The sequence below is a fragment of the Phaseolus vulgaris genome, chromosome 5 (assembly GCF_000499845.2).
Source record: "Phaseolus vulgaris cultivar G19833 chromosome 5, P. vulgaris v2.0, whole genome shotgun sequence".
NCBI lineage: Eukaryota > Viridiplantae > Streptophyta > Magnoliopsida > Fabales > Fabaceae > Phaseolus > Phaseolus vulgaris.
The window spans coordinates 38648216-38764655 of NC_023755.2; the positions used below are offsets into that span (position 1 = coordinate 38648216).

The following is a 116440-nucleotide window of genomic DNA, read 5'->3' on the forward strand; positions in this document are numbered from 1 at the left end:
GCTAGTTAAAACAAGATTCCTAATTAATTGCTGCACATGCAACATTTAATACTTCTGCTCTCTTTGCTTTATTTGTTGAGCCATCAAAGGACTCTAGTTGTCAGAGTCTTTTGTTTTTTTTCCGCATTCACAGAGATATCAAAACAAGTACATGAAAGAATGCCATGTAATTTTTTGTCCTCTATTGATTTCAGATTGGTTTTGGTATGAGTCATTTTCAGTCAAATGCTAGTTTCCTCCTCTTTTTCTTGCTTTTCCCCCTCTCGAGAGGGTGGGGAATTTTCCTCCTACAAGGAAAGAAATCAAGATCCATTGTCCCTTCAGATACAACGAGAATCTAAATCAAGAAAAGTTGCATAGGCCTCACCTAAAGTTATCTTCAAATCTCTTTTGCTACCATGGTAAATATAACTTCTACAGTTCATCAGAAAAAACTAAAATTCCTGCATAATCTCTAATGTATGTGTATTTCTACAAATGATCAAGGGCTAAACTCATATTATCAAGGACTAGTGATAGAATAAAAATGGAACATGCTTGAATTTGAATTTTGAGGAGTGAATCAATAATTGAAACAGGTGAAGGGCCACATTAGTATTGATGAGTATGGCCAGTGCAAATAATGGGAAAAAAAGAAAGAAAAAGAGAACAGAGGTTATATTCTTCATAAAGCAAGGAAACAAGACTAGAAATGCCCTACAGAAAAAGGGATATCCAAGAAAATAGGCCTCCTATAAGGCCCCACTGCCCCCACTTCGTCTTCCTTCTATTCATGGCAATCCCCCATGAAAGGAAGCTTGCACACTTACTCCAAATTGAAGAAAGCGTCACACACTTTTTCTTTCCCTCACTTGAGAGAATCCCATCAAATGACATTAAAAAAAATTTACAACTTTTGGCGGCATCCTCATTTCTTGCCTTTGTTAGCGCATATTCTCACGTGGAAAGCCTATATAGCACCCTCGTCTTCTGCACCTACACCATGCAATATACTCTCCAAACCCTTTTCACTATACACCATTCTTTGGTCTCTCTTGCACTCAAAATGTTTCATTTGTATTTTTTGTGTCTACCAATCTTTTCTTAGCAGTTAAATGATGCACAGATTCTTCAATTGTGACATAATAATCTGTGGTCCTTGCATGATTGGCTGCAACTGGACCATACTGCATGTTGCATCATTACATATTATGAATTGGACCACGTGATTTCACTAACTATTATACTATTCTTGTTGCTTAAGTGGAGATAAGCTTTGTCAAATAAAGCTTACACATCTCTAATCTTGAATTGATGTTTTTTGCATCCTTCACATCGTATTGACAGTTACTGCCCTGCAGTTTTGAGCTACTGGTGCAGAAAAAACAAACATGATTTTTATTTTGGTCCACAAGTAATAAAAGAGCTGTTTCTGATAGATTCAGTTCAAGATATTAAATAGCAAAGTGAAATGATTAAGGGGTTTATTGAAAATTTATTAGATAGTTTAAGACTAAACCTTCAACATGGTCCCAACTCTCGATGAATCTTTATGTGACATTTACATTTTCCAACTTATAAAAAAATAGTACTACTTTATTAGATTTCATGTGAAGATTAGTAAAGACTGTGGTAGCTTTAACTTTTGATTAATCTTTATGTGACATTTATTTATTTTTTTATTTGTAAAAACTTTAATAATACTTAATTAGACATCACAAGTTAAATAAATGTTAATTTGTAGTACTGCAGAATGGGACACCCTCACCAGCTGCATAGTATTATTTAACTAGAGCAAGGTAGCTAATTTATTAAGGAAGTCTAGGTTAATTAGTTAATAGAATTTTTTTGTTCAAAAATAAGGTTCCCAATTGAAGCCCAGCAACTAAAACATGTAGGGTGTTAATTGAAGCCCAGCAACCAAGCCTGCAACTGACAATGTTACAGGCTGCAACATATTATTGTCCTTTTTATTTGGAACAAAAAATTCAAATTCATGAAGGGGGAAGGAGTTAAAATAGTACTTTAATTTTATCATCATTATTTTCTCTTACTGAACAGAACCTTAAATATCAAGTCAAACTTACAAGGTTGGTATAATTGTAAATGTCACGGCAAAATAATTCAGTAGTCAGACAAGAATCAAGAACAGGTTTTAGACTGATTAGACCAGAATCAGTAGTTAAATGATGCACACACAAGCTTCTGTAATTCTTCCACAGAAGAGCGTACTATGATGCAAGCACATGTACAGATGCATCAGTTCAATCGAATTTTCGTGGTCCTTGTGTATACTTCACACAACAATTATGACTTAAGCGCATAAGAAGTCTAGTTTATTGAGTTAATGGAATTCACAAAATTGTGGGAAACAAAAATAATGCATAAATAGTTTCCAAAAGGTGAATAATACAATCTTCATATTAAGCTCAATTTCTATTAGAGTTAGAATTCACACGGAGAGCCACTTATGCATATATCAGTGTGTAAAAAACACCATACAGATTAAAATAGTGTACTAGTTTGCTATTTCATTCTTCACACAGAACAAAGCCATATCTACACTCTCAACTAGCCCTTTATCCTAACTTGGACGCATTTTCATCTCAAATAGTCAAGGTGGCAATGGACAACAAGCTGTTGCCACTGTTACAGAAACTCATACCCCAATTTGTCGTTTTTGGTAACTTGCCCTCAGAGGGGTTGCACAAGAATCCTTCCATAAGTTAACTGAAGGGTCAGAATTAGAACTGCTTCTAGAATCTCCATTTATCAAACCTGAGGTTGTGCTGTGAGACACACACTCCTCCATTACAAGACTCTTTGAATTATGTGAAGAACTCCTGCAAGTTTTCAGTTTAGCCCTGGTTGATTCTGTCAAATTCATGTAGCTTGGTTGATGAACATCTCTTTCCTCTGTTGCTTCCATTAAAACAGTATTGGTGGATGGAAAAGATGGAGATCCAGCTGTATAAGAAGTTGACACATCATCACACATGCATTCAGAGCTTATGGCCGAAGATGATGGAGTGGATTGGCTGGTTATTGGAGGTTTAAGTGCTGAAATCCTGGATGTCACACCATTCTTTCTTGATTGAAAAACAGGAACAAGGTCTTCACTCTTCTTGTAGATTGGACTCTCCCAAGGCTTGGTCTCCATCCAGCGTTCTAACAAGCTACATCCTAAGCTCTTATTGTTTAGATTGTGATGCTTGAGAGGAGTCAACGCCTTTGTGGTGGCTTTAGGATTTGGACTGGCGACCAGTCTTGACTGCTATATGCAAGCAAAACATATATTTCAACCACATTTTTTAAGTTGTTAGCTACTAAATCTTACCAAAGAAACAACCTTATAGATAAGCAAATCTTCCCAATAACTTCATTACCTGTGTGGAGAGAGAGTATGCCATTGCTCTATCCCTCTTCACAGCTCCTTCTTGCCTCATTCGTAGCTTTGCTTTAACTTCATCCATGGTTCCAGGAATATCACACCATCCTTGCTGATAACAATTACAACAAAAATGCTACATGTTAGCATCTCCGAATCATTGATTAGAGAATGTTACATAATCTTGACGCAAATTATTAACCTCAATTTCCTTGGAAGGATCAGCTAGGTTGCGATATTCATCAAGTAATTTCTGCACTGCTTTCCCTTCTGGAGAATTCCTCACATTCCTTGCCCTCACATGCGCCTGAACTCTAAGAAGAGCCTGCATACACCTCAGAGTGACAGCTGCTTGCTTTCTGACTAGCCTGCCTCGAAAAATAGCTTGCAGCCTTACCACTGCCCTCAGGGCCCTCAAAGCTCGTCTAGCCTGCAAAACGTATCAACAGACTTAAGTTAAATATGAAAAATAAAATAAAGAAGGTAAGAACACAAACATGCAACAAAATATAGACACATTCATAAATTACTAATCCCAAGAGACACTTGAAAATCGGACTAGGAATATGAAAATTCATTTTCACTTGGGATGAGATAAGCTCTGAGCTTATTTGAAATCATAAAAAACACAGGCACTCCATTGTTTTCTAATTTTTATCTATTGGTGGATCTTGTACAAAATCAAACTTCATAGGTGATGAGATCATGCTAAGCTCAGGAGGTCCCAACTTCCAACTTCTAAATCTTAATTCTTCTTTATCCTAAGTTGGAAATTTTCAAATTTCCAAAGTCCCATCTATCATAAATATGGATCTAATTTGAGATTCAAGTAAATCATTCAAGATATATTAGAAAGCATACACTCAGAACATAACTAACAATCTTAAATTGTAGGTTAATGCATCCATGAGCGTGAAAGTTACCAAGAAGGCTCGAAACACAGCCTGAATGCGGATGGCAGCCCATTCCTGCTTGATGAGCTTGAAATCTTTGGGAACCATCACAGCCACCGCATAAGTAAAGGAAGAATCAGGTACAGCAGCATCACCAACTTTCTTCACGTTGGACCCTTCTGAAGAAGCTCTCCATAGCTTCCATTTCTTCTTGCTCTTGTTTTCACCACCCTTCTCCTGATTACACATTACAGATAAGCTCTGTAAATAGTGAATGACAGAAAAAGACCAAATAGAAACGCATACAAAAATAGTTGGTTACTTCACTCACTTGATCAGTTGTTGAAGTTGAGGTCTTCCGAAAAGGAATGAGTGACTTGAACCACTTTCCCGAAGCACCCATTGGAGAAAAGCAACCGTTTTTGCAGAGGAAACGGAACGGGTAGGAGAAGTATAGGTTCTTGTGGTGTGGAGCAGTGTGAAAGAGAGAGAATTTTGCAGTGTGTAAGAGAGAGTATGAAGCGTTGTGTTGTGGTGTTGGGTTAATTAAGGGAAGGTTGAGAGAGAGAAGGAAGTTTTGAAATTTGAATGTGTATTGGTGGAAGAAAAAGCTCATCAAAACACATTATAACGGTAACTAGACACTGATACTCAAAAATCAAAAACTCGCTTTTTCCTCATTTCCCACGCGCGCTGATTTGACCCTCATCACTACCAATCCGCGGATTCTTGACATGGCCTCACCCCTACACAGCCCATTAGAATAAGGCCCAATATAACAGTCATTAGAATAAGGCCCAATATAACAGTCATTAGAATAAGGCCCAATATAACAAAGCCCAAACTCATTTTTACATGTTCCTTCAATAATGGTTGTTTCTCCGTACAACTCCATGGCTTCTCACCTCCATAATCAAAAAGATTATTTGTCATTAAAACAATACATTCTACATTGTATAAATTGAAAATGTATTTTTTTTATTTACACTTCTCGAATGGTAGAATTTAAAAGGTATTTTGGATCTAAAAATATCAAAAATACCTTATGAATTCTACAATTTGAAATATATATATTTTTAAAAAAAAATACATTATGATTTAATAAATATCTTCTGGATTGTACAATCCAAAAATACATATTATAGTAAGAGGTGTTACGGATTTTACAATCCGGTATACACACAAAGAATGAAAAAAAAACAAAAAACGAAGAGTAAAAAATACCACAAAATTTATCTCAACCACCAACCACCACCGGCCGTCACAAACAACAACCACAAGTAACCAAAACCACTTGAAAATGAAGAAGAAGTCGTCACACTTTCCACCAAAACAAAATCTCAGGTAGAGTTGGAATTAAAAAAATATAGAGATGTACGAAAAAGATATAGAGGTATAGGAAGAATTTGACTCAATAATTAGTTCTAAGAATCTTTCCATTAGTTCGATCTTTCAATAATATAGTATATAATCAATTATTATCATTATTCACGTAAAATAATTTTTAATTACTTATAATACGGCACTAAAAACAATTATGTGAAAAGAAGATAAAATCTTCAAAGTAGAAAAGTAACATTTTTAAGATTTTTATATTTATGATAATCAATAATTTACAAGGTAAATTTCTTGTAAAAAAAAATATGAACTCAAGACCTATGTCTATAAAAAAGTTTTAAAAATCTTGAAGTACGAAATTTTTCATTCAACATTTATTATTCTTATATCTTATTTGTCTAATGGGTATCAAATGTTTATTATAAGAATATTTTATTTTATCAAGATAGAACGCAATTTGTGTCAACGTTTAAGTGTAACAAAAAATAAGTTTACACATTAGTAAGTACATTTTGGTACTCACTATAGTATTCAATAAACACCACCTATTATTAAAAAAAAAATTATAACAAGAATAAGCTAGACATTGAATTAGGTATATAATGTGTCATTATAAAATGTATTTATAGGGTTTTTAAGCTTATGGATGCCCAAATAATTTGATAAACCTCAACTCTCAAATAGCTTTAGATTTAATATTATATCAAATAACAATCTTCTTCCTACATTCACAAAGGTCAAGTCAAACATTTAATGATATGAGAAAAAAAAAATCTTCCCAACTCATTAACACATCGGATTGTCAAATAGTGTTGGTCCCATAAATCGATCTAAAAACTAGAAAAAAATGTTAATTTACATATAAAAAAAATATGACTTAAGTTTAATATAGATTGAATTCACTAAAAAAAACATAAAATAGAAATAAATTTTTAGAGACTAAAATAATTAGTTGTAATAGTAACTAAATTAGAGACTATTTTAGAAACTAAACAAAAAAATTGGTTTCTAAATTAGTTTTTATTATTGTTAAATAGTTTATAAATTGGTATCTAATTAGCAAAAGTTTTTAACTACCAATTATTTAGTTTCTAAATTTGGTTTCTAAAACCTTGGTGGCTAATTAGATACCAATTTAGAAACTATTTAACAATAATATAAAATAATATAGAAACCATTTTTTTTTAGTTTCTAAAATGGTATCTAATTTATTTACTATTACAACTAATTATTTTGGTATAATTATTTAGATTTTATTTCATGATTTTCTTGTAGTGATTGTTTCATAAAATAATAATTATATTTTTAAAAGTAAGAGAAACATTATCTTATTAAAATATACACACATCTATTATAATTTAAATATCAAATTATTATATATGAAACTAAATTTAGTTTTATTAATATGATTTAATTTTTAAAAATACTTATTTTATTTTTTATTTTAGATTTAGAAATTATTTTTTATTTTATAAATGGAACCAGAAAGGTTTGTTGGCCTAAAAATATAGTTGAATCTAAAAATCACATTTTATTTCAAACATCGATCAAGTCAAACCAATACTATATTTTTAAATGATATTTATAAGTAAGATCAGATCAAACCAAATCCTTTATTTTGACATTTAAGAACTAAACTTTAAATTTAACTGAAAGTGAAAAAGTCAAATATAACTTTGTAAACTTAAAATCAAACTCCATCATATTATATCATTGTGATATTATATATATATAATTTGTTGGTTCAAAAAAGGAATATAAGTATTTGTCATGGGTAAAAAAAAAAAGCCTTGATTCACATAAATATCATTTTGGTTAGTTTTAAATATTCTTGAACACTTTCTAAAATCTAAATTAATTAAAATAACTAACAAACAAACAAAATATAAAAGCTATAATGGAGGTTACAAAGTAGCTTTTTATCTTTTTCATGAGAATATAACTTACACACCCTCAACATAGAAATAAAAATTAAAAAGGGGTAACTTTCCTGAAAAGAAACCATACTGAACAATATTTTTTATAAATAAAAGGTTTAACAGCACCAGTGAACATCCTCAGTGTCTTACTTTATAAACAAGGAGCAGGACCTGCTGAACACCAAGTGCTTGATGAAATCCACATCAAGAAGCAGGGAAGAGAAGTTAATAAAAAATAGCTGTATTTGCAAATGTGATTTGACTACACAAGAATGGACTATTAAGGCATAATGAATAATAATTTAACAGAAACTAACTCACCCTATGAATTGGCCAATGAAAACCCAAAGAAAAAAAAGAAGCTTTTGGGTTAGTTCCTTTGTGACCTTTATAATACTGTAATATGTACCAATGGTCCAAATTAAAATGCTTAAACTGAAGCAGTGTACTGCACTTCAATGTCTATGTAGCATTGGACTAGGATGTCCCATGTTCACAAGCTTAGGTGACAGATGTTTAGTTCTTGGTCTTGGAGAAGGAATAGGTGCTTTGCCTGCAAAAGTTCCCTGGTTGACTCTAGGTGAAAGATTGAGCTGTTCAAGTGCTTGAACTTGGAATTTTGTTGGATATTCTCTCACACAACCAATCCTAGGACCTACTCCAGTAGTCCATTTGCTTGACATTGGCTTGTTCTCAAGTACTGAACCTTCCACATTGCTTTTACCATTATTATTGGCATTGGCAGAGTCACTACCATCCACATTGCCTTCAAAGGGCAGCTCCTCATCATTGGCAGGTTGAGAAGGTGGGACATCTTCATCCGTTGAATCTTTCTGCAGCAGACAAAATGGTTCAAGAAATTTTCAGCAAATTGATGCTTAGTGATTTTATATTGAAGGCCAATTTGAGATGCTTTTAAAGTGTGTTTTACCTTTACATTTGTCATATCCACTTTGTGTTCCTCCAAGAAGCTAATGAATTCCATAAAATTCTTCTCTGTTGGACGGTAATGACCACTGTAGGGCCATATAGCCTGAGTAAGATGTAAAATGCAGATCAATTTAGTTACAACATTAATGCAAAAAATGAAAATAAGATACACTATTAGAACAACAATATCAATTTTTAGTTATCACATTCTTTTCTTCAATTTCTTTCTTTGGAATCTTGCATTTTTCAAAAGGGTGTATGCGTATAAAACAGATTGTAGCATACGTGAAGAACTCCATGTTGAGCAACCAATCTTCCAGATGCAATGGTTGCACCACCAGCAAGAAAACTGGAGTGCTGAAATTGGCCTTTCTTCTTCTGCCCAACGTACAAAATTCTTGATGAGCTAAGGACAAAAATCCACTTGGATTCCTCGGTAGTGTGTACAAGGTCCTTGCTCTCTCTATAAACAAGCCTCCCTCCCTCTACAATCACTTCATATGCTTCCCTTTCTTTCTGCAAAATTCATGGAACAACATTGAAACTTTTAATATAAAGTCATCATAACTTCATAAGTGAAGTCTACAGTGCATTGAATGCACTATGTTACCACTGTCACTTAATAAGATGCAATTGTTGCATTATAGAATTACTATAGTATATGCATTATACAAATATTCCTTTTCATATCTTTTGTCTTTCTTTTTCTCTTTTATTCATCTCTGTTCAATTTTATAATATAGTATCAGAGTCATTTCGAACCTATTCTTAATGATTATTTATTGGACTTATCAGACCACCTGCTATCGGGCCGTTATCGACCACTCATAACATATATTTATCGGCGTGAGGGTGGTGCAAACCTCACCTTATAAGTCGGTTTTATGAGATTGAGTTAAACTTAAATTCCACTTCTTCATAATATGCCATATTTAGGGAAAGAACTTACTGGTCCAAGGTATTTTATGCACTGGTGCTGCAAATGCCATCTAGGACATGCTTCTAGATTCTCTTCTTTGCCATCTCCAACATCCAACCTTCATTCACCAAGATACAATTAAGAAATAGAAAATAAGGATTAAAGTTTTTTCCATACTAGCCCCAGCACTATTAACAATTTACCAGTAGAAGAAAGGCTGACAGCTCTGGCTACGAAACCAGACTTCATAGTAGATATGAAGATTGTGACCATAACGATGACGGGGATCAATCTGAAAAATACAAGGAAACCATAACCTCTATTAATTGGCTTCTTTGGGTTGACTCACAGAGAATATATGACCAAACAAAAGAAAAATTATTATCTTTAAAAAAATGAATTTAGTTACAAGTCAAGATGTAGAAGCTTACAGCTTCAAGCCAGTGTCTTAGTGCAAGTTTCTGTGCCTTGTCATCTTTGGACAAACCTTTTCCCACCTAACAGAGAAAAAAAAGTAAGTGGTTGTCATTCAATAAGATCCTAAAGGAAATTTTTTTAGAAAGAAGATGGTAAACTTTGAATACGTCTCTATGGTCCTAGTCAAATTATGTTAAGTGCATCATCTTTCGGGCAATGAAAATGGTTCAAAGAAGACTAATATGGGCCCAAATATTGAAGCAAAGTGCATAAAAAGATATTCCTTAGTCAAAGTAGACTAAAGTTTATGGCTTCTAAATTAATATTAAAAAAATACCTCAGCAGCCATCATTCTAGCTCTTGCCCATTTTGAAATAGTTGTTTCTGATTTATCAGAGTCAAAATGGGATATAGAGCACCTGTTAGCAGTAATCACTGAGTCCTTCCACCTGGACCAGAGAAAAAATCGTTTTTAAAGTTCACAGAGCACTAATCATTGATTTTGTATGCTAATATAAACTTTATAAACATGCTTAATGCACTATTTTTTTCTCAATAGTTATATACTTTTTAAAAATTTATTCATTTTATTCTTTATTTTTAACCAAAAGCGTTCTTTAATGCTTAGAAGAGGCTAAAATAACACAGTTTTTTCAAATTTTTACATGATTGGCAAGAAGTAGTATTTTGTAGTACTAAATGCAAATATAAGCTAAAAAGAAGAAGACAGTAATAGAGTTGGATATTGGGCAAACCACAGCTCCTCGCAAACTACTGCACAATCAGCCAGATTTCTTCTGATCCTGTAACTCTTGTAGACTTTCTGAAGCTTAATTGCTGCTAATTCAAGCTGGGCAGAAGATGTTGGAGAAAACATTTGTGCTGGTTTTTGTTTGTTGAATGAATCCTCTTGTGAACGACAGTTCTGTGAAAGCATATAGTCGAACGAGAATGCTGTTTGGAGCTTCAGATTTCCAACCTTCCTTCTCTTCAAACTTGTAGATTGTTCAGCCCTGGCATCAGCTATCTGATCAGGCTTATAGAAATCATTTAAATTTATGTCGTTCTTGAAGCTCACTGTGACTTCTCCTTCCTTGTTTACCGCAAATATTCCCATTCCTATGCAAAAATCTGCAACACTGTGCTTTACATTTTCCAGTATTCTTATTATATAAAACTTTCATGTTCCGCGTATAATTAACAGTAACGCAACAACTTGTTTGAAATATGTATACGTGAAAGTTGCAATCAGGAAGAACAACAGTTAAATGATGAACATACACTTCTCAGAACAGAATCCAACACACATATATCTTTCATTTCCTTAAGACATGTAACCGTAGAGATCGAAGACTAAACCAGTCTCCAAAAAAACGTTAATGCTATTCAAACCAATGTTCAAAATTGAAAACAATTCACAATTTGACAATGATCTACTTGATTTATTACTGGAGGAAACATGTGGTTTTACACTATAAAAGAAGAATCATAATAAGCATTTCAAAACTGAATATTATGTAGAGTGCATGGAATAGCTATAAAATACACATAGAAAAAGCATATGCACAAAGCAACAAATATTGAGAGAGTTTAAATAGAAGGACGAGACAATAACTAACCTGGTATTAAAAAGTGAGGTTGTTTTATAGTTTCATGTATACAGCAAGAGTTTAGTCTCTGAAATGGCACTTCCGAGAGTCTTTATATACTGCACAAGTTTGGAAGAGGCAAAGCATATGTCTTAGAAAAATGTGGACATTTGGAAATTTGGTTGCCAATGAACTGGTTCTGTTTGAATAGAAAATTATGTGACTTTCTGGTTCCATAAAATTTGAGTTATTTTGAATAGTGAATAAAAAACAAAAAAAGGATTTTGCGACTTCATGAACCCACGAGGTGTTTGAATGGGTTCATTCAAATATTCACACAGTATACTGAATATATATATATATATATATATATATATATATATATATATATATGAAAGTGAAGAATAGTAGGTGTGTTACATGTGTATATTTATACCATATATGTAACAAAAAAGGTATACCATACAGTAGATGGTTTTGTAGGTTCTGGAAGCAGAAGAAGTGAAAAAGCAAAGGTTTGGGTACACGCGGAGAGTGGAAAGAAAGAGAATCAGTCCAAAGCTACAAAGAACTGGTCCAAATTAAGATGTTGATTTATAATAAACCTGTCATTTGTGCATGTTTTTTCAATCCATTATTACTAGTTCCAAGGATTTTCTTTTGTTAATAACAGTTAATACCAGTTTATACAAAATTATTTTCTTCTTCTTCCCGCACATTACAAACTAAATCTAAACCCTTACACTGAACACGACATGGATACAGATATTTTAATCCGTGTAATCTTTAAAATAAAATACATAGAATACAAATCTATATACTTCATCATTATGAATTATATAAATTGACAATAAGATTTATGTAACTGATTTTATTTTTGTATGACCGAATTTTTGTTTAGTTTAATTTAAAATTATTTGTTCTTTATTTGTCTAATAGACATATTTTTAAAAAATGAATGTATTTACTATTTTTAAAAGTCACACACTCAACAAATATTTATTGAACACTTCATTCATTTATGTGTTAGTGTCGGATATTACATACCATTTAAGAGAAGCTTAATGGAGCAGAGGGAAAACCTTCATATGGTGAAACCAGTGTGCCCAATGAGTGTGACTGGGAGAGAGGCAATGAGAAAATCTGGAAGTTTTGATCTGAATGTTTAATAGCTAATTCTTGGGTAAAAAGAAGTTTGCTACATAGCTACCTAAAACCTAGTAAAAGAAGGTAAAAGGTACCTCGGTTATGTTTATGGTGATGAGTAGGGTGACAGCACAGAGGATACACTGGTAACTGTTTCTATGAATGTCACCAAATGGAACACTCTGGCTGTGGCTCATGGTGTTCCCAGGTAGTTACATTTATAATAACAAAAATAGATTAGTTTATGATGCATGTTTCATTGGTTCCAAACCTTAATTTGAATTAATTAAGGTTATTAAATTGTTTGATTTGGTTGATTGAGTTTGAAGAGAAGGAGCACAAGTTGACCAAAATGGCTTTTGCATTTTGCAACTGGTCATTAATTGCAGTGACGCAATAGAGATGGAATATTTGTGCTTGAGATTTTGAGATGAAACAAAAATGGCTCTTGCTTCTTAAAAGTGGTCACAGTGACATGAATGACCCTTGCATAATGGAATATCTGTGATCAATAACAACACAATTGATGTCACAACATTAGAAAAATGGATTAGCGTGCGTTGCATTCAGATCTGCTCAAAAATGGGGTAATATACAATTTTTTTATAATAAATAATACATATGAAATGATGAAGATGAAGAGATGAGAAAAGTATTAAAAATTATTATAAGAGAAATTTGATGAATAAAATAATTTTAAAGACATTAGTTTCAGTATTTTCGTGCCAAGTGACCAATGGTTGAATCTACGAGACTGATGGAAAAGGAGATGCATAGTTTATGTAACTTAAGATTTGCAAATAAATAAAATGATCCTGAGAAGACACATTCTTCGAAAATAATTTTGTTTTTTTAAAAAAAATTGGTGCAATTTAAAGTTAAATTTAATCTTTTATAATTTTAGAATTGAGTAAATGGTACGAATACAATTTATTTATAAAAAAAAATCAATTACCTGAACGAGTTTGCAAAATTATAATCATATAGTCAAAATATGATTATAAATTAAAACTCTTACATGGGATGTGTAAGTTTTTTTTTTTAAATTGTTTTAGTATAATATAATAAGATTTTTTTATCCATTAAAAACTGTTTTTTTTATAATATAATAAGATTTCTCTCTTATCAATAAGGAGTGGCTGAAATTTCTTAAAATCTTCATATGTAATATAAAAATATTTTAAATATAAGTTTCACTTGATACATTTAAATTATTAATAAAATTAATTATATAATACTTTTATAATATAAAATAAAATAAATTAAGAAATATAATTAAATTAAATCTAATCCAATTAATTAAATTGATAAAACTTTAAATCTAAGAAAAAAATCAAAAAGTTTAATAGAAAAAGTAAAACTGATAATGTTTAACTGATAATTGTAACAAATATAACATCCATTTTTATGTGAATATGTTTTCCTTCTTACTGATTAAATCACTTAACATAACATTAGATCATATTATACACCGTATTATTTTAAAATTAAATTGTTTAAAATAATTACAAAGTCAAATATCATATTTTGTTTCAAAAGATATTACATAATTTTTATTTAATTTTAATTGAGAATATAAGTATACAGTTAATGTTTACTTTCGCATGTGGTGAGTAAGCTAGAGTTTATTTATTAGAGTAAAACAATGCATTTATTTAACTTAATTGTCCATGGTGTTTAATTAGGTTTGAAATTAAGTACAATTACCAAAATTATGAAAAAAATACAAAATATGTAAAATTTTGGTAATATAATTTCACTATTAATTAAAATATGAAAATGAAGAGTAATTAATTTTTTAAATTTTAAAAAAAAATATTAGTGATAATCTTATAAAATGTTATTTAAGCTATAAATTGGGAACATCTCATTATAGTTAATATTGATTTAAAAAAGGAATGATGATAAACAAATTTAAAGAGGTTATATTTTATTAAATAACTAATAAAAAGGAAATAAAAACAATATTATTTACAAAGTTTTTATCTCATTATTGATTGAAAACACACAATAATTTGATTTAATATAAAGATTCATAAATGATGTTTCAGAAAATGAGAAAAAATATATGAAAATTATTTCATTTTCAAAAATAAAATCTCAAACTTGCACTGTATATCTGTTATGGTTTTGTTATTCTTTCTGAGATAGATAAGTTTAAATATAAGACGTGACTTTTGGATTAAGTAAGAATTACATTTTTGAATGGTTTAAAATTTGTCTAATGCCACACAAAAATTTAAAATATAATTATTGAATAGTCAATGATCAATGACACTATATTAAAAACATTTATTTATATAAATTCTAGATATAGAAAACAAACATTTATAATGTTCATTAAACAAGCTAAAATATTAATATTTTAAACCCAAATTCATAAAATCTATAATGTAAAATGATTTTTTTTTTAAATAATATATAACTTAACTTGATTTTATTCTTAATACTCCTAAATTGAATAAAATAAATCAAGAGTTTTGAGGTAAAAGTTTCATTTTTTCAGATTCAACACCAAAGACATTCAAACTAAAACCTGTTGTGTGGAAAAAATAGGAAGCAGAAAATGAGGAACACCCAAATTTAATGTGGTCTAAACAAATTGTCAAAATTGTGGATATTGGTGAAGAGATTTGTCTGTTTCCCAACAACTAACTCCTGCAAAGTTGACTCTAAAACCAGAGTAGTACAACATTAATATATCCATTTAACTAACTCAATAAATACTGCAGCTACACAGTTATTATATTTGCTGCTGCAGAGGCCAATGCTTATTTTTGTATATTTTTTTTCTTCTGCTCCAGCTTTATATGAATAATAACTGCCACCCTGCCATTGATTTCTTTCTTCTGTATATGGCAATGAAATTAAAGCATCACTAAAAGACAATGGCTCTGCAGTCTAGATGTAAAAATTGATATTTTAATATGAAATGTCAGAAAAATTATGAGGGTGTTGCAGGTGTTTTCAGACCCAAAATGGGTGCTGTCATTCTGCAGCAGTGGATCACCATATATTGTGCATTACTTTTAGATTGATTTGAGAGAGATGGGAGAAAGACAAGGTTTGGCTTGGCTTAAGGGTGGAAAACAGACTAGTCTTAGAGCACCTAGTGAGGTGTCAAAAGAAGGTGAAACTTGTGCTAGTGAAGCAAAATCACTTGCTTCTCAAGCAAAATCTCTCACTGTTCAAGAATGACCTGATAAAAAGTTTGAAGTTTATTCTGATCTTTTTGGGAATTGCAAAAAATTCTTAGCTGCCCTTTCTCCCCCTACTTATATTCCACAATTCACCAAATCAATCATCATCATGCCTTGCCTCTTGTTGTGAAGGGAGAACCAAGATTCACAACATCACCATCATCATCACATTCATCATTTGCTGTTTTGAAAATAGAAAAATGAAAGTAGCATGTTGTTTTCTGCTAGCTCTACAAATAATGAGTTGGGAATTTGCAGTTGTGGCAAGAAGATCTTTTCTTCCTACTGATACCATGTCCCATCCAGGTTAGTTAAACTACACACACCCTTTTGATGTTTGACTTCTTAACATTTAAGTGCTAATTATAATTAGCAATTATATCTTCATAAAATTCATACCTGCTTCAAATTTTCTGTCAGTGTCCATTTTCTTTCCATATATTTTCAGACAGATATAAAATAGCTTGATCATATATATGTCTTCCCCTTTCAGCCTTTTCAAATGTGAACAATGCTCTTTGATAACTAACTATTTCATTCTTTTTGTACCATGTTGTTGTCTCTGCTCCATCAGGCCCTGAAGAGGCACCAGGACCAATGTCTTCACCGTGGAATACTGTAGAGTCAGAAAAGGTATGTCATCCTTCTCCCATGTTGGAGTTGCATTTCTGATGCTAGTTTCTGGTGTCCTAGAGTTAACATGTCATATGAGAAATGATTAAGTGGTAGTAGATCATCACCACGTGTAGCAATTGCTGCAAAATAATACTGTATTGCAGATCAAGCTTAGTTGAGATGAGATCATTATGGTTTCTGACCTCCTAATACTGAGTGTGATGATTTTGCTTTGTTAAAGGGTTTAATGGAGAAGGAAGTTATGTCAGATGCTATGGAAAAAACATACAACAGAGGAGTGAGGAAAATAGGGTCAATTCCACCAAGTTGTGAGCACAAGTGTTATGGTTGCACGCCATGTGAAGCTATTCAAGTGCCCAGCACCAGCAGCAGAAGTAGTCATTTGGGTGTGCAGTATGCAAATTATGAGCCAGAGAGTTGGAAATGCAAGTGTGGTCCTTCCATCTACGGCCCCTAATCAATTTATGTTGTTCTTCTTCTTGTTCATAATCATTCAATATGAATATACTACTTCATATGTATTCAATCATCCTTTAGAAAAATGTGATTATTTCAATCCCAAATCAGAAAGATAGCATGTTAGATATGGATGGACCGAGAAAGAAATGAAAATATAAATTGTCATTAATGAGATTCAAAATTAAGTAAAATAATAAGTTTGAAGTGAGTTAACTTTTAACCAATATGGTAATTAATTATTATTATTGTCTTTTAAGTTTATTTAATTTCATTTTTATTTAATAAACTTAATTATTAGTCTAAAAATAAATCAATTTGTGTGTAACATTTTTTAAGTTTTCAGTACATTAATTTAACTTATATATATATATATATATATATATATATATATAAACACTATATCAATTTTATTAACTTTTCATAGATTATAATATTACCAACATTTTTATTTAACAAGTTTTTATCTCAAATCAAATCTCAATTATATATATATATAGTCCCGCATTCTTTAACTGATTCTGTTTCTCCGAAATGGCTTCCCAGGCAAGTTTCTCTCTTTTTCATTTCACACAAATCTTAATCACAATGCAATACCAGAAAATTACTGATACATCAATCTGCTACTTAATAGTATTATCAACTATTTCACATTATTTATTTGTATTGATTCGTCAAGGTTGAATCAAAATTCGATATCTCTTTGGTTTTTTTTTTCCCCTTTTTTCATTAGTTATATGAATCCAAAAGAGATCCACAATTTTGGAGATTCGAGATTTTATGCCTGTTTCAGTTTCAGATTCATATTATTCAGTACTATTTTCTAATAAACTTTATCGATATAGCATCAATTGATAAATCTATATCTGCAATAGTGGAAACAGTACTGACAGAATAGATTAAACAAGAAAGAGATTCGTTTTTCTCTTGTTCAGTCACAATTGAATACTGAAAGGCTTAATTTGATTCTCCGAGATAATGAGAACTCTGTATATAAGTTATGGCTACCTGCATTCTTCCATTCCAATTGGCATGTTTTTTATTATACGGATTTTGTACCCGATTCCACAGCCATGCGCTGGTAGCACAAGTTGTTGAGAACTGGTATCGGAAATAGTGTGTTGAGAAAAGTGTGAATGAATGAGAACGATTATCGAAAAAAAAATGTGCGTATCTTCCTTGATGAACGGAATGACGTGATAAAAAAATGATGAAATCTGATTTGTGTGAATTGTTGGTACATTTTATGTGTAGGCCTCATGTCCGTTGATAAAGAATATTCTTCTTCTCGACTCAGAGGGAAAGCGTGTGGCAGTCAGGTATTTTTCAGACGACTGGCCTACTAACAGCTCAAGGATTGGTTTTGAGAAGTTTGTGTTCAGTAAGACAGTTAAGACAAATGCTCGAACAGAAGGTAGGCATCAGAGTTTGACAAACACTCATCACAAAACCAAATCATGATTTTATATGGGATGCTGATACGCTGGTATTTCGTAGGTATTGCTGGTTATAATGTTACGCAGATATAGGTCTTTAAAAGTCTTTAGTTGTTTATGTAATTTTTGGAGCATAGATAGTCTTTCTTACTTTCTTGTAATCTTGGAGCTCACAATAATCAACTAAGAGCTTTTGGCTTCTTTTCTATATCTTTTACCTGAGACCCAACATTTTTTACAGAACATTTTATGAAACATTCTAAATAGCCAGCATGTCTTGTTTTGTGCTTTAGCTCTTAATTCCTCTGATGATGCCCACCATTTCTTTACCCGTGTATCAAGTCTCCAAATTAGTTCCAACACTAGGCTTGATTTTTCCTCTTTCTCTTTTTGGGCATATCAACATGCATCCAAAATCATTATTTTCTATAGACCAGACTATAAGTACTGGTATTTGTTGTTATCATTGAATTAAAGAAAGAACTTTGTCAGAATGTTGGACTGATCAATTTGTCAGTGAAATTTGAGATATATAAAATATTGGTTACTCTTCCCTGTGTGGCTTTAAAAAGATTTCTACCAAGTTCTTTAGTGGGAGCATTATTTTATATTGCCATTTACCACCAAGTGGAAGTCTTTACTCGTGTTTATTTTGTTTTTTTTTGTTAACTGTGTATATTGTTTCACATTATCTTTAGCTGAGATCACATTACTCGACAACAATATCATTATTTACAAATTTGTACAAGATCTCCATTTCTTTGTCACTGGCGGCGATGATGAAAATGAGATCATTTTAGCTTCAGTTCTTCAGGGTTTCTTTGATTCAATCACGCTTCTCTTAAGGTATTCAAGATTATTTTTTTTATCTAGATTTTAAATACAGATGCATTTTACTCATCGTGCTTCTGTCTTCTCTTGTATATTACTTCTTGTGCCATTTACAGGAACAATGTTGACAAAAGAGAGGCGCTTGAAAACTTGGATCTTATTCTTTTATGCCTTGATGAGATTGTTGATGGAGGGTATGCATGTGTTATTAGTCACATCTCTTTCTTTGTATTGCAACTATTTTATTTATTTTCTAATTTTTGTCCTTCCTTGAAGGATGATACTAGAAACAAATGGACCTCTTATTGCTGAAAAAGTGACCTCTCACAGCATGGATGCCGAGTCTCCCCTGTCTGAGCAGGTAATGCAACACTCTTTCTGTTTTGTTTCTTGCACTAATGTATGCTTACTGTTTTTACATTAGAGTTACATGACTTGCCATTTAGACCTGAGGTTGCTTCATTTATTCCTCATACTAAACTTACTTTTGAAGGCTATCATGTAACACTTTATTCTTAAAGTTAATTTTGTTTTGAAGATCAGCATATTGCTTTGACCTTGGATCTGATGATTGTAAATTTCTGATATTGCAGACACTAAGTCAAGCCTGGACTACAGCTAGAGAACATTTGACAAGAACCCTTCTAAAATGATTTTGGCATTCACAGGATTTTATATTCATTCTAGAGTTTTTTATTATCTAGACAGTTGTCTTATCTTCTCATGTGGTGAGCTACGGTGATGAGTTTTATATCATGCAGTTGTTATTTTGAAAACACTGAAAAGGTTTTATTTATCCTAAATAACCATTAAACCATAAAAATATGGGATTGTTTAATGTCACTTCTATGGCTGTTTAATTTTACTTCTTCCCAGTCAAATCTTTTCGCAGTTTTCTTGTGTTCCCACACTATCAAACTAATAAATTATTCACAATCAAATTATCTATTTCGTATTAAAAGTTAAAAATTTACTATACTATTTTTTTAATTATGTGGTAAAACAATTTATCTATTTTGTATTAAAAGTTATAAATCTTTTTACTATACTATTTTTTTAATTATGTGATGTTATTAAATTTTGTAACAATTTATATAAAATGATATTTGGAATTTTTTACCAGTTAATTGTCAATATAAAAATCTTTACTCTAACCATGCAAACTAAATTTTAACCAATCATCCAATTTTCTAAATCATTACAATTAAGTTTCCTTCATCAATTGCAAAAAATCCCTAAATCTTTAACCTTAAGCAATGTTGAAAAGGTTGAAAACAAAAGGTACAGGAAACTAAAAGTAATACAAAGTAGCTAAAGCATTGGTAAGATTTAAAAGGTACTTGAAACAAATTGTGAATCTCAATGCATACACATTTAGTCATTGACAATTCATTCGTGACTTCACGAGTGAGATACACAAATTACAACCCACATTTTTATACAAACATATTTTTTTTTTCATATCATTTAAAACCAAATTTATCTTTTATTGTATATATTTATTTCTAAAGGCATCACAACATCATGAGTTTTATACAAGTTGTCAAAATATCGTTTTCCAATTGGAACTAACTTACACGGCCTTGTTAATAAAATATGCAGACATATGTTACAACAGATAAGTAAAGAACAGGCTGTGGATGAAAAAAAGTGTAAATATTTCAGACAGAATATAGAAAAAGTTCAAAAATAATATTTCAACATGTACAAAAATATAAGTTTACTCCTAAATTATGTCAGATCAAACAAATTCCCTTTAAACCTAGTTAGAACCAACGATGTTCAGCTAGTCTTAGCTCAGTATACCCATGTCCACCGAGAGGATTTTGAATAAACCTGATACTTAACATTGTTGTAGCGAGAAATCTAAGTGTCTGTGTGTGTGTGATTTTGGACTTCTAGTGGTTAATTTTCACCAGCTTCTAAGGATCTTTCATACATGACGCTTCTAGAAATTAGCCTAGTCCTTATCAAAGAAACTCCAAGAAAGTTCTGCAAAATCCATTAGATACAATAACATATACACCTTTTGTTTCCTAACTTCTCATCTGAATGAATGATATCTGTATCAAACCTGGGGTGCTACTGCTGTCGCAGCCATACCTTTTGGGGGCACTGTCCAGTCTGCAGACTCTGGATATCCATTCATTTCCAGTAAGGATGGTACCTTCCAGTCGTAGGACCATCGTCCTTCTCAGCTCCTTTCCCACTGTCATAGCCACTGGTGCGGTTGAAACTACCATTTCTTCCATATGCATTACCATCTACATGGGGAATAGCGCCACCACCATAAACCCCAGGATTACCAAAAGAATTGAGTCCATATCCGCCATAGCAATACATTGGCCCACCATATCCAAAGCCATAACCATATCCACAATAACCACCATAAACAGTGGCAGCACTTCCACCAAAGCTTCCCTCAAAATAGCCATATGCTCCGTTCATTCCAGAATCTGTATAATGTCCACCTCTTTTTCCATGATTACGATTTCTAGAACTATTCCCACCATATCCATCCATTTCATTGCCAAAACCACCATATGACTTTCGTGAGGTACTGCTGTGATCAACTCCAGATCTTTTGGGCTCAGCTCTCTTAATTTCAACCTATATTTATTGTCAGAAAAGGGTATCCCAAAAAATAAATAACATCAGGTTATGTGCAGTAGAATAATAATAATATCCTATTCTGATTTCAACAGTTTCACTAACCTGCTTGCCTCCAATTTCATGTATTTTTCCCACTGAAAAAACCTTTTCGACTGAATCTTCGTTGTCAAAAGTGACAAATCCAAAGCCTCTAGATCGCCCAGTATTGTGATCTACCATGATTTGGCACTCAATAACATTGCCATAAGGTAAAAAGTATCCCCTCAACTCATCTACAATGTACTCACACAATCCAGTAGTCAAAGACAGAATAAACAAATTCCAATATAACCTAGAAGATTAAAGGCATCTGGTTCACTATACCGTCACTGAAAAGTTGGGGTATTCCCCCTACAAATATCTTCTTTGTTGTTAGTACTCCAATACCTTCCATGTCCTCCCTAGGGACTGTCCTCTTCACTTCTACCTGATCAAACAAAATTGAATGTCATCAGGGGCAAGAATGTGCACTACTACAATGTTTGAGCTGACATGTTCCCAACAAGAAGTTACCACTCTGCCATCAATGGTATGTTCCTGGGCCAAAACTTCATCTGCTACAGCTGAATCGGCAAATGTAACAAAGCCAAATCCACGTGGCCTTCCCGAAAGTTTATTTGTCATTATCACTGAATCTGTTACTTCTCCATATTTGCTGAAGTAATTAAAAAATGATTCTGACAAACAAAAAGAAAACACATGCTAGAATGAGAAAATATATACATAAAGCAACATAGGTTTCATCTTCCACTACCTTTGAATGGTACCTTTCACTTCAGTAAGGACATATAAATAACAAGTACACAGAAAAATCAATGAATGAATAAACATAATAACACAGTATTTTGCATCAAAGATACTGTGCTTAAGTTGAGTTGCATACATGGCATAAATCAAGGATGAGGGGGAAAACACTACACAAACATTCTGATCCACATTTTAATTGTAATGCTTAATAACATTTCTCACCAAACAACAACCTACAAAATATATTAACAAGATAAATGAGACCAGGGCCATGTTCAGGTTCAACTAAGTACTCTTAATCGGTACTTCAGACTCTCTTCAAAAGTCCTAAAAAAATCACCATAGAACAATCAGCACAAGAAATCAATGTTCAAGAAAAACTGAGACAGACTGAAAACTACCAAACAGACTACAGACAATAATGGACAAGTGACTTTCTCTAATCATTGAACTAGTACTGATAGCCTTCTGTAGGTAAGACTATAGCAGTGAACGGGTGTGCAAAGCAGCGCATTTTTCAATAGCAGCCACTGAAGCCGTAATTGCGGCCACTATAGTGCCAACTTCTGGCACTGTAGCAGCACAACAGGAAGCCCTGTCGAAAACTCATTTCCCTAGAAGCTGTGCCATTCACCTCATCCTGGTAATATTTTTCAACTGATAACCAGACTGTGACTCATGTATGTGCATGTTTTAATAGTCAACCTAATTTTTTAATCAAGAATCATAATGTGTATCAAATAGTAAGATTCAGAGGCACTGAAAATAACTTCAGAATATACCTTATACATGATAGATAGTGTTCAGTGCAATCATTTTAAACTAGGAATAACAACTTAACCATAAGTCTCATTAAAACAAATTATGAGTTATGTTTGAGTTTGTGAAGCCTTTTTCTTGGTCCTGCCATGGGTCCCCAGCTCACTGGACCAGAGGCTGGCCCAAATAGTTTTTACACAAGATGGAAATGGAACCCACAAAGTGTGAGCACCGTAGTTTTTTAAGCCTGTACTCTCAAAGAACAAAAACTAGGCAACAAAACATGGAAGTATGGAGCAGGAATTGAATGAATGAGTGACAAATATAGTAGTAGATCAGAAGTGCTCCTCCTTCTCCTTTTCATTTGATAATTTAAGAACAGCCATGCATTGACGAGAGAAAAAACAAATAAATCCCTTAAAATAAATTCTCTACTCCAACAATGGAGAACAAGTGAGGATACCTTGAGAAGTCTCCCACGAAATGCCCCCAACGAACAGTTTCCTAAGCAAGAGAAAAACCAAAACCAAATCGTCAAATAACCCACACAAGACTGTAATTGGGAGGAATTGTGGCGCGAAGAACATGCAAGGAAAAACTGAAGATTCAAAACCCCTTTCTCCTCAAAACCCAAGTACCACCACCCACTGCAGAAGTAACTAACCCTGAAGACGGATCACGAGGATTGGAAGAGGGTTTTACGAGCTCATCATTGAAATCACCATGGTAGACGCCAGGTTCAGATTCGAATTGCAAGTGATGTTGAGAAGGATAATAATCCATTGAAGCTTTTTCAGTGTTAAATTGCTCTCTAACCCTACTACAACAACGCCCAAAAAATTGCAATTTCAGAAGATAAAAAATTGCACATGCTATGGAGTTAAAAACCCTAGAAGAAGAACTGTTCAGAAACCTCTCTTTTTCCCTTACCCACTACAGAGCCTTTATCAACACAAAGTTCCACACTGAAAGCCCTGTGGAATTGAATGATAGGTTCTGTAATGTAACTAACAAATATAAAAAGAGTGCAAAAATATATAAACAAACAAACACCTTTTAATTCTATTTATTTGCCACTTAAAATTTGTGTCAATTTATTATTTACATTTCCAAACTAATACACTTTACATTTTTTTTAGGAAATCTTGCCTGTTCCAATTACTGCATACGAAACAAGTGTTTATTTATGTAACAAAAAATTATAATAAATAAATACTTTTTAATTTCTGAATTATGTTAAAATTATGATAAATAACTTATGCAGGATTTTGGTGTATACTTAAAATTGAAACAAGTATTACATACTAATTTTAAATAATAATAATAATAAATTTGTGATCGTGGTTTTAAATTTTAGATTCTTGCAAAGTACATATTTTTTTTTCTTTTTGAATCTTTATTATTGTTAACCAATTTTTTACGTCACATAATTTTAATAAAAAAAACTACTTATAATAGCGTAGTTTTATTTAAAATCATAATAACTAATAAAAATCAAAATATTTTTAATAACTTTTATATATGTTTTATTATAATTTTACTTCTTATTTTGATAGGAAATATAAGTGTTTTTATCATATAACCATAACACTAAAAAAATTAATAAAAAAATTTACTTTTATACGACCATTTTTTAAATTTTAATAACATTCTTTTAAGTATTATAATAATTAATTTTTGATTATATTTCTATTTAAAAAATTGGAATAAAATGATTTTTTTACACTACTAATGATAAAGACAAATAATAAGATACATGTACCTGTGGTACCCGCAATTTATAATTTAGATGTATTTAATAGTATATTAAATAACTTGTTTAATTTATTTTCAATATAATTATATATTTTGAAGTTACTTAATTTCAATATAAATATGTGTTTATATTTTTATTCTTTTACTTTCATTTGACTTTACTTGACTTACTGAAAATATCATCACCAGTATAAAAAGAACAAAAAATAAGTGAATGGATAACCCATAGATGACTTCTGATTCTCTTAAATAAGAAAATAGGTACAATCCTACACTACACTAAACTCAAAGGGTGCACTTTTCTTTAACTTACTATTAAAGATTCACCTAACTTTAAACAGGTTAAGTAATTGTGTTTTGACTCACATTACTACAATTTCAATATGATAAAACAGAAAAACAAAAACCCCACTGCTGAAGAGAAAATGTTTGTTCCAAACTGAACCTTCTTCTTCTGGATATGTACTTTTGGAGGTAGATCAAACATGAATTTAGTTCAGTCACCTTCTTCTTTCTTTTGATACCCACTTCCACCTTGTTCTATCAAGATATCCAGCTTGGCAGGACCTATCATGGCAAGAAATAGTAGTGAAGGTGAATCATACACTCTCTTCAGGGCAGCTTTGGTGTTGAATTTGGCCACTGATGGCTTCAGAAGGCTCCAATTGCAGTCCTTCAGGGAAAATTTTACTTTCATAGCTCTGTGGACTTTCATAGCTCTGTGAGGGTGCATGGTGCTATTTGATGGAAGAGATCGAGATCTAGCATGACACACGATGGTATCATGACACAGCTTCATGTTTTGGTGTGAATTTGTTTCATTGATACCTATATAAACACACAAATAAAAGATAAGAACTTAATCTTAAACAATAACAGAGACCCTTAAACATAAATTATGATTCTTCAAGACCAAATTCATAAATTAATTTTTTTTCTTACTCAGATGCCCTGTTTAACAAGTTCCAACCTAACTTGTTTGTCTTTTGGCAGACCATAGGTTTAAATTAGAAGGGTGATGTGCTATGCACCATTGGGCAGAAAATATATATTTAATGCTTAAAATGAAGAAATGAAAAATATTTATATTCATAGAAGAAGTTTAGATTATAAAATAAAATTTTGAAAATGAATATGGTGGAGTTGCTATATATAAAATGCTAACCTTGGCTTTAATCATCCAATTCATCATCATCTTCTTCAAACTCTTCCTCTTCTTCTTCATCATCTTCCAACTCCTTATGATCATCTTCATCAGCAACAATGAATCCTTTTAGTGTCTCATCATCATCATCATCATCATCTTCTTCTTCTTCTTCATCAGTAGCTCTTTCCTTTCCTTTAGAATTTTCACTAGTTTTGGTATCTTTGTTGCCTCCTTTACTATCTTTTGACCTTGTGGAATACCTGGGCAGCTTACTTTTACGCATACCAACAACAGCCTCCTTATCATCTTCACTTTCACCAGTCCACTCGTCATCTTCATAGATCTTACCCATTTTTCGTTTTCCCTTCATTCTCCTCCTCTCCTTCTCACTATCTTCTTCATCTTGGCTATCCTTTCTAGGTTCCTCGAGGAACCACTCCCAATTCTTCGCATTCCGGATCATCCCCTTGGGATAGTTGTCAAACTCGTGCCCCATCACAAGAAAACCAAACTCTGCATTTTCAAAATCACCAACTTCATAAGTATAATTTAGATCATAGTTACTGAAAAAGTCTACGAAATTACCATAGATATCAATTTGCATACATTGTAAAAACTCTTTATACCGTTCGTATGTACAGTATTTACTCAGGATAATACCTTCAAAAATACCAGCCACCGTGAAATGAAAAAACCAACTTGTTCATGAAAACCACTCTCTCCAATACCCTTTTTTCTAACATGGCTAAAATTTAGTGAAAATTAGAGACCCATTTAAAAAGATGTTTTCTTTAACAAATTTCGACCAGCAAGACTCGTATATTTATTCAGAATAATGCTCAAGAGTGACGCAGGACACAACCTTCCACCGAAAAAAAAGTATAAACATTCACAGCACAAGCCTCCAACCAAATTCACATTGGAAATGAAGCCCGAAAGCAACAGAGTTAAGAACAAGGAAAGGCAGTGATACCTTTAACGGGATCGATTTCCGAAATTTGAATTTCATCAAGGTTAAGCTGAGGGAGAGGTTGGTTGTTGCTGAGGGTGAAAGAGTACCAGAGGGGTGCGTTGGGAGAGAAGCAGAAACGATCTCCGAGTTGCAACTGACCCTTCTCGAACTTTCTGAAGAGCCGAAGCGCTTCTCCGTCGTACACCCAAAAGGGGTTCTTCCCCATCACTTCGAACGAAACCCTAGCATTAGCATCATCAGCAACATCTGAGTCTGAATGGTGGAGTTTGAAAGATACGTGGCGACGAGAAACCGTGCGGTCGTGGGTGCTGAATCCACAACCTCGTCCAAACACAGTTTTCTCATCATTCACCAGTGCCAATTTGGAACCATCTTCACCCTCCACTTCCACCTCCATGCTTTGATCTTCTTCAGCTCACAAAAAGCTTCTCTTTTCTTTATGCTTTCAGTTAACAGTACAAAATTAAACACCAAAAAGCTACCATTCGAAATTCCATGTATACCCCTCCTCCCTTTCCTTTGTATTATTCACTCAATTAATCAAAATGGACATGTATTTATTAAAATTAAATTGTAATGTGTAAGGATGAAATTTTTTTATTTTTTTTATTATTTACAATGACAAATTACAACATGGTATACACTTTCTCATTCCACAATGAAAGTTGATATTCTTTTATTTTTCAACAATGTATTTTTTTTTTAATTTTCCTCTAAATAGTAATTATTTTTTGATAATTTCTTCTTGCACCATATTATTTAAGACATGCACCCAACACAAATTTAAAATTCAACATTGTCTTTGATTTCATTTTTCCGATGGATGCAAAAATCTAGAAATCATTGTTATATACTCTTGATTTTGATATATGGAATATTATTTTCGTACTTTATTTAAGCTTCTGAATGACTATATCCGGAAGTTAGTTATGAGTTCCAAATTTACATATCCAGAATGATATGCTGTAAATTCATTTATGTTTACTTATGGATCTTGTTATGGATCTTAACATCTGGAAGGTCATTTATATTGTTCAAGTAAGCTTTTGGATAGCAAAATCCATAAGTATATTAGTTCTAGACTTATATCCATGAAAAAAAAAATTAAATTATTAAAGACAAGATCAAAATTTGAATTGATATGATGTTGGAGAATCAGCCTTAATTTTTCCGACCAAAATCATGCATTTATTAAAGGATGGAATTATTTGAAAAAAGTTATCTGGAAAAATAATGTAAAAGAATGAGGAGAGAGAGGGTAAAAGGGAGAAAAGAACAATCACTGGCTCTCCCTCTTATCTATAGTGGCAGTGTTGAGAGAGAGTTAGCATAAGGTGTTGGGTGTGGTGTGGGATAAAGTGCAGTCTCTGCGTGTGTTCATGTGTTCCACGTTTTGCTCTCAGATTCCCCATCACTTGAACCTTGCACCCATGATGATCATGAAGCGATTCTCTGCACCCATTTCACCATATGTTTCACCACGAGCTCAAGCTAGTAAGTGCTGTAGTATCATCGTTATTCCTTTCAATTTCTAGTGTCCCTAATCATACTCTTTCAGTAACGGAGCCACCGTCGCGGGTTGGCTTTCTGGGCATCGGAATCATGGGGTCCCCAATGGCCCATAATCTCCTTAAAGCTGGGTATGTTACTCTCTCAATGCAATTCTCATCCTTGTATGTTTTGTCGCACTTCTAGTTAATTAGCATTTCTTCTTGTTGTAGGATTGATCTCACTGTCTGGAATAGGACCAAGAGCAAGTGCGACCCTTTAATCAGCCTTGGAGCAAAGTGAGTTCTTTCATATTCAGATACAGGATTTTGTGTTTCTGTGGTCTGTGGATGACACTTGCATTTTTTAAGAGACTCGTAAAGAGAAGAACTAAATTTTCAAATTCAATGGGTTTTGAAAGCCTTTGTATTTGTTTTCTGCAGATATAAACCCACTCCTGAGGAAGTAGCAGCATCTTGCGATGTCACCTTTGCCATGCTTGCTGATCCTCAAAGTGCAGTGCGTATAATTTGCTGTAGTTTTTTAAAGATTACATTTTAGTGTCTAAGCTGGTTAACTCTGTTTCCTATCAGTTGGATGTTGCTTGTGGGAAGCATGGAGCTGCGAATGGAATGGGTCCAGGGAAAGGGTGCTATATTTAAACTCAATTTTAATTTGCTTCTTGTATATTGCTTCAATCTGACAAATATTAATGGCATTTGAAATCAATGTTGACTCTTTTCTGCGCTACACACAGAATGTTCCCCCCTCTTTGACCCCCTCATTCCTTAATCTTATCATTGAAATGTTTTATCTCTAGTTTCATTAGAGTAACCATATTCCATAGTTATCAAGACATTGCATACTTTGGTTCAACATGTGCTTGTTTAGTTGTTTACTTATCTAAAAATGACAGAATGAGAGATAGATCCTCCTCAAAAGGCAAGCTTAATACCTTACCTATTTTCATTCAGATACGTGGATGTTTCAACTGTTGATGGGGACACTTCTAAATTGATAAGTGGGCACATAAAATCCTCTGGAGCATTATTTTTGGAGGTGAAGTTTTTTATAGTTTTTAATCCTTACCTATTCTTTATGGCACATTCAGGGTGCTATGTAATCGGGATATGCTTAAATGCATTGCTTGCTTTAGTTGGATAGTTAGATATAAAATTTTGTAAGTTGTGTTGTAAGTTGTAACACCTATGATGCCATTTCTTTGTACCCACAGGCTCCAGTTTCAGGTTCAAAAAAGCCAGCAGAAGATGGGCAATTGATATTTCTTACAGCAGGTCATACTCAAGATTTTTTCCCCATTATAACTCTCATTTGCATAATTAACACTGCTTACCGTTGTGAATGCATTTAGGCTCTATTCTAACGAGAATACTGAGAACTTAGGGAATCTGAGGCTGTGTATATAATATATTTCAGGGGACAAAGATCTTTATGAAACAGTTGCTTCTCTCTTGGACATCATGGGGAAAGTAAATACATCTAATTTTCAGTTAAAATAAAAATCTCTAACCTTTCTGGCAAAACAAATAATCTATTCATGTATGTTTTATACTTCTATACAGTCTAAATTTTATCTTGGCAATGTTGGAAATGGAGCTGCGATGAAACTCGTTGTCAATATGATCATGGGCAGGTCTCTTACAAATTTTTCCTACTTATGCTGTTACTTATCCTTTTTCACCAGTGGTTAAGTGACACTATTTTCTTTCTATATTTTCCAATTATCCATAGTATGATGGCATCCTTTTCTGAAGGCTTACTCCTCAGCGAGAAAGTTGGCCTTGATCCAGATGTATTAGTGCAGGTATTTGGCCATTTCTATGTTCATGAAACATAACCCACCTGATATGGTCAACAATAACCTTCTATTGCAGGAGAATGTTCTATTTGTTTCTAATTTAGATCCAAATGTTCATCCTACAGTTGGATTGGAACAATAATTTGGGGATGCAGTAAATTTGATAGTTGAGGAACATGATGATAAGTGAGAATAATAGTATAGAATTTGAGAAATCATGATGTGAATAAAACTTGTGTGATAGTGTGGAGTCATGATAATCATCCACCTCAAAATGGTGTTAATTGAAGGGGTAATAGGAGAGACAGGAAGAGAAGAGAAAAGGTAGAAAATGTGACGAATAATCTGATGAGAAAAGAAAGAGAGAAATATGAAGAAAATACCATGAAAATGAGTTGAAAGAGAAAATAAATAGATGATTACATAGACAAGGTGAGACTTGTTGATTTTTTTTTCTTTTCGCAATATTTCTACCAGGTTATCTATGTTTATATTCCTAGGGGAACTACTTGCCTAGAATCTGTCTTCCTTTGATGTTAAGATTCTTCTTCATTGTTGTTTATTAGGAAGTAGTAGTGTTGAACCTTTATGAAATGGCAATTTTGCAGGTAGTTTCACAGGGTGCAATTAGTGCTCCAATGTACTCAACCAAAGGTCCATCCATGATAGAGTCTCTTTACCCAACTGCATTCCCCCTAAAGCATCAGCAGAAGGTGTGTAAATGTTGACATTCCTGTTCTATAACTTTCAGACTTGATGATCAATATTTTTCCTTTCTCATACAAAACTAATGATGACAGGATCTAAGACTAGCCCTGGGGTTAGCAGAGTCTGTTTCCCAACCCACTCCTATTGCAGCAGCTGCTAATGAGTTATATAAAGTTGCAAAATCACATGGCCTTAGTGATCACGACTTTTCAGCTGTCATTGAAGCATTAAAATCCAAATTCAAGTGACTTTCTTATGAACATGTTGAAGTTCAAAAGTGTAGTTGGTTAGGCAAATTGAATCAGTATAGACTTCCATTGTGAGGCTTCTCCATTTAAATTGATTCCCCAAATGTATAATATATATTTGAATATTTCAATCTCCTAAATTTTTTGGTTAAAATTGTCCCGATTATATATTTAGTAATTTTTGTTATCTGTGTATAAAAGTAGGTTTCGTTTATTTCAAAATGGTGCAAGAAGACATAAAGTTGAAAGAATACAAGAATCCTGTATAACCTGCAACTCAAACCTGTATAAGGTTCCTTACTCCCTTCATACTGTAATATAAATAAATAAAAATTTGATTTGTAATGTTATTTAACTGTGTTTATGTATTGTTCAGGTTATATTGGTAAAATGATCGATATGATATTCATTGAATATAAACTCGATGTGAAGTAATCTCGAAAATAATTGTTACGTTTTAGCATATATTAGATAGTCTTTATCTTTAAGTTACATGGAGGTAAGGAGAAACTAATAAAAATATTAATTAATAAAGATTTTTTATTCAGATAATTTTTATTCTTTATAAACTCAAATTTATACTTGAAGATAAAAGATATAATTGTTATTACTTAAATCTATTGTGATATTATTTTTAAGATAAAAGATATAATTGTTATTATTTAAATTTCTTGTGATATTATTGTGATGAAAAACTTTATAAATAATTGATTATTTCAAAAAGCAAAAATAAGTATTATTTTGTACAATACATGTTACACTGATATTTTTATACTCTAACAGACTTGATCAATCGTCATAATATAATATTGTCAACGAATGGAGTTCCTAATGTGACCTCCAAACACTCAAACCTTGTAATTATAAGAGAATCATCTTGGAGACCACCTTTCAAATTTCTGACCTCAAATTTGGATGATAATAGTTTATTTTCTTAATAGTATTCTAAGTCCTAGATTGTGCTTGCAAATAGGGAAAACGAGAGAAAAAAAAAAAGACATTAACATCACCCTCTTATGTTAATAATGTTAATGGATGGAATACTCAATATCATTAGAACTTTTAAATAGAATATTAATATTATTTTCTTTTCTTTAGTGTGAAGACCGTATGATTGATATTATGAAAATCAAAGAATAATTGATGATAAGATACAAATGAAATAAAATACAGTATTTTTAAATGATTATCAAGAAAAGTTCATATAATAATTTTAAAATGATTATTCTAATAATTTTGCATGAAAAAAGTCACATTCTTGATAGAGTAGGTCTAGCTCGTTTTTTCAAAATAAAAAATAAAAACAAAAAAATATATTTATTATAATATTTTAAAAAATAAAAATATATAATAGTATTATAATTTAAATTATTAATCTTCATAAATTCAGTTTTAATTATTAATTATAATAAATTGATTTAAAATATAAAGATAATAATTAATTTAATTTATATAATTAAAAATATTAATTGATTAATTAAAAAAATTAAAAACATTTATATATAATAAAAAGTAAAAATTAAAATTAAAAAGAGAACAAAACTGTTTGATTGATATGATTAACAAAGTTTTGAGTCTGTCTTACCATGGTGGCTGGGTCCAGTTCAAATGAGCTGGACTAAAAAAATATAGTTTTAAAATTTTTACTATACATTTTGAAAAAATAATTTCCAAAATGCTAGATTTCATAAAACTATTATATTGCAAAAAATATTTTTATATAAAAATAAAAACATAAAAGGGTTTTAAAGAAATAAATAAGTGCAAATAGAAAGAGGCCCAAGAACGGGGCCCAAAACAACACTGAACCTTAAAACAACCCTAATCGCGAAACTAAGTCACTGAAAAGCCATTCCGCCGCCGTCGCGCCTCCGCCGCTCGCGCCGTCAGCCTCTCCGCCGCTTCGCGCGCACTGTTTGCCTCAGCAGTCGCGCCTCCCGCCGCCGTGGCGCCGTCGTGGCGCCGTCGTCACAACTTGTCCCATTATAGCCTAACAGTAAACGGAAGGTGACAATAGAGAGAAGAGAAGAAGAAAATGTTACACTCTTTCTATTCCTACTTCTCATCACCCCATTGTCTCCTCTCGTTTCCTGCATAGGAGCTATGTGATCTTCATTCTCACCATATTAGTACTATATATATTAACATCCTAACACACTTCATACTATAATAAATTAATATTTTTATTTTTTTTAATTTAAATGTATTATTATATTATTATAAATCAAAATGTATGTTTTCTGATTTCAAAAAAACTTTGATCTTTCAAGAATTGTGATACAGCAACACAAATTTAATATGTATATGTAAATTGAAGTAACTACAGATCTTTTAGTCAATTTATTTCAAGAATGTGATTTATTTTCATGCAAATTCATTAGAATAATCATTTAAAAATAAATATATGAACTCTTCTAATCATTTAAAAATATTCTATTTTATTTCATTTGTATCTTATTATCAGTTATCCTCTGATTCTCATATTATAATCACATGGTCTTCACAATAAAAAAAATTAATATTAATATTCTATTTAAAACAAGTTCCAATAATATTGAGTATTCCATCAATTAACACAGGAGGGTGGTCTTAATGTCTTCTTCTCATTTAGAAAAAAAAGTTATTCCTTTTATCTCATAATAAATTATTATTATTATTATTTTCTTTTAGAGTGTTTTTACACAAATAAGAAAAAATAACCAATAAAAAAATTATTAAAAATAATTTTATCATCATTAATTTAATTAATTTGGTATTCCATAAATTAACTATTGTCGTTTGTCCTTTAGGGGATAGAGGCAAACAAACTTGAAGAGGTTCTTACAGTTTATTAAATATTATGACTATTTGTATTACTGTAGTAATGAATAGTAAGAATTAAATTTCAAAATTTGTTATAAGAACTAGGAATAATCACTATGAATAAGAACTAGGATGGTGTAGTAATTAATATTATAGAAGTGAGTAAATCAATAAAATAACCAAATTCTAAAAAAATATCATTATTCATAATCCAAATATTATATATATTGAAAAATCAAACTACTTTTAGATTTACAAATCCGCAAAAATAAAAATATAAATAAATAATAATAATAATAACATTAATAATAAAAAAAATATAAATATAAATACACAATAATAATAATTATAAAAATAAAATATTGGATACATAGTAATAAAAATAAAATACAGATTAAAAACATAAATAAAAAATTGCCTGTGTTCCATTAGTAATATTTTTGTATATTGCAAAAATTTGTTTTGGAAAAAGATATTTTTAAATAAAAATAAAAGCATAAGAGGGTTTTAAAGAAATAAAATGAGTGCAATAGAATGAGATGTACCAAAAAGAAAACAGTTATCTGAATCCTAATAAAAGAACCCTAATCGCAAAACTCAGTCACTGAAAAGCTATTCCGCCGCCGTCGCGCCTTAGCCGTTCGCAGTTCCGCCGCACGCACCGTCAGTCTCTCAGCCCAACAGTAACATCTCTTACTCTTTTCTCCCAAGTGCAGTTGCTTCTCTTCTCTCCCAAGTTTTTTCATTGAACTTTGTTCTTCGCATTTTTTCCTTAATCCCGTAAGCCAATTTGTTGAGAAGTTTGTTTATCTCCACATTAATTTCGTCCTCACAATTTTGATTTTCTTTTTGTTTCTTTCTTTCTTCAATCAAACTTGTTAATCATTGTTTGTTTTTGCAGAGATGAAGGTGAAAAAACAGAGGAGACATAGAAAAGCTTTGATCTTTTACACTGCTTGCTGTGGTTTTCATAAGCCTTTCAAGATTTTATGTGACGGGACATTTGTATATCATCTTCTTGACAACAAAATGACCCCAGCTGACACCGCACTTGGCAACATTCTCAGGGCTGATGTCAAACTCTACACTACCAGGTCTCCTTCTCCCCTTCTCTTTTATATATTTATTTTTATTTGATGAATTATTTTTGATGTCTTGTTTTTGATGCAGTTGTGTTGTGGCTGAGGTTAAGAGACTTGGTCGCTCACATATTGAAACTTTGGAGGCGGCAAGTCGACTTATAGTTGCTAGGTAAACTATGTGAAATGTATTGTTTTGTAAGCGACTGTGTGAAAATTATCATTACTCTCACCACAATTTGCTCAACTTTGCACAGGTGTGAGCATGATAAATGCGTGAATGCAGTTGATTGTATCAAGGAGGTTGTTGGGGAAAACAATTCTGAACATTTCTTTGTTGCTAGTCAGGACACTGAGCTCCGTAGAGAGTTGCAAAAGGTTTGATATTAGGTATTAGATATATAGAGTTGCAAGATAACTGTGTGGAAAACAAAGCATATATTCTTATCCAGTTATAGAGAGTTGATATTAGGTTTTATTCTTTTTGACGATGATTCAATTATAGAGATTTGTTTCTCCTATATTCTGATCCAGTTATATCATTCCTATTTCTAATCCCATTCAATCAATCCATTGTGGTTGCATGTGAAGCATCTTACTGTTACTGATTGAGTCATTTGGAAGCATTTTCCTATTTGGTGTTACTGAATGAGTCATTTGCAGTAGCCATTTCTAATTAGAACGATTGAATAAAATTTTCTTTAACATCTTTGCCTTAGCATCTATACTGTTTTTTTTTTTGTAATTGTGTTCCTATATGTCTTATAATTGATATATGATAATGTATTCTTTCTATGCACTCCTCCTGTGTGATCTTCTCAGCAAAATAAAATTTGAATGCTATGCTTTTATAATTCTGCAATAGGTGTAGAAATATACACTCTGACATACTATTCTTTTTAATATACTTGTATCAGGTACCTGGTGTGCCTCTCATATATGCTCTCAGAAATGCTCTTTTTCTTGAATCCCCATCTGCATTTCAACGGCAATATGTCAAAACTTCTGAAAAAGAACGGTCTCATGTGACTGAGAAAGAGTACAAGATATTGAATGATATGGTGATGAATAAACGGACTAACGAGGAAGCTAACAATTCCATTACTGAAATAGTGGAAAAAGTGGATTCAGGGGATGAAACCATAAATGTTCCGGCAGTACAAAAGAAGAACAAGAGAAAAAGAGCTAAGGTTGACTATGACAAATTAGTTATTTATTAATAACTAGGAAAGATTCTTATATATTAATTAGCAGTTTACGATTTCCATTGTGTTATAGTTTTTTCTATAATAGTGCTTTTCAACTCTGCAGGGTCCAAATCCACTCTCATGCAAGAAGAAGAAAATTAAAACCCAAAATATTGGTCTTCCGAAGGTATAAGTTTAACAATTTCTATTTATTTTTTAATTTCAAGACATGAACATTTTGCTTCTAACTCTCGGAAAATTTTTCCATAGATGATTTTGAGTTTAAATTTGTGTTAGTGTATCACATCCATTCAGATTAAAATTATATAATTTATGCTGTTGTTTTTGTACATTGAAAATATAGAACAATTTAGTAACTATTGTTTCTATTTAAGTGTGTTTTGGTTCTGCAAGCAATTTTTAGCAATTTCTGAAGATGAACATCTTTTCCCCCATAGATTTCTTACATGTTCATTAAATTTTGCTTCTATGCAGGAATCGAAAGGAGACAGTGCAGTGAAGAAGAAGAGGCCTAGGAATAGGAAGATGAAGAGCTCACATAAAAAGGAAATGCCTGCACAAGGAGGCAGTTAGGTCCATTTATTTTATTCTTAGTAAAGGAGAGCTCCTTCATGGAAGGTTTAGGGTTTATGCAAAAGAAAAATGATTTTTTGACACCCCATTTTTTCTTTGCTCCTGATTACACCTTCTTTAAGTGTTGAATTACTTATGTGTAAGGATATTTTTGTAAAATAATAAAGCATAAGATGAATGTCATTTGGAGCATTGGATATCAAATTATCAGAGCTAATTACTACTTTGGGTTATTTTCATAGTTGTATTTGGTAATACAGCATGGCATAAATGAAAAGAGCGTTGTTTTTTCTGAGGTGAAAAGAGTAAGGTTATGTTAGAAATACATTATAAAATAAAATATACATAAAAAAATTATTTTTTGAGTGATTATTGTGAAATAGAAAGTATTTTATTTAATTATAATCTTATAATATCAAAGAGTTATTAAAAAAATTATACTCTTTAATAGTTTGTTCTCGTGGGAGAACAAATGGAATAGATAGATGGGGAGAAACAAATTAATATAAAAATATTGTAAAATATTTTTGATAGAATGTATATTTCTCGGTACCAGTATGAAATTTGAAATATTGATTATATAATTTTTTTTAATTTTAAGTTAAAACCTCAAATGAATATGAAGAAATTTAATTTTTAATTTTTAACTTTGTTACTTTTTAATTTATTAATTTTTCTTTCTAGATTGTTTAATTAAATCTTTCTATTTTTAAGATTACAATAACAATTTTGATCATATTTATTTATCTAATTCATTTAAAAAAAATTATTTAGCTAATTTTTATTTTTATTTTTTTAAAAAAAATCTTATACGGGATGGACTGATTCACATACATAGGTATGACAATACGGATTAACTAATTTTGTATAGGCCTGTCCTGTTTGTAAAATTCGTAAAATGTGGATTCGGTTGATCCGCTCTGGACAAGGAATACAAAATTTTAAAATTATCCTTGTTTCCAAACAAAGGGAAACATTTGACATATAACACACTTTAAAACGACCCATTTCAGTAATTCATCTTTGAAACATTTTCATCCTTAAAATTACCACGTTTCACAAATAAAATTTTTAAAAATAAATTATTATTAATATATATTACGAAATTAAGAACTAAAAACACTTTGCTTGGGATATGGATTAACACACATTAATAACTATGGATTAGCACACATTAATAACTGCATTATAGAATAGAACTCAAGTGTTCAAACGGCAAAGTCAGAGTGTTTGTATGAAATCTATCTATAAGAGTGGAAACACACCAACATGGAAAATGAATAAAAATTATATTTAAATGGAAAATTTATTTCCTTCCACTATGAAAGCAACCAAAATCATGTTAAATGATTCAAATGGCGTTAAAAACCTATAATAAAAATATTACAAAACTGAGATGAAGAAATCACAATAACAAATGCAACCAAAATAAAAGTTCAAATAATAAGATATAAAAATGGCGTTAAAAACCTGCAATACAGAGTGAACATAAATGAGATGAACAAACCACAATAACATATGCAACCAAAATAAAATTTCAAACAATAAGATACAAACATGGTGTTAAAAAGCTGTAATAAAGAGTGAACATAAATGAGATGAATAAATCACAATAACATATGCAACAAAAATAAAAGTTCAAACAATAAGATACAAATATGTCGTTAAAAAACCTCTAATAAAGAGTGAACATAAATGAGATGAACAAATCACAATAACATATGCAACAAAATTAAAAGTTCAAACAATAAGATACAAATATGTCGTTAAAAACCTCTAATACATAGTGAACATAAATAAGATGAACAAATCACAATAACAAATGCAACCAAAATCATGTTCAATGATTAAAATACATTAATGGTAATACAAATTGAAAAATCAATAATACATATTGAATAAAAATGACATGGACAAATAAAAATATGCAACCAAAATCACATTTCAAAAACTAAGATACAAAAATGGCTTTAAAAAGTTGTACACAATTTGCTGCCAAGTAAAAATGAAAAAATGGTTTAAAACACCATTGAGTCATGCAAAGGGGTTTAAAAAAGGAAAAAAGTGAGAATAAAATACTGAAACATAATAATACCATACAAAATTTCTATCACACGCATGGTGTTCAAAGATTACATGTTCATTCTTTTGTAATCAACTCCATGAAGAACAAAAATGAAATAAATGAATGATTGAATACAACAGCCTATATATAGTGTAAATATCATCACCATTATCATTCAAAATTCAAAACTACGCGCCAATCAAACAAATTCTTAATGTAGTTATTAGAAAAAAGATCTTTAGTATTCGGTATATGCATAGTTGCCAAACTTGTGAATTTTTTTTTCTAAGTAAAGTTTATGACTTTAAAATACTTTTAGAAAAACAATTAAGGTCCTGCGGTAAAGACAAAAGAATGACATTGGAGAAAAAAGAAGATAAAGAAAGTATCACTATTATGAAGTGGACTTTGAGCCTAACTCAACCTCATAAAACCGACTCATGAGATGAGGTTTGCACCCACTTATATACAATGAAATGTCCTAATCTCTAGTCGATGTGAGATCTCCAACAAACCGCCCTCACGCCGAGAGTGACAAGTGGCCTGATAAGCCCAACAAACACTCGCTAGGATAAACTTGAACCTGACTCTGATACCATATTACCAAGTGAATTTTAAGCCTAACTCAACCCCATAAAACCGGCTCATGAGGTGAGGTTTGCACCCACTTATATACAATGAAATATTCTCATCTCTAGTCGATGTAGGATCTCCAACAATCATTGTTTGGATAAAACTTGTTGCAGAAGATCACCTCGTCCTTTGAAAGACTTACAAAAATAAGGCAAAGATCGTACTTTGCGATGACTTTGTAGAGGCATAACTTTATAGAGAACTTCAAAGAGAAATGGAATAAAAAAAGCATAGACTTGAATGAGAGAAAATAACAAAAAGTTAAAAAATAGTGAGAGTTTTTATTTTGCAAAATTCCTCTTTTAGTAAATTTAATTTCGATTTTTTTTTAAAATTCTGGTGTTGAGGTGGAGAAAGTTATCCAATGGATTTCATTTGTAATAATATAGATAGAAGTGAAGATCCAACTCATATAGGTGCATGAATAACCTACATTATGAAATTATTTTTAACTAATAATAAACTTTTAAGAAAGTTCTATTAAATTTTAATTTTTAAAAAATAAAATATTTAATATAGAAACATGTTATTTTATTCATTTCATATTTATAAACTGTTTTAATGAATAGATTATTGAAGGGTATAACAAAAAAATTAGTTGTCACTAGGAACTTTCAACTACTTATAACTAACTAATCATTATTTAACTAATTTTTCTAACTAAACAGAAATCTGATTCAACTTCCACAGCTATATATACAGAGATTTTAGAAAATATTCATTGTTTTGGTTCCTTCTATCTTCTTTCTTTCTTCGCAGGTTTCTCAAACATCGATCATTCACCATGTCCGATCATAGTTCCCATCTTTCTCCTCACTTCGACGGTATCTTCAAACTTTTTTCACACTCATTTTTCTCTTGCTTATACTTGTTTTATTATTCTACTCTATTTTTTTGTTCGGAAGTAATTTTGTGAACTGTTGAATTTATGTGCAGCTCTTACTCCTGATAGTGTTGGGGACAGTGTTGATATGATTGACGTAAGTTTATTGTGTAAGCATAAATATAATATTGTGAGATTAGAAAATTTCCCTACATTAAGTTTTTAACTATGTTTCTTGAAACATTTTATCTTCTCTCTGTCCTTTTTCTTGATATCTGTGATAATCTATAAACCTTTATCAACTTTTTTCTGTGTTGTTCTTTATTGTTTAATTGATCAAGAATTGTGAAGGTAAATAACAAGAAAGAAAGAAGTTGTCTTTTATGTCTACAATTGCCTTTGTTGATTATCGAAATGAAAGACTATTACTTAATTACAACAGTTACCTTTTCTCACATCTGGGATGCTGAACCTGTTTTCAAACGTAAGAAAAAACTATGATTTCAAAGTCATAATTACAGATGTTTTCCTTTTATGTGTTAATCTTGTGTTAATGTGACTATTTTTCAGTAAGAATCTTTAACTTTATACACGCAAATTTTGTTCATAGCTATGGAAACTTTGCCTAAATTTTGTCCATAAATCTTCATGGAAACAGTTTAAGTTTGTGCAAATTTGTTTAAGTGAAAAAATTGTAAAAAATAAATCAAGGATTTAGCTAATCCATTTGACACTCTAAATAATTTTCAGCTTTCAGGTGAGCAGTATCTAGAAATCCTGGACACATTCTCACCAAGAGTCAGGAGCCGTGTGGAATTTCTCATAGAACTGCAGGTTTGATGTTGTTGCCATTTATTCAATTGTTGTGTGATCACTTAGATGACAGTGGACTTATTATTGTAATTATTATTTACAGTGATAGAATACTCTCATTTTCTTCAAAATTTTTGTTTTGTGTCAAGAGTTGAAATGGTGGAAGTATCTACTGGAACTCCAAAGAAACGGGAGACACTTAAGAGAAAATGCCAGAGATGTAGGAAGTATTTGGTTAAATAGTATCTTGAACTCTCAAAGAATGTCATAGAATTGCACCAGTCATTTTAGATAATACACCTCTTTGCTTCTATTCAATTTCAAAACTCTGTAGGTTAATTTTTAGATGTAACAGAGAGTTTACTTCCATTCCTCTCACTTCATATTAGAAATTTCATTTTTTACACAGACAAGGGGCTGAAGTGAGGTTCTGATTTTGTTTCAATATGCAGAAACAACATGATAAGGTGCAGGCTAAGTATTTTGAGGAGCGATCAAAGTTGGAGGCTAGATACTTGAAACTCTACGAGCCAATCTACAAAAAAGTATGTACATTGTTTATTATGGAACTTGTTTATTGGTAAGATATCTTATTGATTTATGAGATTTTGTGCTCAAAGATGGAATAATGATCTTATTGACAGAATCACTCACCACCTTATCATGGTAACAAATTATCTTTTTTTTGAATTGTTTTTGTTCATTACAGAGGCATGATGTTGTCAATGGCCTCTTAGAGGTAGAAGCTACAGATGAAGCAGACAGAGAGGGTAAGTTATTTACTTTTGTTTACCAATGTAGTCTTGTGCATTTTCTTCTGATAGCATCTGGACTCTCCTTTAATTCAGAGAAAGGAATACCTAACTTCTGGCTAACTGCGATGAAGACTAATGACACACTGGCTGAATTGGTAAGGGAATTTATGTACATATGTTTTCTACAGTTTCCATTGTTAAAAGGATTGTATAATAGTTATGTACTTTCATTTTCCCTCTTATTAGATCACTGAAGCTGATGAGGGGCCTCTCGAATATCTTAGAGATATCAAGTGGTGTAGAGTTGAAGCTTCCAAGAGCTTCAAACTGAAGTTTTTCTTTCATCCTAATCCTTATTTCAGAAATACTGTGCTAGCAAAAACATATCATATGATTGATGAGGATGAACCAATGGAAGCAACAGGGTAAGAAATATTTGTTAACTTGCAATTGTTTATATCCATGTTTTCATTTTCTGCAAATATATCTTCAATATTTAAACATTAAACATCACAGGATGGAGATTTCGTGGCATAAAGGAAAGTGCCTGACACGAAAGGTTCTTGAGAAGATGCCAAAGAAAAAATCAAACAGTGATATGCCACTCACAAACACAGAAAAATGCAAAAGTTTCTTCAACTTTTTCAATCCTCCCCGTGTTCCTGAGAGGGATGAGGATCATGATGATGGTGGTACTTCCAGTAATAGTGTACCTGTAGGTCTCTGATTTTAACTATCTATGATCTAATTGAAAGTTATCAAACATTTTCACTGACCATTGCTTTTGATGCTTTCTTGGATAGGTGGAAGAGATCCAGAAGGATTTTGACTATGCGTAAGTTAATTAAGTGACATTTCTTATTCTACTTTTGATCCTAGTGATCAACACTCTAGGTGTATCCGTTGGTCTTGATGGTATTAGATGAATTCACTTCAATAAAACTATAATTTCTAACAGATATTAACCTCTGGAAGAAAATGTTAGACATTTATGGAATCTAGTAATGATAGATGTGGCAAGATGAATGTTTATGGTGCTGTTTGCTACCATTTTTGGTTTATTGAGATGCATTTTTGTTGATGTCTGGAAGTACAGCTGTGTAATTCGGGATCAAATCATTCCTCGTGCTGTTTCATGGTTCACGGGGGAGGCTACACTGTGATTTTTGGGATATAGATGAAGATGAAGATTATGAGGGATGAGCATGATCAAGATGAAAAGCAAAAAAGAACATGGTATGAAAAGAGTCCATAATTTTGGCACATTCTGCTTCATTCTTAAACCAGATTGATTTATTCTTAAACCAGATTGATTTATTCTTAAACCAGACTAGATTCATTGATCTATTTTCTTTATAATTGTTATTGGTAACAGTGTTTTGTTGGTCTAAATTGCAGATTGGTGATAAGGAATGCCCTATTGAATGGAAGTAGCAGTGTTTTGCCTTGTATAAATACTGTAGATATGTAGGGCTATTTTTGGTCATTTTACTGTTTGAGTTTCCTATTGAGAACATCTAATAAAACTCAAAAATCATAATCAATCTCATTCGGCTTCTCATTTCTAATATTTTCACAAGTATTAATTATTTTTTTAAATTATTTATTCTAAATATTAATAAAATAATGATACTATTCTTTAAAAAATAATAGTAAAAAATAAAAACAGTACATTCTATAAGTCTTTTTTACATTCAAAATACAAAAAAGCAAATATTTAATAATAAATTTTGAAAATAGCGAATTTCTTTAAAACAAATGACGTAAGCTTTACTTTCTCCATTTTTAAGAAAAAATAAAATGACATTTTTTTATATTATTTACTTTCTAGGAAAATGTTGTTTTTCGTTAAACACGGGAAGTGATTTTTAATTGATTTATATAATTCTTTCAAAGTATCCAACTCAATTCCAGTTTTTACAACACAAAAAAATGAAAAATTCAATTCAATTAAAATAAATGACATAAACTTTACTTTCTCCATTTTTAAGAAAAATTAAAAGGACATTTCGATATTATTTACTTTCTAAGAAAATGTTGTTTAATTGATTTATATAATTCTTTAAAAGTATCCAACTCAATTCCAGTTTGAGAAATGAAAAATTAAATTTAATTAAAACTATCTTTACATTGTACTGATAATAGTTTTTTTTTTTTAAATTGCAGGATATTATTTATTTATGAACTATTATTAATATATTAATAAATAAATAAATTAGTGTAATTTGTTCTATTTTTTTATCATTTAAAGAATTTTGGCCCTTTTTTCCAATAAACACGTAGGAAGAGTTTTATAGCGCCACGTGTAAAAGTTTTTGTTTTTAGTAAAATATTTTTTTTTCTTAAAAAAATTGTGGAAGTGAGACGTGTCAAAACCTTCAGTTTCTGTTTCCTTAAAATGTACCAAGCATAAATTCGTTTTAGGACTAGTTGAAGAATTTGGGTCCCTTTTATAAAAACACTCGAAAAGAGAGGAATGCAAGATATTAATTATTTACGAAGTATTATTAATCTATTAATAAATAAATAAATTATAAAATAAATAATAATATATAAAAATAAAAATTAGTATACATATAAAAAAATAAAAATAAACATACTAAAATTAATATAAACAATAAATAAATAAAATGAAAATTTCAATTAAATTAATTTTTTCTCACGTCTTCTCCCTAATTGAGATAACTGTATTTTTTTTTTTTTTTTTTGACTAAAAAAAATTAAGGAGATTCTTCGTTATAACAGTTTCTTTTACACAATTTTTTCTGATTTTATTATTTAATATATCTTATTTTATTAGTACAATAGAATATTTGTTCATTATAATTACTTGAAAAATAAAATTAATTTTTTAATTTTTAAATTAATATTAGTGTACAGTTTTCCACACTAAATCTCACATATTTGATAAAATAACTTCTATTATCACTCTTCACTCCATTTCAAACAACTATAATTTTTGGTAAAACTATTATTCTTTTGTATTTACCATCAAGTCAATCATAACTTTAACGTCAAAAGCATCACACCCTCCGATCCCAAAACTACCAATGAAAAAAGAAAAAAAAAACTTGAAAAAGAGCTCGAACGGGAGAAGAAGAAAAAGTTGTTTAATTAATTCATCATTTTTCTTGTACATGTTATTTTTTGTTTTTTAATTTTGACTTATCCAAAAAAAAAATTGTATGTATGTATATTAAATTTCTATCATCATGAAAGTTGAGTAAAATGCAGATACACATGCACAACAACGCCTGTGTTTCCACTAATTTGAATAACTAAACGGATTTTTTTTATTTAAAAAAAAGTATTTTTTATCATTTAAAAAACTATTCTATTAGTATTGAAAACATTTTTTTAGTTGTCATGAGAAAACATTTGGTTTAACTTAGTCATCTAAATTTGGTTTCATATCTTCAGAAATAGTTTTTAAATTTTTTTATATCATGACAAATAATTGTGTTACAACAAGGTTTGTGGATAATTTTCTCTCCCATATCTTCTATTTTCGAATTATCTTGAGATGAAGGTGTTTCATGTTGAAAAATATTTGCATATCCATAAGTATCCTATTGAATTTAATGATAATGTTTATAGAGTTTGAGTCGGGCACACTATCTCTTATCAATCTAGCAGCACTGAATATTAATAATCTTATATAATGTTTCTTCTCCCTTTCTTCCTTCGTAGACAGTGCAGCTTTAGTATATAATTTATCAGATTATCTTAATTACTATATTAAGGCATAGTTAAGAACTCTTAAAGTTGTTTTATTTAGGTTGAAAAGATTTACTGTTTATGAAAATAGAAAAAGTTTTACCAACTTCACATGGTTTCAATTATGTCTGCTTATATAACGTGTCTTTCACTTTTCTTTAGAAATTAGAATTTGACCAAAACACTAGTTTATCACCGAATATATTTAACTATACTTATCATGAAAAAACCATTGTTCCAATCATGTATTTGTTAAATCATGTAAAAAGACTTTTTTATCCACAAATACTAGTTGTAAAGATTAGTTTTTTTTTTTCCTTTTATTTTCCCTACTAAACCAACTTTAATTACAGTCATGAGTTAAAAGTTTATATAAATAAATGATAAAAAAAAAAAAACACTTGATAGACATAGACATGTAGAATGTGTTTACATTACATATTTTTTCTATATTTCTTGTTAAATATGGTAAGAGACTAATAACACAATACTTGCTACAGCACTGTAATGAAAATCTTGAACACTAATAAAATGACAGATATTAATGATTATTATTATTATGAAGTTTTAAAACACTTCTTATGTCTTGAAGTCAAAAGTTACTCTTACAATGAATTGACTTTTCAATGGAATAGAACTAATTTAAACACACTTTTAGTCTTTATTTATATTTCAGTTGATTTTTGCCTTCTTCATGCTCCAAGCACTCAATTTTGTGATCTTGACAGAGGCAGTTCCATTGTTGAAAGCATATAACTGTGCCTTGTCATTGATTGCTATTGTGGGATACACTCTTGCTGTGATGCAGGCCCTTCCTTCTCCTTCAAAACTTTCTACTATGGAGTGATCAATCTGTGTGAATGTGAAAAACAAATGTCAGTTAGTTTATTGTTTCAAATATGAATAACCAATACATGATTCATTTTCTCTTATGATCTCTTATGCAAAATTCATTGAAGAAAATCTAACAACTATAATCCATGATGGGTCACTACAATCCACAAACTTACTTTTCATGATAAACATTTCTTGTAAGCTTTCATGAATTACATCATCAACTTACCAAAGTTCTTAGAGAGAGCTTCTCAAGAAGAGGGTCCACGTCCACAAAAGTTCCATAGGTTGTCTTGTCGTTATCCTTATTCAAAGAAGACCTGTCAAAGTATTACATCAGAGAGAGAGAAAGGTTTGACAAATAACAAAGTTTGATGAAAGGAAAGAAAAAACATGTGCAGGGAAAGGGACAGAGGACAAGGACAAACCTGCTTTGGTCGCTACACATGAGAACCAAATTTTTACTTTGGTATCTAAATATTCTAAAGAACACTGCTGTATACTCTTGCAAGCCACCAGAAGCAAAAACTAACAAACCAAAGGGTCCCAAACCACCTTTTACAGCTGCACCCTTTCGACCACACAGAATTTGAGGATCTTCCCAATGGTCCAATACTTCGGCCTTTCCAATCTTATTCACTTCAAATGAAACTTCAACATCAGCCTGCAATATAAATGCAAGATTTAACATATATTGCAGGTATAGTAATAGTATATTTCTCTGAAAAGATTGTTCTAAGATGTAGTAAAAAGTACCTGTGTAGCAGTAACACCAGTGACTTGAAGAATTTCACCACCATTGACCACTTTGGAGGGCCAGTGGACAGGGTTCACACGCAAGCTTTCAATTTCAACCACCGGCCATTGCACCAGCTGTTTCCCCGATTTATGAAGCCAAATGGTCCTTGGAATAGTCTGCAAATATTATACTTTTCCCTTTATTCAAATATTTTGATCAACACAGTTTTTTGTTTTGTGTGTCTATCACTTCATGGATTGTTGTATGCAATATTAAACTGCTTATCATTAACCAATCTAATTAGCCATAGATCAAGAAAAACAACAAATGAAGAGATTAAGTCCAACTTACATGGATTCCAGACCATCCTTTCTTGATATCATCAGCAACACTTGAGGATTCGTTAACCCAACCGAATAAGACCCTTCTGTTCTTTCCATCTTCAAAAATGGTTTTTGAGGCATAATATTTTCCATAGTCGTGTCTTAAAACGTGTTGAGTATCCTCAAATCCTGTATCCGGAGTGAAGATATCCTTGGTGTAGTCATAAGTCCCAATCAGATAATGATCATGTTTGGTATCATCCAAGCTAACCTTGAGCACATGCCTAACATTATCACCATTCACTGATGTGTCAAGGCCAGTAGTTAATGGGCTCTTGTTCAGAACTGGATAGAAATCAGGGCACTCCCACATTCCAGTGCCTTCTGCTGAATGAAGGGGGTGTTCTGCTTGGACCCAATTAACAAAGTTCTTGCTCTTGTACAAAATTGCCACACCCCTTCTGTGTACTTTGCTTCCAATCACCACCCTCCAGTACCCATCTTTGCCTTGCCAAGCAGTGGTGGGGTCCCTAAATGAGCTAGAATTGATCTGGTTAGCTTCAGTTGGGGCCATTAGTGGATTTTTGGGTGACTTAACCCATTCCAAGAGTAATGGGTCAGAGAAGTTTTTGGGTATGGCTAAGTTTTGAACTTGGTGATTGTTAGGGTCAATTCCTGTGTATAAAATGGCTGGTTTGCCCCCAGGAAGGATAGTGGCTGAGCCTGACCAACAACCGTTGATATCAGACTGCTGAGAAGGGTATATGGCATGATCCAGTGGAGTCCAATTCACTAGATCCTTTGATACTGAGTGGGCCCACACAATATTGCCCCAAACAGCACCTTTTGGATTGTATTGGTAGAACAGATGGTAAAGTCCTTTGTACCTCATTGGTGCTGCACAAAAAGCCACAAACAACCTTATCTTCAGCTAACAATAAACATAATATATTGTCTGTAATTATGCTTTTTTATATATACATATGTATACATACATACACACAAAAGTATAGAACATAAATGAAGGTGTGACAGATAATAGAACTAACCATTAGGATCTGCAAGATATCCCCAGCATAGCATCAGATGACAAAAAGAAGAAGCAAAATGAAAAGTGGTTAGAGATATAAAATATTTCCCATAGAAAATTGCCTTAAGGAAAGAGATTTTAGACTATTTGGTGTTGTAGGAATATTGTACCATTTATCCAATTCTGGGGAGGTTGAAAATGATAAGCAGTTCTATAAGGCTGATGATCAGAGGAGTGAGAAGAAAGAGTCTGAAGATTTCTGTAAACATGGTGAGTAGCTTCAATGGGAAGAACACCATTGCCATGAATGAGAAAGATTACAGCAAAGAAGAAGATTGGAGAGAGGGCCATGGTGGCTTTCAATGGAAGGAAGTGAGATGCTGGGAAGTTGTGTCTCGTGTCTACTTATAGATTGGGATCTTCTGCAACAATTTGGTAAACAGTGTTACAGTTTTGACTATTAGAAGTTTATTGTCTTCAAACAAATAGTACATTATCCATTATGAACACAAATAAAATAAAGTGAACACAAGTCATCAAGATTTTTTAGCACAGTTCCTCTTTTCATGGAAAAAAACTGCTGGCTATTGTTGAATTTGCAGATGGGGTATGACAGAAATCAAAGTAATTGTTAGTTTTCTTTGCAAATATTTAGAAAAATCAAAGATTGAGTCAGAGAAGCATATCTATGAAAATAAGTATATTGATTTTTAGTTTTCTTACTATTAAATTAATGTTGGAAGTCAACTAAAAGCAGGTGTAGTTTTTTATTATTTCCATTTTCGTTGGAAAATATGATTTCTACGTCATTGGATTCATATGGGTCAACAAAACACAATTATACTATTATTATTTTTTTCTCCTAACTTCCCAGAGATGATTTGCAACTAGCTCACGTATATTTTAATATTTTAAAAATAATAATCTTTTCACAGACAAAGAAATGAAGCTAATGAAAATAATATGAAAAACAAATAGTTAAGAAAAATCATATGAAATATTTTTTGTTCAAATAAACAAAAGGAGAAAAAAAATAGAAATAAAAGATCGGTTTCTCTGTACAAACACTTTAACGACTTTTGGAACTTGTTTTCCAACACCGTTTTCACATGTGAGAGAATAATCACAACTTATATAGTGATAAAAAATTCTTAAAATAAAATTTATTTATGCCTCTTAAAGTGAATAATAATACAAAATATTGAAATAATAATAATAATAAATCACTTATGAAATATTATTCGAAATTTAGAAGGAGGAAGAGAATTAAAAAAAAGTTAAATAAATGATTTATTTATTTTATAACTACTAAAAATATATTTACATAATTAAATTTAGAGTATTTTTAGGGTGAGATCTTATATTTTGCATACTTTTTATAGGTATCTTATGTAACGTTAAGTATGATATACAATTTCTTAAGATTTCTTTCAGTTTTTACTATAATAGTATATTTTGCTTTAAGATCTTAAATAACTTTATGTCTTATAGTATTTTTATTTTTTTTAGCTGGAAAGAATTAAAGGTATGAACTTTTTCATTATTTTGGAGATTTAGAAAGTTATCTAATTCATTTTTCATATTAATGTTAATTTTCCTTTTAAGACGAAATACAAATAATAGATCTTATATTTAAGATTTTTATTGCAGATGTACAACTAAAGATGTTTTAATAGTTTTATATATATATATATATATATATATATTATGATATTTTTTAATTTCATTATCTTTAATGTTTTTAATTTGATTTCATTAAAAAAATGAGATAATATAATTTTTGCATATTACATGCAGATGCACTATATGAAATCATTATTATAAAGTTGTCACCATCAACTTATGTTGATTTGTAAAAAAAAGTAAAATCAATTTAAAATATTTGAAATAGTAAAATAAAATTTAAAAAATTATCAGGATAATAAAAAATAGTAAAACAAATATAAGTAAAAAAATCAGAGGGACAAACTAAAAAATTAGAGGAAAAATTATATGATTACAATAAAATTATTAAATAAAAACTAATTTTAGAGACCTTATTAGTCACTTTATTGACTAAATTAGATATTATTTTATAAACTAAAAAATTATTGATATATAAAATAGTTTCTATTATTAATAAAAAAAATAAAAATTTAAATTGGATACTAAAGTTTTAACTACTAATTACTTATGTTTTAAATTAGTCTCTATTAGCTTTTTAGAATCTAAAATATCAATAACTAAACATAGATAACTAATTTAAAAATAATTTTATAATATTTTATTAATAATAGAAACCACTTTAGATATCAATCATTTTTTAGTCTCTAAATTACTATCTAATTTAATCAATATAGTGACTAATTATTTTTTAATAATTTTTTTAGTGTATTTCCACACTCAATAAAAATTTTATACTCATCTTATATTTATTATTTTTTCCTTTATTTTTTTTCAATTTACAATAAAAATATATATTTTTAATAACAATATTACCCTGAAAAGTAGATTATTAAATGGTTGGTGATGACATACCTCAAACAGAAAGATTTCATGAGCCTAAACCCTAAATTTTGTGAGGTGTGTAGATTTTAGGCTTTATTTGGTGATATTTAATGATAATGTTGGCAAGTTGAAAGAAAAAGAGGAAATTGAAGTTATCCATGGTAGGATTAAAGGGTATGAACACATGAACTGCAACACTAGCAGAAGATAATTTCAATCTTCTTCTTCCTCTTCTTTTCATCAACTGCTCGTGCTTAATCACTTTTGACATTATCTAAAACTGTGGAGAATTCAGCATGTCCAACTCAGAATAATCCTGTGCTTATCCACACTTTCTGTTTCCACCATAAGTTTTAAGTTTTAAGTTTTTCTTCAACCATGACTTCAATCCATCTATATCCATTTCAACATTCATATTTCATTTCTCGTGATTGCATTCAAATTCATTCAAAAGTTATAAACTACTGAAGTGGGTTAGTTTTTTATTTTATTTAAAGAATTATAATTTTATTTATGGTTGGAGTTTAACAAAAAAGTCTCCATTAAAATAACCTTTTTTTTTATATAAAAATCAACAAATTGACTTGTGATTGGATAATAGTGTAAAACAATAAAATCAATGCATAATTTTTATTTTTCGCTTTTACAGTTAACAATACAAGAAAATCATTAAATAAAAATTAATTTTAGAGACTAAAATAATTAGTTACTATTTGATTAAATTAGATATCTTCTTATAAAATGATTTTTAAATTGGTATCTAACCATTAGCTACCAAGGTTTTAGCAACTTGCTACTTTATATTTTAAATTAGTCTCTAATAGTTACTATTTGATTAAATTAGAGATCATCTGTATCTAACCATTAATTACCAAGATTTTAACAACTTGTTACTTTATATTATAAACTCTAATAGTCTTTTACACATTAATTTAGAATATAACATATTACTCGTTAAACCTTAGATAGTTAATTTAGATGTAAAATTAGAAACTATTTTATAGATTTTTATTAATAATATAAAGCACTTTAGATATGAACAATTTTTTAGTCTCTAAATTAGTATCTAATTTAGTTAATATAGTGATTAATTATTTTTTTTTCTAAATTTGGTTACTATTTAATGATGTAATTTTAATATTTTATTGTTTTCTGGTAAAATTATTGTTTTTTTTTATTTCACAATTTTTTCTAACATGAAGTAGTATCTATCCTATACTAAATTAAAAATAGCAATAAATTTAATGTCAATTGTGTCAAAGTTTTAATATTTCATTATTCTTTTATTTTATTTTTGAAAAAAAATTAAGACATGGGAAAATTTTAAAAACTTCTTTACATTTTTCCTAACTTTCAAAATTTCGAAAATTTTGGGCATGAAGCTTATCTTTTTTAAATTTTCACCTTTCACTTTCATAATTTATTGAAATCCATACTACCTGCAATTTAAGTCTTTAAAAATGGTAAAACATCTTAAGTGTAATTTGAATTGATTTATCTTTTCCATTTTTACAACCACCAAATCACCTAATCATTTTACTAATTCAATTTATTTATAGAAATATATTTTCTATTACTTTTATATTTTTAATTATAGTTTTGATATTTTTTAAATATATTTTTATGTTTATTGTATGAAAAATAGTAAAAGTTAAGATAATATTTTTTTGATGTTGATGATGATATGTAGAATTTGAAATATATATGAATTAGGTTTGAATGTATATAAGTAATATATATTAAGTATGTTGTGATATACATCAGTGAAATACATCAAATTGATTTAACTAATATGACATTATATGCTAGTCATAATTTGAATTGTGTATTAAATATTATGATTTATATATCATATACATATGATTATATGATTTTACTAATATTAAGATATTAAGTGATGTGAAAAATTGAAAGTAAGTTTATTGAATATCGTGAATTCTGGGTTTTAGATGTCTTAAACTTATTGTGTTTCTATAAAAACTAAAGTATGCAATGTTTATAAAAAAAAAAAGTGTATCTAATTGAACTTGTTTGATACTTATTTTTCGAAATACATCATTGAATAATTTTTAATAAATATCGTTGTTATATGAATTCATGTATAATCTATATATGGTTAGTATATTTCATGCCAAAATACGTGAAGATTAAAAATAAAAAGACAGAAGCTACAATTAATTATTTTTTTAAAACAATATGTAAGTATAAACTTTGGGAGCAACTCTACAGTTAACTGATGAGGTACTATTTTATTAATTTTAAACCCTAATTTAAGTAGTTAATATATTTCTATAAACTAATAAAAAAATAGGAATTAATGTAGGGACAGATTTGGAGACAAAATGTTTTCATTTTTCCAGCCACTTGGTCATACTTAAATTCAAAGCATACAATTACAATAATGTTTTCAATTGTTTATCTAAATACTAATTAAAGGGAGTGTTCTTCATTTTTTTGTTGTTGTTTATTTCTCTACTAAACGTTGCAAACCATCTTTTTATCACTAATTTTTTTAAATAAAAGTTGTAAATTCTCTCTGACTATTATTGCTTTAACTTTTGTTGACCAAGTTTCAAAGTTTTTATCAGTGCACCTTTACATGAGTCGTAAACCATGAATCTACCAGTAAAATAAATATTAATAATTCTTGTAAAAATTATTTTAAAACTAAAAATCTGGATCAGATCCAAAACATGGAAAATTACGTGTAAATTTTCAAATAATTTCTCACACTTTGTTGTTCCCACTAAAAACAAATTATTAAATAACAATTAAAATTAAAATAAAAAATAATTAATTATTTTATTAACTAAATTAAATACTATTTTAGAAATTAAAAATTTATTTATAGTCAAAAGTAGTTTTTATTATTAATAAACTTTATAAATAATTTTTAAGTTAATATTTAAATTAGTTACTAGATTTTTAACTATTATTTTAGAAACTAATTTAGAATCTAATAAATATCGATAAGTAATAATTAGATACTAATTTTAAAAAAGATTACAATTTTATATTAATAATAAACTACGTTAAATATTAATAATTTTTTTAATATTTAAAATCATTTCTAATTTAGTATAATAATAACTAAATATTTTGATTTTTAAAATTAGTTGGAGTGGAAAAAAATAACCATAAATCCTATAATAATTTAAATTTTCCCCACATGGTTCATGCAAACTACTCTATGAAAAAAGGAAAAAGAAAAGGTCGTGGTAATGAGATATATAAAGTGTTATTTTTTTCACCACGTTTTTAGTATTAACTTTTTTATGGCTTTATAAGGTGCACTTAATTTTTTTTAACAACCATTCATCTCATGTGCCATTTAATTTAATGGACCTACTTGTATATAATAAAAAATTAAATTGATCACATTAAATTTGTATTACTTTTATATAAAAAAATTATTATATAAGATATTCATAATGATAGTTAATAGTTAGTTTTTTTATTCTTAAATTAAATTATTTATTTTAACCATTATACTATTTACAATATTTATTTTGATATTTTGACATTAAACTTGAAGATATTTGTTGATAGAATACAAGATAGTTTTTTTTTATATTAAACTCTATTAATTATCATAATAAAAGTAAGATGTCTACTTAAAACTTAAAAGCATAATATCTTACTTTATTTTAAATTTAATTGAAAAGTATTAATATAATATAACTATTTAAAATGAAAACGATTTATTTAACAATAACTTTTTTTCACATGTTTAATATTAATTTATCTATTTCAATCATTTTATATTTATTAGTTACTTTTAACAAAAAAAAGTTATCAAAAAGTTTTTAGAAAATAAAATTTAAATTAGTAACTATGAATTATTTCAGTTTTTATTATCGATCATTTTATTATACCTTGACTTTGGAATGCATCAATACAACTAATTCGTAATTAATTTATAGCACATCAATCTAATCTGGACCAAGTTAGTTATCAATGTTAAATCTCATTATTTCATTCCAAATTAATTTAGGTAATTGTCATTTTCATTATTTCATCTACCTACCCTATGGAAAAAAAAATCGTAATTACTTTCATAATTTTCCTTTACCTAAAAGAGAGAAAAAAAAGAAAAAAATTATTTTCTTCTTCTTGACTTTTAATCATATTGAATACTGCAAAAAGTAAAATATTTTTTTTCTTCAATTTTATTTTTATTTTAGTGCCCACCTTGTGCATACGGAATTTTGAAAAGGGATTTTTAATTAGTTACGCCGTTTACTATTTTGACTTGTTAATGTGTAAGCTTTTAAAACGGAATGCTTTTAGACTCACAAATTTATGGCATTTTTAATTTCATTTTCCTAATTATTTACTACCCAATTAAATAAAAAATTCTACCTCTTTAATAATTAAAAAAAGTTTGTAAAAATTAAGTACAATACAGTTTTCTTTTTATAAATCTCAGAATTAAGAAATTGGTTAATTTAGTTCATCGTATTAAATATGTCTTGACTTTATACTTTTTAAAACTATATCTAAAATTAATAGAACACTTATAAACACTTAAAATTAAAATATTCCACAAAACATTTATTGAATTAATAGAAAATATTCATTCTAGTAATAATGTTTTAGTATTAATTCTATACTTAATAAATGTTTATAGAATAAGGATATAAATATTCATTGGAGATGCAGGATTTACAATAATTTATAAGGAATTGAGTTGAGGAGAAAAGAGAGAAAAACAATAAAAAATATAATCAATAATTGAAAAAATAAAAATAAAAATTAAGACAGGTGATTCTAGATTATAATTTAGAAAAATAACTAATTATCAAATTAGTGATTAAAGTGTTCTTTTCAGTATTTGAATAATAGAGAGTTTAAGTCAAAATGTATTATGAAATACATTTCTGTATTTAAGTTTTGGAATTTTTTTTTATTAGGCTTTTCAGAACAATATTTTTAAAATACTTTTTTGAAATATATTTTTAATTTTTTTTTCTGAAATTCTTTTTTTGAATCGTATTATTCGAATTTTAGATTTGTCTTAATGAGATTTTTCTGAAATTTTATTTTCGGAATACAAGTTTATTCTAATTTTCTTTTTTAAAATGTATTTTTATAAATTTCCAATTCTGAAACGAAAGACAATTCTAGAACCCAACTATTTATGAGATCCACGTTAATTTGGCATTTCAATCACAAAAGAGACTGTACTTATTTTCTCTCTCACATTATTTTTAAATATGATTTTAATACTAGTACAAATACATTTTAAAAATTAAGGAGTATGTGTTTATTCTATTATTAAAATAAGGGTGTAAATGTTTATTTCAAAGTTAGAAAAAAATACATGAATGTAGTTTACAAATATATTAGGAGAAGTGGATTTAAATTTTTTTTATAGAGAACTGTAATTTTAATATTTAAAACAATTATATTCTTAATTTTCATAATCTTTAATTAATTTTTTTCCAGTATATTGTTTTTAAATAGTAGAGGATATGAATGACATTTTATTGAAAAGATCAAATAAATGCATGTAGTTTGGCGGAAAAAAACTATCCAATTCATAATTATTCAAATCTATATTATTTTAGGGTAGTTTCTTCCTGCACCCCTACAGTTTTTTTCCTGCACCCTATAATTTTTTAAATTTCGAAACTGACCTCTACAATTTTGGGATCTGGGAGTGAGCTGCAGATTCATCAATCCGGAAGTGAATCATGTTGCATTCTGGATGAGGGGTGCTCCGGAAGCAAAGTTTGCATAAATTATTGATTTTTGGATTGCTGAATCCGGATGCCTAATTTCTATTACGGATTGGTGGATCCAGAATGATTTTTTTTAATTATGGATTTCTGAATCCGGAATGCATATTTTGAATTACGGATTGGCGGATCCGGAATAGTTTTTTCAATTATGAATGTTTTGAATTTTTTTATTTTGGATTAACACTATCATTCATGTACTACCGGAAGCATCAATCCGGGAGATTACCGGATGCACCAATCCAAAAATTTACCATAAACGCCAATCCGTAAATTTACCGGATTTCATAATCCGGAATACAAAAAAAAATGTATATTTTATATAGGAACAGTTTTGTCTTTGCGCAACTTTGTGGGCGTGCAGGAAGAAAAATGTAGGGGTGCAGGAAGAAACTGCCTACTTTTAGTCAATTTAAATGGATTTATATCAAATCCAATCCATATATATGGATTTCAAGTCCAATCCATTTAATTGGATATAGATTAAATATAGATTATATACATTTTTGGCTTCTTCTTCCTGCACCCCACGTTTTTCTTCTTGTACCCCACAATTTTAAATATTCCAAAATTAACTTTGACCTATAATTTGAAAAAGGGCACCATGTTGGACTTCCTTTATTACTGTTCATCTTCATCATTGAATATCAACAACTGGTGGAGGGTTTTTGTAGTTGTTCGAGGCAAGGTGGAGGAGTACACTGTGTTGCCGAAGTGTTGTTTGCGTTGTAGAGGTAAAAGTTAAGTTTTTTTTTAGGAGCATGGTGGTTATGGAGATTTCGGGATTACTGGATATCGAGATCTGGTAATGTATTACGGATTCATGAATCTGAAATTGATTAAATTGTGTTTTCTGGATGAGGGGGTGTTCCAGAAGCAATTTTTGCATAAATTGTTGATTTCTGGATTGCTGAATGTGGAAGCCTAATTCTGTTACGGATTGGTGAATCCGGAATGCTTTTTTTTAATTATGGATTTTTGAATCCAGAATGCATATTTCTGTTACGAATTGATGAATCTGAAATGTTTTTTTTGAATGATAGATTTTTGAATGTGGAATGTATATTTTGAATTATGGATTGGTGGATCCGAAAATTTACCGGAAGTGTAAATCTGAAAATTTTCCGAATTCCATAATTTGGAATGTAAAAAAAAAAGTACAAAAAGAAGTACAGTTTAAGTGCATTTTGGGGGTTTTAAAAAATAATAGAGGCAACATGGTCTTTGCATGATATTGTGGGAGGTGCAGGAAGAAAAATGTGGGAGTGCAGGAAGAAACTGCCTACATGTTTTTGATACCAAATAGATTTTAAGTTGACCCACACCCAGGTTGAATTGAATCGGTCTGGCTCAAGTCAAGCTAAGTCAGGGCAGAGTGGAGTCAACCAAGGTCAAAGTCGACCTGAGTTCATGTTGAGTCAGTCTTCCCAAACCTATGTCGACTTGAGTCAGTCGAGACCCATGTAGAAACAAGTCGATCCGAACCTATGTTGAACCAAGTTGACCCTATCAATGTTGAGTCAAGTAGGTTCACGTCGAACCCAAATAATCTCGACCCATATCACTTTAAACAATAATTTTGTCTACGTAAAATTTATTTATTTTTCTTTTAAAAAAATACTCTTTATTTTCTTTCTTTAATTTTAGAAAACACTACTTTTAATATTTTAGAGTAGACATTAATATAACATGAAGGCATTAATATAACATGAATTCAAGACATTAATATAATATGAATCCAAGGCATTAATATAATATGAGTTGAAGGTATTAATATTTAGCTTATTATTAATTATTAATTACTATTTTTTTATATATATTTAGTGTGGTATTTGTGTGGAAATGGAGTCTCTTACAATTCAAATAAAAAAAATCATCATGATATTAGGACACCTCCTACAAATAATAAATTAATATTCATCAAATATATTTTCTTGTTGTAATCCAATATGTAATAAGCTAATATCAAACCTTTTGCAACTCTCTACGGAGCCTAGTGTCTGACTAGCAATTCAATTTTCTCCAATAATGCTTTATACGAATTTAACATATAAAAAAAGAAGCTAAGTATTCTTCTATTCAAAATGCATAAATCTAATGTTTGACTTATATAATGTTTCACATAGTTTACCTAAGTCTCTCCAAAGTTTCAATATGTGAGTAACAAAATCTCTTAATATAAGCCCTGAAAAAGTTGCCAAGTCCCATCACATAAAATCTTAAAAGGCTTCCGAAAACCAGCAGTAGTGTAAAAATGCTATTTATTCACTTACTTTTCCCTTACACTAGTAATAATATTTTAGTATTAATTCTACTTAATAAATGTTTAGTACTAATTCTACTTAATAAATGTTTATAGGATAAGAATATAAATACTCATGGAGATGCAGAATTTACAGTAATTTCTATTGAGTTGAGAAAAAAAAAAGACAAAAATAATGAAAAATATAATCAATAATTGAAAGAAAAAAAAAATAAATAATGAAAAATATAATCAATAATTGAAAGAAAAAAAAATGGGAATTAAGATGCTAGATTATAATTTAGAAAAACGAAGCATTGACCACTAAAGCACACAAGTTATTTGTTCATATTATCATTTTTATTATACTTATACATATTAATATAATTTATAATAATAATAATAAAATAAATTATATTTATATTATTCATATTATTAATATTTGTTAATGTTATAATTAATATTATTATTAACATTATATTCATATTATTAATATTTATTAATATTATTATTAATATTATTTATATTATTAATATTTATTAATTTTATAATTAATATTATTATTAGCATTATATTCATATTATTAATATTATTATTAACATTATTATTAATATTATTATTAACATTATTATTAATATTATTATTAACATTATTATTAATATTATTATTAATATTATTATTAATATTATTAGTATTAATATTCAAATTATTATTAATATTATTAGTATTAATATTCATATTATTAATATTATATTCATATTATCAATATTATATTCATATTATTAATATTAATTTTGATATAAATATACATTTAGATATTTATTGTGTGTGTATAGTAGTTTTATTTGACTTGAGTAATATTACTTTTATCCGGATATAGATAGATAGAGAGAAAAATGAAGAAATTATATAATATTAATATAACTTTAACACTATAAATACATATATATTGATTAATATATTTCTTTATTTAATCATTAATTTTTTAAAACTCATGGTTAAATTTAAATTTACTTTCATATTATATATATATATATATATATTAATATAAAATTATTTGATATCTTATTTTCAAATATAGGTTATTATAAGTAGTTGTGAAGTTTTTGTTAGATGGCTATATAGGTGCTTGTATCTTACACTTCTTTTCTGATTTGAGATTCTTGTATAAGGATTGAAATATCCTTAAAATGTTTTGTTTAATTTTTTTTATTCTTTGTCGATAAAAAAAATCTTATTTTCAAATATTTACTTACATAGATTAAAATTGATATAATGTATAATTTTTAAAATATTTTAAATTATAAATTATTTAATCACTTTGTCATTATGATTTATATTATATATTAGTAGAAAGGGTTATTTAGTAACAACCTTTTACATAGATTTATGGAATAATTAATATAGTTTAAACTATAATGATATGCTAACTAGTAATCTGTATTAGAGATTTAATTAATAGTTAATGTAAAAGTCATCATTTTATGTTAAAAGATAATATTGTTTGTTGACAATATTCTTTACTATAACACACAAGTAAAACCAACTACCTATAATGAACTTAATTAAGTCAATATGATCGTAAAATAATAATTAATATGATAGTTGATTTTAATGTAATAGGTAATATGATGACTATGAGTATGACATATATTAAATTTGATTCATACTAATAGATAATATAATAAATTATGTTTAGATTCAAGTAGATTATAGATAAATTAAATGTGATTCATATGTTAATATTGTTAGTATCATTAATATTGTTAGTATTATTATTATTAGTAGTATTATTAATATTGTTAGTATTATTAATATTATTAGTATTGTTAGTATTGTTAGTATTGTTAGTATTGTTAGTATTGTTAGTATTGTTAGTATTGTTAGTATTATTAGTATTATTAGTATTATTAATATTATTAGTATTATTAGTATTATTAATATTATTAGTATTATTAATATTATTAATATTATTAATATTGTTAGTATTGTTAGTATTGTTAATAATAATAAGTATAATAAAAATCATAATAAAATTAAAGAATTTGCTTGGTGTAATGGTTAAATTTTACTTGGTTGCTGAAGGAACCTGGCTTTGAATCCCATTCACTGCTAATTTTATTTTATGGTGCTAATATTTACATACGGAAATAATCTGTATGTAATTCGCGTTTTTCTTGTAGTGTTAATTTTAGAAAACACTACTTTTAATATTTTAGATTAGGCATTAATATAACATAACATGAGATATAACATAAGTTCAAGATATTAATACTTAGCTTATTATTAATTACATAATTTGATAACTTAATTGTAAATTGGTTAGGATGATGGTATTTTAATAAAATATTATTTTTAGAAGGCTTCCTAGTAATTAATAATAAGCTAAGTATTCATCTAAATATGCTTATTGTAATCCAATGTTATGCCCGCTCATATGCAACAACAGTAACAACACAATCTAATCTCCATTAATTTTGTTTTGATTGAATGAAAGAAAATAAATAAATTATTTAACATAATTTAATGGAAGATTAGTATAAAAGTTATATATTTTATTATACAAGCAAATGAAAAAATTTATGATATATTTTATAATAAGTTATATGCATAATATATTTAATTAATTTTGTCCAATTAGTTTGTTAATAAAATTTTCTTGTTTCTCAATAATTATAAAAGAATATTGTGATGCTATTCTAACCAAATGATCAGTGAAAACATGTTAATTAATTTATTTGAGATTACTTCATATTAACTCGTGTTGACGAGTTTGAATACTAAATATACAATTGTATTATAAAATACAGAAGAAAAATTTAATGTTCACAATAATGTTATATTGAAATATGAATTTAACATATTCAGAGATAATAAATACTCAATTAAATACGTATATCTATATGTCTACAAGTCAACTTATTTACAGGATCTTATTTCACTTTGGGATCAATGAGTGTGAATTAGCACAAATATTATCTAAACTTCTGATTAATATTTATAATATTTTAAACAAATAATTCTTTTTCTCATTAGTAAATATAGGTTTCTATCATATGTTTAAATTTTCGTCAAAGTATGAATATTTACTATAAAAAAAGTTTATTTATTGCAATTGGTCCTCCAATTATATAAACATAGCTCCATCTCTGAATCCAATAAAAAATTAACAATTTTGTACTGTTCAAATCCTCATCCCAAATAGTGGATAACACCTTTTATTCTAAAAAAAAAACCCTTATTAAATAAAAAATAAATTCTAAAAATGGAAAAACTATAATGTTTTTGTCTTTCTTGAAAACCTAACTTTCAAAGCTAAACATATTTATAAACCAAACTACCACAAAAATGGTGAATCCTAGCAAACCACCAGCACCTTCACCTTTTCACCCAACTTTCCTTTATTTCCATAACCTCTGTTCTGGAAAGGCAAAATTAAGGAATGAAAATAAAGACATTTTCACAGCTTCACACTTCCATATATTAATATTTTTTTAATATATTTTATTGATAGTTTTTGGTATTTTCTTTCTATATAAATAAAACTATCAGATTTTCTAATTTTTATTCGATGTGAAATTTCTAAAACGCCAACAATATATTATATATTATAGATAGTCCGATGTTATCCGATAACGAGTGACTTGATAAGTCCACCATCTTTAAGATAAATTTGAAATGACTCTGAAATTTTATAATTTATAGAAATCTTAAAAAACCGCAACTACATTTAACTTAATTAATAAGTAAAATGTATTATGAAATGTCCTAATCTTTAATCGATGTGAGATTTTTAATACGCTTTCTCACATCAAAACTATTAACTTATGCGTAAAACTATATATTATGAATAGTTAAATGACGATTCGATAAGGAATGATAAATATTTTAATTTTTAAGAATCTTAAAAAAAAAAAATCGTCCAACTACATTTAACTTAATTAATAAGTAAAATGTTTTTATCATAATAATTTAGGTAGGAGTTGAATGGTGTTACATTCACTTTTTTTTTAATATATTAGGAAATAGTATTTTAATGAGAGAAATGAGCTGGGAGAGCACATTGTGTCATGGTGGTGCAAGATCCCATTTAATCATGGAACAATAAAACAAGATAATGACAAAAAAAAATATTTTTGTATTGCGAATTTTCTAAAGTTAATACGTGGTGCAGACAACACAACCTCATTGAAAGCTGAACTAACATAAAAACAATGCAGTTCTGCTGTACCCACATACACCTTAAGATTTGTAAATAAAAATAAATAAATATTCGTACGTACGAATCAAATTGTAATATATTTAGAAACATTCATGTATGTTACATAATCAGGCATAAGAACCAAACCACTACCAGACATATGTCAACGGGATTCTCAAGGCTGAATATATGCATTATCTTTAACATTTTCAATTATATATTTTTAGTGTTTGACAAATGGCAGAATTAATACAAATTCCAATTTTACAATCTTTCAAAATTTTAAAATTTCTCTATTAATTTTTTTAATGAAAAATATTACAACATTTTATAGTAGATATTTGGGTGCAATCAGTTTTATAAGATTGAGTTATACTTAATATTCATGCACAAGTTGAATTTTAAGAGGAAAAATATGTGTTGAAGATTCCACGTCAATTAAAGATTCAAACCTCACCTTATAATGACTTAAGTTGATTTCATAAAATTGAGTTAAGTTTAAATTTTAAGTTTCTTTGCATAAATTGACCTTTAACTAAAATATCATTTATTTTTCTACTTTTAACAAACATAATATAAACTCCATGAAATGTCCCATTCCAAGCTAAATGCACTCTATCTTTTACATCTAAACCAAGGGACTTCAAACTGAAAAGTCTAATATTCAATCATTGAAAAATTCTTCTTCCAATGCAGAGAATAAAAAACTAATACAAACAAAAATTATTCCAGTGATTGAGTCAATACACAACAAACTGTGAACACATGGAAGCAAAGAATTTCATTAAGAGTGATGATTCGTTTTCTATTATTGATTTTGGAGTCAACTTGGGCATGATGAGTATCAGCAAACAGTTCTTTTTTTCTGAACTCTCAGATGAGAAGCTAATGTTAATGATAAAGGGTGAAGGTTAGTAGTCTGAAAATCGATGGAGAAAAAAATGGTACTGTTACAAGAGTTGGCTAAGGAAAGTATAGGGTAGAGGAAAGTAATGGTACTATTTTTTGCAACATTAATTGTTTATCTTAATACTGATAATGACCATCACGAAATGAAAATGACAAGGCCGACAAAAGATTGCACAGGAGCACAAATGAAGAAGATGCAGAGATTGAGATAAGGGGGGACGCAATGGATTTCGGTGCGTTAGGCATCTTTGTCTATGCAGATGGATAGATCCATAGCCTAAGAGATATGTGTGTGTAACCATGCAAAAATTCTAGGAAATTGCAGCATTTTTGTGATGGGAATGAATAGTTACAGTGATGATGGAATGAATGAACAAGTATAAAAAAGATGGAGAAGAATAAAAAAAGAATTAAGGGCAGAAGAGAGAAGCTTTTGGCCATGCTGGTTGGAATTTAATGAATGAATCAATCATGTGTGTGACTGTAAAATTTAGAAAGCAAGGAGGGTCCACAACCAATGATGTTAAGTAGCACAAGGGAACATCACTCTCTTTCTCTGTTCTTCTTCTCTCTCTAAATGCTGTGTGGTATACAATATTTTACATCTATCTATTTATCTATCTGCATATACAAATGATACTCTCTTTTTACATGCTTTGCTTTCCCACCCCTTTTTTCTGCTTACTTTACAATATAAGGGAAAGGGGAGGGAGAGGGGACTGTATATAAACAAAGCTTTATAGCAAAAATAATTGAGCTTGATTAAAGGCAACATATATTATAAACAATAAAGAAGGAAAACATTTTTCTGGTGCTGAGAAAGAGAACAGAGGAAAAGACAGAAAAGCACAACGTCAGAGTTAGCTGTAGGGTTCTCCTTGGTATGTGGTTTCTGGTATTGTTTTTCACTGCCTCAGATATAGAGGGAAGAGACTGCTTCTTTTCATCTTCCTCTCTCTCTCTCTCTCTCTGATTTTGAGCTTTCAGTAGCTGCTTCTGTTTTTTTTTTGTTCATATTATTATAGTGTGGACATCACTGGATTTTCTTGGTATATATATATAAAAAAACAAAAAATTGTCTCTTGGGTTGGTGCCAAACAAGTTTGAGAAAATCATGAACTAAGCTTATAGTATCTGCTTCACTTGAAAGATGTAGAGAAAGTGTGTCAATTTTCATTTTTCTCTCACTCATACTATTTTTTCTTTGTCGGGTTTGTGAATTTTGCCTCTTTGTTCTGTTCGTTTCTCACTGATCCAGTTCCAGGCTTTTCCTTTCCTGTTTTAGGTGAAGCTAGCAAGAGTAGTAAGATACGAAAAACTCAGATCTAGCTATGGCTCATGAGAATTCAAAAGGGTCCAAATATGAGAAAAGACCATGAAGGGTTTGATGCTCCAAAAACCATGTCTAATTTGACTTCTGCATCAGGTGAAGCTAGTGCTTCTTCAGGCAACAGAACTGAAATTGGTTCTGATTACTCACAACAGTACTTTGCTACTCCACCAACTCAAACCGAAACTCCACAAAAGAAAAAGAGAAACCTTCCAGGCAACCCAGGTTTTTATATATATATCTCTGAATTTTTAGTTTTTTTTTGGTTTGTTTGTTGTATGTCCTTGTCTTGTTTATCTGAATTGGGTTCCTTTTTTGTTTGGTGTTTTCTTAATTGTTTATTCAGACCCGGAGGCTGAGGTTGTCGCGTTGTCTCCAAAGACTCTTTTGGCGACAAATAGGTTCATTTGTGAGATCTGCAGCAAAGGCTTTCAGAGAGATCAGAATCTCCAACTTCACAGAAGAGGGCACAATCTGCCATGGAAATTGAAGCAGAGAACGAGCAAAGAGATAAGGAAGAAGGTTTATGTGTGCCCAGAAGCAACTTGCGTCCACCACGACCCTTCAAGGGCCCTGGGGGACCTAACTGGCATCAAGAAGCACTTCTGCAGAAAGCACGGCGAGAAGAAGTGGAAATGCGACAAGTGCTCCAAGAAGTATGCTGTTCAATCAGACTGGAAAGCTCACTCCAAGACCTGTGGCACAAGAGAGTACAGATGTGACTGTGGAACTCTCTTCTCAAGGTAACTAACCTAATCCCATCACCTATATATATATATATATATCAATCATATATATATATATATATATATATATATATATATACACATCATTCATTTATGAACCATGCTACATGACTCCAAATTCCACCCCAACATCTCTTTTTCTTTTGTTCAAATTTTTACATTAAACCCACCTTCCCTTCTTACATTGAACAAGATGTCACACTAAACAAAAGCTATATACTATGGATACTAATACTATATATATATATATATATATATAGAGAGAGAGAGAGAGAGAGTATAGAATATACCTAACTAAAACTACACCCTTGAGAGAGAGAATATTTGAATGCAGTGGCAGCCAGGTGCCTAGCTAACATGGAGTGTGTGTGTATAACTGTCTTTGAGGTGTTGGGAAAAGAGAAAGGGTGAAAATTTGTGGAGTTATAGCACTTTAGTGACATGGGTTTGGTTTTGTTTTGTTTGTATTTGTTTATGAGAATCAGGAGGGACAGTTTCATAACACACAGAGCCTTCTGTGATGCATTAGCAGAGGAGAGTGCAAGATCTGTGACAGGCATAGACATGGGAATAGGCATTCCCAACAACTCAGCTACAACTCCAACAACACCTGCAGCAGGAGTAGTGATATCTTCATCCTCTCATCATCATCATCATCAAGAGATCCATGGTAACAATTTCCCATTGAAGAAAGAGCAAGAAGGTTTCATGCCCCCTTGGCTTCAACAACCACCCTCCACCATTGATCTCTCCTCCTCCTCCTCCTCCTTCTTCTCTCACCATGAAAACCCTAACCCTAGAGGTGGTGGGGGAGGTGGTCCCATTCTCCCTCCCTACCCAACAGCGCCTTCCCCTCCTCACATGTCAGCCACAGCGTTGCTGCAGAAAGCAGCCCAAATGGGAGCTACCATCACCAAAACTGGCTCCATGATTAGGACCCACCAACAACCTCACGTGTCTCCTCACTCTTTCAATTTGTCCTCACGTGACCACCAGATGACCCCCACTTCCAACACCACCACTGGTGTTGGTGTTGGTGTTTCTTCATCACTTCTTCACCATGTTATCAACTCTTTCTCCTCCCCTTTTGAAGGGACTTCTTTCGAGGACCCTTTTCATGGTGCTGTCACGAAAACAAGCGCCGCTGATGACCGTGCCGGTGGTGGTGGCGGCGGTGGCAATTATAATGAGACGATGACCAGAGATTTCTTGGGTCTTCGACCCCTCTCTCACACTGATATTCTCAACATCGCTGGCATGGGAAACTGCATGAACTCCCAACTTAACGAAACCCAAAACCCTTGGCAAGGTTAGCTCCATATAAAATATATCTGCATTTTCCTTTTCTTTATTTCATTATAATATAGTAATAATATAATATATATACATTTTTTTTGCTTTTCTTTATCATATATTCTCAATCTTCCCAATGGGAGGGACATTCCAGAGTCTCAATAATATTTATGTACTTATATATATATATGACCTTAGTATATATATACATATATATATTATTTATTTTTAGTGCAATTAATTAATTTTGACACACACTAATCTCATTATTCTTGTTTTTTTTTTCAATCGGTTATCAATAATTAATTATTGTTTGAATGTGGGTTTCTGACAACTATACCTAGACACAAAAAATTAATCAAAGGGGAATCTAAATATATTTAGATTTTTTTTTTGTCTCTATATACCATCACTTTTTTGCTGTGGACCTAGTGAAAATTTTGTTCAATTCAAATTAGCATTGGTAGAGACTGAAAACTTTACATGTTGTATAAGGACAAACACAGAAAATGAAAACATTACAATGACTAAAAGTAAAATATATAACAAAATTAAAATCAAAGAAAGTGATTTTACAATGATAATTTAAAATAAATAATTTTGTAAGGTCTAAAACCAAGAATTATACATTACAGAAAAATTTAATTCATTTGTGAAGTAAGATATAGTTATAAAATTGATTACAGTCTAAACATTAAACGATAAATGCAGCTAAATAGATGCAGTAATGTTTCTTTAAGTCAATTATGGTATTATACAAGGAAAATTAATGTTAACACTAGTCCAAATTATATTTTTTTAATTAAAATATATAAATATATAGAAGTAAATAAGGGATATATATATATATATATATATATATATATATTATATGTAGAACTTTAAGCATAACTCAATTAAATAATCTATTTTTTTTAATGTGAGATTTCTAAAAATAAAAATATATAAAGTGTGATTATAATCATTTAAGAAATAATAATAATTGAGATTGTGAAAATTATAGTATGCTAAATAATAGAGGTAAGATTTGCCATGGAGTGAAGATTCAATCTTCAGCTTTTACGTTTTGCTTACTTTTAAAAATGAAGTGAAACACTAAGATTGGTAAACAAAAATTGTGATAGAATATTCATCTTTTTAAAATTTCCACTTTTAGAATGGGGTGGTACTTTTTTTAATCATGTACTTAGATATAGCTTTATATTTTTTCTGACAATTTTTTTGTCTTTTATGCTTTCTTGGCATTGGATTCAAGCTGAAGTATGTTTGTTGTGATAAGAATAACACGATGAGTCCTTATCACACGCTCTCTTTGCATTCTTTATTTTCTAGTTCAAAACAGCTTTACAGAACTAAAGAAAACAGATAAACATTAAGTATACATGATCAACGTTAATGGCCAAAATGTGTGTTTCTACTTTTACAGATAAAATTTCAGAGTGTGGTTTTAGGACTAAAAAAATGGTTGCTTTCAGAGTAAAAACATGCACACAAAATGCTTGGTTTAAGTACACCTGATTTTATACCAAGCTTATATTAAACTTTGAATACATGCACTATACCCTGATACACGTTTGAACCAGTTGCAGCAAAAACAATTCACTTTCTGCAGAAATAACACATTTTGACGTGACCATTTTTCAAAACATGCACTGTGGTGTGAATGTTATATCCAACATGGAGGACTCAGCAGTCAAGTAAAATCAGCAGAAACTATTGGTCATAGTTTGGTAATCATGAAGTAATGAATAATGTTCTCATGACGGCTTTGAATCATAATTATATTAACCAAATCTTAATCATTAGCCTTTTTCTTTCATCATTTGCTTCTAACTTTAAACTAGTGGTGAAAACTTTCTTAAGCCAACTAAGTTCATGTTTGTTTGACAGTTCAACAAATACAAATTTTCATCATCAAAGAACACACACACACACACACTTTTAACACTGTTTACATGAATTGTATCAAACCAACACTAACTTCTGTATGATCATGGTACTGAAGGAAGTTGAAAACATTTAGCAGAATAAAGAAAGTAAAGCAAGAAGAAATGGTGTGACAGATGGTTATGGAAGAAGCAACATGGATGTTTGGTTATGGAGACGTATGCATGTGTTGAGTATAAAGTGGCATTCATGGATATACGATTGGGATTTTAAAAAGCATTGGATTCTTTTTTGATGGGAGAGGATATTGGTGACTATGATGTGTAGAATATTTGATTTAGATTTTTGATTGTGATTTTTGAGGAAGATTTCTAGTTCATTTGTTTTATTACTTTGGTTTTCAATGTTTTCTTCTTATTATGGTTTTTATAATATTAAAACATTACATAATACAATGGTAGGTTATTTAATAATACATTAGAACATTACTCAAAGACAAAACTTTAACAAGGAGTTCAAATCAGGAGAATTTTATTTTAATAAACTAAATGATAAAGAAAAACAGATATGTTATAAGAATTATTTATATATTAATGTTTTTTGATAAATTAATATTTATGATTTTTTTTAAAAAATAAATAGTTTATAACTTTTTTTATTTTATACTCAACTTCAAACTGATTAAGGATTTTCTAGCATCAGTTAAATTAACTTAAATGTTTAATTTCATAATTTCTAATGATATAACTATTGATAAAAGTGCTCAGATTTAAACATAAAAGAGTTTTTAAAATAATAACATTAAATGAGACATTTGTTGAAATTTGTTTTCATACAAATAAAAAAAATAATGTGTAAATTTCATCTATCTTATTTAATGTTATTATTTGAAAAATATATTTATGTATGGTTATAATTTAGAATAATTTAGAAATTACAATTCTTTATTTCACAATATATCAAGAAGATTAAGTGAAGTTTAAGTAATTAATACCAGCATTCTTAAACAATGTAAATTAGGTATAAGTTAAAGACTATTTATTCTTTAAAAAAAATATTGTGTAAAACGACCCAATATTGAGCAAGAATAGTTGATGTACAAGCTATTATTTCCAACTGTTGGAGTAGCTTTTTCGTAAAAAAAATGTTTCTTATTTAAAAGATTTTATATTTTTTTAATAAATACATTTTTTTATGAGATGTAATGTAAAAAAAAAATCACTAAAAAAATAATAAATTAGGAATAAAAATTAACATTTCATAAATCTGAGGACATAAGTTAATTTAATATTTTTAAAAAGATAAACTACAGTAATTTTGAAATAGATATAAGGGTAAATAATTTGTTAAGTACAATAACACTTTAATTGATCATTTAGCTTTATTTGAAGTTTCTGTTAATAATTAACACACATGTGCATTAAGAAGAAAACTAATCTTAATATGCAATTAGTACACCTTCAATTATTTCAAACATTAAATTATTAATAAATTTTAAATAAAATCAATGAAATTAAAAAAAATTATTAATATTATTTATTATACTAAAAACAAAAATATATCAATACTTATTATATTGAACCACTATTTATTCTAGATATATTAATGGAAAAATAATAATATTACACTCGTACTATGATAAGAAATGAGGTGATATAAATATTATTAACATAAGAAATAGTTACACGTATTATTGATAAAGGTAAATCATATAAAAGTTATAGATACTAAAAATTCACAGCATAAATATAATATCTTCTTTATATATCAGTGTAGATATATACAAAGCTGTTATATATATAACGTTTGCATATATTATTTTCCTTTCAAATTAAGGATATATTTAGTTTAGTATTTTTTTATTAATTTATACTTTCCCTATTTATAAAACTCATTTTTTAATTTTTTTAAGTCTCAACTGAACTACTTTAGTTTTAAATATTATAAAGATAATTTTGGAATAATATATAGTACAAATTATTACCTAATTCACTATTTTTAATTAGTTTAATATAGAGGAAATAGTTAAATAACAAGCCTTGTTGTTGTTTTAGTAAGTACACAAACCCAATGTGCTTTTTGATTTGTAGTGCACATGGATATGAATGTTGCTTCATGCAATTAGAAAGTTAGTGTTTCAGTACTTTAAAACATGGGAAAGTGGTGAGATTTTATTCTCCCCATAACACATGTAAGAACAGATCATAACATCATAGAATTGAAGAAGAAAAGACTACAAAGTTGATCAAAAAGCAGTGTCAAGAACACAAGTACTTGATCAAATTTTGATGTTTAGAAAATGGGTTAAGAATATTGAAAAGGATAGTACTTTGGCAATGAACTTTTTCCTGAAACTGAAATTTTGGAAAGAAAGAGTAAATGGTTTGGAAGCAGTTGGTGTCAGAAGGGATATGGTGAATCCTTGAAATGTGACAATGTTTGTGAAGGTGAGAAGATGAGTGAGGTTGTTGTTGCAGAGAGGGTGAGAGGAAGAAGAGAAGGTACGTGGAGGATAAAGAATAGGATAATGAAAATGCATTGCATGTTTGTGAGAATTATGGAAGTGGTGAGATTTCTCTGTCGGAAAGAGACAGAAAAGGTGGTAAAGAACGAAAAGGGAAAGGGAAAGGGAAATGGTAATAGGTATGTGTGCAGCAGAGAGCAGAAGGCACAGTGCCCCAATAAAGGGTACTGTTATATGTCACTGTGTTGCATTGGTTTTAGATGTTATTGGGGTTTCTTTTTGTCTGCAGTCTAAATTGGAATATCAAAAATTATTACCAATGTGTGGTTGGTTGCTGCCTTTAAAAGGTGAGAGAGATTCAAGCCTTATTTTGTTTGTTCTTTCTGTATGGAAAATCATACTTTAATGATACTTTAATTTATAATAAAAAATAAATTTGTAATTAAAAGATATAAAAAAATAGTATTAAAAGTTATAATGTGATTGTATAAAAAATTGAATTTGTGAATACATGCCATGGTGAGCATATGAAGTTGACTTGTGGCTGTAATGTAAAGATGCTTCTCCACACTTACCATTTGCCAATAAATCATCTCACCTTTTTTCTCTTTGACTCCACATCCACCCCATCACTTTTCTTATTCATCATCATCCAACCTTCAATTATGGATCTTTTTGCACTTCAAATTTCTCCTCAAAACACCATTCTCTCTGCTTGAACTCCAATGAATATGAATTGAGGTGATGGATTCAGCTTCATGGTGCTGGGGATTGCATTCTCTTCCCCATGTTTTAAAGCCTGCAACATGTAAAATAACAATTTTATTAATGAAAAAATACATTATTATTCATTGCAGATTTCCCTGTATGTTTCCAGATTCAGAACATGTTTTTCAGAATGTATAGTACATTTCATACTGCATTTTCCTGGTAATACGTTTTGGAATATCCATAAATGCATTATGAAATATGTAATCAAGAATATATTAATATAAATGCATTATGAGACATGTAATTAAGAATATATTAATACATATACATTTCTAAAATGTATTTTTGATCTATAAATGTATTCTGGAATATAGATAATGAGATTACATGTACAACTGTGAATAGATATTTATGAATAGTAAAATTAATAATTCAATTTTTATGGAAGTGCAACATCAATATAGGGGTGAAGAATGCAATGGCAATCTGACTCTCTAGGTCCAAAAAAATTAAAAAAAAATAATTTCTGGACTTTGATCCATACTTTAGAATTTATTCCAGAAATTCTGTTCTGAAAAACGTTTTCCAATAATATATTTTATGAATTTCAAAAAGTATGTTACAAAAACATTCTAAAAAAAGCAATCTAAAAATTACTTTTAGAAGGAGTTTTTTCCAAAAATTTGTGGGATGCAGAAATTTGTGGGGTGCAGGAAGAAATTTGTTTGGATGTACGAAAAAACACTCCTATGGAACGAAGCAGACTCTTTCTTCCTAGACCTCCATACCTTCTTCTGCCACCCCATTCTAAATGTAAAAATACCCTTTTCTTCTTTTTTGTGCCAACTCCATACATAATCCGGAAGCTGTTTTTGGATCCGGAAGTGTTCTTGAGATTTATAAAATCTGGAACTCTTTTTTACATTTGAAATAAGCCTATGGATTATGTAATTCGAATATATTTTGGATTACATAATCCAGAAGTCAATCTCATATACAGAAAAGACTTCCGGATTATGTAATCCGAAAGCTAATCACACATCTAAAAAAAAGACTTCTGAATTACATAATTCGAAAACTAATTTTATGATAGAAAAGACTTCTGAATTATGTAATCCGGAAGCTAATCACAAAAGGTTTCCGGAATACATAATCCAAAAGTTGATTATGGATTAAAAATAAAATTCGGATTATGTAATCAGAAAGAGTATTTTTGGAATATAAAAAACATATGGAGGTGACACATGGAGGCGAAGGTATGGAGTTGATGAAGAGCAGCCAACGAAGCACCCACTTTTAAGCCACATTCAGATGTGGTTTTGAAATTTTGTTTTTGAACTAACTTGATTTAACAGAATTAATTTTGAGCTTTTTTATTGATATATTTTAGATGTAAAATATGTTTAAAATATATTCTGATATTAAATACGGGTGTCTCTTTTAATAAAAATTTAAACCTTCATTTCTCACCGTATGTATTGGTTTGAATAAATTTCATAAAAACTTTTCTTTGGATAATATAAATTTTAAAAGATATATTTTCACACGAAATCTTTTTTGAAATTTATTACTGAAACTGATTTTGGGTTTGCAATAATAAAAAACAATTTTTAGTTTTGATTTTTCATTTTTTTTATATAAAAAAGCTACAGGTGTGTTTTTTTTCATTTAAAAAAAGTTTAATTACCTTTTTCATCCCTATATTTATAGTCAATAGTCAATTTGGTACAGTGGTTTTTAAAAAATTCAATTTGATCTTTAAGTTTTTTAAAATGTATTCAGTCTTTTCTGTTAAATATCACCAAACGGCGTTAAGTGGTGCTTATGTGGCAGAATTTCTGATTTAGGACACCACGGTCCATCGCTGCCCATTCACCACCTCTGGACCGCACCACATAATCGCTCCTCCAAATCGACCATGGAAACGCAACTCACCATCGTAACTCACGATCGCACCACAGAAACCCTAAATCAGAAATTTAAAATCAAGCACCATCCACGTAACTTACACGTGCCTGCCACATAAGCACCACTCAACGCCGTTTGGTGATATTTAACAGAAAAGACCATTTTGAATACATTTTAAAAAACTTAGAGACCAAATTGAATTTTTTAAAAACCACTATATCAAATTGACTATTGACTATAAATATAGGGAAGAAAAAGGTAATTAAACCTTAAAAAAAAAAAATCAAAATAATGGATATGTAAAACGAAAAGATGTCATTGACTTGATTCGGTTAAGAACAGAGTAATATTGAAGAGTGTTTGAAGTGAGTGAGGTGAATGAATGAAAATCCGATCGAAGAAGAGTTGCGGTGAAGCATCCAAATTGGTGGCCATGGCGAAGAAGGGAAGCTCCAAAACTACCATTTTCTTCATCTTCATCTCTTTCATACTTTTTTGTGCTATTCTCCCTGTTTTCGCTCCTCTTCCTTCTTTCCACTCTCACTCTTCTCACCATTCTCATCGCAATACAGTAAGTTTCTTTACTCATTCTCTCTTTTCTATTCATTTTTTTGCATCGTGATGTTGTCAACTGGTTACACAACTACATGAGCTAGCTCTTTGCCAAATGGTAATGCTAAGATTGATGTGTAGCAGAGGCAGTGATATTGGACTGTGCTGTTAGTAAACTGTTAGCGAAGGAGTTTCTAATTTTTAGCCCTTTTACTGAAATTAGGGAAAATGTTATGATATAAGAGTACTGTCTTCAATTCTTCAAGATAACTTGCACTATAGTTTGATTGTTATTTTCTACCTTAATAACTAGCTACGGTAATCAGGTTAACAGAAAGTTTGAGATTGCCAGTGATAGGTTCTGGAGAGACGGTGAACCGTTTCAGATCATCGGGGGTGATGTGCATTATTTTCGAGTGCATCCGGAGGTATTATATTTCTTGCTGACATCTCTTAGTTTGGAGAGAGTGAGAGGGATTTTCAGCACCTGCCTGCCTGCGCACCCACTGCACGTCGTGATTGTGTTTCAGTCAATGGAAATATTATTGTTTCTTCCTCTTTAGATCTGTTTTTGTTCTTTTATCTTGTATTTTATGCTCAGCAGAACAAGAAAATGGAGTGAGCTATCACGTTCTCTTGTTATCTTCCTCATGAGGATAACACAGATTGATAAAAGAATTTGCCTCATTATTATCTGAGACATCATAACTCATAAGCATTTTGTTTTGTTCAAGTTGAATGCTTTCATATGGCGATGTTGTTTTCTTTCTAATTGGCAGTACTGGGAAGATAGACTGTTAAAAGCCAAGGCACTGGGCTTGAACACAATTCAGACATATGTTCCTTGGAATCTGCATGAGCCAGCTGCTGGAAAGTTTGTTTTCGAGGGTTTCGCAAACATTGAAGCATTCCTCAACCTTTGTCACAAACTTGGTCTCCTTGTGATGATTCGACCTGGACCATACATATGTGCAGGTTGGATATTGTTGAAGATATGATTTGATTGTTAAAGATATGATCTCATTAGGTTGAATGTACATAGGGATGTAAGATGTATTTAGTAGATATGCAGAGATTTTATTTTATTTTGTTACCTTAATTATCTTGTACATATGATTATAAATAGATCAGTGTGTGTATGCTCATAACACACAATTCCCATACGCCGACATGGTATCAGGGTAGGGTTCAATCTCTCATTTTTTTTTCTCGCCCAGTTACTGTTTTTCATGGTGAATAGTACCTTTAACGCTTCCTGCTTCCAAACAGCAACTCATAATCAAGACCAAAGATTTGAGTATAACCATTAACCACCCAACTATATACACCCAGTGACAACCAACAATAGCCATATTTGGGGGTAATTTAACCCAATGGAGGAGCAAGAAACATAATACAGTTGCTAGATCTAGTATTGAAGTCAAATATCTGCCATGGAAGCAGCTACAAGTGAAATTACATGGCTACAACAACTCCTTCAGCAGCTCCAACTGGGGAACATTTAGGACACTGCACTTATTTGCGTTAATCAAGCCACTCTTCATATTGCATCTAATTCAGTCTTCCGTGAAAAGACTAAATACTTGGAGATATATTGTCATCTTGTGAGAGAAAGTGCTCTCAGGGAGAAATCACCATTGAATTTGTTAGCTCGAGTTACTAGCTACCAGATATGCTCACAAAATCTGTCAAGGGGTTTCAAATTGATCATATTTGTAGTAAGTTTGACACATTTGGCATATATGTTCTAGCTTGAGGGGGAATCTTGAAGATATGATCTAATTAGGTTGAATGTAAATCAGGAGGATATAAGATATATTTAGCAGATATGTGGGGATTTTATTTTATCACCTTAATTATCCTGTACATATGATACGATTATAAATAGATCAGTATGTGTATGCCCATAAAACACACAATTCCTGTAATCCTACTGATACCTTACTACTTAAATGCTTGTTTACTCAATTTATCAAGGAACTTAAAGTTTGTCTAGATTACCAAAACATAATTTGCCGATTTTCATATATACCTTTTCAGTGAAGAATGTAATTTTTGGGTTGTACTCACTTAGATTAGATCTCTTTTGACAAAATAGCAGAATTGTAAAACCCATATCATGCAAGTTCCATGATATTTTTAAATCTCCTCCCTGATTTAATCTATTTAGATGTCCCGTACAAGATTATATGGAATATTATAACTGTTAGATTCACTCACAATTTTTTTTTGAAATGACCTAGTTTCTCCACTCTAAAAGCCATCCTTTGCTCTTCCTTTTCAATTTGTACTTTGTGATGTATGGTTTTGTTCTGCTGCTTATGTTTCATTTAATAAATGTCTTGAATTAGATCTGAATTTCATTTGATTGCTTTACTTCATCCTACTTATATGCAGTATCATGTGTCAATTTTAAACTTTAATGATTTGCTGTTATGATTTTCAAATCTGAGAGACCTATCAAAGTTTTTATCCCACTCCATGATGACAAATTTTCTTTTTTTCCTGTATAGTGTGACAACAAGAGAAGGCAACATGTGTTTTTTTCTGTTGCCAATCCAAAGTCTGTATGGCTGGCTGTTGTCATCTTTTTGTCACAATTATTTCCATTTCTTATTTTTTATAGATAATATGGAGAAGGAAATGTAGTAAAGGCTGACTGAGAACACAAACAAGGTCATTTCCTGATGTGTGGATGAGCATTACCCTTAAGGACTTATCTGTGGTATGTCGTGCAAGTCTCCCAAGGTACAAAAGGAACTTCTTGGGTAGTACCAAAGAGCACAAAACTAGCAAGCAAGCTTGTAAGAGCCAAGAACCAAAGATAGGAGAAGAGAGGAGAGTGAGTGAAGGTGTGATTTGGAAGAGAGGAGAAACACCTATTTATAAGGAGTGGAGACTTGACCTACATGGTCACAAGCTCCCACGATCCCGTTAGGTTATGAAGGATAGGGTAAATGATGTGGAAAACAGAGAAAGGGAGACAACGTTCATGGAGCTTGGAGGCCAAGGATCTCATAAACTAAGGCTCCAAGGTTCACAAGGCCAAAAAGTAGGGAAATTCAGACAGGCTTTAATATTTACATTAACCAAAGGCAAAAAGAAAATAAACCAAGTGGTAAAAAGAACCTAAACCTCCTTATCACAGGAGGGAGAATTGAACTGTGCACAAAAAAACCCAAAAAATGAAGCCCGCCTCCTATACTATCCACTTTGGATGTGTAGTAATCTAGGAAATGTGGGACTATATGCCTTTTGTAATACTGAAAATTTACATTGGGAAAAAAATGTTTGGCTTCTGTATGCTGTGCACTAACTTTGGCATTGTTCTAGATGACTATCTTATCTATAGATATCTTATTTCCTCTTTTATACAGTATATTTAATCCCCCCCTCACCCCGACCCCCTGGAATCTCCATTGATTTTGATATCTGGTTTAAAATGGTGAACAAGAATTCAAGATGAAGAGTTACTGTTGATTTGTTTCAGAGTGGGATTGGGGCGGTTTTCCAGGTTGGTTCTATTCCATGAACCCAACTCCCAGACTAAGATCATCTGATCCTACATATCTACAACTGGTATGTTTTTCTTAATATATTTGATTATAATGTTCGTCTTCCATGCAACTAACTTCTTTGTACTCAGTAATCTTATGGTTGGAGTTGTATTTTTTATGTTTTTTATTCTATATTTCAATCTCTTATAGGCCTTTCTGTTTTTCTGCTCTTCCCTCATGTTTTGCAATTTTGGAAACACAACTCGACATGTGCCTCTTGGTGTTTTATAATTTTTTCATATTTTATTGCATATTCTCTCTCATGTTCGATGTTCTTTCTTCTCCATTTAAAAATGTAAGTTTTTTTAGTCTTGACAAATTCTGTTTTGTCTGCATGATAATCCTGACTTTCTAAGAACAATGTGAATGCAGTATTCTCTTATTTATGCGGGAATCAAACAATGTTATATGAATTACAGATATGTTGCCTTAATCAGTTCAGCATCATCCTTATGATTCCTGGGCTTAAAATCTCAAGCATGGCTTCTATAATAGGTTGTAACCCCTTGCTTGATACCACGAGTGTTTTAGTAAGGAGCCTGGAGGTTGAGATTGCCGTTACCTCTTCTGAGACCAAACTTCTTAGGCCTGCATGCCTTGCTTCTCTTGCGTCTTCTTAAAGTTAAATTAAGATTATGGTAACGTGTAACCTCAAGATTTGAATTTAGCTCAATCTGGTTGTGACAATTAAAGAGTGGTATCTTTAGAAAGTTATTGAACAATATACAAGTGCAGATGTTGTCAGGCTATAACACTGCCTGTCTCTCTCATATTGATTCTACAGAATCAGCCATGTTGGAGAAATCCTTTAGTGCCTTTGCTGTCAGGCTATGCACAATTAAACCATCTATTTGATATTTCTAGAAGGGAATAGGTGAACTTTGTTTGTGACTTCCTTGTAACAATGTCTTAGACTGGTTTAAATGGAATATGTTAAACAAGGCATTATGATCATTGAACTCATAGCATTTTGTACACAACTCTAGATTGTAAGTAATGTGATTTTGGAAAGGATGTCTATGTCCTTGAAAGCATTTGGTGTACGTTTTTCTCCATGTTTATATATTATTTTTATTGAAGTTTGTGCTTATTATAGTTTGAAATTTAAGGTTGAAAGATGGTGGGGTAATCTGCTTCCAAAGTTTCTTCCTCTCCTATATTACAATGGAGGCCCTATAATAATGGTTCAGGTATGTTGTTTTGGGTAGAATTTATTAATTGTATTCACCTGATTGGCATTATTATACCAGATGTTTAAAAAACATAAAATATGTTGAAGTGCATGTTCTGACTTCAAAAACAAAAAACTTTATGTGCTTATTTGCTTCTTCAAGTTATAGGGGTATGATCATAAAATATGTTGAAGTGCATGTTCTGACTTCAAAATTAAATTAAATTTATGTGCTTATTTGCTTCTTCAAGTTATAGGGGTATGATGGAGAATGAAAATAGATATTCTGAATTGTTGATATGATATGTATTAGAGACAAATTATTGAAACCATACACTAATCGTTTTAGGTCATTAGTATACTAATGCTGTACACAAAACTTGATTGGTACAAGCCTGACACAATAATACCAATAAGTCATAAGATTAAAAAACAAGAAGAATCCTATTATTTTTAACATTTATCTTCGTATTTGTTCTCTCTAAAACTTAAGCTATGTGTGGTTTGCTTACATTCAGTAGAAAGTAGTCTGTCTAAATAAGCAAGTATTCCTCTACTCATGTGAATCCCTGAATGCTTAAATTTCTTTATTTAGATTGGACTTAATCTCACAATTAGTGAATATTTTTCAAGATTTGTACATTTCTTCTCTTTTGATGTTAACCACTTATCTTATGAAAGGAGGATTATATTGACTTATATGACATCATTTGACAGATTGAAAATGAGTTTGGTTCTTATGGAGATGACAAAGCATATCTCCATCACCTGGTCACCCTGGCTAGAGGTCATCTTGGTCATGATGTTATTTTGTAAGGATTCTTATGTTTTTTAACCCTGCCACTTTATTGTGCTTAAACTGAAGTATCTTTCTGTAATATGATATATGGATGCTATGGTCATCTGAAGAGTTAGACCGTGGCTTTTAGTTCTGTCTGTATCTTTCGGTCTCAGTAATTTAACTGCCTAAATTTCAATGTGAAGAAAAATGAAAAGAAGATACTGATAAAGAAGTGAACAAATTGGAAAAAGGAGAGAGAATGTACTGAAAGAGGAGGATTAAGTGGAAGAAGCTAAGTCAGGATAAAAAGAAGTCAGGCCACCCCAAATAGTCCAATTTTTGAACTATTGAGGATAAAACATTAGCTATTAACGGAGTTGACTACTAGTTTCCAGTCAAACAATTAAATCAATAATTTTAGGCATCCTGAATGTTCCTAGTAATTTTTTGTTTTCTTCACTTAATCTCACTTTTGCAAAGTATCCTGTATCTCAGATATATGCAATTTTTAATTTTCTTGCATCTTCATAATTAAATCTACCAAATTTAGTTTACAGTCTCGTAGGAATTCCTGTCTAGACATTATAATTTGTACAGGGAATGAAAAGAGATTGTAAACAGTTTTTTGTAGAGCAAATCATTTGGTGACAGCTAAAGTTCTCTTTTCTATACACATTTTTGCAGTGGTCTCTATAGTGTTTCGAGATAAATAAGATTTTGTGCTATAGTGGTATATTTTTCAGAAAAAAGTATTGATATGTTTATCAATAAAGAAGGATTGGTTAAAAATAGAAACATGAAGTTGAATTTCAACTTTTGAACTTCTATTCATAATGTTCAAATATACCCATAAAAATCCAAAATTTAAACCGATAATGGAACAGGGCAATATCATGGCTTAGAGTTCGATCTCTTATTTTAATCTTTTTCCTTATATTCACTGTTTTCAGATACACTACAGATGGAGGCGTGAGGGAAAATCTTGAGAAAGGATCTATTCGTGGGGATGCTGTCTTTACAGGTGGAAATTTGTTATTATAAATGTTACTTTAAGGTTTTACAAACATGTATTTTCTCACCTTCCTCTCTCTCCCTCCCTCCCTCTGTATAAAGATATGTGAATAAGAAAAACTCTCAAAGTATGTGACATGCTACATCCATGACAGATTTGTGTGCCTGTGTTTTTGTGTGAACTCCAATCTTATTTTCTTATCCTTATTAATTTGTTGTTGATTGACATGACTGATAATAATATATATATATATATATATATATTTTTTTTTTTTTTGGTAGCTGTTGATTTCAGTACTGGTGATGATCCTTGGCCTATATTCAAGTTACAAAAGGAGTTCAATGCCCCAGGAAAATCACCACCTTTGTCAGCGTAAGTGCACTCCTATGAAATATTATTTCTGTTTATCAAATGCAAAATACTCAAAGTGCTTTGTCATATCAGCGAGTTTTACACTGGGTGGCTTACACACTGGGGAGAGAAAATTGCCACGACAGATGCTAATCTTACAGCAGCTGCTCTTGAAAATATTTTGCAGAAAAATGGTTCTGCAGTCCTCTATGTATGTCTCAACCTCTACCTTTGTACTGCTTGAAAATCACATTCTGAATAATCTTCTTGGTTTGGGTTTTCTAATTTTCAGATGGCACATGGTGGAACTAACTTTGGATTTTATAATGGAGCCAATACTGGTGTAGATGAGGCTGACTACAAACCTGATCTCACTTCTTATGATTACGTTAGAAATCTTTTAACCCTTATGTTGAACCTTCCATAGTGAACTGTCGCATGCATATTCCAAACTGGACTGACTATCACATATCCAGGATGCACCAATTAGGGAATCTGGTGACGTTGACAATTCAAAATTCAATGGTATGGATGTAATGTTTTTCACTCATTTTCAAGCCATCAATATTGTATTGTACTTTTTAGTTTTCAAAATATTTACTATTTTGCAAATCTTTAGCCTACTAAAGCACTTTGTCATGCTGTGGAAGCAATATTCAAAGAGTCAAATAGAAAGTGTGTCTGAATGGCTCTACCTTTTAATTTCTAATTATGTCTTTCTATGTTTTATGCTTTTCATGTTTATTATAATGTTATAAACATAGTCGAGGTTTCAAAATCACACCCTTTGTAACTTGGTTTCAGAATTAAGAGATTACTCTTGTTTTATAGGGAAAAGAAATATGATATTTGTTATAGTTCGGGTGTTCGTGTAGAGAAAGAAATCATTTCGCGTAAAACATATTGGGCAATAGCAAGTTTCAAGAAAGTTGTACTTTTTCACCAGTCACCCTCTCGCATATTATGAATCAAAATTATGTGGAACTTTACAATCTATAATGTTTAATACTTTAATTACTTCCGTACTTGCATAAAATATCATATATTCAGTTGAAGAATATCTTCTTGTTGATCCAGACTATAATCCTTCTGGTTTTGTCATTATTTGTTAAACTTTGTCATTTTCACTATAATCATCCAAGCAAAACTTTAAATTTGTGCTTGCATATGTTTCAGATATTCGAAGGGTTATAGCAAGATATACCTCAGTACCTCTTCCATCTGTTCCCTCTAATAATGAAAAGGCAAGATATGGACCAATTCACTTACAAAGAAAGGCTTTTTTATTTGACACGTTAGATTTCACCAATTCCACTAATGTGTTTGAATCTGAAACTCCAATGCCAATGGAGTATGTCGGCCAGGTATGTCATTTCTTTTCATATCGGTGAAAGATTCCTAAACTCCTAGATTATATTATTTAATATTAACCTTTGTGTTCAGTTGTTTGGTTTTGTATTGTATGTCACTGAATACAGAGCGAAGAGAGGTGGAAGAATTTTGTTCATACCAAAGGTGCTATTTTAATTCCTTCGTTAGTTCTCATTTTGTTTCGTAGCTACTTTCTTGTGATACTATCATCTTATTTCTATTACCCATAGCTAGAAAGTTTACAGAATGTCTCTTCAATATAGCTTCTCTAAATACAATGAATGATAAATGTGCAGTTACATGACAGAGCTCAAGTATTTATTTCATGCCCTTCTGAAGAAAATGGTGCTAGGCCAACTTATGTTGGAACTATTGAAAGGTGGTTAAATAACAAACTAAGTCTTCCTGATGTTAAATGCCATTCTAAAACCAACTTATTTATTCTGGTATGTACCTGCTTTCTTTATGTATTCTTATATCATTGTGTAAAGAATTTATTTTTGGCCGATTTTTAGTTCATGAGCTTATATGTCTTGTACTATGCAAATATCAGTTTTGATTATTTCTCTTGGTGGGATTTCATGAATTGATCTTCGTCGTTCCTTGTGGAGAAAACAAGGGATACCAGAGAATTTAAATATTTATTGACGACTTGAAGTTTTGGTTTCAGTGGTACTTTAAGAGAACCACAAGTCCGTTACACCTGTTGCTTTACGCTACTCAAAGAAGTTAACATAAATAATGGTAAAAAATATTGGTTTTAGTACTTACAAATTTGTTTTAGTAGAACATTTGTTTTTAGTTAGTCCTTAGAGAATAAATAAAACAACAGCGTCAGCTACTTGATGAATAATGCAAGGTTTGATTATGCTTTTAGTCTCTGAAATTTGGAGTGAATCATGTTTTGGTTCTCTAAATTAAAAAAAATAGTATATTTTACTCTCTCAAATTTGAAAATATGATTTTAGTTTTTTAAACACTAAATTTGAGAGACTTAAAACAGTTTTTTTTAAATCATTTTAGTTGTTCAAATTTAGTTTCTAGGGATTCAAATCACATATTTGTACTTTAAGAATCTAAAAAGTGATTATTTTTTTAAAAAAATTCGTAGGACCGTAATTATACTTACTCTAAATTTAGAGACCAAATACATGATTAAGTCATAATGTAATTATGTTTTTTTTCTTAACTTCTACTTATAAAGTGAGCCATTTGAATTAAATATTGGGCCTAATAGTCAATATTAGAAGTTAGTTGCTGAATTGATACATTTCATTCTATTTTTGTAACTTGACATTATTTATTGATAACTTCTTACTTTAGTTGTATAGTTTGTTATTTCTGATTGTTAGTTATATAAATCAAGATGCCTCAACTTCTGAGCGGTTTCCTTCAGCTGATAACATGTTATGGGATTTCGCCGATTACTTTCTTCTGCCTTTTGTAGGTTGAAAACATGGGTCGTATAAATTATGGGGCTTTCATCTTTGATAGGAAGGTATATGTCATCTGAAGCTGATATTGCAACTCTAAATGTTTGATGGTAATTGGTTGATGTTTGACACAACTTCTACAGGGCATTCTGTCTTCAGTTTATCTGGACGGGGAAAAAGTAAAAGGGTGGAAAATGTTTCCTATTCCTTTGCACAACCTGAATGAAATGTCAACCTACAATCCTATCACGCAGGCTTCATACTCTGCATTCAGTGAAATAACATCATCCAGAAAAAAGTTGATTTACAAGCATGGTATGTACTAAAATACATTCTGGGTGTGTGGAGGAGAGATGCCTTGTTCTATCATCAATGCTCATTCGTATCTCGTAATTTTCTCAGTCATCACTTTTATGGTATTTTAAATCTTTGTCAAATGGTGTTTCTTTTCCTGCAGAGAATACTTCCAAAGAACCTGCATTTTATTCTGGCCACTTCTCAATTGATAAATCAAGTCAGGTCATGGATACATTTATATCAGTCAGCAATTGGGGGAAAGGCATTGTGTTTGTCAATAACTTCAATATAGGACGATATTGGCCGGTAAAGTAAAATAGTATTTTATTCCTCTTAAGAAAATTATAATTGTGATTAAACATGGGTATAACTAGAAAAATATTACAAATGATGTTATCCTGGATTTGTAAAACAACTATGATTTCATAAGATTTTAGAAGGGAGTAGTAAAGTCTAACAATGATGTTTTTGCTTTGGTTCTTTGATAGTTGAGAGGACCACAATGCAATCTCTACGTTCCTGCACCACTCCTAAAGCAAGGAGATAACTCTTTGGTATGTTCCCTGAATTGCTTTAATAATTTGACTTAACATTTATAATTGTTTTCTGTGATGTAAATTTGCTAAGGTAAATGTAACTCTGAACTCATAAATGGTTTCTATTGGAGATGTTACAACTTCACTGGTATATCTCAAAAATTGATGTTCACTTGAGAGAATCACATTCAAATTTGATTACATTCTCCTGAACCAATGTGTAGGTAATACTTGAGCTAGAATCTCCAGATCCTGAACTTGTGGTTCACACAGTCGATGAGCCAGACTTCACATGTGGTTCTAGTGGGATGAGTCTTCATCAGCTGAAGTAAAATGTCATAAATTTGAAAATACTTTAAGAAGTTGGAGTTCAATAAAGTTTCTTACCTTCAATCAATTTTAAATATACTTGTTTCAATAGTTTTCCTCGTTTTGTGTGTGCAGAGTAAATCCAGTCAAAAGATAAATATTAATAATCACTTTTGAAGTGTAAAAACTATTGAAGAAAAGTCTCAGTTTTCACGTTTTATTCTAATATTATAAAATAATATTTATACTTTGTAGACATAAGCTTCCACTCTATAGATATTTTAATTTTAGTTTTATTTCATAAATGTATATTTACTTTATCTCGCAAATATCAAAATACCGTGTAATTGCTAGTTTTAATTGATTATCTTTATGAGCAAACTTTTTTTAATGGTTAAAAAAACATTTTTTTTTATAAAAATTAACCTATTCGTTATAAAAATATAATCTGTAAATTCAATATTTAATGATTATGATATGATATATATATATATATATATATATATATACACATAAAATTTATTTACAAATATTTAGGAGAAAGGATAAAATTTTAAGTGTTTACTCTAATTTTTAACAGATATACACTGTAAATAGCTTCTATTTTATTTCTTCCCACTTACCACATTCAATTAATCATGATATTTAGACTAGATTTTTTTTAAACAAAATCAATAGCTATTTTGTTATGATAGACATTATTAAAAGTTAAAAATGACTTTACATAATGAATTATTATAAAATTTAATCATTAATCGTTTATGCACAAATACCTGTTGAGAATAAACTATATGTGAAACGGAAATTGAATTGGATATTATTAAGGTCAGTAAAGTACACAAATGGTTCAAACTAAAAATAATAAAAAGTGTGTAATATATAAATAAACTGACTTCAACCTTAACTACATTATCATTGATAGATATTTTTAAAACATATATTTTAATTTTGTAGATTATATTTGAATTTTTAAATATTTCAGTTAGGAATCAGTTTTTATTTTCAAAACAAAACAGTTTTTTTTTTAATATAATTCAATTAAGGGGGGAAATTAAAAGCTTTTTTCCCTTATTTTGCAGTAAGCAGAAGGTAACATGAATGATTCAAGAAGCAGCACACAAGCTTGTGCTGCTTGCAAGTACCAACGAAGGAAGTGCGGATCCAAGTGCATTCTTGCGCCGTTTTTTCCTCATCACCGCGAAAAACAGTTTCTCCTTGCTCACAGGCTCTTCGGAGTTGGAAAAATCACGAACATGATCAAGCCTCTCGATCCTGGTCGCAGAAACATAGCCATGGCCACCATTATCTACGAGTCTGATATGAGAGCCAAGGACCCTGTTGGGGGCTGTTTGAGGATCATTCAAAACTTACAATCTCAGATTGCATATTCTCAAACTGAACTCCAACTTATGCTTCAACACCTTGCCTTCTTCAGACGATCATCACCACCACCCTCCTTCTCATCCCATCCTTCTCCTTTACCATTTCAATTTCAACACCAATTCAAATCGAGAGGTCCATTACAAATTCAAGAAGAGAAAGATCCTTATCATTTATTGCAAGAAGATATAAAGTTGGAGACTGACAATCAGGACGCATGGCGTCGTCGTCGGGTATGATTGGTGTTCTTTTAAAAAAAATTAATCTTTTTCACAACATGTGTAGATGGTGCATGAGAGTTGTTCAAATATGCAATTATTTAATTTTTATCATATGGTACGAGTTTTGTTATTTTTTGTTCAATTATATTGTTTTGTGATTCATGAGAAATGAAAAACTATCTTCCAAGATAGTAGATAAGAAAGAAGTGAAGAAGTGAGTGGGTATTGGAGCCTTTTGGGTGGTTTTTTCACTTGGTTGGTTGCCATGGAGAATGAGTGATGCATTGTTGCATGGAGTTTGGGAGGAATTAATGGAGAAGAAACTGAGTGATTCAAAGCACTTTTCTTGTGAGTTTTAAGGAAAAAAAAGAGAAGTGTTTTTGAGTTCTCAGTGCATACATGTTAATAATCACATCTTTTTCTCTTCTTCGTCTTTTTTGAGTTATGCAATCTAATTTAAATTAATTATTTATAAGAGCAAAACATGAGTATATTTCCAGTTAATTAAGAGTTTCTACTACTCATTTTATTACTTTTATATTTTAATTAAATAAAATTCAATACTGGTGTCAAAAATATCTTTTTAGTTTGCCATTAAGACATTGTTACGCAGATAAAAGATAAATTGAGAAAATAGCAATTAAAAAGCAAACTTGTATAACTATCCGTATGTGTTGTTTGTCTGGGAAGAAAGAGGAAACCACGTTTCACCTTTTTTTTTTTTGTACATGTAGAGTCGTTTGGCTCATGTGGTCTAAGTGCTTCGAGTGGACGTCGACAGAACATAACGAGCCTTGTACATGGGGATGCAGATGGCTTTGTACACGACGGCGCTCACGCCTCGTGGAGGAGCTTGTAGGAGGAAGAGTGGAGTGGGTATTTGAGCCTTTTGGGTGCGTCTTTTACTTGATTGGTTGCCATGGAGAGTGATGCATTGTTGCATGGAGTTGTGGAGGAATTAATGGAGAAGAAAGTGAGTGATTCAAAGCACTTTTCTTGTGAATCTTAAAGAGAAAAAGAAAGTGTTGTTGAGTTCTCCATGCATGTGAATAATCACATTTTTTTTTTTACGTGAATGGATCCTCTATATATATAGTTTTCCATAAAACCTTAAATTTGCTAATTTTGAACTTCACCTTTATTTATCTCTACCTTCTCGTCTCAGTCAAATCTCATTCAAGCTATCTTCTTGCCTTTATATGCAATCTAACTCAAATTAATTATTTTATAAGAGCAAAATATGAATATATTTCTAATTAATTAAGAGTTTCTTCTACTCATTCTATTACTTTTATATTTTAATTAAATAACTTAATTCAATAGTGGTGTCAAAAATATGTTTTTCGTTTGCCATTAAGACATTCTCGTACAAGAGAAAAAAAATATATATTTACAACATATACCACCTTGTCAAACTTCTAAATGGAAATATATCAAACTTCTAAATGGAAGAATTGATATATTGAGAAATAACTTTTTTTCTCTAAATAATTAAATAATATATTTTTAATAACAAAATATTAAATTGAGATGAATTATTATTATTATTTAAAATAAAATAGTTGTAAATAGGTTGTTTAAATTAGTATAAGTATAAGCCTACTCCAAATGTAAAAAAGTTACTAGAATATAAAATGATTGAAAAACATAAAGTCTTCAACTATAATGTAAGTCTATTAATATAAAGTGAAGAATATTATGCCTCAACTAAATAATAACTTTTCAAACCATATTTCCTAATATAAACATGACTCCAGTTTAGTATGAATGCAGAGTGTAAATTATATCAACATTTTGAATAAAATGTAAATGCATGTTGACGATAATTCTTTTATAAATAAAAAATAAAAAAAAAACACTTTACGGTGTCCTAACTATAAAAACGTTAAAATTCTAACTGCCTAAAATATAATGTATATAGAGGATAAATAATATCCATGGAATAATCTTCGTCTACAGAATTTCTTTCGATGAATAATAAAATATTTTTTATAATCTTAATCTTGTTATTGTATTATTTTCTTACTACTTTTCCAACTCAATACAAACATATCACATAAAGTTTATTTCAGTCATTCCATATCAATTAAGACTACACAAAGTTTACTAATCAATGAATATCTTAATAAAATTAATTTTATTTAGAACGTTTACCAAATTTTAAACATATACATAATCATCTTTATCACATCCTTATTTCACAACATTCTTCTCATTATTCATAACATACTTCAAAACATTATTCATTTTACCAAATTTTAAACATATACATAATCATCTTTATCACATCCTTATTTCACAACATTCTTCTCATTATTCATAACATACTTCAAAACATTATTCATTATATTCAGCACCACATTACTCAATATAACCTCGATCAAAGTAGTCTTGTGTTCTAAATACTTTAATCTTATAAATATTGTCATCATATGTTGTGCTCTAAATACCTTAATCTTCTAAATGATATCAACATATATTTTTGGTCAATATAGTCTTATACCAATAATCGTATTTGTTAGTTTGGTAATCGCAACAATACATATAATGAGGGTGAATCCAACCTCTAGATGAAAAGTATGAGATGTGTGATTAATTTTACTTGGTTAATTGTGTATAATGAGGGTGAATCCAACTTCGAATCACACTCACACTCCAAATCACGCTCGTACTCTGAATTGCACTCGTACTCCGAATCGCGCTGATTGCAGAGATCACCGATATCGCTACAACTCCAAATCGCACTCTGAGAAATCTGGCTGATTTTCACTTTGTAAAACCTACCCTTTGAACCCTAAATTTTAAAATTTTGTCTCCTCAACATTAGGCTCCACATTGTAATATTCTATTATATTTTGGTTCAACTCATCAGCTGTAATCTGGCGCACCCACATAGTGGGTTGTCAAATTATCGGTACCCTTCATAAAATTTCCCCTTTGCCTTCCTCGTTTTACAAAAATTACCTTATAACGTAATCAACATTTTTTCCTTTCTTATTTTATAAAAAAGGTCATTGCCACGTAATCAACCCAGTCACGTCAGCACGTTGTATTCTGGGACAAGGGACTTACGGTTGTTGAAAAAACATTTTTGTTCTTGGAAATAGTTTTTCATTTCTTTTCCTGAATCACCTTGTTTAATACTTTGAATTGTCATATGTTATATATTTTTTCTAAATGTCATCACTCTCATAAAAGTTTATTATTAGATAAAAAGGAAATAATTGAAAAGTATGTTAGTAAGAAGAATTTGTAAACTTAGTCTTAAATTTTAAATATATCAAATTTAATGTATGCTAATTTATTTAAAATAGTTTCAATATTATCCCATCAAATTTTCGACAAAACTTTTGTCAAAAGAACCTCGTACCATGTGATAAAAAAGAAAATAATTGAAATGTATATTAGTACAAAGAATTTGTAAACTTAGTCTCAAATTTTAAATATATCAAATTTAATGTATGCTAATTTATTTAAAATAGTTTCAATATCCCATCAAATTTTTTACAAAACTTTTGTCAAAAGAACTTCGTACCATATGATAATGATGAAATAATTGCATATCTCAATCTTTCAAGATAACACCTACTCTCATCTCATGCACTACTTTTTTTCAAAAGAAACTTCGATAAAAATGAAATAATTGCATATCTCAATCTTTCAATATATATATAACAAAGTATCATATTTTTTTTGTCACTAAGATTTGAACCAATTCTCCTCTTACCAAAGACCATCATAGTTCAAAGCTGCGACGAAACACAACGTCATGATATTGGTTTTCAGTCTCCTGTTGAAGATGGTTGCTGCCCCTTCAAGACATGTGTTTGATGAAGACATTTATGTACAATTCATGTATATTTCTTTTTGCTTTAAGAATGTCTTAGGTAGTGTTTAGAGGTTGTTTAAGAGTAGATTTTTTGCTGAGTAACTCACCTCCTAGCCTCTGGCCATGTGATAAGAGCAAGCACAATATTTCTTAAACTATTTTTCACATGTTTTACAAAAAACACGTTTACTGCATAAAAATAAATCTGTTCTTTTCTAAATAAATAAACAGATTCTTTTTTAAACTGATGCTTTGGCTAAGTCTTGTGAAAATTAGATTTTGTGCATCAAGTATTTTGACTAAGTCTTATACCTTTCAAAACGACTGTGTTTTAATAGTTAAGCTTTTTCTGTTATCGTTTTGAAAAATAAATTTGTTCATCTGTAAATGAATAGATTTTGTTTTACTCTGGTGCCATGTCTATCTTAAACGGTTTTTTTTTGTCCTTGCACCAGAATGGTTGACTAAGTCTTCTTCACATAACAGATTCTCTAATAAATCTGTTCATTTTATTTTCAATCTGTTCTTTTTATAACAGCTTTAACAGTTTTTCAAAAATCTGTTATAAGTTGGTTTTCTATAAAAAGAAAACTTGTTTATGAGTTTAAACATCGATCATACAATTGAGAAAACAAGTTTTGCATCAGAGAATTAAGGATTTACAAAGAATTAGCATTTGTTCTTGAAAGATTTCGAAAATCAAAAGTGTGCTTGTTCTTGTTTGGTTCCAATGGTGAGAGGTGCTGTTCAAGCAATCTGTTCTACTGGTTTAAGGCAGATTTCTGCATCCTCTATCAAGTGTATTCGTTTCACATTTCATTTCTTGTAAAAGTGTGGTTGTAAACTCTTCTTGATAGGATTTCTCAAAGAGTGTATGTGCTGAAATAGTGTTTTTCAGCAAGTGTACCAAAAGGGTTCAAGAACAGTGGTGTTTGTGTTTGTTCGAATTGTGATTTAGTGAATTTCAACTTGGATTAGGTGAAGACCGGATGTAGCTCATTGGAGTGAATCAGTATAATTGTCTTGTGTTCATTCTCCCTTAATCTCAGCACTTGAATTACTGCATATCTGTTAAACTGTCAGGAAATAAATCTGTTCAATTAATAATAAATCTGTTCTTTCTGGGCTTTCATACTGTTCTTAATTTCTGGAAAAACTATTTGATTCTGAAAAGAATATATATAATCTGTTAAAAGCCACTGGAATAGATTGATTGTGATAGGTTACTCAATTAATTGTCAAGTTATCAATTGAACCTTAATCACTTGCTTAAAATTGAAGGTTGTTTTGTGATTCACTGTTTTTCTTTCTAATATCAGGGTGTGTGACTTGCAAATTAATCTGCATAATCTTGAGATTAACTTGGCTGATATAAACGTTTTTAAACATTAACAGTGCCAAAATAAATTTGTTCCTTTTCAAATAAATCGATTTATTTTCGGTATACTGTGATAAATACTGATTCTACGAGAAACTTTTAAAAGGTCAATTCATGACACTATTAAACTCAACATCTCCAACTTCATATTTTCTTGCAATAAAAGATAAGGATCTTTCTATTCTTGATATTTTTATATATCTTTCTGTTCTTGAAAATCTTGAAATTGAAATGGATCTTTCGATTGTTCTTGAAAATTGAAGTGGTAAAAGAGAAGGATGGGATGAGGTGGTGGTGGTAGTGGTGGTTTGAAGAAGGCAAGGTGTTGAAAGATAAGTTGGAGTTGAGTTTGAAGAAGGCAAGGTGTTGAAAGATAAGTTGGAGTTGAGTTTGAGAATATGCGAGCGGAGAAGTTTTCAATGATCCTTAAGCAGTCCCGAACAGGGTCCTTCGCTCTCATATTAGACTTGTATATTATAAAAGAAATAATGATTATTAAATTATTATACGCAATTATTGTACACGTACGTTATTGTACGCAATTATAAACTATTAATTATTAGTGGATAATTACATAATTAACTTGTAATTTTGAGAGAGAAAGCCTGAACCTCCAGTAGACCAACCTTCCTGTTCGACGATCTAGTCGCACATCAACCTCACCTTCTCGGTTTCAAGACTACATAACGGGATCCCAAGCTTGTGGAGGAATTAATGGAAAAGAAAGTGAGTGATTGGAAGCACCTTTTCTTGTGAGTCTTAAAGAAAAAAGGATGTGTTCTTGAGTTCTCCGTGCATGCATGTGAATAATGTCGTACAAATAAAGAGAGAAAAAAGGTATCTTTACAACCTTATGATATATCAGTTTGTCAACTTCTAAATGGAAAAATTGATATATTGAGAACTAACTTTTTATTTTCTAAATAACTAAATAATATCTTTTTTAATAACAAAATATTAAATTGAGATAAATTATTATTATTTAAAATAAAATAGCTGTAAATAGGTTGTTTAAATTAGTATAAGTATAAGCCTACTCCAATGTAAAAAAGTTACTAGAATATAAAATGATGTGTTCAATCTATAATGTAGGTCTATTAATATAAAGTGAGGAATATTATGCCTAGACTAAAAAATAACTTTTGAAACCATATTTCCTAATATAAACATGACTCCAGTTTGGTATGAATGCAGAGTGCAAATTATATCAACATTTTGAATAAAATGTAAATGCATGTTTACGATAATTCTTTTATAAAAAAAAACACTTTAAGGTGTCCTAACTATAAAAACGTCAAAATTCTAACTGCTTATAATATAATGTATATAGAGGATAAATAATATTTATTGAATAATCTTCATCTACAGAATTTTCTTTTAATTTTATTCTTTGCTATTGTATTATTTTCTTACTACTTATTACGAAGTGGACTTTAAGCATAACTCAATGCTCATGGGGTGAGGTTTGCACCCATTTATATACAATGAAATACACATCACTCACGTAAGGTGGTCCGATAACGGTCCGATAGCGGTGACCTGATAAGTCCAACAAACACTCGCTAGGATAAGCTTTAAATGTAAGAAATTATGTAAATTAATTTCTATAAAGTGACTCACATGACTTAGAGTTTGAGCTTTGGGCCCAAATATGATTTATTTACAGTTGCGCTTGGTTCATTGAGTGGGGATCCAATATTTGGATTAGGGTTTTATGATAAATGTGAAAGGGAAAGTGAACCTTTTACGCTAATGCAGAAACTTGCCTTTGGTTGCATGATTGTCTTCCAAAAGAATGGTTCTAGGTTTTACAGTGAATGATGTTGCGCTTGGCTCTTACATATGCGAATTCGTTCCTGCACCTTAGATTAAAGCTTAATTAATTGTGAATTCTTTTATGCACCTATTGAATTCGATTAATAATTTATGTCAATTAATTCATGTGCACCTTACGTCTTTACGTCATCATTTTTTTTATGAAATTTTAGTGTAATTTAATTTGTATTAAATTAAAGTTTAATTAATTAATTGAAAGTGACGAATGGAAAATTAATTTTCTGCTTTATGTATTAAATTTTAAATTGAAATTTTGGAATTAATTGTATGATAGATTTGTAATCACCAAAGTGATCAAATCTTTATGTTTTATTTAATTCTAAATTATGGATGAAATTTTATTTCAATTAATGATATTATTTATGGAATTATTTGTATTGTAGATTTGTAATCACCAAAGTGATCAAATATTTATGTTTTATTTAATTCCAAATTATGGATGAAATTTTATTTCAATTAATGATATTATTTGTATGATAGATTTGTAATCACCAAAGTGATCAAATCTTTAAGTTTTATTTAATTCTAAATTATGGATGAAATTTTATTTCAATTAATGATATTATTTATGGAATTATTTGTATGATAGATTTGTAATCACCAAAGTGATCAAATATTTATGTTTTATTTAATTCCAAATTATGGATGAATTTTTTTTTCAATTAATGATATTATTTATGGAATTATTTGTATGATAGATTTGTAATCACCAAAATGATCAAATCTTTAAGTTTTATTTAATTCCAGATTATTGATAAATTTTATTTTAATTACCTATAGAATGGATGGTAAATTATTTAAATATGGGTAAATGGAAATTCGTTATTATAAGACATTTTTGGATCGCCCAAAGGTTGATTAGTTGTCCTTATAATTAATGGATATGATTGTTGGTAGTGAGTATGTGTTATTAGTTTTGCTTGTATATCCAAAGATAACAAGTGTTTCTAGTTAATGCATATATCTTGCCAAATAAAGTTAATACTATTAGCATCATTATGTTTTGTGTATTAATGAATCTCCCAAAGGAGAACATTAGTATACATAAAATGTTTTCTGAATATATGTTTAGTTTATGACTCGAAGTAAATGTTAAGCATGTGTGATTGCAGTATCTGTTCTTGTAGCCTTACATTCGCAAGTTACGTCTGTTCCAGTCTTTAATGGTCTAAATTTTTCTGACTAGAGTGAAAAAGTCCAATTTCACTTAGGTGTATTGGATCTTGATTTGGCCATTCGAATCGAGAAACCTGCTGCTATTACTGATGATAGTAGCAATGAGGAGAAAGCTCATTATAGGGCTTGAGAAAAGTCAAACAGACTTAGCCTGATGTTTATGCAGATGAGCATAGCAAACAATATTAAGTCTGTTCTTCCCGAAACCGAGAATGCAAAAGAATTCATGAAGTCTGTGGAAGAGCGCTCCCAAACAACTGATAAGTCTCTTGTTGAGACATTAATGAGTACATCAACCACCATTAATGTTTATTATGTATGTTTTGAATCAAACTTAACTGAAGTTCCACATAATTCTTGGTGGATTGATTCCGGATGCACAACTCATGTTTCTAACATGATGCAAGGATTCCTTTCAACCCGAACCATAAAGCCAAATGAAAAGTTTGTCTTCATGGGGAATAGAGAGAAGGTTCCAGTGGAAGCAGTCGGAACTTATCGTTTAGTTTCATTGTCTAAACTTGATGTTGCTTTTTACGTACCTAGTATATCTAGGAATTTAGTTTCATTGTCTAAACTTGATGTTGCTGGATACTCTTTTAAATTTGGGAATGAATGTTTCAGTTTATATAAGCATACCTATTTGATTGGATCGGATTATATAGATTGAACCTTGATAATCTATATGCTGAAACTCTTATGACCTCGCATCATAATGTTGGCACTAAACGTAGTTTAGTGAATGAATGTTCTGCTTTCTTGTGGCACAAACGTTTGGGACATATTTCCAAAGAAAGGATGGAGAGATTGGTAAAGAATGAAATACTTACAAGTTTGGATTTTACTGATCTGAATATATGTGTGGATTGTATTAAAGGAAAACAAACAAAACACACAAAGAAATGAGGCCTGTTTAAGATTTACATTAAATGGCTCTGATACCATATTACGAAGTGGACTTTAAGTCTAACTCAATCCCATAAAACCGGTTCATGGGGTGAGGTTTACACCCATTTATATACAATGAAATACTTTTATCTCTAGACGATGTGAGATCTCCAACACTACTTTTCCAACTCAATGCAAGCATATCACATAAAATTGATTTCACTTCTCGTCATTCCATATCAATTGATCACCAAGACTACACAAAGTTTAGTAAAGAATGAATATTTTAATAAATTAATTTTATTTAGAACATTTACCAAATTTTAAACATATACATAATCATCTTTATCACATCCTTATTTCACAACATTCTTATCAACCCTTTTTTCCTTTCTCATTTTACAAAAAGGCCATTGCCACGTAATCAACCCAACATGTTGTATTCTGGGACAAGGGACTTACGGTTGTTGAAAAAACATTTTCGTTCTTGGAAATAGTTTTTCATTTCTTTTCTTGAATTACCTTGTTTAATACTTTGAATTGTCATATGTTATATATTTTTTGTAAATGTCATCACTCTCATAAAAGTTTATTATTAGCAAAAAAGAAAATAATTGAAAAGTGTTACTAAGAGGAATTTGTAAACTTAGTCTCAAATTTTAAATATATCAAATTTAATGTATGGTAATTTATTTAAAATAGTTTCAATACTATCCCATCAAATTTTTGACAAAACTTTTGTCAAAAAGAACTTCGTACCATATGATAAAGATGAAATAATTGCATATCTCAATCTTTCAAGATAACACCAACTCTCATCTCATGCACTACTTTTTGTTAAAAGAAACTCCGATAAAAATGAAATAATTGCATATCTCAATCTTTCAAAATATATATATATATATATATAACAAGTATCATATTTTTTTTTGTCACTAAGATTTGAACCAATTCTCCTCTTATCGAAGACCATCATAGTTCAAAGCTGCGACGAAACACAGCGTCATGATATTGGCTGTCAGTCTCCAACTTCATATCTTCTTGCAATAAAAGATAAGGATCTTTCTATTCTTGAAATTGTTACATATCTTTCTGTTCTTGAAAATCTTGAAATTGAAACGGATCTGTTCTTGAAAATTGAAGTGGTAAAAGAGAAGGATGGAATGAGGAGAAGGGTGGTGGTGGTAGTGGTGGTTTAAAGAAGGCAAGGTGTTGAAAGATAAGTTGGAGTTGAGTTTGAGAATATGCGAGCTGAGATTGTAAGTTTTCAATGATCCTTAAGCAGTCCCCAACAGGGTCGTTCGCTCTCATATCAGACCTGTATATTATAAAGAAAATAATGATTATTAAATTATACGTAATTATTGTACACGTCATTATTGTACGCAATTATAAACAATTAATTATTAGTGGATAATTACATAATTAACTTGTAATTTCGAGAGAGAAAGCCTGAACCTCCAGTAGACCAACCTTCTTCTCCCGCGCCAGCAAGTCTAATACCCATTACCGAACTTCCTGTTCGACGATCCAGTCGCACATCAACCCCACCTTCCCGGCTTCAAGACTACATAACGGGATTCCAACCTAATCATTCGACCACTACCCAAGACCGACCGAATGGAACCAGGTATCTATGCATCATTTTCTTTCTAATTTACGGTTTTCTTCTACACATAGTGCATATCTTGCTAACATCAGAGTCACCAAAGAACCTCACACTTATGCTCAAACTATCATTGATCCAAATTGGCAAAAAGCAATGGACGAAGAGTTTTTCTCCTTGTAGCTAAATCAAATGTGGACCTTGACACGGTTACCCATCGGGAAGAAACCCATCAGATGCAAATGGGTCTATAAAATAAAGTACAACTTAGATGACAACGTCGACAGATATAAGGCGCGCCTTGTCGCAAAGGGTACACTCAGATTGAAGTATCGACTATTGCGGAACTTTTTCACCCAACAACAAATTTACAAATTTGAGTATCTCATCACCATTGCAGCAACCAAAAATTGATTTATTCACCATGTGCAAAATGTCTTCTTACATGACCAATTGCACGAAATTATTTACATGGACTTGCCACCCGACATCATTGACAAGGAAGAAAATTGTATGTCGACTCAACAAATCCTTTATGGTCTCAAACAGGCATCCCGACATGTTTTTCAATATTTTCTGCAGGATTTCAATAGTCAAAGGCGTACTACTCTCTATTCACAAGACAAAATAACTCACCGTTTAGTGCCCTTTTGATTTATGTGGACGATATTTTTTTTACAGAAAAAAAAACTGTCTATTACCACGAATTCGCATTAAAGATCTTTGAGACTTATAATATCTTTTAAGGATTGAATTTTCCTGTTCCGAAGCTAGTATTTACCTGTGACAAAAAAAATATGCATTTGATATTTTGCATGATATGAGACTCACAGGTGCTCGTCCAGACAAATTTCCAATGGAACAATACCTAAAACTTACATCGAACGATGGAGAGTTATTTAAGGATCCAGGTAAAGAGGATAACTTATCAAAATCATAATGACACCAAAAAAAAAATAAAATATATTTATATTATTATTATTATTATTATAAAGATAGTGTATGAAATGAGAATTGGTGTAATCTTAAAAGATTGAGATATGCAATTATTTCATTTTTATTACATGTTACGAGTTTTTTTTAGAAAATATTTAGAGTATTAATATATCAACATTCTTTTGTTTTCTTTATTGTTCAATTATACTATTTTTCATCTAATATTAAATTTTAAAATTTGATTGGATAGTATTGAAACCAATAAATTAACCTACATTAAATTTGATATATTTAAAATTTGAGACTGTTCTCTCAAAGTTCGACTTTCTTCAATCCAGTAAAATTTTCTCTCTTCGCCTCTCTGTCCCCCTTGATTTTCTCGTCCCTTTTCGATTCGCCTTTTATCCCATCATTCATGCCTAACTTCCCACGTTCTTTCCTCACTTTACCTTCTCTTTCAACCTCCTCCTCTCATGCCTTTCTGTAGTTTACAAAGTTCCAACCTTCTATTTGGAGTGTAGGGAGACTAATTTTACAAATTCTTCATACTAACATAGTTTTAGTTTTCAATTATTTTCATTTTATCTTATAATAAACTTTTATCTCACCAAAATTATGAGTAGAGTGGTTACATTTAGAAAAAAATATAACATATGACAATTCAATTCAAAGTAATTAAAATTCATGAAAAGAAATGAAAAACTATGTTCCAAGAACATAAATAAGAAAGAAGTGGAGGTGAGTGCTTAAACATTGAGAGGAGAAGAAAGACGAAGCTTGTAGGTGTGGAGCTGCAACTCCAACTGCAAGTTCTTCTTCCTCTCATTTTCCAATGCAGCTCTCATCCTTGAAATCTCCTTCTCCTCTCTATCATCACTCTCCTCTTCTCCTCCTATCATATTCACCAGAAACTTCACTTCCAACAGCTCTTGTTCCAAGCTCCCTTTCAGCACATTCAGAGTCGCTAACACCTTTTCCCTCTTCACACCACCACCACCACCATTAACATGCTCCTCCATAACTCTTTCTCCTCCAAACCCAACAACCTCTTTAGCCCCCGCATCATCGTTTGGAAACACAGGATCAAACTCCAACCCCTCTTGGTTGAAGTTCCACCCACTGATCCTTCTCTCCTTCACCTGCATGGCGGGGTCATCATCATCATCATCATTATCATGCTCAACAACCTTGCTCTCCTTGTACCTTTTCTCCACACTGGGCAACCCTTGGAGCACGTTCTTCACCACAAAATCACTTCCCTTGCAGTTTTTAAAAAAGGCGTGTTTCAGCAACTTATCAGCAGAGGGCCTTCTGGAAGGATCTTGGTCCAGACAAGAAGCCACCATGTCCCTGAACGCCTTCGAGAACTTGTTCCCGTTCCCCTTTCTGTACTTATCCAAATCGGAGAAACGAAAGCGTTTCGTGATCTTGAGCATCATGGACTTGGAAGGTGGAAGGTGAGAGAGAGGAGGCCTTCCATGCGCCAGCTCCAATGCAGTTATCCCAAAGGACCATATGTCAGCCTTCAAACTGTACCCCGTGTGCGAGTGAATCACCTCCGGAGCCATCCAATACGGCGTGCCGGCGACGTCGGTCAGCTTCAGAGATGAGCACGTGGAGGACTCGTAGATCGACGCCGACACGCCGAAATCCGCCAGCTTCACTTGTCCGTTTGTGTCAACGAGGATGTTCCCGGCTTTTATGTCGCGGTGGAGGTGGCCCTGGCCGTGGAGGTAGGAGAGGGCGTTGAGGGTGTCTCGGAGAACCACCGCGATGCAGGGTTCGGTTAGGCCGTTGGGGTGGGAGTGAGAGATGATGGATTGGAGAGATCCTGCGGCCATGAAGGGCATCACCACCCAGAGGCGGCGGTCGACGGTGAAGGAGCAGTGGGCTTTGAGGATGTTGGGGTGAGAGAGGAGGGAGAGGGTTTTGGCCTCGCGGCGAACGTCGTCCAGGTCGGGGCGGGAACGGTCCAGGTCTATGGATTTGATTGCCACCACGGCGGAGTTCATGGGGATGCAGATGGCTTTGTACACGACGGCGCTCACGCCGGCGCCGATCTCGTGGAGGAGCTTGTAGGAGGAAGAGTCGAGTGGGTATTGGAGCCTTTTGGGTGCGTCTTTTACTTGGTTGCTTGCCATGGAGAACGAGTGATGCATTGTTGCATGGAGTTGTGGAGGAATTAATGGAGAAGAAAGTGAGTGATTGAAAGCACTTTTCTCGTGAGTGTTAAAGAAAAAAGAAAATGTTCTTGAGTTCTCCGTGCATGCATGTGAATAATCACATCCTTTTTCTCTTCTTCTAATGTTCTTCACTTTCATTCACGTGAATGGATCCTTTATATATATTTTCCCATAAAACCTTAAATTTACTAATTTTGAACTTCACCTTTATTTATGTCTACCTTCTCATCTCACTCAAATCTCATTCCGAGCTATCTTCATGCCTTTATATGCAATCTAATTCAAATTAATTATTTACAAGAGCAAAACATGAGTATATTTCCAGTTAATTAAGAGTTTCTACTACTCATTTTATTACTTTTATATTTTAATTAAATAAAATTCAATAGTAGTGTCAATAATATCTTTTTAGTTTGCCATTAAAACATTGTTACGCAGATAAAAGATAAAGAGTAGCAACTAAAGTAAAAAAAACTTGTATGACTACATGATATGTTGTTTGTATGGGGAGAAAGAGGAAACTACGTCCCTTTTTTTTATATGTAGAGTCGTTTGGCTCGTGTGGTCTAAGTGTTTCGAGTGGATGGAGGTGACGTCGACGGAGCATAACGAGCCAAAAAAAAATTTCGAAAATGTCAGGATGAGCGGGGTCAAGAAAAATGTTAATAAAATTTGGGGTTGTGTGTGGATAGCAATAGTGAGAGTTGTGGTTACATAGGAACAAACGGATTTTGAGAGGTGGCAGGATAGATCACATGGACGTCTTCGCTTTGGCACAGATGAAAGTTTGGTCATGGATTGTGTCTAAAATGCGCAGAGTAAGTTTTTTGTAGTCAGATTAGTGAGTCATTGATTTTTTGTAAGGAAGTTAGAAATTATGAACCTTAAGTAGGTATTTTGTATAAAGATTGAGGTATCCGTAAAATATCTTTTATTTATTCATTAGTTTTTTATCCGATAAAAAAAATAAAAATAAAAATAAAAATTGTATCCTTACAACGTTTTGATATACCAGTTCAATCAACTTCTAAATGAAAAAATTGATATATTGAGAACTAACTTTTTTTTTATAAATAACTAAATAATAACTTTATAAAAACAAAATATTAAATTGAGATGAATTATTATTACTTAAAATAAAATAGTTGTTTAAATTAGTATAGGTATAAGCGTACTCCAATCTAAAAAAGTTACTTGAATATAGAATGATTAATACAAACAAATGAATAGAAAAGAGAGAACGAGTAAAGAAACTTACTGTATTACGATGAGAATGGTGAGAACAGTGAGAGTGGAAGGAAGAGGAACGAAAACAGGGAGAAAAGCACAAAAAAGTATGAAAGAGACAAAGACGAAAAAAATGGTAGTTTTGGAGCTTCCTTTTCCCATGGCCACGATAATTATTTTTATTGTTCTATTATTATATTTAACAAATTTTGTATTCGATAATTTGTTGTTTTTTTTTAATTAGTCACCAACTAAAAAAATATCACATTTTTATATACACTAAAAAGCTATTAAATAAAATTAATTTTAGAAAAAAAATTATTATATTAATTAAATTATAGATTATTTTAAAGACTAAAAAATTATTAATTTTTAAATTAATTTTTATTATTAATAAATAGTTTTAAAATTAATATTTAATTAGTTATAAAAAAATTCTATCAATTTTTAAATCGAAATAATTAATAGTTACAAAAATAACTAATTAGATACATTTACTAGTTTAAGTTAATTAGGTTAATATATTTTTTTTTCAAAATTACATTTCCCACATTCTATAATATACATGTTCTAACATGACATAAATACACAAATTTTCAATTTTGGTTTATTAATTTTCAGTGTAATTCAATATAAAACAACTAGGTTGTATACATTTTATTTTTCAATAAAAACATTTTTTTAATCTACTATTTACAAGTGATTTTTTAAAAGAATTATTTGTCTCTCATAAGAAATTTATTAAATTTTTGGACATAATAAATTAATATATTTAAAAATATTCTGTAATAACAATTGGTGAGATTTTTAGGAAGTGAGTATGTGCAGTTTGTCTGGTGATGCAGTGTCTGAGAAATGGAATGGAAAGATAAAGAAGAAGCAGATATTGACACGTGGCACGGTGTTTAAAATCGGATGCGAACCTATTTATATTCTTCTCTTTATTCTCTCCTTCTCGTCCGCCACTTCTCTCTCTTCGCCGTTCCACTCAGCTCTCACTCATCACCCTCATCACAAACCCTAGCTTTCAATTTTCCATGGTTCATCATCTCCTTCACTGAACTTTCCCTCAAATCGCTCGTAAAAGGACAATTATCGGAGATTCTACTCAAACCAACCTTCCTCATGGCGGCTTCCACCACCAGCCAGGTTTACATCGATGTAATCGAGGATGTCATGGTCAAGGTCCGTGACGAGTTCGTCAACAACGGAGGTCCCGGGGAGGAAGTTCTCAAGGAGCTTCAAGCTGTAATTAATTATCATCTCCACCTCTTCTATGTTTATATGTCCAGGATTTGCTTTTAATTTCTATTTATGAATAAATCAATCGGATTATTTGATGTTTATGCATCTATTCCAAACGTCTGTTGATTTAGTTTGGAAGTTTTTTTTTCTGTCTCGACTGGTTCGTTGATTTAGGGTTTGGATCCGATCCATTGTTTGTTTTGTGGTTTTTCTGTTTTTTTTGAGATTTTTATATTACTTTTATTGGCAGTGTTAAAGATGTTCATCCTTCTTCTTTTGTTTGTGATTTGTGTAGATGTGGGAGTCAAAGATGATGCAGGCGGGTGCTGTGCTGGGTCCCATAGAAAGGTCAACTGCTGCCAAGCCAACTCCCGGTCCTATTACTCCGGTTCATGATCTTAACATGCCGTATACCGAGGAGTATGAGACTCCTACTGCTGAAATGCTTTTCCCCCCTGTGAGTTTTGATCCACATCGTAATTATAAGTTCAACCAGTGTTGTCTCCTTTTATGAGTTAAAATTATTGGATTGCTGATATGTACTTCTTAATGTGGCAGACTCCGTTGCAAACGCCAATTCAAACCCCTTTACCTGGGACTGGAGATAACTCAACTTATAACATTCCTACTGGACCAAGTGAATACCCCTCTTCTGGAAATGATACGGGAGGAAATGCTGATGGAAAAGGAGGAAGACCTGCCACATACATGGTAAAGCTCATTTTGCTAGCTGGTCCCAAATGTACAGATTGAATAATTTATTTATACTATATACCTATAAATGCTTAAGTATTTAAAAATTAATCAATATTCATGGCATATTCGTAATCAACAATTATATGTTTTAAGCAAACTGAAGTAAATAACAATTGAAGTCAAGGAAATAATACGGTCTGGCATTATATTTCAAATATAAGTCAGGATAAGAAATGGATGTTACACAGAGAGTAACATCGGTATCAGAGTAGAAAAATGAATGGAGGGTGTCGCCAGAAATATCACCAGAGATAGTATTTTAGTCAAACAGTATGGGTGATGGACAGTAGAAGTTTGGGAAATCATAATAGTCAATCATAAATTGCAGTGGGAAGTGGCTGGCCTTGACAGTGGTATAGCTGCTGTGTTGAAGTTTATACACATTACATAAATTATGCCACAAACTCACATGTGTTGATTTTTTTTAATAAAAACTAAAATTAAAGAATATTCATGATAGATTATGGATGAAGTCATTACTGTTGATCAACGGGAAGACAGTGCGCAGTAAGAATAAATAAAAAATTAAAGGGTAGATCTTAGAAGAACTAAAGGCTAGGGACCACATGAACAGTGAATAAAAGATATATTACAAAATTTGAGAGTGGTGAAAGAAGGTAGGACAATGTTGTGTGATACAGGAGTTGGCTGAAACATAAACCACCTTTCAGGTAAGTGTCTGGGAAATGCTTTGTAATGTCGACAATCTTGATGAAAAAAGGTGGGCGTCTTCTCAAAGAGATGGTTTGGGTTCCTAATTTTTAATTTGGGCTCATCCCACAAAGCTGACTGAACTTTATGAGACTACCTAAGTCTTACATTGTCCATATCTCTTGTTGATATGGGATCTAAACCCTTCCCATCACACCCAAAACAGGAGTTGGCTGAAACATAAACCACCTTTCAGGTAAGTGTCTGGGAAAAGCTTTGTAATGTCGACAATCTTGATGAAAAAAGGTGGGCGTCTTCTCAAAGTGATGGTTTGGGTTCCTAATTTTTAATTTGGGCTCATCCCACAAAGCTGACTGGACTTGTAAGTTATGAGACTACCTAATTCTTACATCGACCATATCTCTTGTTGATATGGGATCTAAACCCTTCCCATCACACCCAAAACTGGACATTTTGAGTGTAGACAACTGCTGTAGCCCAATAACACCCTCTCACGCTTAGGAGTGGAGTGGACATTTAAGGTTCATTTCTTATGATAGAAAGAGGGAGAGAGAGGAAGGAAAGAGAAAGGAGGGAGGGGTACAGGTTTGGTTGAGAATAATCGATGCAATGAGTGGTGGCTTGTCTTTCTGCTGAAAAATGAGAAGAAAAGGGAGTAAAGTCCAATATAATTGATTACGACATAATCAATTATGTTGGGTTCTTTTGAACATTTTTTATAGTTGAAAAGATCCCCACAACCGATTTTGGAGGTTTGCAATCGATTATGGTTTTTCTTTCTTTGTTTTTGTTTTATTGTAGGAGTCATAATAATAATGAGTAATTAAGTAATAATAATAAGAAATTATTAATAATAAATAAAAATAATATTTTTTCCCACCAATTTCTTTCCAACCAAACAAATCTTCTTCTCACTCATTTGCAACCTCTTTCTCTTCCACTCACTAGTTTTTTCGTCTCTACCAAACAGCATTAAACTGTAGACAAATATCGGTGTCATAATGATGAATCAAGGATAAGTTATGATACAATCTTAGAATATTGGCTTAGGGCTTAACTTTACCCAATGAAAATGACTTGTAAGGAGAAGATTGCCCAAGTTTAATAAGGACTACATCAGCTATGCTCTTGTTAGTGTGAGATCTAAACACTCACTAAGTGGATGGGGCGTGCAAGATAGGTGGGAATAGGGTTTCTGATCTGATTAAATGAAAATGGGGGTGAAATTGTGATATTCTCCCAGTAAAAGCATCAAATGACACCGTTCCATCATGAGGAGAAAGCTAGCAGAGATGATTGAGATATCACCACAAAATGGATATAATCTGCACTGCTACAACCACTACAATAAACTTCTCTGCAACAGGCCCCACAGAAGTGGCTGGTGGGCTTGATGCACTGTAACACCATATGGTGATACTAGGTGGGAAAACAACATAAAAATAGGTATTTTTTAAATTTGTAAAGGGGGGATGTCAACTTTGCTCCTTTAAAGACACAGAAAGTTATTCTGTTTTGAGGGAAAAATAATAGGTATTCGACACCAAGCTTCTTTTTGGATGCAATTGTGGCCTTGCCATTCTTTGAAAATGCACTACTATTTTGACTTTGTATTTGCCCTGGGTTACCCTTCTCTGCCATCTCAAATGCCATTATCAACTTATACTATTCTTTTAATCAGTAGCTATTATTCAGTGGCTTAAATATTCTGTTTAAATCATTTGCACGGACATTTTTTAAGGTGTACATTAATGTTGTCTTTGTAAACTTCTACAGCAACCTCCTTCTCCTTGGATGAACCCGAGGCCCTCACTTGATGTCAATGTTGGTGAGTGTCTTTTAAATCAGGATAAAGTGTTTAATCGAATGGCTTTGCAGTAATAATGGTATGTATTACTGTAGCTTATGTGGAAGGACGGGATGAAGCAGACAGAGGAACTTCTAATCAACCTCTGACACAGGTAAACAAGTCAGTTAGGTCTGATAGAAGAATGCTTTCTGTTGTCAAAATTTGAAGAGACCTCATCATGGTCGGAGTTATTTTATAAAGCCAGCAAATTGTGTTACTATTGTTGCAAAACACGTTTTAGGTATTTTTATCTGGGATGTCATCGTTACGTTACTGATGCTTTCAAAAATTGTAGGACTTCTTCACAATGTCGTCAGGAAAGCGTAAACGCAATGATTTGCCTTCTCATCATAATGCTGGTGGATATATACCACAACAAGATGGAGCTGGGGATGCTGCACTTGGAGTTTTTGAAATTGAGGTATTCTTGTTTCTGTTTTGCTCAGCATCATATATATCAGTAGGATGTTTGTATATAGTTTGTAAGTTGTGCTTTAGTGATGTTAATAGTCCAAGTTACTGTCTTTATCATTTTTGGTTTCATTGTAAACTATAATTTTTACCGAATGGGCAAGTATATACTAGTTTAATAATTAGTTTGTTGGTTTTTGCACTTCTCCTTCCTGTCCCCTTTACGGGGGAGAGGTTGAGACAAGATGGACATGGAGGATGGTAAAAGTACATCTTGCCATCCCTAGAAAGTGGATTGTTCTGTTTGGAGGTACTTTCCTTTCCCCTTCTTTTCCCAAATGGGGATTGCCAATTGTTTGGCACAAGATTGAGTGATTACAGATGGAGGGGGCAACCCTTGCTTTAGCTACCTATGTTGCATCTGTCAATTTTTGAAAAAATGTAGATTATGCAGAAATCTTTTGTTTTTTTCAAACGCATTTCTGTCTTGTGGCAGTTTACCATGAAAACAAATGAATAATGATTCAACTACATCAAAACTATGAAGATACAATTCCCACAGTTTTACCCCAAAATAAAATCCTTAGAATGAGATTCCGTTTTTGTTCTGTTTATTTCTACCTGAGGATTGATTTTTTGACAATGTTGTCAAATGTATCTCCTTGCTGTTTTTTCCTGCTGTTTATTTTTAAGCACTCCTTCTCATGGTTATTTTTGTTTCCTTTTGCTCTATTTATTTCCTGTTTGTATCTCTTTCTTGTGCATTGAACTATTGTACAAGCACTAGAGTAAGATCAATCTAGTCTATAAAGTATTTTTCTTTGGTAGGGTCTTCAATTGTAGTTATAACTGATTTTCTTGCATCCTGTATCACTCTGGCTTGTAGAAATAAATTTTCCTTTGTAATAGTTTCTAAAGGTAGCATAATGATACAAGTAGTTTCCCTCTCTTTCTTGCTGTAAAACTATTCATAAGATAGTGTTTTTCTTGGAAATTTGATATCTTATTTTCGCCAGTTTTATAGTTTTTTGGAGCATTTTATTGTGAAACCCAATTATTCAGCTCTTCAAGAACATGGATTCTGATTTCCATGCAATTGTCTGATATTCTAGGTTGAGTGGATTTAGTTACCACCTGGGAGCTGCTTGACAATATTATAGTATTTACCAACTTCAAAAATCTCATAAAAATGTCCTCAATTTTTTATTTATTTTTCAGACCTGTTTTACTGTCATCTCAAATTTCAATATGAAAGTAATAATGGTTCACCGTCACAATGATCCGTAGAATAGACATTTTCCTCATTTATTGAAAATTTTAAATTCCTAGCTTCTTGCCTATTCCACTCTTGCTCTGAATATATATTGTTCTGTTGGTTTCTTACCACGCACAAACATGTAAATTATCTGTCCGTTAATTTTCAATGACTTGCTTGTTGATGGAAAAATTGTTCAGCTTCTAAACTCTTGGAGATCAATCATTTAGGTAAATGGAGGAGACATCTCCATTAATTCACATCACACTATTTCCAAAGGGAAAATGCAAGCGGATTTGGAGAGATTGACCACTAGAATTCCTCAACTTGATGGACCAATTCCTTACGATGATGAGCTTTCTACTCCAAATGTGAGTAGTGACATTTATCCCCTCTCCTTGCTGCACTTATGATCTTTTGTAATAAACACTTGTGTTCTTTTCCTCCACACCAAGGGATGTATTTTCTTTGTTTACTTGTTCTGATTTTTTGTTGTCCCTTATAATTTTGTGAAAAAGACAGACCATCTCACTTTTAGTTCTTGGTAGATAAAATACTCGGGCTTTCTATTTTTGCAATTAATAATCACATTCAATGTTAATGAGCTCTTATTAATTATTTGAGTTATTCTGTTGGTGCAAAACTATAAAAGAAATGAACCATTGTAGATCATTTCCGTAATTATTGTATAGTGCGAAACAACACAGTTTTAAGTTCTCCCATTTACATGGGTGTCTGCTGATGAGCTACATCTTCCCTTATTTAACATTGGACAGAATGACTAAAGCTGTAATTCCAAGGAACTATATTGAAGTGCTTGATTTTATATTCAACATGGATATTGCAATATACTAACATGTTTGTAATTTGGAACATGAATTAATTTTGTTTATCATCATCTTGTTTTGTTTAATCTTTTGGCAGATATACAACTACGGAGAAGTGTTCAGTGATGACTACAATATTTCTAATACACCAGCTCCTCCTGGTAAGTCGATGATGTGTATTAAACATCTTTTGAAATTTTTTATGGCTTATCATTATATATTTTATCCGTCACAGTTGCTGATTCTTTTTCCTTTATCATTTATTAGAAGTGCCAGTTAGCACCCCTGCTCTCTTGGCTCAGAATGAGGTGGGAAATGATGAGGACGATGACGATGATGAGCCTCCATTAAATGAAGAAGATGATGATGAATTGGATGACATGGAACAAGGAGATGATCAAAATACACATCATCTTGTTTTGGCCCAGTTTGACAAGGTAACAACTTGCCTACACTCTGAACAGATATCATGGGATTGTAATATTTGTAGGTAATTATTCTCTAATATGGTCCATCTTGCTCAAAATTTAGGTGACACGTACCAAGAGCAGGTGGAAATGCACACTAAAGGATGGCATCATGCACATAAATAATAAGGACATTCTATTCAACAAGGTTTGTCACTGTTGAAGGAGAACATGTACTGTTATTTTCTATTTTTCCAATTTAATTTATCGAATTGTCATAAATCTCTGCAGGCGACAGGAGAGTTTGAATTCTGACTTGTTGGAGATGGTGCTTTCATGACGCATGATTCGGAGATGTCATTTAGTGTTTCGTCATCTTTATTTGATTATACTTGTTAAGCGAATGATTCAGGAAGAGGAAAATCCTTTTACCCTTTCGTGACTGTTGTTTTGATGTTGGCCTCTTGTACATAGAGAATGAGCAATTTTTGGCCTTTACCTGATGATTACAGACTCTGGCATTTCCTTAAGCCCAGCAATTGTAGTATGTGGTTCCTTTAGTTCTGTAGTTTTGGTTAAATTTAGCAATCCTTTGTATGATAATGATGCTTAATTTTGGCATAAACTTCATCCAGACCTCCCGGCTGAAAATGAGTAAACTTTCTTTCTCACCTCAATCCTACTGTGGCTAGGTACTTTAAGATCTTTTGTCCTTGCCGACACCCTTACTCTTGCATCCTATCTTCCATCTGCAGCATGAAGCTCCATGTTGTTCTTTTACTTCAGGGTTAGAAATTGTGATGCTGCTTCTTCTACAATGTCCTTGTTGTCTGTACATTCTACGAGTTTCAAAGAGCACCCACACATATTCGTTAGTTTCAGTAGGCATGTTTCCAACAATATCAGTTACTTCTTTCAAAAGTCCAGCACGACCAAGGAGATCAACCACGCACGAGTAATGCTCTCTGCATCCTAAACTTTCTAACATTCTGGCCACAAATACATGTTAATGAGACCATTTCTCACCAAAATATTGTCATCCACCAAATTCCTAGTGGCATAACCATGGAGCTCCGTGCCAACGTTCTATGCCGCCAACTCTGCAGAAACATAAAAGTAGATGATGGAGCCCCTGAAGTGGTATTGTGGGAATCAACAAGTTCATGATTGGCGCGTGTTATGTCCTCCCTTTTCTCTCTACTGTCTTTCACTTTTTGCTTCGTTACCCTTTTCACTTTATTTCTGAATAGATAGGTTCCTCTCATTCCTTGTTCTCTCTCCTGTGATGGGGATCAGAGCTCTTTTCTCGGAAACTTCTGCTCTGCATTTACTTTTCCATTAATTCACTAAGATGAGTGATGAACTTGATAGCTCTATCGATCTTCACACTTACTCACCTATTCAAATGAAAATTCTCTTCTGCTTTTATTTTTCTTCTGCTATCACTCCAACAAATTTATGATGACTTCATCAGTCTCCAAGAACAAGCAGGAGGCGCTTGTAAAAGTATTCTCTTGATGGATAAGGTTGAGAAAATTTGACAATATCTTAGGACTCGTTATATTCAAGGTAATCTTCTCAATATTTATATTTTGTAATTAGAGGTTCCCTCTGCAAATGATTACTTCATAAAATTTCGTATCATATCAGATGAGCTCGAGAATTTTCGTTCAGATTCAATTTGTGCTTGCAGTGTAAAATGCACTTTGTGTTAGAAAATTTGAAGATCACGTCATGCAACATTCTCATGTTCTTTTAATGGATCTTTTATCTTTCATCACACAAAAATTGTCATGTGAGTTATAACTTTTTCTATGCCCTTTTTCTTATTTCAATTTTTGTTTTAATATTTTTTCTTATATTCCTAATTAATATATAAATATATATATATATATATATATATATATATTAATATGTCTAGGCAAGATGTCTCCCAACTAAAATATTTTATTTAGTTAGAATGAGTAGTTTTCAACCGAATTGTAGTGTCCCCTCTTATTGGACCTCCCTCTTTTTTATAATGAATCATTCATTTTTTCTCATTGTATTCGGCCCTTTTTTAGTTATCTTCCAAAATTAATCATTATCTTACATATCCAGTAAAATTCAAAATCACTCCTAAGAAGAAAGTGGAATTTTAATTCATTATTTCCAGAGATCAGTAACATGACTATTTTACCATATAAATTGAAAGTGTATTTTAATGCTATTCACATAAATTCAAAGACGGTTGTGCTTGAGTTTTGTAAAACGATTTGGGTTTGATTAAATTATAAAAAATTAATTCCATGAAAACAGTTCTTTTTATCCAACAATAGCAACTCATAAATATCATTCCAAAATGTTTTGCCGTTGATAATTTCAATTATATTAATAAAGTTGTGAAAAAAAATTAACCAGACAATTTTTTTACAGGAATTTAGAGCCACCAATGATAATTAAAAATGGATCAAATCAATTACTTTTCATTAGAAATTAAACACATGTTCCCAATAATTTATGCACCTATTCAATCAATTGAAGTAGATGTCTTTGTCTCAGAAAATCAATTATATTTTATAACTTTTTTTATTTAATTTATTTTTTATTCTACTTATATTTTTTTAACTGAATAATGCGATATAGATGGGATTGTCTCTATTCTCATTAAGTTTTCGTTATACTAAAATGGTTTGGTTTAGTTTTCATAATATAAATTCAACCCTACTAACATAGTGTATCTTGAGAAATTAAAAACTCATAAAGTTAACTTTTGTGGACTCTAAACAAGTAAGTGTTTATTCTAGAAAAATCACATGGCTATTTTTTTTACTTCATCAACGTACTAAAATATCATAAAAAGTAACTCCAACCCCAATTAACATAGATCTTTGGTATATTAAATGAAAATAAAATGAGTAGAAAAATATAAGTAGGTGGTGTTTAGTGCGAAAGATTGAAAGGTTAATTAATTTTAAAAATTACTTCCTATATTTCATTTACTTTTACTCATCTCTTTTTTCACCAAACCCTAAATCTCTATCCTTTTGAATTATATTTTTATTGTTTTCCTCGTGTTCTGTTTTTTAAAAGAACACATGTAAACAATTCTGTGACTAATATTTAAAACATTTGTAAAGTTTAGTAGGTTGTATGCAGGAAAAGGGCACCTGAATGGGAAGGTGGTCCCTGGTTAGGAAAAGGAAGCAAAACCCAATAATTGAAGATTAGAAGAAAGTGAAATTGAAGAAGAAAATGCAGAATTTGATGAAGGGGTCACTGCCACCATTGGTTGGTGTTTTTCTGAGAGATAAGCTTTATCAGCAGTAACTTAATTGGAATATTAATCATCCCTCTAACCACCACACCAACCAAACCAAACAACCTAATAATGCTTCTGCTACACAACAACAGTGCAGATTGGAATACAAAGTTGGTAAATAAATCTTTATAATACAAACTAGTAAAAATATGGTTACTGGGTCATTTTCTGTCTATTCTTAGACCTATTTCTTACCATTTCCACGTTACTCAGTTTACTCATTTTGAATCCAACTTGTTTGTTTTGGGTCAACACATCAAACACTTGGTATACGCCAAAATCAAACTAACCCAACCACTGTACGTTGTAACAGTGCTTCATAATTAAAATTATTTTTGTCTCTGTCAAACTTCTCTGTCGGTGGAACAAGCCATGCAAAAAAAACACCCTCAAAGTAAATTAAAAAAAGCAAAAGAACCAAAAGGTGTGAACACTGATGCTAATCTTTTCGACTGAATGATTTAGCAGATTAAACTATGACTTGTGCGATTAACCTACAAATATTTTATACTGTCCCACACCGAAAAGAATATAATAATTGCAACCGGTGGCCTATTATAAACGATGAATAATAAATGGAAGAGATTAAATTAAAATAAAATAATGATTGTGCAATGCAAAAGAATAAAAGCATATACAGAAAATATAATAGAAAAATCGAAATCTGTGAAAAAAAATAGTGGTAGTATACATTCAACATGCTAACAACTGTCAGTCACCGACTGAAACCCCGTTGCCATTTACACGCATTCAAGTAATTTATGAATATGAACAAACTCTCAAAAAATATACCAAAATAAAATTAAAAGAAAAAGAAAATTAAAAAAAAAAAAAAACAATTAAGACAAGTTACACACCTCTTTTGTTGTGTTTTGTGTACATGCAGATCAAACCGTCCACTTCCAGATCTTGAACCTAACATCCACGTTGCACTTGGCGTTCGAGGTGGACGCCGTCGCCGGTTTCTTGCCGGAGGGAAGAGTCACTCTGATTCCGTCGCATGAGACTCTGATTCCGACCTTTGGGGTTTGCAAATTTCCCATTTTGGCCTTAACTTTCGTCTCCAAATTCACCTTCAGCGGTAACCCGTTCTTGCTCTTCATGCTGGACTTCAATTGTGACGCGTCCTCGCTCTGGAGCGGGTGGCGGGTGGTCACAATGGAGGTTCTGATGAGCGTGGTGTTCTTCTTGCCGTGCAGGAAGGCGGGGACGGTGCCGTCGCCGACGTCGACGCTGCCGGAGAGGATGGAGATGGAGGTGGGGTCGTAGGCGAAGAGGATCTTCTTGTTGGGGTTGGTGGCGGAGACCGTGACGTCGAAGCGGGAGTTCAGGGCGGAGGAGGAAGTCAGGTTCAGGTACGAAAGCTTCAGCGACGTCACGGTGAAGGTGGGGCGGTGGGGGCGGTAGAGCAGGTAGAACACCGTGCCGGCGATGCCGAGCAAGAGGAGTAGGACGAGCACGGTGAGGATCAGCCAGAAGCAGAAGGTGCAGCAGCACCGGCGCTTGCTCCGGCGCCGGTGGTGAGGCTGCGGGCGGTAGGTGGGGCGTGTGGCGCCGTAGAGTTGGGCCTTTGTTGCTGGAAAAGCAGGGTTGGCGGCGGCGGCGGCGGCTGGTTTCGCCGAAGGGTACACCCTGTCTGTCATGGCGATGGTGTTAAGTGTTTTTTTTGTTAACTGAAGTTGTTGTGTGGGTGAAATGATAAGAAGAAGAGATCTTTTATGAAGAAGAGAATGAGGAAAAAGATGTTTTTGTTTTCCTTTTTGCTTTGTTGACTGAGAGAGAGAAACACCAAATCTGAGAAAGTGGTGCTACTGCACTATGAGAACTGAGAGTGGTTATTAAGAGGTTGTTTAGTGATAAATATGGATTAAACAGTGATTAGAAGTTGGAGAAAGTGGGAGTAAGATAAGAAAGATGGTAACGTTCTAACCACACCCTTTAGCTGTATCCACCTTTCTCTCTTCTCATATTCGGCGCGTAGAAACACAGCAACCAAAATGCTTAAACACTCCCATCATCATTCTTAAGGTCAACTTGTTTTTTCTCCCACCTAATTAAAACTTCGATGTGGGATTTGACTACATAAACCAACTCCTTCTTAACTTAAAGACACATTAATTATTATTTAGTTCAAGACAACTAATTTCTTTTTGATATTACTCACCCACCACCCACTCAATTAAACTACTAATATGCATGTTCCTTACTCTTTCTTTTAATTATTTGTGAATTAATTAGTAATAAGTTGCATTATATAATTTATTTATTAATTGCAATTAAAAGAGATTAAATGTTGGCGTGAATGAAACGCGCCGTGTTGAGAGTGGAGGAGCATTGGGGGTATATGTGATGTGAGTGTCTTCCAACGTGCGAAAAACTCAAGCAATGAAGGCGATGTTCATTATGAAGCTGATGCGGTGACTTCATTGCTTCAATTCTCTGTATGATCGGACGGCCACGGTTCCACTGATTTCCTCATACCACCAAATCATTGCTTTCTCAAATACACAAATAAACTACCATAATTAATTATTCACTAATCTTTTATTTAATCATTTACACAATTAAAATTAAAATCATTAATACAAGGTTATAGAGAAGTGAGTGTCAATTGATTCTTTCCCTTTTATTTATTGTTTTGCACATGTGGTATGTTCATTATTTTATCTTGCAACTAGGGTTAGTCCTGTGAAAATAAAATCCCCAAAAAAATGGATATAAATTAATTAATCGAAAAAGCACTAGAAAGTGGCAGAGAAATTGTCCATGAGTTTGTTGAGTTCTGAAAAATGAGATTAGTTTTGTTGTGTTCTTGTTTGAGTAGCCAGCTATATGTGATCCAGTTTTTAATGTATTTTTGAGAATGAGTGTAGTTAAGCTCCAGCTGGAATATTCATGGAAAAGAAAGCCTTTAATGGAATCCCACATTTTGTAGGTAATCATTCTCATCTCCATTCAAAAATGTTTGTTATATTACTCAAAAATGTAATTTTTTTTAACA

General features: G+C 31.1%; 17 protein-coding genes across 37 annotated transcripts; 10 read left to right on the top strand and 7 right to left on the bottom strand.

Annotated features, from left to right (window-relative positions):
* Nucleotides 1-2371: 2371 nt before the first annotated feature.
* On the bottom strand, nucleotides 2372-4855 carry LOC137835832 (protein IQ-DOMAIN 6-like). Of its 2 annotated transcripts, none has more exons than XM_068644542.1 (5): nucleotides 4592-4855; nucleotides 4291-4497; nucleotides 3570-3797; nucleotides 3366-3479; nucleotides 2372-3250 (listed from the first exon to the last, which is right to left on the bottom strand). In XM_068644542.1, the coding sequence occupies exons 1-5, from the start codon at nucleotides 4661-4663 to the stop codon at nucleotides 2639-2641; spliced, it is 1233 nt and encodes a 410-aa protein (XP_068500643.1). In that variant the 5' UTR covers nucleotides 4664-4855; the 3' UTR covers nucleotides 2372-2638. The 2 variants fall into 2 exon arrangements, with proteins under 2 accessions (XP_068500643.1, XP_068500642.1); XM_068644541.1 differs by having other exon boundaries at nucleotides 2372-3253; nucleotides 4592-4844.
* A 2644-nt stretch (nucleotides 4856-7499) lies between these two features.
* On the bottom strand, nucleotides 7500-12711 carry LOC137835833 (IQ domain-containing protein IQM1-like). 8 transcript variants are annotated; one of them, XR_011085159.1, is made up of 12 exons: nucleotides 12614-12705; nucleotides 12455-12515; nucleotides 11403-11491; nucleotides 10539-10914; nucleotides 10121-10232; nucleotides 9798-9863; nucleotides 9570-9658; nucleotides 9397-9484; nucleotides 8733-8963; nucleotides 8449-8550; nucleotides 7839-8350; nucleotides 7500-7705 (listed from the first exon to the last, which is right to left on the bottom strand). XR_011085159.1 is itself a non-coding variant. In XM_068644545.1 (10 exons), exons 3-10 carry the CDS (start codon nucleotides 10898-10900, stop codon nucleotides 7973-7975), a joined length of 1428 nt encoding a protein of 475 aa, XP_068500646.1. In that variant the 5' UTR covers nucleotides 10901-10914; nucleotides 11403-11491; nucleotides 12455-12711; the 3' UTR covers nucleotides 7570-7972. The 8 variants fall into 8 exon arrangements, 4 of the variants coding, with proteins under 4 accessions (XP_068500646.1, XP_068500647.1, XP_068500644.1 ...); XR_011085158.1 differs by having other exon boundaries at nucleotides 10539-10922; nucleotides 12455-12705; XR_011085156.1 differs by having other exon boundaries at nucleotides 12420-12697.
* A 2914-nt stretch (nucleotides 12712-15625) lies between these two features.
* On the top strand, nucleotides 15626-16880 carry LOC137835840 (EPIDERMAL PATTERNING FACTOR-like protein 6). Its single transcript, XM_068644555.1, has 3 exons — nucleotides 15626-16024; nucleotides 16293-16351; nucleotides 16575-16880. Exons 1-3 carry the CDS (start codon nucleotides 15919-15921, stop codon nucleotides 16809-16811), a joined length of 402 nt encoding a protein of 133 aa, XP_068500656.1. The 5' UTR covers nucleotides 15626-15918; the 3' UTR covers nucleotides 16812-16880.
* A 464-nt stretch (nucleotides 16881-17344) lies between these two features.
* On the top strand, nucleotides 17345-19943 carry LOC137834421 (coatomer subunit zeta-2-like). The gene is made up of 6 exons (XM_068642477.1): nucleotides 17345-17356; nucleotides 18065-18224; nucleotides 18945-19092; nucleotides 19194-19271; nucleotides 19354-19438; nucleotides 19671-19943. The coding sequence occupies exons 1-6, from the start codon at nucleotides 17345-17347 to the stop codon at nucleotides 19728-19730; spliced, it is 543 nt and encodes a 180-aa protein (XP_068498578.1). The 3' UTR covers nucleotides 19731-19943.
* A 775-nt stretch (nucleotides 19944-20718) lies between these two features.
* LOC137835839 (uncharacterized) lies at nucleotides 20719-24303 on the bottom strand. 3 transcript variants are annotated; one of them, XM_068644553.1, is made up of 7 exons: nucleotides 24166-24303; nucleotides 23900-24055; nucleotides 23699-23739; nucleotides 22243-22406; nucleotides 22054-22156; nucleotides 21793-21962; nucleotides 20719-21687 (listed from the first exon to the last, which is right to left on the bottom strand). In XM_068644553.1, exons 2-7 carry the CDS (start codon nucleotides 24016-24018, stop codon nucleotides 21223-21225), a joined length of 1062 nt encoding a protein of 353 aa, XP_068500654.1. In that variant the 5' UTR covers nucleotides 24019-24055; nucleotides 24166-24303; the 3' UTR covers nucleotides 20719-21222. The 3 variants fall into 3 exon arrangements, with proteins under 3 accessions (XP_068500654.1, XP_068500655.1, XP_068500653.1); XM_068644554.1 differs by having other exon boundaries at nucleotides 23900-24052; nucleotides 24166-24242; XM_068644552.1 differs by having other exon boundaries at nucleotides 23900-24176.
* Nucleotides 24304-25201: 898 nt separating this feature from the next.
* On the bottom strand, nucleotides 25202-27640 carry LOC137835841 (uncharacterized). 2 transcript variants are annotated; one of them, XM_068644557.1, is made up of 3 exons: nucleotides 27111-27640; nucleotides 26156-26650; nucleotides 25202-25818 (listed from the first exon to the last, which is right to left on the bottom strand). In XM_068644557.1, the coding sequence occupies exons 1-2, from the start codon at nucleotides 27505-27507 to the stop codon at nucleotides 26163-26165; spliced, it is 885 nt and encodes a 294-aa protein (XP_068500658.1). In that variant the 5' UTR covers nucleotides 27508-27640; the 3' UTR covers nucleotides 25202-25818; nucleotides 26156-26162. The 2 variants fall into 2 exon arrangements, with proteins under 2 accessions (XP_068500658.1, XP_068500657.1); XM_068644556.1 differs by having other exon boundaries at nucleotides 26156-26671; nucleotides 27111-27602.
* Nucleotides 27641-28330: 690 nt separating this feature from the next.
* LOC137835843 (glyoxylate/succinic semialdehyde reductase 2, chloroplastic) lies at nucleotides 28331-31527 on the top strand. Its single transcript, XM_068644558.1, has 12 exons — nucleotides 28331-28604; nucleotides 28669-28750; nucleotides 28832-28897; nucleotides 29042-29117; nucleotides 29192-29247; nucleotides 29573-29657; nucleotides 29833-29893; nucleotides 30036-30088; nucleotides 30182-30252; nucleotides 30351-30423; nucleotides 31026-31130; nucleotides 31218-31527. The coding sequence occupies exons 1-12, from the start codon at nucleotides 28490-28492 to the stop codon at nucleotides 31371-31373; spliced, it is 999 nt and encodes a 332-aa protein (XP_068500659.1). The 5' UTR covers nucleotides 28331-28489; the 3' UTR covers nucleotides 31374-31527.
* A 3164-nt stretch (nucleotides 31528-34691) lies between these two features.
* On the top strand, nucleotides 34692-38015 carry LOC137835844 (uncharacterized). 4 transcript variants are annotated; one of them, XR_011085160.1, is made up of 8 exons: nucleotides 34692-34858; nucleotides 35077-35269; nucleotides 35346-35426; nucleotides 35512-35632; nucleotides 36172-36444; nucleotides 36566-36628; nucleotides 36937-37122; nucleotides 37881-38015. XR_011085160.1 is itself a non-coding variant. In XM_068644559.1 (7 exons), exons 2-7 carry the CDS (start codon nucleotides 35079-35081, stop codon nucleotides 37033-37035), a joined length of 828 nt encoding a protein of 275 aa, XP_068500660.1. In that variant the 5' UTR covers nucleotides 34719-34858; the 3' UTR covers nucleotides 37036-37245. The 4 variants fall into 4 exon arrangements, 2 of the variants coding, with proteins under 2 accessions (XP_068500660.1, XP_068500661.1); XR_011085161.1 differs by having other exon boundaries at nucleotides 34693-34858; nucleotides 36937-37133; nucleotides 37907-38015; XM_068644559.1 differs by lacking the exon at nucleotides 37881-38015 and having other exon boundaries at nucleotides 34719-34858; nucleotides 35079-35269; nucleotides 36937-37245.
* A 2447-nt stretch (nucleotides 38016-40462) lies between these two features.
* Nucleotides 40463-42553, top strand: LOC137834423 (nucleosome assembly protein 1;4-like). The gene is made up of 7 exons (XM_068642478.1): nucleotides 40463-40557; nucleotides 40670-40713; nucleotides 41307-41390; nucleotides 41822-41914; nucleotides 42079-42139; nucleotides 42218-42279; nucleotides 42371-42553. The coding sequence occupies exons 1-7, from the start codon at nucleotides 40518-40520 to the stop codon at nucleotides 42551-42553; spliced, it is 567 nt and encodes a 188-aa protein (XP_068498579.1). The 5' UTR covers nucleotides 40463-40517.
* An 88-nt stretch (nucleotides 42554-42641) lies between these two features.
* On the top strand, nucleotides 42642-43655 carry LOC137834424 (nucleosome assembly protein 1;2-like). Its single transcript, XM_068642479.1, has 4 exons — nucleotides 42642-42839; nucleotides 42928-42959; nucleotides 43221-43360; nucleotides 43523-43655. The coding sequence occupies exons 1-3, from the start codon at nucleotides 42642-42644 to the stop codon at nucleotides 43285-43287; spliced, it is 297 nt and encodes a 98-aa protein (XP_068498580.1). The 3' UTR covers nucleotides 43288-43360; nucleotides 43523-43655.
* Nucleotides 43656-46373: 2718 nt separating this feature from the next.
* LOC137835845 (beta-fructofuranosidase, cell wall isozyme-like) lies at nucleotides 46374-49154 on the bottom strand. Of its 2 annotated transcripts, XM_068644562.1 has the most exons (7): nucleotides 48938-49154; nucleotides 48787-48795; nucleotides 47766-48634; nucleotides 47432-47590; nucleotides 47104-47339; nucleotides 46905-46995; nucleotides 46374-46693 (listed from the first exon to the last, which is right to left on the bottom strand). In XM_068644562.1, the coding sequence occupies exons 1-7, from the start codon at nucleotides 49116-49118 to the stop codon at nucleotides 46514-46516; spliced, it is 1725 nt and encodes a 574-aa protein (XP_068500663.1). In that variant the 5' UTR covers nucleotides 49119-49154; the 3' UTR covers nucleotides 46374-46513. The 2 variants fall into 2 exon arrangements, with proteins under 2 accessions (XP_068500663.1, XP_068500664.1); XM_068644563.1 differs by lacking the exon at nucleotides 48787-48795.
* A 15752-nt stretch (nucleotides 49155-64906) lies between these two features.
* On the top strand, nucleotides 64907-70007 carry LOC137835846 (protein indeterminate-domain 11-like). Of its 5 annotated transcripts, none has more exons than XM_068644565.1 (5): nucleotides 64907-65228; nucleotides 65612-65902; nucleotides 66024-66420; nucleotides 66909-67732; nucleotides 69722-70007. In XM_068644565.1, the coding sequence occupies exons 2-5, from the start codon at nucleotides 65686-65688 to the stop codon at nucleotides 69727-69729; spliced, it is 1446 nt and encodes a 481-aa protein (XP_068500666.1). In that variant the 5' UTR covers nucleotides 64907-65228; nucleotides 65612-65685; the 3' UTR covers nucleotides 69730-70007. The 5 variants fall into 5 exon arrangements, with proteins under 5 accessions (XP_068500666.1, XP_068500668.1, XP_068500667.1 ...); XM_068644566.1 differs by having other exon boundaries at nucleotides 65059-65228; nucleotides 65633-65902; XM_068644567.1 differs by lacking the exon at nucleotides 69722-70007 and having other exon boundaries at nucleotides 64975-65228; nucleotides 66909-67969.
* Nucleotides 70008-74988: 4981 nt separating this feature from the next.
* On the top strand, nucleotides 74989-87768 carry LOC137835849 (beta-galactosidase 17). Of its 2 annotated transcripts, none has more exons than XM_068644572.1 (20): nucleotides 74989-75257; nucleotides 75565-75666; nucleotides 76018-76213; nucleotides 78729-78817; nucleotides 79905-79985; nucleotides 80684-80778; nucleotides 81698-81768; nucleotides 82041-82131; nucleotides 82204-82321; nucleotides 82403-82498; nucleotides 82587-82635; nucleotides 83287-83474; nucleotides 83554-83625; nucleotides 83778-83927; nucleotides 84929-84979; nucleotides 85058-85229; nucleotides 85372-85517; nucleotides 85700-85765; nucleotides 85972-86075; nucleotides 87136-87768. In XM_068644572.1, exons 1-20 carry the CDS (start codon nucleotides 75069-75071, stop codon nucleotides 87152-87154), a joined length of 2145 nt encoding a protein of 714 aa, XP_068500673.1. In that variant the 5' UTR covers nucleotides 74989-75068; the 3' UTR covers nucleotides 87155-87768. The 2 variants fall into 2 exon arrangements, with proteins under 2 accessions (XP_068500673.1, XP_068500674.1); XM_068644573.1 differs by having other exon boundaries at nucleotides 75027-75257; nucleotides 75591-75666.
* LOC137834425 (LOB domain-containing protein 22-like) lies at nucleotides 87310-96006 on the top strand. The gene is made up of 2 exons (XM_068642480.1): nucleotides 87310-87669; nucleotides 95887-96006. Exons 1-2 carry the CDS (start codon nucleotides 87310-87312, stop codon nucleotides 96004-96006), a joined length of 480 nt encoding a protein of 159 aa, XP_068498581.1.
* A 3960-nt stretch (nucleotides 96007-99966) lies between these two features.
* Nucleotides 99967-101476, bottom strand: LOC137835847 (serine/threonine-protein kinase BLUS1). The gene has a single exon (XM_068644569.1). It carries the CDS (start codon nucleotides 101463-101465, stop codon nucleotides 100053-100055), a length of 1413 nt encoding a protein of 470 aa, XP_068500670.1. The 5' UTR covers nucleotides 101466-101476; the 3' UTR covers nucleotides 99967-100052.
* A 2025-nt stretch (nucleotides 101477-103501) lies between these two features.
* LOC137835848 (transcription initiation factor IIA large subunit-like) lies at nucleotides 103502-110698 on the top strand. The gene is made up of 11 exons (XM_068644571.1): nucleotides 103502-103964; nucleotides 104257-104418; nucleotides 104520-104672; nucleotides 107166-107217; nucleotides 107292-107350; nucleotides 107534-107659; nucleotides 109135-109275; nucleotides 109829-109892; nucleotides 109999-110168; nucleotides 110263-110346; nucleotides 110430-110698. The coding sequence occupies exons 1-11, from the start codon at nucleotides 103632-103634 to the stop codon at nucleotides 110451-110453; spliced, it is 1368 nt and encodes a 455-aa protein (XP_068500672.1). The 5' UTR covers nucleotides 103502-103631; the 3' UTR covers nucleotides 110454-110698.
* Nucleotides 110699-114085: 3387 nt separating this feature from the next.
* On the bottom strand, nucleotides 114086-115247 carry LOC137835850 (NDR1/HIN1-like protein 13). The gene has a single exon (XM_068644574.1). The coding sequence runs from the start codon at nucleotides 115080-115082 to the stop codon at nucleotides 114327-114329; it is 756 nt and encodes a 251-aa protein (XP_068500675.1). The 5' UTR covers nucleotides 115083-115247; the 3' UTR covers nucleotides 114086-114326.
* Nucleotides 115248-116440: the final 1193 nt, after the last annotated feature.

Bases quoted from the DNA above. Each gene is read 5' to 3' on its own strand.
- LOC137835846 (XM_068644565.1), top strand. From the start codon at position 65,686: ATGAGAATTCAAAAGGGTCCAAATATGAGAAAAGACCATGAAGGGTTT. The intron at 65,903-66,023 runs GTTTTTATATAT...TTGTTTATTCAG, and splicing joins AAACCTTCCAGGCAACCCAG to ACCCGGAGGCTGAGGTTGTC. The intron at 66,421-66,908 runs GTAACTAACCTA...TATGAGAATCAG, and splicing joins TGTGGAACTCTCTTCTCAAG to GAGGGACAGTTTCATAACAC.
- LOC137835832 (XM_068644541.1), bottom strand. From the start codon at position 4,663: ATGGGTGCTTCGGGAAAGTGGTTCAAGTCACTCATTCCTTTTCGGAAG. The intron at 3,798-4,290 runs GTAACTTTCACG...TACGTTTTGCAG, and splicing joins CTGTGTTTCGAGCCTTCTTG to GCTAGACGAGCTTTGAGGGC. The intron at 3,480-3,569 runs GTTAATAATTTG...AATTGTTATCAG, and splicing joins ATCCTTCCAAGGAAATTGAG to CAAGGATGGTGTGATATTCC.
- LOC137835845 (XM_068644562.1), bottom strand. From the start codon at position 49,118: ATGGCCCTCTCTCCAATCTTCTTCTTTGCTGTAATCTTTCTCATTCAT. The intron at 46,996-47,103 runs GTTTGTCCTTGT...ATACTTTGACAG, and splicing joins ATGTGTAGCGACCAAAGCAG to GTCTTCTTTGAATAAGGATA. The intron at 46,694-46,904 runs GTAAGTTGATGA...ACATTCACACAG, and splicing joins AGCTCTCTCTAAGAACTTTG to ATTGATCACTCCATAGTAGA.
- LOC137835843 (XM_068644558.1), top strand. From the start codon at position 28,490: ATGTGTTCCACGTTTTGCTCTCAGATTCCCCATCACTTGAACCTTGCA. The intron at 29,118-29,191 runs GTGCGTATAATT...GTTTCCTATCAG, and splicing joins TTGCTGATCCTCAAAGTGCA to TTGGATGTTGCTTGTGGGAA. The intron at 29,248-29,572 runs GTGCTATATTTA...ATTTTCATTCAG, and splicing joins GGAATGGGTCCAGGGAAAGG to ATACGTGGATGTTTCAACTG.
- LOC137835850 (XM_068644574.1), bottom strand. From the start codon at position 115,082: ATGACAGACAGGGTGTACCCTTCGGCGAAACCAGCCGCCGCCGCCGCC.
- LOC137835840 (XM_068644555.1), top strand. From the start codon at position 15,919: ATGAAAGTAGCATGTTGTTTTCTGCTAGCTCTACAAATAATGAGTTGG. The intron at 16,025-16,292 runs GTTAGTTAAACT...CTGCTCCATCAG, and splicing joins TGATACCATGTCCCATCCAG to GCCCTGAAGAGGCACCAGGA. The intron at 16,352-16,574 runs GTATGTCATCCT...GCTTTGTTAAAG, and splicing joins ATACTGTAGAGTCAGAAAAG to GGTTTAATGGAGAAGGAAGT.
- LOC137835849 (XM_068644572.1), top strand. From the start codon at position 75,069: ATGAAAATCCGATCGAAGAAGAGTTGCGGTGAAGCATCCAAATTGGTG. The intron at 75,258-75,564 runs GTAAGTTTCTTT...TACGGTAATCAG, and splicing joins ACCATTCTCATCGCAATACA to GTTAACAGAAAGTTTGAGAT. The intron at 79,986-80,683 runs GTATGTTGTTTT...ATCATTTGACAG, and splicing joins GCCCTATAATAATGGTTCAG to ATTGAAAATGAGTTTGGTTC.
- LOC137834425 (XM_068642480.1), top strand. From the start codon at position 87,310: ATGATCAAGCCTCTCGATCCTGGTCGCAGAAACATAGCCATGGCCACC. The intron at 87,670-95,886 runs GTATGATTGGTG...TTTTCTGACTAG, and splicing joins ACGCATGGCGTCGTCGTCGG to AGTGAAAAAGTCCAATTTCA.
- LOC137835841 (XM_068644556.1), bottom strand. From the start codon at position 27,507: ATGGAGGTGGAAGTGGAGGGTGAAGATGGTTCCAAATTGGCACTGGTG. The intron at 26,672-27,110 runs GTATCACTGCCT...ATACTTATGAAG, and splicing joins GGAAATCGATCCCGTTAAAG to TTGGTGATTTTGAAAATGCA.
- LOC137834423 (XM_068642478.1), top strand. From the start codon at position 40,518: ATGTCCGATCATAGTTCCCATCTTTCTCCTCACTTCGACG. The intron at 40,714-41,306 runs GTAAGTTTATTG...AATAATTTTCAG, and splicing joins ACAGTGTTGATATGATTGAC to CTTTCAGGTGAGCAGTATCT. The intron at 41,391-41,821 runs GTTTGATGTTGT...TTCAATATGCAG, and splicing joins AATTTCTCATAGAACTGCAG to AAACAACATGATAAGGTGCA.
- LOC137835839 (XM_068644553.1), bottom strand. From the start codon at position 24,018: ATGGATTATTATCCTTCTCAACATCACTTGCAATTCGAATCTGAACCT. The intron at 23,740-23,899 runs GTTAGTTACTTC...TCTCTTGCTTAG, and splicing joins CCTCGTGATCCGTCTTCAGG to GAAACTGTTCGTTGGGGGCA. The intron at 22,157-22,242 runs GTAACTTCTTGT...TTGTTTGATCAG, and splicing joins ATACCATTGATGGCAGAGTG to GTAGAAGTGAAGAGGACAGT.
- LOC137835848 (XM_068644571.1), top strand. From the start codon at position 103,632: ATGCGAACCTATTTATATTCTTCTCTTTATTCTCTCCTTCTCGTCCGC. The intron at 104,673-107,165 runs GTAAAGCTCATT...AAACTTCTACAG, and splicing joins GAAGACCTGCCACATACATG to CAACCTCCTTCTCCTTGGAT. The intron at 107,218-107,291 runs GTGAGTGTCTTT...GTATTACTGTAG, and splicing joins CTCACTTGATGTCAATGTTG to CTTATGTGGAAGGACGGGAT.
- LOC137835844 (XM_068644559.1), top strand. From the start codon at position 35,079: ATGAAGGTGAAAAAACAGAGGAGACATAGAAAAGCTTTGATCTTTTAC. The intron at 35,633-36,171 runs GTTTGATATTAG...TACTTGTATCAG, and splicing joins TCCGTAGAGAGTTGCAAAAG to GTACCTGGTGTGCCTCTCAT. The intron at 36,629-36,936 runs GTATAAGTTTAA...GCTTCTATGCAG, and splicing joins AAAATATTGGTCTTCCGAAG to GAATCGAAAGGAGACAGTGC.
- LOC137834421 (XM_068642477.1), top strand. The intron at 19,093-19,193 runs GTATTCAAGATT...TGCCATTTACAG, and splicing joins TCAATCACGCTTCTCTTAAG to GAACAATGTTGACAAAAGAG. The intron at 19,439-19,670 runs GTAATGCAACAC...CTGATATTGCAG, and splicing joins AGTCTCCCCTGTCTGAGCAG to ACACTAAGTCAAGCCTGGAC.
- LOC137834424 (XM_068642479.1), top strand. From the start codon at position 42,642: ATGGAGATTTCGTGGCATAAAGGAAAGTGCCTGACACGAAAGGTTCTT. The intron at 42,840-42,927 runs GTAGGTCTCTGA...TTTCTTGGATAG, and splicing joins CTTCCAGTAATAGTGTACCT to GTGGAAGAGATCCAGAAGGA. The intron at 42,960-43,220 runs GTAAGTTAATTA...CTGGAAGTACAG, and splicing joins CAGAAGGATTTTGACTATGC to CTGTGTAATTCGGGATCAAA.
- LOC137835847 (XM_068644569.1), bottom strand. From the start codon at position 101,465: ATGCATCACTCGTTCTCCATGGCAAGCAACCAAGTAAAAGACGCACCC.
- LOC137835833 (XM_068644545.1), bottom strand. From the start codon at position 10,900: ATGGGAATATTTGCGGTAAACAAGGAAGGAGAAGTCACAGTGAGCTTC. The intron at 9,659-9,797 runs GTAAGCTTCTAC...TGTATTTTTCAG, and splicing joins TAAGACACTGGCTTGAAGCT to ATTGATCCCCGTCATCGTTA. The intron at 8,551-8,732 runs GTATGCTACAAT...CATCTTACTCAG, and splicing joins CTCAACATGGAGTTCTTCAC to GCTATATGGCCCTACAGTGG.